Source organism: Anolis sagrei, chromosome 1 (genome assembly GCF_037176765.1).
Source record: "Anolis sagrei isolate rAnoSag1 chromosome 1, rAnoSag1.mat, whole genome shotgun sequence".
Lineage (NCBI taxonomy): Eukaryota > Metazoa > Chordata > Lepidosauria > Squamata > Dactyloidae > Anolis > Anolis sagrei.
The window spans coordinates 329,253,767-329,397,945 of NC_090021.1; positions in this window are offsets into that span (position 1 = coordinate 329,253,767).

The window sequence follows — 144,179 nt, forward strand, 5'->3', positions numbered from 1 at the left end:
CATATATATACTGCTTTTCTAAGCCCTTAGGCGACTCAAAGCAGTTAACAGCAGCAATTTCAATGCACACATTACAAAACCATTAGAACATTTAAAAACAATAGCATAACAACAATTAAACATCAATATGACAAATCATTCACGTCTCATCAATAGAATCAGAATCCAATCTCATCATCCGTTATTCCGTGTTCCTGTAATCAATTACACTGCTTAATCGAATGCCTGTTCGAACAACCAGGTCTTCACTTTCCTCCGAAATGCCAATAAGGAGGGGGCCAATCTGATATCTGTAGGAAGGGCGTCCACAGCCGAGGGGCCACCACTGAGAAGGCCCTGTCTCTCGTCCCCACCAGGCGTGCTTGTGATGCCGACGGGACCGAGAGCATCACAATATAAATAAAGTATTATTATTATTATTATTATTATTATTATTATTAGGGATACCCAACCCGCATAAGGAACTAGTCTTCGGAAAACTGTTCTATAGAGGATGTAGGCAACAGAACGAGAGAGCATAAAGAATATTTTCGTGCAACCCCCCCCCCCCCTCCAACTGCATTTAGAGTGGCCCACTCCCAAGAGGACTGTACCATGTATTTCACTGAACATTTTGTCAAATGAAAGTGGAAGGAAATGGATACAGTGAAGATTAGAGGGGAAGAATAACTGGCCATGCAAGTAACTGATACAAAAGAGATCCAAAAGCAGTTCAATGGATTCTTTTGTCAAAGGGCCTCTTTCATCATTTGAAGAGGACACTGGGGACCCAACCTCAAGGTCAGAGTGGTTCCTTACACCAGGGCTCTATTTAAAACAACACATCCAACACACTGAAACCGAAATATCCCAGCGCACAAATGAATGTACAGAATGTGACTACTCCTGTATCCTAAGTGTCTGTTTCCTCAATAGTCTTTTTGGTTTGGCACCTACCCAGATTAGACCGAGAGTGTCCTTCTCGGAAGGTTTTGTGAAAGCTGATAGGATGATCCGGGATACAAAGCCCCGGTAGTAAAATCCCGAGGTGTATTTTGTGCACACACAGTAAGAGGAGATGGGTCCGGTATCTGGCTTGGAATGTCAATGCTGGCAAATCTGGCGGAGCAGTAAGAATGCAAACAATGCAGAGTCTTGAAGTTTCTCACAGCAGTACGTGCCATTCATTCGAGCCGATTGATCAAATGTGGGAAAGAGCCGAGGATTTTCACAGCTGTACATGAGCGCAAGTGCATCTCCGTGGGCAAACATAACTATGGGTATCCACTGACTGGGGAGCCACACTGTGCATTTATTAATGTTGTTGTTGGCTGGATTTATTTTTGAAATATTGCCTAGTAGCCCCATACAAAACAAGGCTTGCCATATAAAAAGAATGCAGTGTTGCTATGTAAATAATGTGCAGGGGGGTTACAAGCCTTCCTGCTAGGTCATTCCGGTGGCATCTTCCCAGGGTTTCCTTGAACCAGCTGAGATTCACTCATGGGTCTTCCATCAATCAACCAACCAAGATAATGGAGCAGAGTCCACATATTTAGATAAACTCCATTTCCTGAAGAACGGATTCAAGGAAAAGCAAAAGCAAAAAGTAGACATTGGAAAGTTACATCTTTAGATTACAACTCCTTGAATCTTTCAGATAGCAAGCCTCTGATCCGGTCATTCTGCAAAGAAGATAAAGGTGTAGTAAAAAAGTAACCTTTCCACCCTCTGAAATATAAGCTGGAATATGGTAGTTCCCTATCTTCCAAACAACTCTGAATTGCCTGTCACATGAACTTAGGTATTCTAGTTGTACCTTAATCGAGGGCCACAAGTCTTGCTCCTTAGAGGACTAGTAGGTAACTTCTTACTATGACTTTTATATATACCAGTGTTTCTCAACCTGGAGGTTGGGACCCCTGAAGGGGTTGCGAGGGGGTGTCAGAGAGGTTGCCAAAGACCATTAGAAAACATGTACTTTATGTTGGTTATGGGGTTTCTGTGTGGGAAATTTGGACCAATTCTGTCATTGATGGGGGTCAGAATTTTCTTTGATTGCAGGTGAACTATAAATCCCAGCAATTACAACTCCCAAACGTCAAGGTCTATTTTTCCAAACGGCACCAGTGTTCACATTTGGGCATATTGAGTATTCGTGCCAAGTTTGGTCCAGATCCATCATTGTTTGAGTCTGGATGTAGGTGAACTACAACTCCAAAACTCAAGGTCAATGCCCACCAAACCTTTCCAGTATTTCCTGTTGGTTATGGGAGTTGTGTGTGCCAAGTTTGGTTCAGTTCCATCATTGCTGGCATACAGAATGCTCTTTGATTGTAGGTGACCTATAAATCCCTGCAAACTACAACTCCCAAAGGACAAAATCAACCCCCCCCCCCCAACCCTACCAGTATTTAAATTTGGGTGTATTGGGTATTTGTGCTAAATTTGCTCCAATGAATGAAAATACATCCTGCATATCAGATATTTACATGATGATTCATAACAGGGCCTTCTCAGTGGTGGCCCATCGGCTGTGGAATGCCCTTCCCACAGAAATTAGATCGGCCCCCTCCCTGTTCACATTTCAGAGGAAAGTGAAGACCTGGTTGTTTGAGTAGGCATTTGAATAGGCAGTGTATCTAATATAGAAATATGGAACATTTGGATGATGAGACTGGATCTTGATTTTAACTATGAGACGAGATGAGATGTTATGATGTTTACTGATTATTATAATGTTATTCCTTTAACTTGTTTTAACTGTTTTTATCATGTGTAAGTATTGTATTTGCTTTGTTAACTGTTCTGAGTCGCCCTGAGGGTTGAGAAGAGCGGTATACAAATATAGTAAATAAATATATAGTAAATAAACAGTAGCAAAATTAGTTATGAAGTACCAACGAAAATAATGTTATGGTTGGTGGTCACCGCAACATGATGAATTGTATTAAAGGTCACAGAAGTTGGAAGGTTGAGAACCACTGATATAGACCAAGGGTCCTCAAACCTTTAAAGCTAAAGGCCAGATCATGGTCCCTCAAACTGTTGTATTTGGTTGTGGGCCCTTGAGACAGAAACGTGTGCATCAGGTACACAATGAATGTGGATCATATGTTAATTTTACAGAGAAATACATGCTTGACTGAAACCAATAATTACATCTCGTATTTAGGCAGACCACCTGGTTAATACTTGGATGGGAAACTGCCAACAAGTACCAGGTTCAGTAGACTATATTTCAGAGGAAGGTTATGACAAACCAATTCCGAAGTTCCTTTATCAAGAAATCTATGGGCTTTCCATAAGTCGACAGACAACTTGAAGACACACACATACCTTTTAGTAGTTACTTTCTGATTGTCAACCCTGTACGTTGTGCATGCTAATGTCCTTTATTGCTATTTTCAAAGCCTAGCAACAACAGACAAATTGGCCTTGGGGTCTGGAACATACACACATCTAATCTACCACAATAACAAAGATCCAGTCGAAGATAACACATGGCTTTTTATTGTTCCTCAGTACAAGAATACAGGAGTTGAAAGAGCTGATAAACCATAGTCTCAGTGGTTATTTTCATTTCATTTCTTTATGTCTGCTGCCCTCTTCTGTTTCCTTGCATTATTATCCTGCAAGACAGCCAAGGCTACTTTTGATGCCTATGGAATTTCTTTGGGACTCTGCAAACTGCTAGCTCAAAGTTGTCTTAATTTTCCCAGACCAACCTTGAAATGCCAGATTTCAAACCTGGGACCTGGTCCATACACCCCACCATGACTAAACCACAGTCTTTTATCAGAGCCAAGCAAGACGTTGCACTTCCTGAAACTACACACAGACTTTTGCGAACTGATTTTTCAAGGGGAACTGGATTTGTGTAATGTGATGGACTTCTATTTGCTGATATTGTTGGTGCTTTAATTTGTTTTAATTATTTCATTTTGTTGAAGTTTTTTTTTCCTGAGAGCCAGAAATGAAATGGTTTGAGAACTGGACAAGGATTCTGGAAATCCAGGGTTCAAATCTCTATTCAGCTATGTCACCTTTGACAGGTTGCATGCTCTCAGCCCAAGAGGAAGGCAATGTGTTTGCACAAATCTGGCCAAGTAAACCTTGCAATGGGCTTATCTTAGGGTGATCATAGCTTGAAAATGACGTGAAGGCATACAATTCACACTTTGCTTTGAAATGGTATGTTTTAAATTTGTGACTAGGCTTAAACATCAAATGTGTTGTCGAAGGCTTTCATGGCTGGAATCACTGGGTTGTTGTAGGTTTTTTTGGGCTATATGGCCATGGTCTAGAGGCATTCTCTCCTGACGTTTTGCCTGCATCTATGGCAAGCATCCTCACTACCTCTGTTTTTACTTTGTGACGAGGCTTGTTTTAATTGCTGTAATCCTCACTGAGTCCTAAACTGGGAAAAAGTTCCACTGCTGAACAGTTCTCACAGTCAGGAAGTTCTTAATAATGTTCAAATGGAATCTCCTTTCTTGTAGTTTGAAGCCATTGTTCCATTGTGTCCTAGTCTCCAGGGAAGCAGAAAATAAGCTTGCTCCTTCCACATTGTTAACTTTTGCTATCTGGGACCCACAGTGATATTAGCCCGAAATATCCTGGTTTTTATCTGTGAAATATTGGAAGTGATGAAAATCTGGAGGGCTGCCCATCTGTGATATAGAGACTCCTCTCCTCCTGTGATTCTACTACGTGATTCTACTATGTTTTCTTGGAACACATAAAATGGATAACATTTAGATAAAGTCATATTTCTAGTGTTATTGTGTGCCTTCAAGTCATTTCTGACTTATGGAAATGATAAAATGAATCACTTTGAGGTTTTTCTGGCACAATTTGTACAGGAAGGTTTTGCTATTGCCACCCCCCAAGGCTGAGAGATTGTGACCTCCCTGAGGTCACTGAGTGGGCTTCTGTGGCCAAGTGGGGATTCAAACTCTGGTCTCTCAGTGTCGTATGCAAGATCTTCATACATCATATAAGCTATTTTCCCTTCCCCATGTCAAGCCTTGTATGTATGCATACTAGGGCTGGTCAATTCGTTTCGTTAATTTGTAATTCGTTAAAAAATTCGTTAATTTTTGAATTACGAAACGATTACAAAACTTTTTTTTAACCTGGAAGTGTTTTTAAATATCGAAACGGCAGGCGCCAAAAAATTTTGTATTTCCGTCCATTTCGGAAATACGTAAGATGGCTGCCTGCCGATGCTTGCTGGGAGCTCTCCTCTCTCGGCGCCGGCTGAGCAAGCGAGCGAGAGGGCGAGCGAGAGGGGCGAGCGAGCGGCGAGCGAGAGGGGCGAGCGAGAGGGTGAGCGAGAGGGGCGAGCGAGCGGCGAGCGAGCGGCGAGTGAGAGGGCCCGCCAGAGTGAGTGCCTGCCTTCCCTCCTTAATAATAATTTTAATTTCTCCTCCCTATTCTACTAAATTAATAATTAAATTTAAAAAATATTTTAAAAATATTGAAAAAAAAGGGCGCCATCTTTACAAAATGTTTTGTAAATATTTACGAAATTTCGTAAATACCGAACTTTTTTTTTGGAAAATTTTGTAATTATTTTAAATATCGAAACAAAAAAGACCCCCAATTACAAATCGATTTTAGAAACAAATTTTTGCGTTGTTACCCAGGCCTAATGCATACCCCTTTAAATCACCTGTTGATTTACGGTTCTTCTGTGGATTTCAGTTTATACCTTGGAACATTCTAACTTTCCCAGGCAACCATCTCTCCCTTTTCCCTCCTCTGTGGCTGAAAAGATTGCTTCCTCTGACATGTGGTGTTGACAATTTGTTTTTTAACAGTTTATAATAATTTTAATCCTTTTAATCACAGCCTTGACTGACACAACTGTCAGTGTTTAGGAATGACGAGCAGAAATATGAGGCTAATGTTTATAACTTATGAAGGATATTATCTGATGAAGTCTCTGTTTTCCTCCTTTTGATTTACTTTACATTCTGCCAGATTACCGCTCCAAGTTTTCTGAAAAGTCAAGAGATTCAAACACCAACTGTAAGGAGTAGCATTAGGTGCCAAAAAAGAGGAGCGCCGCTAAAAAATGTTATGATAGGTGGTGTGTTTGTGTTAATTTCCTTCATGTACTCTTTGATTTATGGCATGAGAACTCTCCAAACCACATTGTCATTAGTTCTTGCAGACTCAGGGCCATGGTTTCCTTGATCAAGTCTGTCCATCTGAAATGTGATCATAGAATCAAAGAGTTGGAAGAGACCTCATGGGCCATCCAGTCCAACCCCCTGCCAAGAAGCAGGAATATTGCATTCAAATCACCCCAACAGATGGCCATCCAGCCTCTGTTTAAAAGCTTCCAAAGAAGGAGCCTCCGCCACACTCCGGGGCAGAGAGTTCCACTGCTGAATGGCTCTCACAGTCAGGAAGTTCTTCCTAATGTTCAGATGGAATCTCCTCTCTTGTCGTTTGAAACTATTGTTCCATGTCCTAGTCTCCAAGGAAGCAGAAAACAAGCTTGCTCCCTCCTCCCTGTGGCTTCCTCACACATATTTATACATGGCTATCATATCTCCTCTCAGCCTTCTCTTCTTCAGGTTAAACATGCCCAGCTCCTTAAGCCGCTCCTCATAGGTCTTGTTCTCCAGACCCTTGATCATTTTAGTCGCCCGCCTCTGGACACATTCCGGCTTGTCAATATCTCTCTTGAATTGCCTCTCTTGCTCTTCCTCTTTCCTACTGTTTGGTGGGAACGAGAGACAGGGCCTTCTCGGTGGTGGCCCCTCAGCTGTGGAACTCCCTCCCTAAGGAGATCAGATCTGCCCCCTCCCTCATTACCTTCTGGAAGAGGCTCAAATCCTGGTTATGGGATCAAGCATTTGCAGAATAGATTGTTTTAATGGACTGTTTTAGCTGATGGCAATGGATTAATTTGGAATTAATTTATAATTCTTTTTAATGTATGTTAAAAGTATTGTATGCTTTGTTGTTATTGTTCAGCACTGAGTGGTGCCTGTTGGTAGCCATCCTGAGTCCCTTTTCAAAGGCAAGAAGGACAGGAGAGAAATGCTCCTAATAAATAAAGAATACTGCCTTCTACACCAGTCCATATTTCAAGAAATAAAGCCTGACTGCTCATTGGAGGGAAGAATAGTAGAGGCCAAGATGAAGTACTTTGGTCACATCATGAGAAGGAAGGAAAGCTTAGAGAAGACAATGATGCTGGGGAAAATGGAAGGAAAAAGGCAGAGGGGCCAACCAAGGGCAAGATGGATGGATGGTATCCTTGAAGTGACTGGATTGACCTTGAAGGAGCTGGGAGTGATGACGACCGACAGGGAGCTCTAGCGTGGACTGGTCCATGAAGCCATGAAGAGTCAGAAACGACTGAACAAATGAACAACAACAACAACTTTACCGAGTTGCATGTCTTTTCTACTGAGCTGCGTCTTCTCATGATATGGCTAAAGTATGACAGTCTCAGGGCCCTTCCATACAGCCATATAACCCACAATATCAAGGCAAATAATACACAAAACCTGCTTTGAACTGGATTATCAGAGTCCACACTGTGGATTCTATACAGCTGTGTGGAAGGGGCCTCGGTTCAAGTACCTCAGATTCTTGGGAGAGTTCAGGATTGATTTGCTTTAGATCCCATTTGTTGGTTAGTTTTTGAGCAGTCCATAATATGCACAGGAGTTTTCTCCAGCATCACATTTCAGATTAGTTGGTTGTCTTCTTTCCAGTTGTTTTCTCTGTTCAGTGTTTACAACCATGCGCAGATATGGGAAATCCTAATTTTAGTATTCAAGGCAGGATCTTGTCAAGTTGCTTCATAACTTGACTGCAGTCTCCATTCTGATTAATTACTGAATCAAAGTATGGAAATCTTGTCCTATTCCAATGCTTTCATTGTCTACTGTAAAGTTATGTAATTCATCTGTGGTTATTGTTTTTGTTTATTTAATGTTCTACTGTAAACTGGCCTTTTCACTTTCTTCCTTGACTTACTGTTCCAAGTCTGAAATATTTTCTGCTAGAACAGTGGCTCTCAACCTGTGGGTCCCCAGATGTTTGGTCTTCAAAATCCAGAAATCCTAACAGCTGGTAAACTGGCTGATACGGTGATCAAATGCCGCCTTACCTGACCCCCTTGCCAATTGGAAATCACTGTTTCTATATTTATCCTGACTGTAACCTCTTATCCTGAGTACAAGTTGTGCATCAGAATAATCCAATGTTGTGGTACACCAATTTCTTTAAGAGCAACCTGTGGTTTTTCATGATCTATACAACTAAAGGCTTTGCTATAATCAAGAGGTGTCCAACCTTTTGGCTTGCCTGAGCCACATTGGAAGAAGAAAAATTGTCTTGGGCCACACATAAAATATACTAACAGTAATGATAACTGACGAGGGGGGGGGGGGGGGAAGAATAATGTTGTGATATCTGCCACTACAAATAAGCAAAAAGAGTCCTTGCATAATAATCCGAATTATGCATCTCCCTATTCAAAGGGTCTTTTAAAATCATCAAACAGATCTTCTGGCTGAACTGTTTGCAATTGTAATGCCAATTACAGATAATACTCCGATATTTGTGAATGTAACAAACTCCAATTATTCCATTCTGTTCTGTTGTTGTCTACAAAATTTGCACTTGAGAACTGCACATGAGTTACAAAAGGAAATCACAAAAAATGCTGGACCACACCAACAGCCACCATGTCAGACTACACAGAGAAGCCATTGAAATCCACAAGCATGTGGACAATTTCAACAGAAAGGAAGAGACCATGAAAATGAACAAAATCTGGCTACCAGTATTAAAAAACTCTAAAATTACAACAGCAAAACAGCAGAGAGGAAACAACCAGGCACATCTTAACACCTCTCAACAAAAGATTTTCCCAGGCTCAGCCAGGCTTTCAAATGCTAATGAAGGTGGTCAGTTGAAACATTCACACCTAGCTCCAGCAGAGAAGAGCTCCTTGCCCCACTCCAGCCATTCCACAGATATATAAACCCATTGTCCTATTTCCAACAGACCTCACTACCTCTGAGGATGCTTGCCATAGATGCAGGCGAAACGTCAGGAGAAATGCCTCTAGAACATGGCCCTATAGCCCGAAAAAACCCACAAGAACCTAGTGATTCCAGCCATGAAAGCCTTCGACAATACATTAATCACAAAAAATCTCATAATGTTTGAGGTAAGTTAACCATTTTGTGTTGAGGAACATTCATAGCTGTCCTGGGCCCTCTGTCTCATCACAAAAAACACAAGGCTGTTACTAGAGCATGAATCACTATGGCATGACTATCGCTATCCAGGAAAGTTCACAACTGGCAAACCAGCTCAAACTGGTGAAAGGTGTTTTGAGGTTTTTAGTGAAAAGGTTAGAAGATCAAGGAACTACCCCAAGCTTTGCATTTGTGCCTGAAGGAGGAGTGCAACTCCATCAATGTGAGTAGGATACCAGCTGACCATCTGTTGTTTATTTCTTTACAAGATGTATAAGCCATGTTTTAGGGTGAAAAGGATCTAGTGAAATAAAATTTAAAACCACAAAGCACACAATAAAGCAATGATAAAATCTAAACAAACAAATAAAAGTAAATTGCATCATTCATATACAAAATGATGCTGAATAACAGCCCTAAAAAAGTGACTACTGGGGCGCCACAGAGTTCTGTATTGAGCCCAGAGCTATTCAATATCTTTACAATGATTTGGGTAATAGAATAAAAGGCATGCTTATCCAAAGTATAGATGACAGCAAATTAGGAGAGGTTGCCAGTAACCTAGAAGGAAAAATCAGAATTCAAAATGGGCATTAGTGAATTGGGCCAAAACTAACAAAAGGAATTTCAGCAGGGAGAAATGTCAAGTGCTACATTTCAGCAGAAAAAAAATGAAATGAAGATATGGGATAAGGGACACCTGGCTTGAAAACTCTACACAAGAAAGGAATCTAGGGCCCCATCTACACTGCCATATAAAATCCATATTATCTGCTTTGAACTAGATTATATGGCAATGTAATCTAGTTCTAAATATAGTCCACTTCAAAGTAGATAACCTGGATTATCTGATTTGATTATATGGCAGTGTAGTAAACCACAACATGAGTCAACAATATGATGTGGCAGCTTAAAAAGCCAATGCAATTCTTGGCCTCATCAATGGTAAAGCGTTGAGACTGACAAAAGTCATAGACTGGATCTACAGTGTCATCTAATCCAGATTATCAAATTGGATAATTCAGATTATCTGCTTTGAACCTAATGAGTCTACACTGTCATGTTATCCAGATGGGGCCATAGTCCCATTTTCCATTTTAGTTAGACCTCATACCGTACCCAGTTCTGGGTACTGCAATTCAAAAAGGATACTGACAAGCTGGAAAGAGTCCAGAGATGGGCGACCAACATGATCAAAGGTTTGGAAACCAAACCCTATAAGAAATGGTTTAAAGATTTGTATCTGTTTAGCCTGAAAAAGAAAAAGCTGAGGCTGGATCTATTTCCCAAGTTCTAATCCCCTTGAACTGGATTATATGAGTCTACGCTGCCAGATAATCTGGCATAACCAGATAATGTGGGATCAGAACTTGGAATATAGGGTAATGTAGATCCAGCCTGAGAGAGGACATGATAGCCATGTTTAAATATTTGAAAAGATGTCATATTGAGGAGGGTGCAAGCTTGGTGTCCTGAGATGGTTTTTAAACAACTTTTAATGTGAATATAAGTGATTTTAATGTTTGTATATATTTATGGTTTTATGTCCCGGCACTGAATCTTTGCCATATATATGTTGTGCTCCGCCTTGAGTCCCCTACGAGGTGAGAAGGGTGGAATATAAATGTTTTAAATAAATATATAAATTGTTTTCTGCTGCTCACTAGTTTTCTTCAACATGCCTCTATGGTCAACATGTGACTGAAGGAATCATACTATAGAATCTTCTAGAGCAAGGTTTCTCAAACTCTGTTCCTCCAGATGTTTTGGACTGCAGCTCCCACAATTTATTTATTTATTTATTTATTTATTTATTTATTTATTTACAGCTTTTATATTCCACCCTTCTCACCCCGCAGGGGACTCAGGGCGAATTACAATGTACACATATATGGCAAACATTCAATGCCAAAGACACACAACAGATAGGGACAAACAGTCAGAGGCTATTTATCTTTTCTGGCTGCCAGGGGAGCTGTCGCTTTCATCGTCCATCTGCGACACTAATGAAGTACTTCTGCATTCCCCGCATGCTTTTGCTGGAGTGTTTTGCTGGAGTCTTTTTCATGGCCTCGTAAATTAGTTAAATTAGCCTCCCAGCACATAGGAGGTATCTAATTTTCCTACTTGACAGATGCAACTGTCTTTCGGGTTGTTAAGGTCGACAACAAGCTACACAATTGGTCGGAAGCTCACTCCAACCCGGGCTGGCTTCGAACTCATGACCTTATGGTCAGAAGTGATCTTAATGCAGCTGGCACTCAGACAGCTGTGCCATAGTCCCAGTGCACAGCTGTCTAACAGCTGGTAAACTCCCTGTGATTTTTTGGGAGCTGAAGCTCAAAACACTTGAAGGAGCACAGTTTGGGAAACACTGTCCTAGAGGAACTAGAAAATACCTAGAGGAGTCACATGGAACATTTCTGTGTGTGGGCTTTCACCTCATATATACGTTTGTGTACAGAATTTATGAACGAAATATGGCACTGAATGTGAAGTCAAATAGTGACTCAAGAAGTGTACACTTTCTAGTCAAAATGCAAGTTGAACAAAAATTCTCTCCCAGCCTTTATTATTGGGAAATATAAAAATATTCCTGATTTCACAGATAGTACATTCTAGCTTGAGTGCTGGGATGATATAATGGTTTGAACATCAGACTATGAGCCTGGAGACCAGGGTTTGAATATCTACATGCCCATAGAAACCAAATGGGTGAACTCTGGGCATGTCATACTCTCTCAACCTCAGAGGAAGGCAATAGCAAACTCACTCTGGAAAAATCTTGCCAAACCCGCTATGATAGATTCTCTGCAGGGTTGCCATAAATTGGTTTTTTCAGGCTATATGGTCCTCACTACCTCTGAGGATGCTTGCCGTAGATGCAGGCGAAACGTCAGGAGAGAATGCCTCTAGAACATGGCCATATAGCCTGAAAAAAAACTACAACAATCCAATATTCTGGTATATCATGTAATACCACAATCAGACACAAGATGGCAACTCTGTATTGCGTATGACAGAAACCATTGTGCAAGACATGCACTGGATGATAATTCTTAACTTATTTTCTTCACCATCAATGACAATGTTATTATGATATCATTCATATTCATCATGATTATCATCATTAATAGGAGTGTTACAGTTTGAAATGAATGGAGAACTAGGAGAATTTTGAAGCTGTTTCCATTTCAAATGTGGAGAGATACTTTTTAAAGTAATGGTCTAATCCTTGTTAGTCCTGTCAGGGCAGACCCATTCAGTCAATGGGTCATGTATTTATTTATTTATTTACTATATTTCTATCCCACCTATCTCAGCCCAAAGGCGACTCAAGGCGGTGTACACATTGGGAGCTATTTGATGCCACGACTGTCATAAATACCTATTAAAAGTATTTAACATAGCATAATAAAAATCCATATAAAGCAATGAAAATTATAAACATCAATGTCTGCCAGTTAAATTCATTTTCCATTAGCGTCATTTAAGCCTTTCTGTGTTTGCTCTTTCATAGTACCGTGTTTATCTATTACACTGCATTTTCAAAACATTGTTTGAAGAGACAAGTTTTTTCCCCCAGAAAGTCAGGAGGGAGGAGGCCAATCTAATATCCCTAGGGAGGGAGTTCCACAGCCGAGGGACCACCACTAAGTAGGCCCTGTCTCTTATCCCTGCAAGGAAGGCAGGATTGAGAGCAGGGCCTCCCCAGACGATCTTAAATTCCTAGATGGTTCCTAAGGAGGGATACATTCAGACAGGTAAGCTAGCCTGGAACCGTTTAGGACTTTATAGGCTAAAGCCAGCACTTTGAATTGTGCCCGGTAGCAAACTGGCAGCCAGTGGAGTTGTATGCTTCTTGAGCGCTGCTCCCATTAGCAACCTACATATTGACTCACATTCAACAATGGTTTGTAGAGATCAAATCTAGTTGGGACTAGAGAATTACCATGTTATCACAACAGGGCTTTAAAGTGGGCAGCCCTGCATTTCTGACTCTGGCAGAATCCTGGGAAGTGTAGTTTAGCACAGAGTCTTTTGAATACTCAGCCACAGAAGTCCTTGCCTTCCCAAACTACGTCTCCCAGAATTGTGCAGGAGGCAGAAATGCGGAGCTGGCCATTTTAAAGCCCTGGTGTGATAACGTCGTTATTAGTGTGGTGCAGTTGTTTGAGCCTTAGACTACGGCTCACAGACCACAGTTCCATTTTCCATTCAGTCATGGAAACCTGCTTGGTGACCCACACAGTTTCTGCCTCAGAGGAAGGCAATAGCAAACCCCATGATAGGTTCACCTTAGGGTCGTCATATGTCAGAAAAGACTTGAAGGCATACAATAACAACAAGAAACCAATAGGACACTAGATTATTTGTTCTGTTACTTGGGAAAATTTCAGCTGTACCACCATAAACCTACGGATAAGAGGTCATCGGCTTTTGTTGGGAGCGAAAACCAGAATGAAGCAATTGTTCAGCTCTAAATTGATTTTCAAAAAGGTTTAATTGCAATTAGAGAGCGATGAAAAAACAACAGTATAAGCAGAGAGGAGGAACAATTTTCCACAAGCAAAACAATTACATGTGTATCACATTTGCTTAATAGGCAGAACGACAGAGGCATCCTTCTTCTTGCAGTGCTAATTAAATCAAGCCAAAATCTAGCTCTTGAAAACTGCCACAAGATATTGAAAGTTGACCATTTATATTGCAGTTGGATGCCATTTCTTTCAGTCATGATCATTGTTATTATTATACTGAACTTTAATTAATTGTTAGCTTTGCAAGAAGCATTGAGGAGCTTATCACGCGAGGGAAGTGGATTGCAATTACAGCATGATAATGGCAGGACTTATCTCATGGACTTGTCTTATTTCTCTTCTGTTGTTTTGGGGTGGGTGAGGTGGAAGGGTTTGAAGGTGTCTCTTTTACAAAAGGAAGTCATTAATGGATTATTTGTGTTTGTAAAAGAAATGTTTTCCAGGCTGTTTTCCACCTGGGAAAGTGGCAACAGAGGACGGATGTTGTGGAATAACTTACAGCCAAAGATGCTGTTGACTTGCTGAAATTGCAATTTGCCTGCCTTGTGTGATAAGTTCCCAAATCTCAAATGTTCTAAAATAATCCAGATTTTGTTGGCTCAACTCCATCTTCCATGTTCCTTGACATGGAAAAATGGAACAAGCAGAAGAGTAGCAAAGTGCAAGGCCAGATGTCTTCACTGTACCTGGTTGTGATCCCCAGGTTGTGCCATATAAACAAATAAAGCGGAATACAAATAGAATTATTATTATTATTATTATTATTATTATTATTATTATTAGAAACACCACAAGATGAGTCCACAGCAGACACTCTGCTGGCTGTTGTATTGGATCACACATCGGACACTTCCCAAGTGTCTCGGACTATGTGATGTATCGGCGAATAATGCGTGCAGATCCCAGTAAGGTGGCCTTTTGCAGCTGGCAGATGGTAATCTTGTCAGTGCCGATTGCGTTTAAGTGCAGGCCAAGGTCTTTAGGCACTACACCCAGAGTGCCGTTCACCACTGGGACCACCTTGACTGGCTTGTGCCAGAGTCTTTGCAGCTCAGTCTTTAAATCCTCATATCGTGTCAGCTTTTCCAGTTGTTTCTCCTCTTCTTCCTCTTCTTCCTCTTCTTCCTCTTCCTCTTCTCCTCCTCTTCCTCTTCCTCCTCCTCCTCCTCCTCCTCCTTCTCCTTCTCCTTCTCCCTCCACTCCTCCTCCTCCTCCTCCTTCTTTTTCTTTATTTTTACTTAAAGGAGGCTACAAATAAACATTATTATTATTATTATTATTATTATTATTATTATTATGAGGGTTTTTTGTGTCAGGAGTGACTTGAGAAACTGCAAGTCTCTTCTGGTATGAGAGAATTAGCTGTCTGCAAGGACGTTGCTCAGGGGGCACCTGGATGTTTTACCATCCTTGTGGGAGGCTTCTCTCATGTCCCTGCATGGGGAGCTGGACCTGACAGAGGGAACTCACCTGCGCTCTCCCCAGATTTGAACCTATGACCTGTCAGTCTTCAGTCCTGCCGGTACAAAGGTTTAACCCACTGCACTACCGGGAGTGAGACCTTTTATCAAAATAGATCCAAACAGTTTAGAAAATCCCTTTAAAATTTACACTCATGGCTAGGATGGATTAGTTTCCCCCATTCCCCGACAGCGACACCACCCACCACATTGGTATATAAAATTAGAAACCTCTTTAAGGGGGAATGAGTGGCAGATATCAACTTCATCAGGAAAATGAAATGATGGTGGGACAAAACTCTCTCTTTCCCAGAGATGTTCCTCTGATCCAAATCAGAGTCTTGCAGCTACTGTACAAGAAAACAACAAAAGTGATGACTTCTCATCTTCTCATCCTATTCCAGGGATAAAGGTTTTGATATCTGCCTTTAGAGGGTAGCGTTGTGTGACATTTTGACAACCTGTACTCCAACAATGAAGATTCGATCACTGAATACGGAATGGTCTCGTTCTTTTTAATTAGATGCACCACAGACATGGGAGCATCGCAACAAGGGCGCTCTTTCCTTCCATTTTCTGGAGATCCAGCATTTTAATTATACACGGTGCCAATTAGAATCCTTTTATAGGCCTTATTTTTCATCAAATGTGAGAAATCTTCCAGGGTAATGTGCCTTATGATTCAAGTGTACACAGATAATTGGGACTTCCTGGGGCTTCCAGGTGGTTTTTTAAAAGAAAAGAGTTCCCCCGCCAAGTCTTATAATTATGACAAGTGCATAGAGAAGGGGAGGGGAGGGGAAAAAGGTAGGGAAGTTTGGAAATGAAAGAAAGCAGTTGAGTGTGAGTTTACATCCAGCATAGGAAGAATATCTGTTGGACAGTATATGCTTGTAAGCAGTCAAGAAACTCTGATGAGAAGAATCCAGGACTGACCAGAATATTTGCAGTTTGGCACTTTTCCTCTGCAACATTTGCATTTGGTTGGTCATTTTCATCTGATGTCAATTGTCTGCATTATGTTCAAAGTTGTATATGTGGAGTTGCACTGTGATGCTACTGCACATGAATACATTTGGGTTGTGTTTTGGGTTCAGCACTGGGATGTATATAGGATCATGCATCTGATTGTGGAAAGGTCATAGAATCGTAGAGTTGGAAGAGACCCCAAGGGCCATCCAGTCCAACCCCATTCTGCCATGAAGGAAAGCACAATCAAAGCACCCCTGACAGATGGCCATCCAGCCTTTGTTTAAAATCCTCCGGAGAAGGAGACTTCACAATACTTCTAGGCAGCCTATTCCACTGCCAAACTACTCTGATCATCTGGAAGTTCTTCCTAATGTTTAGGTGGAATATTTTTTCCTGCAATTTGAATCCTATTTGCCTATTCAGTACAAGAGTTGTGCAGAAAATCAATCTTATTATTTACTTATTTTAAAGGGGGGACTCAGGGGGGGCTTACAATCTGCAGCAATTTGATGCTGCAGATTGTGTCCAGAGGAGGGCGACTAAAATGATCAAGGGTCTGGAGAACAAGCCCTATGAGGAGCGGCTTAAGGAGCTGGGCATGTTTAGCCTGAAGAAGAGAAGGCTGAGAGGAGATATGGTAGCCATGTATAAATATGTGAGAGGAAGCCACAGGGAGGAGGGAGCAAGCTTGTTTTCTGCTTCCTTGGAGACTAGGACACGGAACAATGGCTTCAAACTACAAGAGAGGAGATTCCATCTGAACATGAGGAAGAACTTCCTGACTGTGAGAGCCGTTCAGCAGTGGAACTCTCTGCCCCGGAGTGTGGTGGAGGCTCCTTCTTTGGAAGCTTTTAAACAGGGGCTGGATGGCCATCTGTCAGGGGTGATTTGATTGCAATATTCCTGCTTCTTGGCAGGGAGTTGGACTGGATGGCCCATGAGGTCTCTTCCAACTCTTTGATTCTATGATTCTATGATGCCGACACATACACCATAACAATATAACACAGATTCAACATTAATTAAAACAGTAAATTATAAAATAGTCCTTTAAAACATTATTAATAACAATATCAATATAACTGCATCCAAGTTCAATTGAGGGACCTAGTCCAAAGCTGTGCATTATCAGTTCAAATATAATATTGCAACTGCTGTTAAGCCTGCTGACCAAATGCCTGGTCCCAAAATCATGTTTTGAGCTTTTTCCTGAAGGAAAGGAGAGATGGAACCAATCTGATTTCCTTGAGGAGTGTGTTCCACAGACGGAGGGCCACCACCGAGAAGGCCCTGTCTCTTGTCCCTGCCAGTCGTGTTTGCAAAGAGGGCAGGACCGAGAGCAGGATGATTGATAACTTATCAATTTATTGTTGAAGGCTTTCATGGCCGGAATCACTGGGTTGTTGTAGGTTTTTCCGGGCTATATGGCCATGTTCTGGAGGCAATTTTTCTCCTGATGTTTCACCTGTATCTATGGCAAGCATCCTCAGAGGTAGTGAGGTCTGTTGGTAGTAGGAAAAATGGGTTTATATATCTGTGGAATGACCAGGGTGAGACAAAGGACTTTTGTCTGCTGGGGCTAGGTGTGAATGTTTCAGTCGATCACCTTGATTAACATTCAATGGCTTGGAAGTGCCTTGGGGGGATTCCATTGAATGCTAATCAAGGTGATTAGCTGAAACATTCACACCTAGCCCCAGCAGACAAAAGTCCTTTGTCCAGATATATAAACCCATTTTTCCTACTTCCAACAGACCTCACTACCTCTGAGGATGCTTGCCATAGATGTAGGCGAAACGTCAGGAGAAAAATTGCCTCCAGAACATGGCCATATAGCCCGGAAAAACCTACAACAACCCAACTTATCAATTCATTCATTAATTCATCTCTTTCTCCCAGGCCGGGATCCAAGACAATAATGTGGGTCACTCAAAATACTGAGTTTCTCTTGAGACTGCAAGACAGTTGATGGCAGGATGACTTGAAGGCCACTCATTCATTGGTTTGAAATAAGGTGAAGTTGGCTCAATGACAATTAACAATAACTGGAATTTATGCTGCAATATCCTGATGTAAGATATTGGTCTCTGTTTATCTGTGCCATTTCGGAAGAAATAAAATTAAGAAGAATTCTGCATGGTTCGAAAGAACCCATGGAGTTGCATTGCATGAAAGCGTAAGAGACCCAAAGGACAACGCAAGGCTTCATGTTGAAGACTGGAGTCCTTTGTCCCTGTACTATTTCCAACCCATCCATCATGCCTCCTTTCTATTTTGCTATCTGTTCCTGACACCACTCACTTTACTAAAATAGTGGTAGCATTAAGTCCCAGGGTAGATCTGTCTTTCATCTCAACCAGAAGTCCTTTGAGGACTCAGCAAAAAGGCTTTCGAAAAAAAAATGTCACTTGTTGTGTTTATCAAAGGAATTCTCTCCTGGTTTCCCCCACCTCCTTTTTTGAGAGTCAAGGAATACTACAATTTAATTTTATTTAGGTCACCGTACCAGTGACTGGCTTGGAAGACTTCTGTGCTTTGTAAAGTGGCTTGTTATTGTCTTCTGGCTTTTGAAAGCATTAGCACACAGATCCTATTCTGTGCAGCTCATTGTAGCGGAAAGGAATGAGAGGAACAGACTTTGAAAGAAGTTAAGGCACATGCACAGCCCTTTCAACCTCCGCAACTTCTTTGGATTGTCTCAATGAAGCTTACAAGGCTTTTCAACTTAAGTAGGCCATGTGTCAGAGAAGGCTGCTTAACACACGGCACGGATGGCACAAAACAACAGCTGAAACAACGGCAGTGAAAAGAAACATGAACATCAGTATCTATTGTGCACAAGCTTAGGATATACAGCTCTTCATTTATTTGAAGTGCTAGGTAGACTGACAAAGTGTTGTTCATAGAGTTTGGGAAAGAAATCATTTGGACAACAGCTCACCAAATACAGCAGACATTGGTGGCCATGTTGGTCAGGGATGCTGGGAACTGTTGTCCAAAAAGTAACTCTGTTTTTTGAAATGCTACAGCAGTAACAGTGTCCATTGGATAACTGGAGAAAGGAAGGAAGATGCTCTAACATCAAGATCTCAATTTCTGTGTGTGTCAGGAGCGCCTTGAGAAACTGCAAGTCAGTTCTGGTGTGAGAGAATTGTCCATCTGTAAGGACGTTGCCCAGGGGATGCCCAGATTTTTTTGATGTTTTACCATCCTTGTGGGAGGCTTTTTTCATATCCCGGCATGAGGAGCTGGAGCTGACAGAGGGAGCTCATCCATGCTATCCCTGGATTCGAACCTCCGACCTGTCAGTCTTCAGTCTGCCTGGCACAAGGTTTTAACCCACTGCACCACCAGGGTCTCCAGAAGATCTCAAATAACATTACTGAACAAAGATGGAACAAGCATGCAACACTTATATTAGACTCTCCTTGCATCCACATTCTCACAAGCACTCCAGTAACTCACACTACCTCCAAATACCTTTGCTTTCTTCCTTAGCTAACACAGCCAAACACAACAATTCTTGGGAGAGAATGCTTCTGGAATATGGCCATACAGCCCGGAAAACTCACAGCAACTCAGTGATTCCAGCCATGAAAGCCTTCGATAACACAATTCTTGGTATCTTGGTTTTTAGCCTCTTCTTGGGTTATCTGGGGCACTGGGGCACTGATTCAGGACATTGTATTGGATAGATCACATCAGCTGTAGTTTCTTAGATATGGTTATCATGGCTTTCTATGGGAGAGCATATCACACAGTTAAAACTTGTGTGCCAGTTGTGATCGTACCTCTAAAAGCCTGACTTGGTCAGTGTGGTCCATGCCTTAGTTATGTCAAGATTGGACTACTGTAATGCATTCTATGTGGGGCTGCCTTTGAAGATGGTTCGTAAACTGCAGCTAGTGCAAATGTTGGCTGCAAGATTACTCGGTGGAACATACCATGCCCCTGTTGAAGCAGCTCCACTGGCTTCTGACAAGTTTCTGGGCTCGATTCAAGGTGCAGGTTATTACCTATAAAGCCCTATACGCTTCAGGTCCAACCTATCTTCATGACCGCATCTCCTTTCTATGAACAGGTGCAGGCTCTGAGATCAACAGGGGAGGCCCCTTTCTCGGTCCCACCACCGTCTCAAGCACAGTTGGTGGGGACGAGAGAAAGGGCCTTCTTTTTGGTGGCCCCTGGCTCTGAAATATCCTTCTAAAAGAGATTGGATTAACCCCCGCTCTTCAATCCTTCTGTTCCAACCTGAAAACATGCATGTTAGTCAAGCCTTTGACCTTGAGTAGGCTGAATTTAAAGATGTTTTATTTAGATTTTATGCGACATGTGTTGACGGGGGGTGTTGTTATAATTGTATGTGACTTGTTTTATACTTCTCTACTGTTTTTACCTGTTGTAAGTTATATGTGCACCCTGGAGTGCCTTGTAAGATGTCCAAATCCCTTCGGGGAGATAGTGGTGGGATATAAATAAAGTTTATTTATTTATTTAAGTTGTAGATGGCATATGTTCTGTATCTCAAAAACTAGAGGCGATAGGGGAAAATTGGGGCCAGCAGGTCAGATATACCCAGAAACGGGTCTAACATTTGAGATAATAAAATATGTGTTGGCCAGTGTAATCTCAAAATGGCAACACTTCCTACGACCATTTTGAGAAGGTTGCAGAGGATGGACATGACCTTGTTGGGAAGTTGTGAACACATTTGTGCAACTGTTATATAGTCACACTTGTTATGCAGCTCTAAGTTTAGTCCTCAACAAGATGAAAAGTAATCTTGAAACCAGGGATGGAAGTAGCATTTCCATATCACCTAGCTTCTGAGAAAATCTACTGCTTGGCTTGGACCGATGTGCATTTGCAAAGCTTTCAGCATTATTTCAAAAGCCAAACCAAGCATATATTAACAATCAGAACAGGTAAACATGGGCATAATTAGGAAGGGAAAGCAGATACAGTATGACCCCTATACTTGCAGGAATGGTACCAATGGTTTCACTGACCCACGTTTTACAAAATAGTTCCTCTAAGAATTTTCTATACCTTCCAGGGTGACTTTCTGGTGGAACTCATACATTTCAATAAGGTTCACTATTTTCTGTCTGTATGGTAAGTTCAGGAACATATTTCCCTTTCCGTTAATGGGTAATGTTGAGTGAATTAAATGAAATGCTCACATACATGCGGAAATGTGTAAAAGTGCAGGGGAGGAAGAAAAGACGAAATTATCTCAATCTGACATTTTAAAAGGATTATGATTAGGAGACACACACTGCAAAGAGTTCCAGATTCAGAGAGGCAGCCATTCAGTGGGTTTTTAAGGCTGAAAATACATCCAGCCATATCTGGGTCAGGTAGCTGCCAACTAGTACACCCTCATATATGTTTGATGCAGTGACTGGGTTTGCTGCTGGGAGGAAAGGGAAAAAGGACAACCCGTGCTGAGAGTGACACTAATTGTTCGGCAACCTCCCGCGACTATAATGTACTTCTGCAAATTAGCCAGGTACCCCTTCCCCCTCCCCTCCTTTGTACAATTTCATTACATTATCCAGGAAAAAGCACAGATCATTTCGTGGAGATTAGATGCATAATTTAAGAATCTCTGCAACTCAAGTGGCTGTTAAAGAACTTCTTACCACAAATACCTCTACACTCCAAGAAATGTTCAGGGAAGAGAAGTTAGCAGTCTAGGCATCTAAAATCCTCAGAAGAACAAATGCCCAATCAGATAAAAAATACTTATAAAAATGCACTTGCACAAAATGAGGCACGACAGCATCTTCTATAGAGGATGCTTGACAGAAAAAGAATAAAAGAAATTATAGAAAATAGGATGATAGCAGGGCCGTAGCCAGAAAAAAAATTCGGGAGGGGTTGAAATTTGCGGGGGGGGGGGGGGGTTGAAAATTTCATGCACGGGGGTGGGGTGGGGTGGGGGGTTTGAAACCTGCCTTCTAGCTCACGCTAAAGCAAAGAGCACAGCAGGGGGCAGAGCAGCCTTCAATAGCCTACAGCTCCGCCCCTGTCAACCACCTCCACCAAGTCTGGCCTCCTTAATGAGAGCATTCAACACACACACACCCCAACTTGGTTGCTTCACTACATCGGCTATTGCTGCAAGTAATGACAGTGTGAATAAATTGTCAATATTTAAGGCCTTGCATGGTCTGGGGCCGATGTACCTGAGGGACTGCCTCACTCCCTACCAACCCCAGAGATCCCTCTGTTCTGAGGACCAAGATCTATTGGAAATTCCCAGTGTCAAGACCTTGCGTCTAACAGCAACCAGACGCAGAGCCTTTACAGCAGTGGCACCATCACTCTGGAATACTCTGCCACCTGAAGTCCGTGCCTTGCAATTATGGCAGACTTACTATCATCCAGGCCTGTCTGCCATAATTGCCAGCAATGTATATTGTGTTTTTTGTAACTATAGTGTGATGGCACACCCAAGCCTTTGGGAAAATTATATTGTCTGGCTTTATTCGGGGGCTATCTGTTGCAAAGCAATGGTTTACAAGTTGGTGCTTAAACTGTCTCCGTCTTCTTTATTATGAAGCTTAGGCCGGCCAAAAGCTTCTGTTGTCCTTTGGACTGCTAGTATAAAAATACTGCTAAATGCTGCAGCTAAGAATGCCTATTTGAATTACTTGGGTTTAGGATTACCAGACAATCACAAGCCTAAATGACAGTAGCTCTGCTGTAGAAAAGAGGGAGGAGTCCAGCAAGAGGACACAGGAAACAGAATAGACCAACTAAGGCTGCCCTCTAGGGGTTTTTATGCTCCACCCAAAAACTAATAAAAAGGAAGTTATCTATACTATTAGGAAGGCCTATAAACAATGGGGACTAAAGCAGAGGAGAGGAGAAGGCAGAGCCAAGACTTCACATATAAGTAATTCCTCATGTGATAACCAGCCTTCTTCAGTCAAACCTCCTTTGTCCTTGGGCATCAGGCAGACAGTTCAAAAACCAGTGGTTGTTATTGTGTGCCTTCAAATCAGATCTGAGTTGTTGCGATCTCAAGGATAACATATCACTTACTCTCAACTAAGCTTGACTCCCTGAATTAATGGAACGAATGTAGGTGTTGAGTTACTAACTTCCTTTAACAACTAGATTAAGGTCAGAGTATACTGGAAGTGGTGGGAGTCATGTGTGCCAGATCTTGGTGAACTGTATCTCTCAGCACAATTCACCATTGGTTTCCCTGGACAGAGACAAAGATACTGAAGTGGCACCTGGAGAATGACTTAATCCCAACCCTTATTCTTTACCAAGACCATGTTCAAAGCTTAACAGAGTGGTAGATCCTCCCAGAATTTGTGCGCTACTTTTCTAGATTTCAGGAACTTGGCATCACTTCATGCCACAAGGACAATCTGATAACTCTAAACCAGGATAGCTCTTATCAAATTAAAGAATACACTCAGAATCATAGTATGATAAATCATATTTTATTTATGGGTCTAGAGGTCTTAGTAGACCACAGGTCACACAAGAGTCAACAGTACAGCTCACCCCCCCCCCCCCAAAGATTCTATGCAGTTCTAGTAATCATCAATGGGAATATAGTGTCCAGATCAAGGAAGTCATAGTTTCACTTTATTCTTCTTTTGTCAGACCTCACCTGGAATACTGTGCTCAGTTCAGTGCACCACAGTTTAGGAAGGACATTAGCAAGCTGGAACATGCCCATAGATTGGTCACCAAGATGATCAAAGGTCTGGAAATTGAACCTAATGAGGAATGGCTTAGAGAGTTGGGTATGTTTAGCTGCAGAGGAGAGAAGGTTAAGATGTGACATGATCACCATTTTTAAATATCTGATAAGCTATCACATTGGGAGACGAGAGAATTGTTCTGTTACTCTAGAGACAAAGACATGGAACAATGGGTCCTAACTACAGGAAAAGAAATTCCAACTAAACATTAGGAAGAACTCCCTGATGGTATGAATATGCTGTTTTGGAGTATGGTGAAGGCTGAATGTACCTTAATTGTACATGACCCAGATCTCCTGCCAGCTCTGTGATTCTGTAATGTTCTGAGTGCCCAGTGACATCTGCATGGACATTGTTAGAAAGAGACTTTTGGATCAGATAGATCTTAGGTAAGCAGTAGCTATGTTCTTAAGCTGGAGTGGGAATCATGTGGGTCCTCTGATATTATGGGACTACAATTCCAAGAATACCTACTGCAGCAGCCAATTGTAAGGAATGATGCAACAGAGTCCAGATGAATCCAACCTTTGCAGACTACTTCAACCAGAGAAGTCAGCCATAGCAGAGCACCTGATGAACCAGCCTGGACACAGCATATTATTTGAGAACACAGAAATGCTAGACCACACCAACAACCACCATGTCAGACTACACAGAGAAGCCATTGAAATCCACAAGCATGTGGACAATTTCAACAGAAAGGAAGAGACCATGAAAATGAACAAAATCTGGCTACCAGTATTAAAAAACTCTAAAATTACAACAACAAAACAACAGAGAGGAAACAACCAGGCACAGATTAACACCTCCCAGCAAGAGATTTTCCCAGGCTCAGGCAGGCCTTCAAATGCTAATGAAGGTGATCAGCTGAAACATTCACACCTAACTGCAGCAGGGAAGAGCTCTTTGCCCCACCCCAGCCTTTCCACAGATATATAAACCCATTGTCCTAATTCCAACAGACCTCACTACCTCTGAGGATGCTTGCCATAGATGCAGGTGAAACGTCAGGAGAAATGCCTCTAGAACATGGCTCTATAGCCCGAAAAAACCCACAAGAACCTAGTGATTCCAGCCATGAAAGCCTTTGACAATACATTAAATCCAACCTTTGTTCAGAGGCATGCCAAAATCTTTCCACCACATCCCTGCCCTTCTCAGCATCTAGTATCATGCAATGTATCAGAGGAATTTGCAGCATCCTTTTCCCAGGCTGCCCTCAAGGGAATGCTGCCCTATCTGCTAGAGATGATTTGTCAGTGACTGAGGTGCCTTTCTTCCAGAGGCAATGGCTAGGATTGCAGAAACCATCTGGAAAATGTCATTGGGATAAGTTATGGCCACCTGCATTACAGCTCATTTTGACTTTTTTCCTTTAGATGGCATGTGTTGTAAATTCAAAGTCTTTTCACACTTGGAGAAGGGGCTTGAAGGAGCATTGTTCACATGGAAGTCATGGTTTTAGTTCTGGTTTCGAAATAGCTTAGAAAATTGCTTTTTAAAATAGTTCTATGACATTTGCAAGACTATGGTCCAATATGTAGGGTGGCATTCTGCTTCAAAAATAACTTCACATATATACAAAACTCAATTGAGTAGTTTTGTGAAGTCCATAGACATAGTTTGGTGATGCACCAGTACTCTTTGGGAGAGAAGGCTAAAGAGCTTGTAAAACTATAAAATACATTAATGGTGCATCTACACTGTAGACTTAGCACAATTTGACACTGCTTTCATTGCCGTGACTCAACGCTGTGGAATCCTGGGAGTTGTAGTTTTACAAAAGCTTTAGCCTTCTCTGTCAAATAGCACAAGTGCTTCGATAGACTGCAGCACCCAGGATTCCATAGCATTGAGCCTTTGCAGTCAAAGTAGTATCAAACTGCATTAATCCTACACTCTATAGATGCCCCCTCAGTCTCTTTAGATCTAGTAAATATTCCAAGACACTCCATCAAAGATTTCTCCTAACATGACCAACCCTTCCATTTGACAGAGGGAAACAGCTAGAGGTTGTATTGGATTGGGTGCAACAGTCTAGGGAATAGTTCTCCATGCCAACCCAAAAAGAGCCATATGCACATATAAGTCACACTGTTTACATTGTAAGACACTGACAAGATACTACCCTGGATCATTGTTTTGCTATTCCAACTTTTACAGTATGCTTAAATGCAGCCTGATGTGGAGACATATTAGTTTATAATATCTTCTCTTTTGAGCAGAAAAAAACCTTGAAGATGTGGTGAGTGATTCGGCAGTAATCTAAGTCAAATTAATACTTCATCTGCCCGCTCCTTTCTGCCACAATGGGAAGCACTGTGTGAAAAATGGCACTTCGTTCCCCAAAAGAGCACTTTCCTTTTCTGTATTCAAAGCTAGAATTTGTATTACACAGCCAAACAAAGGAGTTGTCTTTTGTTCTTCCTTGTTCTATAAAACTGGACCTATTCTTCCATAATGGGTAGATTTCCAGTAGATTTCGTTAAAGGAGGCAGCACTGCAGATAGTCATTGCTACCCTTGGGAAGGTGTGTAGAGGATCTGATTTTACTTTCTCCCCAAAACTGTCATGTGGTTTTGTTATGAATAGTTGTTCATCTGTAGGTTTATTCCTAATGATGCTCCCCTTCTATTACTTATATAGATCCCTCGTGTTCAGAAAAAACAAAACAAATAAAAACAAATCTGGTCAGCTACCACCATTCATTCTAGGAAGATGGGTCATTTCCATCTGCCAAATCAAACTAGCTCTTCCTTCCTTCCTTCCTTCCTTCCTTCCTTCCTTCCTTCCTTATTTATTATTTATTTGGGGTTCTTTTACCCTGCCCTTCTCACCCCGAAGGGGACTCAGGGCGGCTTACAAAAGCAAAGGCACAATTTGATGCCTGCATCATAAAACAATCATACACAAAATTACATCAATTCACAGTTGACAACAATTCATGCATTATAACCATAAAATCAATAAAAACCAAATACAAACCCAATTTCTCCTCTTACATGGTCAGCGTTTGTTAACTCATAGATCTAGTTTTACGTTCCACTTCATCCATCCTGCCTGTCTTACTCGCCTGATTGTCTGATTTAATTGCCAGAGTGCCCAAAGGCCTGGTCCCATAACCAAGTCTTCACTCTCCTCCTGAAGGCGAGGAGGGATGATGATGCCCTGATTTCCCCCGGGAGTGAGTTCCACAGGTGGGGGGCCACCACTGAGAAAGCCCTGCTCCTCGTCCCCACCAGCCTCACTTGTGACAGTGGTGGGGTTGAGAGCAGGGCCTCCCCAGACGATCTCAGACTCCGGGGTGGGACGTAGAGGGAGATACGTTCGGCAGATACACTGGACCGGAACCATATAGGGTTTTGTAGGTCAAAACCAGCACCTTGAATTGTGCTCGGAACTGAATCGGCAGCCAGTAGAGCTGGCACAGCAGTGAGGTGGTATGCTCCCTGTATGTCGCTCCGGTGAGCAATCTGGCTGTTTTTTAATTTAAATTTGTCTGAATCCTGCTGAAGAGTTAAAGAGTGCTCTATAGTAAAGATCTTACCACAGATCATGCTTACCATAACAAGTCCATGAAGCAACACATCCACAAGTTCACATAGGGAGTCACCTTGACGCCAAGTACTCAATCCAGAAAGCGATTAAGGGTGGAAGGCAAAGGCTCGAGTGAATGAGAGGATGCCAAGGATTGCCACCATGGGGCCAGCTAGGAAAGGGAATCCATCTCAGGTAGGCTTGGGTGATAGAAAGAAGAGATGTGCCATATTTACACCTGATGGAAATTTATGGTTTCTCTTCTTGATACCAGATCTGTTAATGATTGAAATTACTGGACTCAATTCTTGTATTCAACCTGCCAATCCTATAAATTTCGGTTCCGACACTAGGAGCAGATGGAAGCTTCCATGTCTGTGGTTCAGGGAACCCACTCCAGCTTTTATTCCAGACTGTAATCTCATCCAATGTGCTGAACTGTTTTGGGTATGGAGCCCAGCACCATGGACAGCTCCTTCACACACCACACCAATCATATGGAAGCATTATACTCCACTGACTACCCAGAAATGACTACCAAGAGGTATATTGTAGGAACATCCTTATATTAAAAACAAATTGTGTCCATAGTTTTCTTCCCATGATGCAACATTTACAAAAAATTCAGGACAGTTCTCAGTTCATAATGGAATATCATAAAGATTTTTTGTCGGGGAGAAGTATTTATGGGGGAAATAAATGTGTTTTTTCTGCACACACATCCATATGTTTTGCTGTGATGGAAACCTAATGGCTGTATTCCAACATCCTCTGGACGTAGGGTTAATATCCTCATGTGGAAATATGCGGCACCAGAAGCCATAGCTGCTTTGTGCAAATTCCACTATACATGTGAATGATTGGGTGCCATTGTGCATGAAAAAGGGTTGTTTTGGTTTGTTTGTTCAGGAAAGAAATTGTATTTCTGTACCAAATAAAATTTCCAAAGGCTTTGCAAAGTGTGATGAATTCCATGACTGTTCTGTTTTCCTTTTTCATTCAGAATATGGATAATAATGGATATTTTCTCATTCCTAGCATATTACTTCTGATACAAGACCACACATATTTACCTACTTGTAACAGTTTCCAGAGGAATGACTGTATTAGTTGGCTGCAGCAAGTCTCTTGCTGGATCTGATTAAAGACCTATGTACAACTACTTTTGCCATGATAAATGTGTTCATCTTTGCTCCCAACTCCCATTCCATTTCTGCTGTCTTTTCCAAGTCTATGATTCTATAATATTATGGCCACTTTGAAAACCAGTGATGCTTAATGATTCCTCTCTAGACCCTGCTATTGCTAATTTAAACCTCCCCTACACACAGCTGCTACTTTATTATACTTTCCAATTGAATGACGCAGATCCTTATCTAAAGTGAAGGCGAAAAGAAGTCTATGGCTGTCGGAGCACAGAATCCATGCAGCAGTTCCATTACAAATGATACTAATAGTCCTAATAGAGGTACTAATCATGAAGCAAAACCAGAGAGTTATTGATTCATTAGCATGGATGCAAAATCCTAAAATGTAACAGGCAGAGCTCTGAGATTATTTGGATTGTGTAAGTGGAGAATGTTGCTTTTTTGTTCCTTTCCCCTTTCCAGAAAGGATGCTTGAGGCATATCTTTTCACTCCAGGACTGACTTGTCAGTCCCCTGAAGGCTGAATATTTTCCCTGCTATTCTAATTCAGATCTGCTTCTGTCAATGAATACCGCCCAGATCTCCCTCTGTCACCCCCCCCCCCAATACTATCTCGGATTTACTCTTTTGTACCTTCACTAAACATTTTTTGTATCTTTTGAGTATTGATAAGTTATGCTAAATGGGAGTGATGGGAGATATTTAGTGTAATGTAAAATAAACCACATGTAGTTCACGTTTGATCAGCACACACGTTAGAAGCCCCCGGTGGCGCAGTGGGTTAAACCCCTGTGCCGGCAGGACTGAAGACCGACAGGTTGCAGGTTCGAATCCGGGGAGAGGCGGATGAGTTCCCTCTATCAGTTCCAGCTCCTCATGCGGGGACATGAGAGAAGCCTCCCACAAGGATGATAAAAACATCAAATCATCCAGGCATCCCCTGGGCAACGTCCTTGCAGACAGCCAATTCTCTCACACCAGAAGCGACTTGCTCCTGACACGACAAAAAAAAAAAAAAAAGCACACACATTGCCTTGCCAGAGAAAGAAAATACGCCATGCAGATGAACAATAAAGAACAAATAGTTTACTCTTCGCAATACACAACAATGTATGTGCAATGTGATTAGTTGCATCAACTCACAGAATGTGAATTGATGCAACTTTTATGAGAGATTTAAAATAGTCTTTCTTTGTCCATGTGGAAAAACTCCTTCAGCAGCTCATGAAGCAAACTCTCTCTCTCGCTGCTTCTCTCTGCTTCTCCCTGCAAGCACCTGCATAGCTCAAGCCTGAAAAATGTAACAGTAACCAAAAGTCTTAGGCTCAACCAGCTCCCCGGGTGTAGTCCAACCAATAAACTTTGTGCATCTTATTTTACAGTTGACACACACATTAACTGATTTTTCACATCCTCCAACAAGATATAGTCCAAAACATCAAAGAAGCACTATGTTTCTGACCCTTGCCTTTGCATTTCAGGTATTTTTATAGTTGGTTATTGTATTTTGAATGCAATTTTCCTGCTTCTTGGCAAGAGGTTGGACTGGATGTCCCACGAAGTCTCTTCTAACTCTATGACTCTATAACTTGAAGGCACACAACAGCAACAAACAATATAGTACATCAAGGGAACCACTGACCGCATAGGAAAGCTGATGAGGAAACACAACATACAAACTATCTACAGACCCACCAAGAAAATCCAACAAATGCTACGTTCAGCAAAGGACAAGAGGGATCTTCTCACTTCTGCAGGAGTCTACCGTAGACCATGCAGCTGTGGACAAGTCTACATAGGGACCACCAAACGCAGCATTGCCCAAACACGAATCAAGGAACATGAAAGGCAGTGCAGACTACTCCAACCAGAGAGGTCAGCCATAGCAGAGACCTGATGAACCAACCTGGACACAACATATTATTTGAGAACACAGAAATGCTGGACCACTCTCACAACCACCATGTCAAACTACACAGAGAAGCCATTGAAATACACAAGCATGTGGACAATTTCAACAGAAAGGAGGAAAGCATGAAAATGAACAAAATCTGGCTACCAGTATTAAAAAAAACTCTAAAATTACAACAGCACAACAACAGAGAGGAAACAAACAAGGACATCTAATCACCTCTCAACAAAAGTTTGCCCCAGGCACTGCCAGGCCATCAAATGCTAATCAAGGCAGTCAGTTGAAACATTCATGCCTAGCTCCAACAGACAAGAGTCCTTTGTCCCACCCTGGTCATTCCACAGATATATAAACCCTTTTTCCTAGTTCCAGATATATAAACCCTTTTTCCTATTTCCAACAGACCTCACTACCTCTGAGGATGCTTGCCATAGATGCAGGCAAAACGTCAGGAGAAAATGCCTCTAGAACATGGTCATATAGCATGAAAAAATCTACAACAACCCAAACAATATAGTGTTGCCTGATCTCAGGACCTGGTCCTGAATGTCAAGGTCTGGCCAGTCTTCTGAAGTTCTCAGGAGGAGAGGAGGAATCTCAGGGTAAGAAGTCAGTTAGACTTGGAGTTTGTCTTTAAAAATATTGAATAGTAGTACATCATGCCACTGTGGTTGATGCTTGGTATACCAGGTTCAAAGGCTTCACCAGGAGATGCCCCTTGTGATATCATTCCTGTAAGATGTGGCATTATAAGAGGGTATCCCTAGGTCTCTAGTGTAGATCTTTAAAATCTCAGGCTCTGGCATTGACCTGACCTTGTAACCTTGTAATATGAACTTTGGGATTTGGATATGGTTGTGTCTAATGCTTCCCAATTAGTATTCTCGCTTTGCAAACTCTGAACTGCTAATCAGTCTTCACCTCTGAAACTTTAAAATTCCTGATGGAATTTGCTTCGGAGGGGCTTAATAAATCCTGCAGAGAGAAGGAAACAGATGTAACATTAGATTCTCCTAAGGAAATAGCTCCCTGTATTACAGCCCTATAAAACATCAATCAGAGATTGTCAAGGTTGCTTCTTTTGGCTGCAACTTTTCTCAAGTTTCATTTCCATGGTGATTTGCATTCCGCTCCAGCTTCAAGCAACCTTACTGAAATATTGATCAAAAACAGAGGGAAGTGGGAACCTGGCTTTCCCAAATGGTTCGTTTCAAGCTGCAAAGTGCCATAGCGCCCAAAATTATGGTTCAAAGCAATAGGTCAAGTGGAGTTAATAAAATAATGATAACATGTTGTGAAATGAATGTAGAGACTGAGACATAAATATCCACACAAAGTGAAGATATTTTGTGGAATGTATGCACTGCACACAGAAATAGGGTTTAAACTGCTTTAATTCATTTGCTGTAATGTACTCGGAGTATCATAGCACCATAGTATCGTAGAGTTGGATGAGACTCCATGCGCCATCTAGTCTAACCCCTTGTTATGCAAGCAAAGCACAATCAAAGTACCCCTGACAGATAGTCATTCAGCCTCTGTTTAAAAGCCTCCAAGAAGGAACCTCCACCACACTTCCTCAGAGTTAGGAAGTTCTTCCTCATGTTCATGTGGAATCTCTTTTCCTGTAATTTGAACCCATTGCTCTGAGTGCTAGTCTCTAGGGTAGCAGAAAGCAAGTCTGCTACCTCTTCTTAAGAGATTCCATCTGAACATGATGAAGAACTTCCTGACTGTGAGAGCCGTTCAGCAGTGGAACTCTCTGCCCCGGAGTGTGGTGGAAGCTCCTTCTTTGGAAGCTTTTAAACAGAGGCTGGATGGCCATCTGTCAGGGGTGATTTGAATGCAATATTTCTGCTTCTTGGCAGGGGGTTGGACTGGATGGCCCATGAGGTCTCTTCCAACTCTATGATTCTATGATTCTTTCAAATATTTAAACATGACTATCATGTCTCCTCTCAATCTTTTCTTCTGCAGGTTAAACATACCTAGTTCTTTAAGATGTTCCTCATGGGGCATGGACTCCAGACCTTTAATCATTTTAGTTTCCCTCCTCTTGACACATTCCAGCTTGTCAATAACCTTCTTGAATTGTGGTGCACAGAATTGGACACAGTATCCCAGGTGAGGTCTGACTGATGCAGAGCATCCCCCCCCCCAAGCATTTGTAGTTCGCCAAGGGCCAGACAATGGATTCTGCCGCTTCCTGACCCAGCACACATAACTGGGTTCCTGTTTCCTCTCTGTGAATTCTCTGGCTTGTGCACTGGACCCTGGCCCAAAGATCAGGGAAATGTAGTTCTCCAAAGGACACTGCCCCACTCTCCACCATTTGCGGACTCTTTGCGGATCTTTCTGCCTTCTCTGATTGACTTGGTGCCCTAGCGCCACGGACTTCCTCTATGAACTCCAAACCAGCCGCTTGAGAAGCATGGCCCCCGCCTGTGGGTGCATGCCTTCATGCAAAGAATAATACTTCAGGGACTCTGATGATTGCCTTTATTAATTGCTGTGGGTTTTCTAATAAACTTTGCTGGGACGGGATGGGGATCTTTCCTATGAAATCTATGAGTTATGAAAGCCTATGAAGAAAATATATATGAAATATGTATAATATGTAATGAAATGTGATGAAATGTACCCTCACCCTTTCCTTGCATTTCCCCTCTTGAACTTTGCTCTACAAAAGAATATGTGACCAGGGGATTACAGTTAAGGAAATCCAATTTCCTTGGAAGAAGCTCCATTCATATTGACATTGCATGGAAAATACTGGCGAATCTATGGCTTTGTTTTTCAGAGTTCAGACAAACAAAAGTCAGAGATTTTATCAGCCAGAAGCCCGGATAAACAGACTGATTGCATCAATTATGGTGTTTGTGTATGCTCCCTTGTGTCAAAGGATCTCCTTTGCCTACAGGGTTGAGATCCAGACACCATCCATAGCCTCCCTTTGTTGCTCATACACATCTTTTATCAAGACCCAGGAAATCCCTTGTTCTCCCCATCCGCCTCCCTGCCGTGAAGAGACAAAAGGTGTTCCATCAGCTGGCAGTCGCCTCCCAGGCATTCCGCCCCTCCGCGCTGTCAAACTAGAGCCCGCCTCCTGGCCGCTGATTGGACAATCTCTGGAGGCGCTCCGAGGGCTCTGATTGGCCCTCTGGAGGCAACAGCGGCCGGCGATTGGAGGGAGGGTGGGACCAGCGGCCAAGCCTCCTCCCAGCTGTTCCAGAGCCGGCCAACCAGGACAGAGGGGACTGACAGGAGGCGGGCGGGAGATTCAAGCCAGGATTCCTTTGTTCTGTCTGTATAAATATGCCTGAAAATCACTGTACTGTATGCTTACTTGAGGAAATATCCCTGTAATGCATCCTTTTCAGCTGAATCGCTAAATAAACGCTTCGGTCGCTGGGTACCTCTTCAGCCTCTGGCGAGATTAATTCTTAATATTGTGCGCTTTGGATTGGCTTCTGCTGGCAGCTCGCCAAGGTCAAGACCCCATTAGAGGTCTCCAGGGTTCCCCCTCGCTGGGAGAACCCTCCAAAAAGGAGCTCGATATCATGACCAAAGCAGAATAGAGAGGCACTATATTCCTTTTGAGACAGCCCAAAATTCAATTGGCTTTTAAAGCTGCTGATGGTCTAGAAGTATCTTGGTAGAACAGATGGATAGTAAACAAAAATAAGCAGAACTTGGACATTTTACACAAATGTAGCCATGCTGGCTAGAGTTGTAGTTTACAAAAGCAACATTTCCAAGATCTAGGTCAGTGGTTCTCAACCTTCCTAATGCAGTGACCCCTTAATACAGTTCCTCATGTTATGGTGACCCCTAACCATTAAATTATTTTTGTTGATACTTCATAATTGTAATTTTGCTTCTGTTATGAATTGTAATGTAAATATCTGATATGCAGGATGTATTTTAATTCACTGGACCAAATTTGGCACAGGGAAGTCATGCTACCCTTCTATTCTGCCTTGGTTAGACCACACCTGGAATCACACTGTGTCCAATTCTGGGCACCACAATTGAAGGAAGATGTTGACGAGGTGGAAGGTGTCCAGAGGAGGGCCACTAAAATGATCAAGGGTCTGGAGAACAAGCCCTATGAGGAGTGGCTTAAAGAGCTGGGCATGTTTAGTCTGAAGAAGCCAAGGCTGAGAGGAGACATGATAACCATGTATAAATACATGAGGGGAAGTCATAGGGAGGAGGGAGCAAGCTTGTTTTCTGCTGCTCTGAAGACTAGGATGCAATGGAACAATGGCTACAGGAAAGGAGATTCCACCTGAACATCAGGAAGAGCTTCCTGTCTGTGAGAGCTGTTCAGCAGTGGAACTCTCTGCCCCAGAGTATGGTAGAGGCTCCTTCTTTGGAAGCTTTTAAACAGAGGCTGGATGGCCATCTGTTGGGGGTGCTTTGAATGTGATTTTGCTGCTTCTTGGCATGGGGTTGGACTGGATGGCCCACGAGGTATTTTCCAGCTCTATGATTCCATAAAATAAAATACATACAGTAAATCCATCCTCCATCCCATGACAATGAGGAAAACTAGTATGAGTAAAATCTTTCATCCTCATATGATTGCAATGGTAGTGAATCATTTGCTCGCCTCTTGAAAAACCCAACAAGAGAATTGGACTGCTGCGTATACAGGAGGGAGAGGGGAATAAAACTTGAGTCATGGCAGATGAAAGAGAATTTCCTCTCTCAGGGAAACTTTGAAGGATGATGAAAGTACACCAATGAGTCTCCTCCCACCCCCCCCCCCCCCAAAGAAAGGTTCAGAGTGGTCAAAATCACCTAAAAACCCCATGGAATAAATAAATGGCAGTCACAACCTACTGCTTATGTAACCCTGCTCACAACACAGTGTTTGTGCACAGGAGACATTTCCAATGGATTATGCACCCAGCCACTGGGAGGAATCTAAATTAACTTCCAAATGCACACTTTGGAGATTCTTCTGTCAGCAGAGCAGGGAAGCAACCAGAAATAATCTCGTCAGGATCATTAAGGGTATAGTTTTGACTTCACACAACTCTTTCCTTGGAGACTTGGAAATTATGTACATTGCTAAGACGGGGTGTTTTTTATTATTTTTTTGGCTGATCTACATATTTTCTTCTTGTTGCAATCTGAATTAAGAGTTCATGGGGAATAGCTCAGATTTGCTTTAAAAATTGAAATATTGTTGTGGATTTCATACCACTCAAATTAAGATGTGCTTTCAGTTCACACAGGGAGTCATTTAGAAATAAACGTTAGCTTTCCAAGGTTACGGCTGGCAGCCTATGTTTTAGGCTCCAAGATCTTCTATTATCCCCCAGCCCCTCAAATTTAGATATTTCACCAAGATGTAATATTGAATCTTGGCCATGTATTATGCAACTTCATTTACAGACAACTCTATTCCCTTGAATATTGGAAGCGCTGCTGCAAGGCTCAATTAAGTATCATTCCCAAGGAGCTCTCTCAAGAAATTAGTAGCTTATCAGGTGAAGGGACCTACTTTCAGCTAATGTCAAGCAAGAATATAAAAGGACACAGAATTCTCCATGTTTTTGTGCTTTTATTTTCATAGTGTTGTATAGTTGCAGTCAGAGGCGGCCCTAGGTAATTTTCATTTTTTTTTGTCGTGTCAGGAGCGATTTGAGAAACTGCAAGTCGCTTCTGGTGTGAGAGAATTGGCCGTCTGCAAGGACGTTGCCAAGGGGATGCCTGGATGATGTGATGTTTTTATCATCCTTGTGGGAGGCTTCTCTCATGTTCCCGCATGAGGAGCTGGAGCTGATAGAGGGAGCTCATCCGCCTCTCCCCGGATTTGAACCTGCGACCTGTCGGTCTTCAGTCCTGCCAGCACAGGGGTTTAACCGACTGCGCCACCGGGGGCTCCTATTTTCAATGGTAAGCAAACAGTATTTTGACGCCCCCCCCCCCCCCAACCAATCACTGATATATATTTTCTGTTCTTCATGGGAGTTCTGTGTCCCATACTTGGTTCAATTCCATCATTGGTGGAGTTCAGAATGCTCTTTGATTGTAGGTGAACTATACATCCCAGTAACTACAACTCGCATATGTCAAGGTCTGTTTTCCCCCAAGAGTGCCTCAAGAGCACCCCTGGGCAAAATCAACTATACTGCAAATGCTTACTTTGCGTAATGGGTTGAGCCACCCCTGGTTGCAATTCAGCTCCTGTGCCTGCTAGAAATCCACTCTGAGTGTAGTGTAGGTAAAATACTCCATAGAAGCATGGCCCAATGGGAGGGAGAACAACATCTCCCCCTTCCAACAATAGTAATAGTAATAGTAATAGTAATAGTAATAGTAATAGTAATAGTAATAGTAATAAATAGGATTTTTCAAGGCACTGCAAGGGCACTCTTGGAATTTATTTACTTATTTACCACATTTTTATACTGCCTTTCTCAGCCCAGAGGCGACTCAGGGTAGTTTACAGTTGGCCACAATTTGATGCCTCAACAATTGTAAGCAAATAAAACCATCACACAATACTGTTAAGAACATTTAGCATAAAATATAAAAATATAAAAAACCCATAGTAAAGGTAAAGGTAGTCCCCTGACATTAAGTCCAGTCATGTCTGACTCTGGGGTGTGGTGCTCATCTCCATTTCTAAGCCGAAGAGCCGGCGTTGTCCGTAGACACCTCCAAGGTCATGTGGCTGGCACGACTGCATGGAGCGCCGTTACCTTCCTGCCGGAGCGGTACCTACTGATCTACTCACATTTGCATGTTTTCGAACTGCTAGGTTGGCAGAAGCTAGGGCTGACAGCGGAAGCTCACGCCGCTCCCCGGAATCGAACCTGCGACCTTTCGATCAACAAGCTCAGCAGCTCAGTGCTTTAACCCACTGCACCACCAGGGGCTCCAAAAAACCCATACAAAGCCATAAAACATTGCCGTGAGTGTCTTTTTGTCAAAGCCATTATTCAATTGCATTGTCAAGTTGTTCCATGATTTTATATAATTATGCTGCATTTGGGAAGGCCTGCTCAAAAAGCACCTTTCACCTTTCTTCGAAAAGTCAGGAGGGAGGGGGCTTTCAAAGGCTTTCATGGTCATAATCACTGAGTTGTAAGTTTTTTGGGCTGTATGGCCATGTTCCAGAAGCATCCAGGTTTCGGCGGTGGCTGGGAGAGCTTTTGCACAATTAAAGCTTGTGCGCCAGCTGTGCCTGTACCTTGGGAAGTCTGATCTGGCCACGGTGGTCCACGCTCTTGTTACATCCCAAATAGATTACTGCAATGTGCTCTATGTGGGGTTGCCTTTGGAGACTGTTCGGAAACTTCAGTTAGTCCAATGGGCGGCAGCTAGTTTACTCACCGGAGCATCATACAGGGAGCATACCACCCCCTGTTATGTCAGCTCCACTGGCTACCGATCCAGTTCCGAGCACAATTCAAAGTGCTGGTTTTGACCTACAAAACCCCATACGGCTCCGGCCCAGCGTACCTGTCCGAACGTATCTCCTTCTACATCCCACCTCGGAGTTTAAGATCCTCTGGGGAGACCCTGCTCTCGGCCTCACCTCTATCACAAGTGAGACTGGTGGGGACGAGGGACAGGACCTTCTCGGTGGTGGCCCCTCGCCTGTGGAATTCACTCCCTGAGGAAATTAGGTCATCAACATCCCTCCTCTTTTTCAGAAGGAAGTTAAAAACCTGGATATGGGACCAGGCCTTTGGGTAAGCTGGCAGATGGATAAAGGACAATGACGACCAGAGTAGGAAAGGACTATGATAATGCTGGATGGACTATAGATTTATGAATTGCCGAACGTTGACCACAAGATGATTTTATTGCTGCTATGGTATTAATTTGATTGTTTTAACTAGTTATAATTGTTGCTGTTATATTGTATTTTGTATATTGTATTTTGTGAATTGTTAGGCATTGAATTGTGCCTTTTGTAAGCCGCTCTGAGTCCCCCCTAGGGAGTTGAGAAGGGCGGGGTAGAAGCACTCGAAATAAATAAATAAAATAAATTCTCTCCTGACGTTTCACCTGTATCTATGGCAGGCATCCTCAGAGGTTCTGAGGTCTGTTAGAAACTAGGAAAATAGGGTTTATATATATGTGGAATGTACAGCATGGGGGAAAGGACTCTTGTTCTAATTGAAACATTCACACCTACCTCCAACAGACAAGAGTTCTTTCTCCCACCCTGGATAGTTTAAGAAGCCCTACTTTATGCTAGCCTGTAGCAGAAGGCATTCATTTTATTTAGGGTTCACTATTGTGCACATTTATCTGTCTCCACAGTAAGTTCAGAAACATATACCTCACAGGTATGGTGGTCATACTCTATATTGAACCAAAGCACTTCACTCCATAAACCTAAATCCACCGCATTATTATTGGTTAATACTTGGATCCGAGATCACCAGATTTCAGAAGACAGCTATAGCAAACCAGCTCTGCTTATTATTCTGTGTGTATCTGTTTAAAGGGCTTTAAAGAGCATATTATTTTTCATTTCTTCCTCTTGCAATTAAAGGATCGCTTAGCACTTTCTAAAAGCAAGCAGCAAGGTCCACTTAAAAGGTATCTCCACAAGGCATAGGGAAATTATGGGCAGATAAATTATTCAAGCATTTCTTTCTATTTGGGGAGGTTTTTATTGGGCCTTTTTGCTATATAAAATATGAAAATTTCATACTAAATATATGTAGCAGATAATGGACCCAAAGTCAGAAGAGAGTGCCAAGGCCAGCTTATGCTTCCCTTGTAGCCATTGCTCTCAATGTACAGTTTTAGCAGCTTCAACAAAAAAAAGGACTGAATATTCTTCGCAAAAAGAAAAATGTTTTCTTGGCAGAAGAGCAAAAGTGAAATTTCTTTAGGTACCCAGAGCAACAGCAAGCTATCTGTCGTCCATGTCTTTAAAGGAGTTTCAGCAAGAAAAGAGAGGAATGCAGTTATGCTTAACATTGCTAAAACGTGCAAAAATTACTAGATTTTTGAAATTATTATTATTATTGGGAAGTGTCCGACGTGTGATCCAATACAACAGCCAGCAGAGTGTCTGCTGTGGACTCATCTTGTTGTGTTTCAAATAATAATAATATACTTTATTTTTTTATATATTCCGTCCTATCTCCCCGAGGGGACTCAGGGAGGATTACAGTACACATATATGGCAAACATTCAGTGCCATTGTCATAGCTCAGTCAGCTGAGGATGGGGATGACAGATTTGGTGTAGTTCAGCCAGCTAAGGGGTCTGAAGATGCTCAGACAGAGGGGGATTTGGGTGATTCTCTGTGTGAAAACAAAACTGTTTTAGGAGCTGACAGGCAGGAAAGTTAGATAGAGAATCAAGGCTACTTCTGCATGGGAAGAATTCCAGGCACAAGTCAGGTCATGGGAAAGTGAGAGTGAGAAGGACTACTGAAAGTCGAAGGAATGCTTTCATGCTTTCATGTCCTTAATTAGGGAAATAATAACTTTTTGTTTTCAGATCAAGTAACGTAGTAGATAGAATAGGGAACTCTTGCCTTGGTCCTCACTTCAAGTCATGTCCTGGCCAAGTTTTGCTTTAAGTCTTGGGGATTTTACCATGAACTCAAGCTCATGTATTGTTCTTTGATTCTTGGATTATTCAAGTTGATGTTTTATTCCTTATCTTTGGATTATTCAAGTTCATGATTTTACCCTTCTCCTTGGATTTATGTTCATGCTTTAACCTTTGCATTGGAGCCTTATCTCTGGTTTTTGAGACTCCTTTTATCCTAGCTATTTGGATTTTTTTACTCTTTTACTGTATGTGCTTTTTCAATAAACTGTTTATTTCTACATTTGGCTTCCTGGTGAGTGCTTGAGCAAGGTGAACCCTAGCTGAGTTGCAACAGCTATTATACAATTAACAGGGAGCCCCTGGTGATGCAATGGGTTAAACCCTTGTTCTAACAGGACTGAAGACCTACAGGTCGAAGGTTCAAATCCAGGGAGAGTGCAAATTGAGCTCCCTCTATCAGCTCCAGCTCCCCATGAGGGGACATGAGAGAAGCCTTCCACAAGGATGGTAAAACATCAAAACATCTGGGCGTCCCTTTGGTAATGTCCTTGCAGATGGCCAATTCTTGCACACCAGAAGCGACTAGCAGTTTCTCAAGTTGCTCCTAACAAAGACAGTATATAAACAAAGGCAAAGGCTTCCCATCTTTTTCCATCTTTGGCACCTGGAGGCTGTCCTCTAATCCAGCCATGGGAGGGAAGGGGTGCTGTTGTTCCATCTTTCATGCTGAGGAACTTTCTTGTCCTTAGACACCCACCCAATTGAATCACCGGCATGTCCACATGGGTGCCTTTTATTACCTCCCCACCATAGCGGTACCTATTTATCTACTCACACTGCTGTTTTTGAACTGCTAGATGAGCAAAAGTTGGGCTGACGGTTGGGAGCTCACCCCAACCCAGGCTTGAACTTTCTGTCTTTCAATAGGCAAGATTTTCTGCAGCTGGTGGTTCAACCTGATGTGCTAAAGCCCGGCCCTAAAATGAGACATTAAAACTTGAGGACCATATCCTCCATCTGTCCTGATTTGTCAGGGACAATCACAGGTAATCCTTCTGTCACCCCACTTTTTAATTTCTTTTAAATTGTCCCAGTTCCTTTATTCTCCCCCCCATCTCCTCTTTTGTCATTAGCTTCTTCCAATCACTGCAAACTGAATTCAAAATGGAAATGTAGTTTGCACTCAATTGTCTCAGGAGGGAGGAGGGGGACAGAGAGAGCATTGCCACTTCCATTAACGTCAGGCAAAAGCAAACTGCTTCAGTCTCTCTTTACTTATTATTTTTAGTACTAACTTTTGCTATTTTGACCACTCTCTGACGTTGCTTAATCACATTTGCCCCAGTTTTCAATTCCTGTGAAGTGTTGGAGGATCTGAATCAAATCTCACTGGATTCTCAATTGAATTTTTGGAGCCGCAGGAAAAGTATGGCACAAAGAGATGTATCTGCCAGTTTAACACAAATGCCTTTAGATATATTCTAATATTAGCCTTAAAACGTATCACTGAGAATTAAAAGTACCCCACTTGACTTCTCTATAGCATATATAGATAAATGGATAGATCTAGTGCCAACTAGAATATCAACATTTCAAACCAAACTTATTTATGTCCGGCTCCAGGGCAATGCTGTTCATTCCTTTGTTTATTTACAGATATTTTGAAATATATCTTATTCCTCAGCCTGAAAGGATCTTCGAGGGGTTTGTTATTGTGATTTAATGTCAAGCTGACTTCAGCTTAATGCAATCCTATGAATAACTGACCATTAGGAGCCCTGGTCATTAACTGACCTGCTAGGGTATTTAGAACAGTTAGGAATGTGTCTACACCAGGCATGTGCAAACTCCGGCCTTCCAAGTGTTTTGGACTCCAACTCCCAGAATTCCTAACAGCCTCAGGCCCTTTCCAGGGGGGAAAAGGAAGGGGCCTAAGGCTGCTAGGAATTGTGGGAGTTGGAGTCCAAAAAACCTGGAGGGCCGAAGTTTGCCTATTCCTGATCTACACTGTAGAACAGTGTTTCTCAACCTTCCCAATGCCGTGACCCCTTAATACAGTTCCTCATGTTGTGTTGACCCCCAACCATAACATTATTTTTGTTGCTACTTCACAACTGTTATTTTGCTACTGTTATGAATCGTGATGTAAATATCTGATATGCAGTATGTATCTTCATTCACTAGACCAAACACCTGTTAAGCTTTAATTTGAATACTGGTGGGGTTGTAGAGGCATTGCTTTTGTCATTTGGGAGTTGTAGTTACTGGGATTTATAGTTCACCTACAATCAAAGGTCACTTTGAACTCCACCAATGATGGAATTGAACCAAACTTGGCACAGAGAACTCCCATGGCTAACAGGAAATACTGGAAGGGTTTGGTGGGCATTGACCTTGAGTTTGAGAGTTGTAGTTCACCTACATCCAGAGAGCACTGTGGACTCAAACAATGATGGATCTGGACCAAACTTGGCATGAATATTCAATATTCCCAAATTTGAACACTGGTGGAGTTTGGATAAAATACACCTTGATATTTGGGAGTTGCAGTTGCTGGGATTTATAGTTCACCTGCAATAAAAGAGCATTCTGAACCTCACCAACGATGGAACTGAACCAAACTTGGCACACAGAAGTCCCATGACCAACAGAAAATACTGGAAGGGTTTGGTGGGCATTGACCTTAAATTCTGGAGTTGTAATTCACCTACATCCAGTGAGCACTGTGGACACAGAAAATACCAACAGAAAATACTGAATTTTCTGATGGTGTTTGGCGACTCCTCTGACACCCTCTCATGACCCCTTCAGAAGTCCCAACCCCCTTGCTGTAGAATCAATGCATTTTGCAACCACTTTAACTGCCATGGTTCAACGCTATGGAATCCTGGGAGTTGTGACTTTACAAAACTTTTCACCTTCTCTGCCTCACTAAACTGCTGCCTCACTAAACTACAAATCCCAGGATTCCATTGCATTGAGACATGACAGTTAAAGCGGTGTCAAACTGTATTCATTCTGCAGCCTAGATGCTCCCTTCATTATGATGCACTGTATGCTAAATACTTAGCACTAAACTGCATTGAATTAAACGAAGTAAAGTTCTACAGAATTGCTGTATTAATTGGAGGGGAAAATACAGATTGGTTCAACTTCTGTCTCAAACATGTTTACAGATGTTTATGCCCTCTTGAATGCTGAGAGATTTGCTCCTGAGTAAAGATGCTCGGGTTTGTACTCTTAAATATCTAATGAAGGCACTTCTGACGGGTGAATGTACTCTGTTTGTAGTTTTTTGTATTAGGAGCAAAGGAACTGTCAATCAAGAGTGGAAAAAGAAGAGAGAGAAAGAGCAAGGAGGCCATCTTAATGAGTTATTCTTAATCTGCCATTTCGAATGTCTGCCTTGAAGCCAAAGAAAAGATAGCATGTGTCTTCCAAATGTACCTTGAGACATAATTAATGTACCTGCTACCCGCCTTTTGTTTTACTGTCATAGGCATCAAATTAAAACGAAGCAAGTGAATGCAGAGAGGGAGGAACGAAATAGGAGTCACAGAAAATTGAACACAAGAAGAGAGCATGGAATAACTAACCAGCGGAAGCAAATGGAGTGGTTTGAGCACTGGACTACAATGCTGGGGAACAGGGTTTGAATGCACCATGGAAACCTATTAGGAGACCTTGGACAAGTAACACACTCTCAGCTCCAGAAGAAGGTAAAGGCAACCATCTTGGACAAATCTTGCCAAAAGAAAAACCATGACAGGTTCATCTTAGGATGGACATAAGTGGAAAATATGTATTTTTATCGTGTCGGAAGCAAGTTGAGGGTACAGTTAAAATGCATTTCATAGAATCATAGAATCAAAGAGTTGGAAGAGACCTCATGGGCCATCCAGTCCAACCCCCTGCCAAGAAGCAGGAAAATTGCATTCAAATCACCCCTGACAGATGGCCATCCAGCCTCTGTTTAAAAGCTTCCAAAGAAGGAGCCTCCACCACACTCCGGGGCAGAGAGTTCCACTGCTGAACAGCTCTCACAGTCAGGAAGTTCTTCCTCATGTTTCTTGTCGTTTGAAGCCATTGTTCTGCGTCCTAGTCTCCAGGGAAGCAGAGAACAAGCTTGCTCCCTCCTCCCTGTGACTTCCTGTGATTTATACATGGCTATCACGGCTTTTCATGTGTTGAGTTGTCCGGGGAATGGATTGGGTCCATGTCACTCTCCATGGCCATCCAGCAGTGGCTATGAGGACAACAAAGGGAAGGTCTTGGTAGTGCTTCTGTTGTGTATTCCTGTATGGCAGGGGTTGGCCTGGATGACCCTTGCGGTCTCTTCCAACTCCATGATTCTATGTTTTGAGGGGTTAAAACTAAACCACATTCACTGATAATGTATTCCTTCAAAGAGACATTAACTAATGGCTTTTAGATATTCTCAGCTAGAGCTAACTTATAGGAAATCAATTAACGCTGCATCTTATTGACTTGAGGCTATCTCTCCATAGAAGGCATCTCTCTCCCCTGCCCTTGACACACAATCAGACATTTGAATTTCCCATGGATGTCCCTCTGCTAGTTTGTTCCTGTACATGACTGGGCTGAAAATGATTTTAGATCAGAGGAAAGGAAATGTTAACTCAGCAGCTGCCTCATTTTCTCTTCCCCAACCAACACTTTCTCTTTCATGTAGATAAGGAATGATTACAACCGGCAGCTATGTGGAAGGGACTATGGTTGCACTGAATATGGATGTAATTTTCATGCACGCCGAAGACCCACGGGGGTTAACAGGGGAGATAAGAGGCAGTTCTAAGGGAAGCAAGTTAGTTTTCATGTCCATGCTGTGATAAGCTGGCTTAATCATTTCCACCCAGAGAGCTTGGGGTCTCTGAGGGAAGAGATGGATCCTATATGTCAAAGGGGTGGGTAACTCTTAGCCCAAGAGCCACGCATTTGCATGCAGATATACCTATTCTTGCACTCCCCAAACTTATGCTTGCTGCCACTCAAGTTTCCATCACTTCAGATCAGACCCCAGAGATTCTTCTTGTAAACATGGTCTATTATTTCCTAAAGGACTCATGCTTCCCACCATGGATAATAACAAAACTTATTGTTTTCAGTGGGGTGAACAACAGAGGTAGAAGAGAGTATAGATCAGGAGTGTCACACTCATTTTCATGGAGGGCCACATTTGCCTTGTGGTTGCCTTAAAAGGGCCGTTCTATGGAGAATCGGTGGATCCAGAGGACCAACTTTAATTTCTTTACATAATGGCTGGTACTCTTAGTTTTTACCATTTAGGTCACCAGATGTTATTGAATGACAACTCCCATCACTTTTGATTATTCCCAATGCAGTCTGGGAATAATGGGAATTGCAAACAAACAGCACTTGTGGCTCTGAGGTTGGGGAAGCGATGAATTTTTGATAAGGGATTTTATTTTGGTATCAGGAGTGACTTAGGAAACTGCAAGTTGCTTCCGGTGTGAGAGAATTGGCCATCTGCAAGGATGTTTAGATGTTTTACCATCCTTGAGAAAGGCTTCTCTCATGTTCCTGCATGGGGAGCTGGAGCTGACAGAGGGAGCTCATCCTGATCTCCCTGGATTTGAACCTCCGACCTGTTGATCTTCAGTCCTACAGGCACAAAGGTTTAACCCATTGCGGCACTGAGGGCTCCAAGGTTGGGGAATGATTAAAGGACACTTTAAAGCCAGGCATCATATCTAGAAACCTTGGATCTATATTCAAAGCCTAGACTCCTGACAAAACAGGACAAACTTCAGTCTTCAAGATGTTACAATATTACAAATCTCATCAGCTCTAGTCATGATTAATAATGAGGAATACAGAGTTGTAGTCCAGTATCTGGAGGGCCACATAAAGTGACATGGAAGGTTGGATTCAGGCCATGGGCCTTGCATTTCACACATGTGATACAGGTTGTACAGGAGGCACTGAGTGAATAAGCACTGTGGGTAAAACCGTGAAGCTGCAGAAAATCTTGCCAGTCAAAAGGTTAGCAGTTCAAGCCTGGGTTGGGGTGATCTCCCGCAATCAGCCCCAGCTTCTGCTCACCTAGCAGATCAAAAACAGCAATTTATTTATTTACTATATTTATACCTTGCCCTTATCACCCTGAAGGACAGCTTACAAGTGACGTGAGTAGATAAATAAGTACTGCATTAAGTGGGGAGCTAATAAAAAGGCACCCATAAGCAAGTCAATCAGGAGGACGTCTACAGACAACAAAGCTCCTTGGCATGGAAGATGGAGTGACAGTACCTCCCTGTAGTTGGGTTGAGCACAGCCTCCAGATGCCAGAAATGGAAAAAGATGGGAAAGCCTTTATACCTCTGTTTATGTATTGTCTGTCCTTGTTAACTGTAAAAGAGCATTGAATGTTTGCCATATATGTGTTCTATAATCTGCCTCTAGTCCCCTTGGGGGGATAGAATGGAATATAAATAAAGCATATTATTATTATTATTATTATTATTATTATTATTATTATTATTATTATTTGAAACACAACAAGATGAGTCCACAGCAGACACTCTGCTGGATGTTGTATTGGATCACACCATCGGACACTTCCCAAGTGTCTAGGACTGTGTGAGGTATTGGTGAAAAATGCATGCAGATCCCAGTAAGGTGGCCTTCTGCAGCTGGCAGATGTTAATTTTGTCAGCGCAGACTGTGTTTAAGAGCAGGCCAAGGTCTTTAGGCATTGCCCCCAGTGTGCCGATCACCACTAGGACCACCTTGACTGGCTTGTGCTAGAGTCTTTGCAGTTCGATCTTTAAATCCTCATATTGGGTCAGCTTTTCCAGTTGTTTCTCTTCAATGCTGATGTCACCTGGGATTGCAACAAAGACAATCCATACTTGGTTTTTTAACACAGTTATGAGGTCAGGAGTATTATGCTCCAAAACTCTGTCTGAATTCAGAAGTCCCAGAGTAGCTTGACATGTTCATTCTCTGTAACTTTTTCCAGCTTGTGATCCCACTAGTTCTTTGTGGCAGGCAGATGGTATTTGTTGCACAAGTTCCAATGGATCATCTGAGCAATGGTGTTATGCCTCTGTTTGTGGTCTGTCTGCACGATCTTCTTGCAGCAGCTCAGGGTGTGATCTATTGTTTCATCTGCTTCCTTGCAGAGTCTACATTTGGGATTTGTTGTCTACTTTTCAATTCATGGCTTTGATGGCATTGGTTCTAATGGCTTGTTCTTGGGCTGCCAGAATCAGGCCCTCCTTTGTCTCCTATTTAAGAGTTCCATTTGTGAGCCACAGCCATGTTTTTTCTTTGTCAATTTGGCTCTCAATTTTTCCCAGGAACTGTCCATGGAGAAGCAGTGCTTCATAATGGAATATGACCAAAGAATTAGGTTGCTAACAAGCTTTAATTGGAGATTTGGAAAGTAAACAAATGAGTGAAGGGAAGAAATACTTAGCATAGCTGAAACCAAGGACAAACAAAAATTATCTAGGCAACTTGCAATAAAATCAGTTTTAACAATTTCAAAATAGCAATTCTAAACAAAAAAAGGCACAGGCTAAAATTATACATGCAAACATTTAGATGCAAAGCAATCTTGCAGCACCTGAGAGACTGTCAGATGAAGAATTTGGCAGCATAAGTTTTCATAGACATAAATCTACTCTGTGTGTCAATGGGGCAATCAATTGAAATCCTGACTGAAATCCTGTGGAAATTAAAAGCACCATCAGAGGAAGGAAAGCGATGCCCTGAATTTTAAGGGATGCAGCTGGAGGGCTCAGCCAAGGCTGGAAATGTGTTTTCTCTCTCTCTCTTTGAAAGCCAGTCGAAATGTTATGGTTATGATTTTCCTCAACAGCGTGTGAAGATTTCCACGGGATTTCAGTCTGAGGGTTTCAATGGATTGCCTTTGTAGCTTCAAGAAATTGAGGGAATGTGGTCACAAGAAACTGAAATTATTTTCAGTGCTCGGGGTGAAAACATAGTTCACTACCTGTGCATTAAGAGGGTAAGGTCAAACTGGAAACAGGTTAATACTGTCTATCAATCAGCTATCTATCTATCTATCTATCTATCTATCTATCTATCTATCTATCAGCTATCTATCTATCTATCTACCTATCTATCTATGCTATCTACCTACCTACCTGTTTGTTTGTTTTGTGCTGTTTAGGTCATCCCTCATTGTAGCGTCTTAGTGGTGGATATGTAGGTGACTGTGGAGCCCTATTCTTGATCCGCATGCTCTCTCGCAGTGAGACCATCAGTTTCCAGGTTGAAGGTGGTTCCAGTTGGGGTTGGCTTGATGTGCCTTTCTCTTGACATGTTTCTCCCTTTTGCCCCACATTCATGCCTCTTTGAAATACGCAGCACTGCTGATCACAGCCGACCTCCAGTTAGAACACTCAAGTGCCAGGACTTCCTAGTTCTTGGTGTCTTTGCCACAGTTTTTAAGGTTACCTTTAAACCCATCTTTAAATCTCTTTTCCTGTCCAGCAACATTTCATTTTCCATTCTTGAGTTTGGAGTATAGAATTGCTTTGGAAGACGGTGATTGGACATTCTCTGTTTTGCTGTTCACAAATGTGCAGAAAGGATTCTGAAGACAACTGTTTACTTTGCCTATTGTAAACAAGCACATAGAGTAGAATAGGATTGGCTCATTTTCAGCTCAAGCTTTATTGTTTAGTGAAGACATGCTCCTTGAATCTGTTTCTTCAGCCCTCCTTCACCATCCTTCCAGAACTGCCAAACAAATTGTAGTTTCAGAGAAGATCAGGTAGAAAGGGGCATAAAAAGATTTTGTAAAAAAGTGTTTCTGTATCATAGAATCATTGAGTTTGAAGGGACTTTGTGGATCATCCAGTCCACGAAACAGTAACATCGCATTCAAGGCACTCCCAACAGATGGCCATCCAGCCTCTGTTTAAAAGCCTCCAAAGAAGGAACCTCCACCACACTCTGGGGCAGAGAGTTCCATGGCTGAACAGCTCTCACAGATAGGAAGTTCTTCCTCATGTTCAGGTGGAATCTCCTTTCCTGTAGTTTGAAGTCATTGTTTTGTGTCCTAGTCGCCAGGGCAGCAGAAAAAAAGCTTGCTTCCTCCTTTCTTTGATTTCCCCTCATATATTAATACATGGTCCTCATCATGTCTCCTCTCAGCCTTCTCTTCTGCAGACTAAACAAGCCCAGGTCTTTAAGCCGCTCCTCATAGGGTTTGTTCTCCAGACCCTTGATCATTTTAGTGGCCCTCTTCTGGACACATTCCAGCTTGTCAACATCTCCCTTCAATTGTGATGCCCAGAATTGGACATAGTGTGATTCCAGGTGTGGCCTGACCAAGGCAGAATAGACAGGTAGCATGACTTCCCTGGATCTAGACACTATATTCCTATTTATGTAGGTCAAAATCCCGTTGATTTTTTAGCTGCCGCATGACATTGTTGGCTCATGTTTAACTTGTTGTTCATGAGAACTCCAAGATTGTTTTCACACATACTGCTCCTGAACCAGGCATCCCCCATAGTGGCTTTGTCATCCTGTATATGCATTTCTATATCAAAATCTGTATGTATATTTAGATCTGTCCAGCATAACATAGTTTGGGGTATTGGGTTAGGACTCTGGAGGCCAGGGTTCAAAGATCGACTTGTAAATGGAAACTCACTCAATGACCTTGGGCAAGTCACACTGTCTCATCCTCAGAGGGAGGCAAAGGTAACCTCTCCCTGAATAAATCTTGGCAAGAAAACCCTCTTACAGGTTCACTGAAGGGGTATTATAATTTAAAAATGACTTGGAGGAACACAATATATATTCATCTCTCTCTCACCCCCCATTCTTCCCCCATTCTTCCTCTTTCATTTAAAAATAATCAGCATTTCTGACCAGTTTATATGTATTACAGTTAATCTGTTTAGTCAGATTAGAAGTCAGAATTGCTGGGCAGTGAAAAAAACTGGCAAAGAGATGGAGCCGCAAGGGTATTATCTTCCTTTGCTCAGTTTGATAAGAGTGGAGCATTCTCACCACAACTCTTTAGCCCCAAATCATTATTATTATGTTTGAACTGAAGACTCCCTGAATGAAAATGAAGCTTCCTTTCCATTGTACAGGATAATCTGCCTGTTATGGAGAGTTCACATGATATCGATTTCCCTCCGTTGTGCTATCATGAAAGAGACCAAAATTTAAAGGGCAGCTGAGGAGAGGAAAGCTTAATTTTTCTTGCATTGTCCGCAGGGATGGTTATTCCGCAGTTCATAGGAATGTGCAAAAATCCTGCTGAACATGTTCACATTTTAATCTTTGTGTAACCAAGTCTTCTTGTTCATTACAAAAGAAGGTAGTGATTATGATACTCTCAACCAGGATGTTCCTCTCTCATGCCCTAAGAATGAAGAATAGGAATACAAAAATGCATCTTATATAATTTTTCTGGCATCTTGCAATGAAATGCATCTTCATAAAAGTGGTAAATCTTCCCTGCTTTCATTTGCAACATTATGAAACATCTTGGAATTTAAGATCATCTTGCGAGGCCCTGCTCTCGGTCCCACCTGCTTCACAGGTGAGACTGGTGGGGACGGGAGACAGGGCCTTGTCAGTACTGGCCCCTCAGCTGAGGAACTCCCTCCCCAGCGAGGTTAGACCAGCCCCCTCCTTCTTGACCCTTAGAAAGAGAGATAAAATGTGGCTCTGGGATCAAGCCTTCAGAGAACAACCATAGCACAATAAATTAATTGAAACTATGTACTTACTTAGGCAATCCCTTGTAGTTCGAGGATGATGGTCCTCCAAGTTCAGTGTCCTGGAGTTGGGTCCGTAGGTGACTGTGGAGCCCTATTCTTGATCTGCATCTTCTTCCGCAGTGAGGGCATTGGACTCCAGGTGGAAGGCGGTCTTGGACAGGGCTGGCTTGATGTGCCTTCCTCTTGGCATGTTTCTCTCTTTCACCCTCCATTCGTGCCTCTTCAAATTCTGCAGCATTGCTGGTCACAGCTGACCTCCAGCTGGGGCACTCAAGGGCCAGAGCTTCCCAGGTCTCAGTGTCTATGCCAGCGTTTGTGAGGTTGGCTTTGAGCCCATCTTTAAATCTCTTTTCCTGTCCACCAACATTCCGTTTTCCATTCTTGAGTTCAGAGTAGAGCAACTGCTTTGGGAGACAGTGGTCGGGCATCTGGACAATGTGGCCGGTCCAGCAGAGTTGATGGTGGAGGACCATCGCTTCAATGCTGGTGGTCTTTGCTTCTTCCAGCATGCTGACATTTGTCCGCCTGTCTTCCCAAGAGATTTGCAGGATTTTCTGGAGGCAGCACTGATGGAATCGATCCAGGAGTTGCATGTGACAGACAGTGCACATTTCGCAAGCATATAGCAGGGTTGGGAGGACAATAGTTTTATAAACGAGCACCTTGGTATCCCTACGGATGTCCTGGTCCTCAAACACTCTCTGATTCATTCGGAAAAATGCTGCACTCGCAGAGCTCAGGCGGTGTTATATTTCGGTGTTGATTTTGGTGGAGAGGTGGCTGCCAAGGTAGCGGAAATGATCAACATTTTCTAATGTTACACCATTAAGCTGTATTGCTGGCATTGGAGAGGGGTTGGCTGGTGACTGCTGGAACAGCACTTTAGTTTTCTCGATGTTCAATGACAGGCCGAGTTTCTCGTATGCTTCTGTGAAGGTGACTTGTAGATCTTCTTCTGAATGTGCACAGATGATGTCATCAGCATACTGGAGTTCTATAACAGATATTGTTGTAACCTTGGTTTTGACTTTCAGTCTGCTGGGGTTAAACAGCTTGCCATCTGTCCGATAGATGATTTCCACTCCGCTGGGAAGCTTCCCGTCAACAAGATGAAGTATCATAGCGATGAAGATGGAGAATAAAGTTGGGGCAATAACACATCCCTGTTTGACACCTGATTCCACCTGATTGGCCCATGAGGTCTCTTCCAACTATGATTCTATGATTCTATCAGTTGTCTTCAAGTCAAGAGCTAGTTATGACCTATGGGTAAGTTGAGGGGTAGTCTGTGGAGACGGGAAAGTACCAATGCTGCCTCAGAGGGCCAGCCATCTGTGGCCTCCATTGCCATTTCCCTGCCCAGGTGTTCAACAAGGCCAGAAGTGATGTCACACCAGAGACAGTAAACTGGGTTAGTGCTTCTTTTAGATTCTTCCAGGACAGGTAAGCTCTTGCCTTTCACCATTGACCAATGGGGAAGTCAACCCAGGCTTCTTAGGGTTGATAGGTGACTAAAATTTCTAGACTTATACATAAGTATATAGGGTATATATGTCACTGCCTCTTGCACTTGGCATTGTGTTATTTATTTTATTTCCACGCTGTTGTGCTGCCAGTAACTCACACAGCAGGGTGAACTAACTTCAGGGCTTCAATTACCTTGATCTGGCTTTGCTTTGCAGTTACAGATTCAAAGCAGTTCAGCAGAAAGGACTCGAGAAGGGTCAGCCACTTTGGTACCCTTTGATGTATACACAATGCAGGGGAAGCTCTATTGACGTCTGTCACACGGTGTCACTAAAATGTAGGCAAGGCAACCTCTAGAAAAAGCAACTGAATTGCAAATTGCTGTAAGGGCAGATACGCTATTATAGAGTAATGCACCGCTGACAATAATGAAATACATTGAAGAGGTATCACCCTAGGTGTGAAAAGGAGCAGGGGAGAAGTTAAATAGGAACTTAGTGCAAGGCATAACCCTTGGAAATAGGTTTTGAATTCCATCAGTGTGTGAGTCAGAGCAGATCATGGTCGGAACAATTGCTAATTTGCTGACATGCCAAGGGCACCATCATCTTCCACTTCCATTGGACTCCTGGGTTACTTTTCAGCATACAAATGAGTCCATTCTCCTCTCTCTCTCTCTCTCTGGTTTCTGTAATAGGAAAACCTTCTCTCAGTGTAAAGGGTAAGATATATAAAAATCATTCTTGAAAGTACAAATGTGTGAGGGGTTGAGACAAGTTAAGCATCTCTTATCCAGGATTCTGAAATCTAAACTATCCCATAACCCTAAATTGTTGACATAGGTAGCTGAGACACTGGGCACTTTGCTTTCTGATGATTCCTGCCACTTCATCACATTGACTAAATACCACTGAGTGCTACACTTAAAATGTGGAAAGCCACTGTTCTCATCACATTAGGTTGTGTTAAAGAGTAGCATACAACATTCTTTGTGTATTTTAAGCATGGGGCCCAGCATTCTTTTAAAACGTTTCATGAAGTGGTGGGGGAACTTTGCTTTCTGATGATTCCTGGTGATTTCTAATGTACACAATCTTTGTTTCATGAACAAAATAAAAACTACCGTTGGGCTATATGTATAAGGTGTATCTGCAACATAAAGAAATGTCATGCTTAGACTTGGACACCCCCCAAATCAAGTATCCAAGTCCTATCATTGTATAGTATGAAAGGATTCCAACAGCAAGACTATCCCTATGGGCAGCTAAACCAGGAAATCCCAACTGGATGTTTCAGACCTATCGCATGTTGGATCTACACAGCCATATAATGCACTTTGATATATGGTCAGTGTAGACCCATATGGAATCATAGAGTTGGTAGAGATCTTGTGGGCCATCCAGTCCAACCCCCTGCCAAGAAGCAGGAAAATCACATTCAAAGCATTCCTGACAGATGGCCATCCATACTTTGCTTAAAAGCCTCCAAAGAAGGAGCCTCCACCACACTCTGGGGCAGAGGGTTCCATTGCTGAACGGCTCACACAGTCAGCGAGCTCTTCCTAATGTTCAGGTGGAATCTACTTTCCTGTAGTTTGAAGCCATTGTTCCACATCCTAGTCCCCAGGGCAGCAGAACACAAGCCTGCTCCCTCCTCCCTATAACTTCCCCTCACATCTTGATCCATGGCCCTCATCATGTCACCTCGCAGCCTTCTCTTCTGCAGGCTAAACATGCCCAGCTCTTGAAGCGCTCCTCACAGGGCTTGTTCTCCAGATTCTTGATCATTTTAGTCTCCCTCCTCTGGACACATTCCAGCTTGTCAACATCTCCTTTCAATAAATTGCATGATATGGGTCTACACTAACCATATAAGGCACTTCCATATATGGCAGATCTTCCAGCCACAGTCAATCACTTTAGCATGGTATGCAAGCCACTCCCATTTCTGTACATTAGGGGCTTCCATAGGTTTTGAATCCGGCCTTTTAAAGTCAAACTCAAAGGCCAGATTGTCTTGCTGTACTCTTGAAGATTGCTCTGAAGAATAACCTGAACTTTCCCAATCTTTGCTGTAATTGATAATCCCTCATTTATTTACATATTTAAATATTTTAAAGGATCTTGGAAATTGAGGCAGTTTGTTTTCTGCTGGGTTCCAACTACAGGAAAATATATTTCCACATTAGGAAGAAAGTCCTGAAAGTTAAAACTGTTTGACAGTAGAATATGCTGCTCCCTCAGAGTGAGGTCATGTTTTATTTGGAAGTTTTTAAATAGAGACTGGATGGTCACCTGTCAAGAGTGCTTTAATTGTCAGAATGGGGTTGGACTGAAAGACCTTTGTGGCCTCTTTCAATGATTTACACAATGTATTCACTTTCTTGCTGCTTTTCCATTAATTTCACTTAATCCACTTGTGTCTGAAGGTATAAAACTATACAGGCAAGAGACAGTGTCAAAACCCACCTGCCAGAAAATTGTATGATTGCGTGAACTGTGTTCCTGGCTTGTATCAAAACTGATTTGGCAACTGTGCTGGTAATTGCATTCAGATCCATCAGAGATATACAACCTGCCAGCAATATAAATGCTAATAAATAGTACCAAATGGACAGGTTGCGATTAATGCAAAACTTGACAGATGCAGTGGCAATGCTTGTGCCAGAACAAGCCAAGCGGCATGGCATCACCTGCCTCAGCTCAAAATACCACCTGACACGTCATGCACAATGCGCAACCAAGTCCTGGCTGGCTTCTTGCTCTGAATATGTATGCAGCTCAAAGTTGGAAATGTACATTTCTTTGCTGGAAAGGCTCTCTTGACTCCAAAAGAACTGAGTGCCAGCAGGCAACCTATGTGTGACATTGCATCGGAAGATTGGGTCCAAATACAAATGCTCCTTGGTAGTTCTGGAATCAAATAATTGTAGACTGGAAGGGACCTCAGAGGTTATATAGGTCCCATCTACCCTGACCATTTAATGCAGTGTCAAACTGCTATTGAAGGAAGTGGTTTCACTGTGCTAATAATTACATAGGAAATCCCAGAACTATTTTGAAGCCTGGATGGTGATTACGCAAACCACAGAGAGATGGTTCACATTAAGGGCTTTCTATTGGATGCTTTTGTGGGAGTTATTTGTTTAGCCACCATAGTTTGAAGCTACTACTACTACTACTGAGAACCACTACAGCAACCCTAATAAATGGCCATCCAAGCCAGTAGCGAAAAAACATGTGCTTTCCACCTACGGAATCTTGAAGCCAACAGGAAATTGAAATTTACCTGGGAAGGTCAAGAGCTTGAACATTGTTTCCACCCTAAATATCTCAGTGTCATCGTAGATGAAACACTAACATTTAGGAAACACGGCATGAACATAAAGCACAAAGTAGCTGCACATGATAACATCCTTCGGAAACTTACTGGCAGCACATGGGGTGCAGACCTAAAATTAGTAAGAATATCAGCCCTGGCCTTGTCTTAATCAACCACCGAGTATGCCTGTCCTGTTTTGCACAAGTATGGCCATTTGAAGCAGGTGGAACATAGCATTGAACGAAACATGCAGAATAATCACAGGATGTCTCCAACCTACATCTGTTGATAAACTCTACAAGCTAGCTAGTATTGCTCTCCCTGATGTGCGATGGGAAGTTGCTGCTAACTGTGAGAGAAATAAGGTTGAACACTCTGAAAGCCACCCACTGCATGGCTATCAGCTTCTTCCCAGTAGGTTCAAATCAAGGAAAAGCTTCATGAGAACCACCACTCCTCTTAAAGTTCTCCCACCAACAGCAAGACTATCCCTCTGGGCAGCTAAACCAGGAAATCCCAACTGGATGCCCCCCCGCCCCCACGAGGGTCTTCCTCCAGGGGCAAACCAAAAATGGGCAACTTAGAAGTCCCCAAACAGACTCAGAAGTGGAGTAGGCAGATCAAAAGACAACCTGGCAAAATGGCACTAGCTAAAAGAATCCTCCACCTTATGCAGTTATGGAGCAGAACAGACAACTCTGCATCTGTATGCTTGTCCACAACGTCCTGCCTCATGTACAGAGGAAGAGTTGTTGGAGGCTACAGACAATGTGGTTGCTGTTCCCCATTTTTTTGTGAAAAGATATTTAGCCACTTTTATATTAATTTATGCAATGCTTTTGATATAAAATAAATAAATAAAGCAAAAAAAGAGTCCACCACCTACCAAAATGGTCAAATATCGGAAACCAAGCCCTCTGAGGAGCAGCTTAGGGTATGTTTAGCCTGGAGAATATAAGGTTAAATGGGGACATAATAGCCATGGTTAAATAATTGAAAGGATGTCATATTGAGTTTGTTTTTTGCTGCTCTAGAGACTATGAGTTCAATATGCAGGATAAGAGATTCAACCTAAATATTAGGAAGACCTGCCTGATGGTAAGAGCTGTTCAGCAGTAGAATATGCTGCCTTGGAGTGTGGTGGAGTTTCCTTCTCTTGACGTTTTTAAAAAGAGGCTGGATGATCATCTGTTGGAATTGCTTTGATTGTGTGTTAGAATCATAGAATCAAAGAGTTGGAAGAGACCTCATGGGCCATCCAGTCCAACCCCCTGCCAAGAAGCAGGAATATTGCATTTAAATCACCCCTGACAGATGGCCATCCAGCCTCTGTTTAAAAGCTTCCAAAGAAGGAGCCTCCACCACACTCCGGGGCAGAGAGTTCCACTGCTGAATGGCTCTCACAGTCAGGAAGTTCTTTCTAATGTTCAGATGGAATCTCCTTCTGTGTTCCTGCATAGCAGAGTGGGGTGGACTGGATGGCCCTTGGGGTCTCTTCTAATTATGATTCTACTTTCTGGGTCGCTCTGTTCTGCTATGCATACACTGTTCTCTTTTTAGCCCAGCAATTCTGTCAATTGCTTTGGGATTCTACAGGAGAAGCATAAGCAATACAAAAAAAGTAATTAAATGCATACATAAACTGCTCTAGTTCTAGATTTCCTGCGTTAAGTGTGGAAGTTGAATCAGGATGGCCTTACAAGAGCCCCTCTAGATATGTATGACTCCATCTGGTCAGCAACCATGGGAAATATAATTAGACAATTGCATTTTGCAAATGTAGACCATCCTACGCATAAGCATGGTGGATTGGATGGACATTCAGCTCTTCTCCTGATTTCTTTGCATCTGAACAGGGCTTAAAGCTACAAAGAGGAACACTCTTACAAGTTATGATGATTAAGACAGCTGCAATTCTTCAATCGTACCGCTCCAGGCTGCAACTGGGTCACTGCATCTTTGAACACTTCCCAATACTAATAGCTTTCCTTACTTTAAAAAAACCAAACAAATTTCCACCCATTGTCCAGAATTTTGCTGAGGTTTTATGCAGACATAGGTTCCCTATTTGGACAGGTTTTGTCCAATGTGGAATAAAGACATCCCATTTCAGATTTCTGGCAGCAGAAAACAAGCTTGCTCCCTACTCCTTAAGACTTCCCCTCACATATTTATATATGGCCATTATGTTTCCTCTCAGCCTTTTCTTCTGCAGACTAAACATGCCAAAGTCTTTAAGCCACTCCTCATAGGTCTTGTTTTCGAGAACCCTTGATCATTTTAGCCGCCCTCCTCGGGACACATTCCAGCTTGTCAATATCCCCCATCAATTGCGGTGCTCAGAATTAGACACAGTATTCCAGGTGTGGTGTGACCAAGACAGAATAGATCGTCAGTATATCATGATCCATAATTCTTGTAGGTGAGACAAGACTAATTGAATTTTGGTCATTTAGCAGCACTTGCAAGGAGAGAAAAATGGCAGCATTGATTATTGGATTGAATATATGCCATTGTGTCCTATTTCTTTTTGTTTTATTTTTGACAGCAATTAAAGAGTCCAAAATAGGGGGGAAGATGCATAAAATAAACATTAAACTACTATTGAAATAGTCTCCAGCCCCACTTTAAACACCGTCCAGCCTTGTCTAATAGGCTCTATGCAAAGCATAAACAAACAGTTTTTGGATTGCTTTTTGTTTACTTAAACAAAAAAGAAAGAAAATAATTATATGTGCATATTCTCATTTTGAGAGGCCTCTTCCACAACAAGATCCTGATTGAGAAGTGCTATTTGTTATTCTGCTTAGGCAGCCTTAAGAACCCAGGCAAGAAAAGATTCATCTTTTCTAAATTGCTGGATGTCATGCATACCGATCCTTTTATTGTGCATGGCCCCAGAGCTTCGGAAAATTCATCTGTGCCAGGTTTTGTTTATTCTCAAATCTCCAGTCTCCGGTGGAACCGATTTAGCAATATTTAATGGATACCTTGATATTTGTTTTACACGTCTTAGTCGAATTTGGGCGGTAATTGTTGGGAGATGTGCTTTCTTTGTGGGCATTAATTTGAGCCTCTTCAGGTTATGCAAAATGTGGAAAGATATCATGTTGGTATCTTATACATGGGTAAGTTCCTTCACTCATACAGTTGAACTTTTTGGCAAATCTGTAATGTTTGTATTCAGTTAAAGGTATCAAAAATGGAGTTACAGAAGTGATACTCCTGCACACATTGTCCAGAATTCTCCTTGGAACTTACGTATGTGTAAGTGTCCCTTATGCATACAGATATTCTTTTATGGATGTTGAAGCCACCCCGAGTCGCCTGCAGGCTGAATTAAAAATAAATAAATAAATAAATAAATAAATAAATAAATAAATAAATTGAAAGGATTATTATTCCCATTGTCCCTCTACACTAGGGGTCCCCAAACTATGGCCCGCAGGCCACTTCTGGCCCGCCAAGGGCACTTATCCGGCGCACGGAGGAGGAGCGCCCCCCTCCCCCACACAGTGCCCCTCCCTTGGCTGGCTCATGCTATCCATCAGGCCTGATGGGCAGTGTGAGCCAGCCAAGGGCAGCTGCTCCACACGGCTTATTCTCGCGTAAAGCACCTCGCGAGGTGCTTTATGTGAAAGTAGGCTGCGTGGTGCTGCTCCTCCCTTGGCAGGCTCACACTGCCCATTGGGGAGGCTGCCCCGGCGCTCCATGCAGTCATGCCGGCCACATGACCTTGGAGGTGTCTATGGACAACTCGGCTCTTCGACTAAGAAATGCAGATGAGTACCACACCCCAGAGTCAGACACGACTGGACTTCATGTCAGAGGAAAACCTTTAACTGGGAAAATTGTGGAAGATCCAGGGTGGGAGAAAGAACTCTTGTCTGTTCGAAGTAGGTATTAATGTTTCAATTGGTCACCTTGATTACCATTTCATAGCCTGACAGTTTTTAGGGAAAGGTGATTAGCTGGCCCTGATTGTTTCTTGTCTGGCGTTCCCCTGTGTTTGAGTGTTGTTCTTTATTTACAGTTATAATTTTTGAGTTTTTTTTTTAATACTGGTAACCAGATTTTGTTCAGACTAGAAACAGGAAGATTCCCATTCTCTGCTCCTGGAATTACTGCCTAAAGAGGGCTAGAAAGAACCCCCTCCCTCTAAGGGCCCTTCCACACAGCAAAATAAGATATGTGCAATGTGCATAGGAATTTTTTTATTGATTTTCTTTTTAAAAAAAACTATAGTCCGGCCCTCCAATGGTCTGAGGGACAGTGAACTGGCCCCCGGTTTAAAAAGTTTGAGGACCCCTGTTATACATCACCACAAAGCCACCCCCACAACAAACTTTTAATACTCTGAAACTGCCCCAAATTGCTATTCCATGCTTCAAAGCAAGCAGACAAGATCAGATAATTGTTTGGCTACATCCTCATAGCCTTGCATATTGCAAGTTTTCTAAGGCTCCTTCCATACAGCTGAATAAAATCCGACATCATCTGCTTTGAACCGGGATTTATGACAGTGTGGACTCAGATATTCCAGCAGATATTGTGGGTTATTCTGCCTTGATATTCTGGGTTACATGGCTGTGTGGAAAGGTGCTAAAAAGCTGAAAGGTGAAACAAAAGGGTGGCTGTCAGTCAGTCCAGTTGTAATAACAAGCCAGCAGTCAAGATGCAAGAAACCAGAAAAGAGTAAATAGAGTCATGAAAGCATAGGCAGTACAAGGTCAAGAAAACATGAATACTTAAGAGGATTGTCAGGTCTCACCTGTTGTTGTTGTTCATTCGTTCAGTTGTCTCCGACTCTTCGTGACCTCATGGACCAGCCCACGCCAGAGCTCCCTGTCGGCCGTCACCATCCCCAGCTCCTTCAAGGTCAGTCCAGTCACTTCAAGGATGCCATCCATCCATCTTGCCCTTGGTCGGCCCCTCTTCCTTTTGCCTTCCACTTTCCCCAGCATCATTGTCTTCTCTAGGCTTTGCTGTCTCCTCATGATGTGGCCAAAGTACTTCAACTTTGTCTCTAGTATCTTTCCCTCCAGTGAGCAGTCGGGCTTTATTTCCTGGAGGATGGACTGGTTGGATCTTCTCGCAGTCCAAGGCACTCTCAGAACTTTCCTCCAACACCACAGCTCAAAAGCATCGATCTTCCTTCGCTCAGCCTTCCCTAAGGTCCAGCTCTCACATCCGTAGGTGACTACAGGGAATACCATGGCTTTGACTAGGCGGATCTTTGTTGCCAGTTTGATGTCTCTGCTCTTTACTATTTTATCAAGATTGGACATTGCTCTCCTCCCAAGAAGTAAGCGTCTTCTGATTTCCTGGCCACAGTCTGCATCTGCAGTCATCTTTGTGCCTAGAAATACAAAGTCTGTCACGGCCTCCACATTTTCTCCCTCTATTTTCCAGATGTCAATCATTCTTCTTGCCATAATCTTGGTTTTTTTTATGTTTAGCTGCATCTACACTACCATATAACCGCTCTGAGTTGCCCGAGGGCTGAGAAGAGCGGTATACAAATATAGTAAATAAATAAATATAATGCAGCTCAGAATTAAGTTTAACTGCATTAAACTGGATTAAATGAGGGCTTCATCAGATGCAGGTCCCCCCCCCCCCCATTTGCACACATTTATTTATTTATTTTAAACATTTCCACCCCCGTCCTTCTCGACCTCTGCCGAGGGACTCAGAACGACTTCCAAACAGGCAACAATTCAACGCCAAATATAATCTAAACACACAATAAATACATACAAAAATAATTATAAATATACATCAAAAACCTGCTTGCCAGATTAAAATCACCAGAGTTAAAATCGTCATCCAAAGCAGTCCAAGTACGGTCTAATAAAATCTTGTCTTTCCCAATAAACAAACTATTCTGTGAATGCTTGATCCCATAACCAGGATTTAAGATTCTTCTGAAAGGTCAGGAGGGAGGGAGCAGATCTAACTTCATTGAGGAGCAAGTTCCACAACTGAGGGGCCACTGTGGAGAAAGCCCTGTCTCTCATCCCCACCAAATCAACCTGCAATGGTGGTGGGACCGAGAGCAGGGCCTCCCCGCATAATCTTAAGGTCTTAGATGGTTCGTAGGAAGATAAGCTCAGACAGGTAAACTGGGCCGGAACCATTCAGGGCTTTATAGGTGAGGACCAACACTTTGAATTAAGACTGGAAGCTAATAGGCACCCAGTGGAGCTGGCGTAGTAAAGGAGTAGTACACTCCTAGCTGAGCAACCTAGCTGCCGAGTGTTGAACTAACTGAAGCTTACAAGCTGGCTTCAGAATCAACCCCACGTAGAGCATGTTGCAGTAGTCTATTCGGGATGTAACCAGGGTGTGGACCACCATGGCCAAGTCAGACCTCCCACTTCAAAACAGTTTACAGACAGAGTCCAACAGAGCCCATCATATGATGTTAAAGTACTGCTCTCAGGCCCCCATTTTTGAAATGTCTAGAAAGGGAGGATTATGGAGTTGGGGAGTGTAATAGAATTCAGTCGTTTAGTTAAATTAAATTAAGATCAGTTAATTAACTTAGAGGTTGACTCCAACTCAAACGATCTTCTGGCAGGGGGGACTCTTCATTCAAACCTCCTACCGCTTGCCAAACAATGGTAAAGAATTGATTGTTCTAAACGTCCCAACGCTGCTCACTAAATGTAATAGAGACTGGGTTGTTGTAGGTTTTTTCGGGCTATATAGCCATGGTCTAGAGGCATTCTCTCCTGACGTTTCACCTGCATCTATGGCAGGCATCCTCAGAGGTAGTGAGGTCTGTTGGAACTAGGAAAAAGGGTTTATATTAGGGCTGGTCAATTTTTAAACCTGGAAGTGTTTTTAAATATCGAAACGGCAGGCGCCAAAAAATTTTGTATTTCCGTCCATTTCGGAAATACGTAAGATGGCTGCCTGGCTTGTTGGGAGCTCTCCTCTCTCGGCGCCGGCTGAGCAAGCGAGAGGGTGAGCGAGAGGGCGAGTGGCGAGCGAGAGGGCGAGCGAGAGGGCGAGGGCGAGCGGCGAGCAAGAGGGCGAGCGAGAGGGCGAGCGGCGAGCGAGAGGGCGAGCGAGCGAGAGGGCGAGCGAGAGGGCAAGCGAGAGGGCGAGCGGCGAGCGAGAGGGCGAGCGGCGAGCGGCGAGCGAGAGGGCGAGCGAGAGGGTGAGCGGCGAGCGAGAGGGCGAGGGCGAGCGGTGAGCGAGAGGGCGAGCGGCGAGCGAGCGGCGAGCGAGAGGGCCCGCCAGAGTGAGTGCCTGCCTTCCCTCAATAATAATTTCTCCTCCCTATTCTACAAAATTAATAATTAAATTTAAAAAATATTGAAAAAAAAGGGCGCCATCTTTACAAAATGTTTTGTAAATATTTACGAAATTTCGTAAATACCGAACTTTTTTTTTGGAAAATTTTGTAATTATTTTAAATATCGAAACAAAAAAAACACCCCAATTACAAATCGATTTTAGAAACAAATTTTTGCGTTGTTACCCAGGCCTAGTTTATATATCTGTGGACTGAACAGGGTGGGACAAAGGACTCTTGTCTGCTGGAGCTAGGTGTGAATGTCTCAACTGACCACCTTGATTAGCATTTGATGTCTTGGCAGTGCCTGGAGCAAATTTTGTTGAGAGGTGATTAGATGTCCTTGTTTGTTTTCTCTCTGTTGAATTAGTCTGCAGTGCCTTTCATGTTCCTTGATTCGTGTTTGGGCAATGCTGCGTTTGGTGGTCCCTATGTAGTCCTGCCCACAGCTGCGTGGTAATAGAGACTATTTGGCTTCCTGCCTGTTTTCAAGAGGGGCAAGAAAATGGATACGGGTCTACTGGAATCCAGCCAGCAGAAACTGGTAGAAGTTCAGCCGAAATGCACAAGCCTAGTCTGAACTGTTTGAGCTATGGATTGTCTGAGCTATGACACCTATTAATATCATTAAGCACTTATTAAGTGTAACAAATGACTCTTGTCTAACACAGAGAAGGAACATCTCCCGCCAGAGATTTCTCCCGCTTGCCTTGAGGAGTGGAGAAAGCAGATCAAGTCCTGAGACTTGGGCAACCCTCGTAGGGCCAGGAAAACTTGGACAATGTCATGCTGTGACACATCACATGTTTTTCAAGGAAAAGAGAGAGGAGAGGTGATGGGGCGCTGCTGTCTTTCTATGGCTTCATCAGGTGGTTCTGGCTGCACATCCTGAATCATCTTGGCACCTGACAGGTGCTGTTAATTTGGATAATTTCTGCTACAAGGATTTCAAGGGCTCGATAGCAATGTTCTCCACCAAAGCACATTTAATCCCAGATTCACAAAATGAGGTTGATGTACATACAGCTGTGCCGAGTTTCCATCTGCTACTCCTTTCTAAAAAAACTTGCATCCAAATTATATTTGGAAGCATTTTAATTTCTCTGTGGATTGGGCTGGAAAATGTAATTGGATTGAATTCCATTCCACCCCCGCTCCTTCCACACACCTTTCCCCAAATGCAATGAAAATGACTGAAAACTAGTGTAAATCTATAAGGCATGCTCTCCTAGATGGCATAGATTACAAATAGAAGACATGTGTGTTTCGATTGCTTCAGATCTCAAAAGAAAATGAGGGCTATAACATCTCTATGAGCATTTCTCCCTCCTCCTTTCCATTCTCCAATTGACAGCATGGTGAAAAATGGTAGAATATCTGTTGCTACAATAACATCAAAAACTGTCTTAATAGACACAAAACAAAGTAATGACATAAAAATGCAAGGGTGGAGAGGGGAGGGCTTTCGTGGACTAAATTTCCCAGTCATAGAATCATAGAGTTGGAAGAGACCTCATGGGTCATTGAGTCCAACCCCCTGCCAAGAAGCAGGAAAATCACATTCAAAACAATCCCGACAGATGGCTATCCAGCCTCCAAAGAAGGAGCCTCCACCACACTCTGGGGCAGAGAGTTCCACTGCTGAACAGCTTTCACTGTTAGGAGTTCTTCTGAATGTTCAGGTGGAATCCCCTTTCCTGTAGTTTGAAGCCATTGTTCTACATCCTAGTCTCCAGGGCAGCAGAAAACAAGCCTGCTCCCTTCTCCCGATGACAGTCCCCCAGCCAATAGACATACTGGTTGGGGGATTCTGGGAATGGTATTTTCCCCAAAGCCAACTGCCCTGAGCAAGGATTTCTAATTGTTTTCTGCTCTGTTCTGTTCATGGCGATGCTCTTGTATTTCAGTAAACAACTTTTTAAATATATATGTTATTTATGAATTATTAGATGTATATGGCGTGCACTTTTCACTGAGGGCTCATCTAGACAGTAACTTTATTGTGGAAACTTCCGCAATAAAAAGGGGGCTGTCCAGACAACATTCTAGACGATCCTGAATTAATTCACCACAAACCAGGAAAACCCTGGTTTGTGGTGAATTAATTAATTTGTTAGTGGGTTTATTCTGTGCCTTCTTGGAGATTAGTCTGGGAAACTGTGGGAACTCCACCCCCCTCCCCAACAGCCTCCAAACTCCTTTTAAAAGTAAAATTAATAGTAAAAGTAAATTAACTTATCTGGCTTCCATTACAGTCTATCTGGAGCTCTCCTGGCATGTAGAAATGACACGCCAGGAGCACAGGGTGGGGAGCGATTTTCCTTCCCCCCACTCTCCTGGCGAGTCATTTCTATGCTCTGGGAGAGCTCCGGGAAGATTGTAATGGAGATCAGGTAAGTTTATTTTACTTTTAAAAGAGGTTTGAGGGCTGTGGCAGAGAGGGATTATCCAGATGTTCTCTAGATGTTCTCCCAGGAGACATCTGCATGTAGACAGGCCCCCAGGAACATCCGCATGCAGATGCTCCTGTAATAAAGGGTGGTCTGGAAGTGCCTTGAGCCAGTTAGCCACTCTGAGCTCCTATGGAGACAGGTGCAGTCAATCAAATAAATCAAATCAGATCCGTCATGGACACCCAAAGGCTAGGATCCAGTAAAAGACTCAGCTTGAAGGAATTCAAAGCCCTAACTGGGAAAAGAAGTATTCCATTCTATATATTCTGTGACACCTAATAAGTTTTACCTTTCTGCAGTTATATTCATTTTATTACATTTGTATCCCAAGAAGCTCAAAGCAACACTACTCCTACTAGCTTATCCATGTAATAATCCTATTACGTTGGACCAATACTGGTGCGGACTCATCAAATGACATTTATACCCGAGCCCCCTCCTCCAAGTGCCTTGATTTGGCAGGGGCAGTCCTGATTAATTCTCTGCCATCCATTTTTTTTTCAGCTGATTTTACATGGTCCACTTTCTCCTCCTCACATGGTCCCCCTTTGCTCAATTCTATTGCTGCAGTGCCAGTGCTGTTTTTTGCATATTGCGCAATTACACCAGCCATTAATGAATCAATACGGAAGTTTCTGAAAGTTCCGACTTTTTCGGAAAAATTCGGAAGTGACTTTAGAATTGAACCACTAGTGCCTTCTAGATCCTAAATTAGTTTTGAACCATTTTTTTGGACCAACCAAGCCTAGTAAAAACACATCTAAAACATAAGAGAAATGAAAACACACACAACTTGGATTTACGTGTGCCTACATAAATTTTTGTAGACACTGTGCACTTTGTCCTCAGTTTACTTCAAATACTGAATAGAGAGCTCAAAATACAAAATAGTTTGCATTCAACTCAGAAAAGACGAGAGATAGAATGTTCTCCTTCCCAGTAGATCAAGGAAAAGCAAACTGCTGTGACCTTTCCAAACTTCTCTGTTCTTCCTCCTGAATATGTTTTGCCATCTTGCCCATGCTCTGATGTGGCTTTCCTACATGTGTCTCCATTTTGTTTTGTGTAAAGTTGTAGGGTAAAATGCAGCAGAACATATTTCCTATAGAGAGCCTAGCATCTTGAAGTGCTCCTTTAAAGTTCAGACTAAAACCCAGAGTTAGACTTACTCTACATTTACATTGGAGCTGTCAGCCCTCCTTGGCTTGAAATTCTCGCATACTGCAAATGAATGGAAACTTCTTTTTTTTTTCTATTTGAATGCTGTTGGTCTACAGAGAAAAAGAAAACCCAGATTGGGAATAACATCCAAGACACAATTTGCTTGTAAGAAACCCCAGATGTACTGCAACCTGACAATGGAAAGTTCAGCCTTTTCATAATTAGCTAGCAACGCGTAGCAAATATACCAAGAAGAGTGATTGCAGCTGTTAAATGAAGCTCTAGAAAGAGAGTGTAAGTCTGCACCAGAAATTCAATTCAATTTTTGGAGAATCAAAGGAAGCTGTTATGAACAGCAATGGTTATTTCCTCGTTCTGAACAAAGCGTGTCATATGGTGACAAAGACTTTAGAGTCACATTTTGGCCTTCCCTGCTGGGCTTTGTGTACAAGGCAGGCCTGCTGATGTTTGCATGTTTCCCGGGAGCAGCATTGTGAAGCTGTCTTCAAATGTCACACACACACACCAAAACACCTGTCCTAGGCTGAAATTGTCCTCTATTGTGGTTTCATCATGTAAATTTCTATGTAATGGTTACTTTACACAATGGAATGCGGACCCATCAACACCCATATGCACAACAGTGTTGCATGACCAATTCTGCTTCCTCCATTTTCAAATGTACACAGAAGTTCCCCATCAGAAAAAAATGTCCAATCAGTGTCATAGGTGTTCTGTCGCCGCTGGACCTGAAATGAAGTGCCTTTAAGAGAGGATGTATGGCTTGGATCCAGCGGGAAACCAGGGCCCCCGAAAAGAAGCCTTTAGAGAAATTTCCCTTATTAAACAGTCTTTATAAGGCTTGAGCTTAAATATAACAGTCTTTTATTGATGAACAAACAGGGATTCTAAAACTTTCTTAACAATCTCTTGGCTCTTGCAATCTTGTTCACAGGGAACAGGCACTATCTTCAAAAAACTTGTTTAAAGAAAAATTCCCCTTTCTAGCTCCTCCCAGGCTGCTGTGAACCTAAACCATATTGATGTGGATTCACTACCGGGCTGAACTACGTCTCAACGCCAAGCGAACCTATCAAAAGGCTTGTAATCACTTAGCTGCTTTGATGGTTAGAGCTGTTATTTCCTCCGGAATTCCTCAGGGCTGTAAGGCTGTTTCTCCGGAACCTTTGGGAATCTTCAGAGGCTCTCAAGACTGTTCTCCCCCGGAAAGTCTTAAGGGACGAAGCCTTTGCACAGGAGGACGCCTGTATACATCCTCTGCATTGACTTCCTTTTCTGAGACTAACTGAAAAATGGCCCCTTCCCTCCAAAAAACCCAGAGAGGGCCGGGACCAGGGATCCTAACTATTATTGACAGGTGGCTTGCCCTATGAATGCAGCCAAAGGAGCCACCTATCTGCAAAGTCCTTGCAACTTAGGACTATAAACAAACACTCAGTGCAAAGCACAAAATTGGAGCCCCTGGAACAGCCATTCCAGAACAACAGGTGAAATGCCAACAAGATTCTAGCTTCACTTATGGGAGGTACCCACACTGAAGAATTATAGCAATTTGACGCCACATTAATGGCAATAGAATCAGAGTTGGAAGAGACCTCATAGGCCATCCAGTTCAACCCCATTCTGCCAAGAAGCAGGAAAATTGCATTCAAAGCACCCCTGACAGAGGGCCATCCAGCCTCTGTTTAAAAGCTTCCAAAGAAGGAGACTCTACCACACTCCGGGGCAAAGAGTTCCACTGCTGAACAGCTCTCACAGTCAGGAAGTTCTTCCTAATATTCAGATGGAATCTCCTTTCTTGTATTTTGAAGTGATTGCTCCGCATCCTAGTCTCCAGGGCAGTAGAAAACAAGTTCACTCCCTCCTCCCTATGACTTCCACTCACATATTTATACATGACCCTCATCATGTCTCCTCTCTGCCTTCTCTTCTTCAGGCTAAATATGCCCAGTTCTTTAAGCCACTCCTCACAGGGCATATTCTCCAGATCCTTGATGATTTTAGTCACCCTCCTCTGGACACATTCCAGCTTGTCACTATCTCCCTTCAATTGTGGTGCCCAGAATTGGACACAGCATTCCACATGTGGTCTAACCAAGGCAGGATAGAGGGGTAGCATAACTTCCCTGGATCTAGACACTATACTCCTATTGATGCAGGCCAAAATCCCATTGGCTTTTTTTGCCACCGCATCACATTGTTGGCTCATGTTTAACTTGTCTCAACTTGGACTTTCTTTTCTCCTCCTCTTCCCCTCCTCATCTTTTCCTTTGCTGGGTGAAGAGAGACAGAGCGAGGAAGGAAAGGCCCTTCAAGGATGGAGGGAGGGAGGACTGAGGCAAAACCCGCAAAACAGCCAGTTCGCAAAAAGTGAACCACGAAATAGTGAGGGAACACGGTACTCTTTTCAAGCCAGGTGTCACCCATCCTAATTCTGTGATGGTGGACCCAATGTGGTCTGGGTCTGGCTGGACTAGCTGGATGCCAATGCAGTGGATTCAGCTGGGTGCATCCAACTATCATTATAGATACCCTGGGGCCAGTCCAGTGCATAAAAACTCCAGACTGATCCTGGCTTAATCATTTAATTGCCCACAGCCTCACCATCAGAGGAAAGCAGTAGCAACCCCCCACTGATCATATCTTGTCCCCCTCCCAAAAAAACCCCATGTTAGGTTGCCATAAGCCAGAGTTACCTTGAGGGCATATAATAGCATTAGTAGCACCGTAAGCTGCACATTACTGCAAAGATTACTGCAGATGCAGACTGCAGGAGGAAATCAGGAGACGCTTATTTCTTGGGAGGAGAGCAATGACCAATCTTGATAAAATAGTGAAGAGTAGAGACATCACACTGGCAACAAAGATCCGCATAGTTAAAGCAATGTTATTCCTCATAGTAACCTACGGATGTGAGAGCTGGACCTTAGGGAAGGCTGAGCGAAGGAAGATAGATGCTTTTGAACTGTGGTGTTGGAGGAAAGTGCTGAGAGTGCATTGGACAGCGAGAAGATCCAACCAGTCCATACTTCAAGAAATAAAGCCTGACTGCTCATTGGAGGGAAAAATAGTAGAGGTCAAGATGAAGTACTTTGGCCACATCATGAGAAAAAAGGACAGCTTAGAGAAGACAATGATGCTGGGGGAAATGGAAGGAAAAAGGAAGAGGGGCCGACCAAGGGCAAGATGGATGGATGGTATCCTTGAAGTGACTGGATTGACCTTGAAGGAGCTGGGGGTGGTGACGACCGACAGGGAATTCTGGCATGGGCTGGTCCATGAAGTCACGAAGAGTCGGAAACGACTGAATGAATGAACAGCAACAACAACAAGCTGTACATTGCAGAATTGGCAAGGACATAACCATGCCACATAGTGGAATCATAGCACTACAGTGGTGCAGTGTGAATGGGCCCTCTATCTTGCGTTAAAATAATAGTGTCAAAACAATTTAATTTCTAAAGATACCCTTGTACTATGGGTAATTAATAAAGGATTTTGACTAGCATCAGCTGTTTTGCCAAAGCAGCTTTGTCATTCTGTGACTAGAGATGATGAAGCCCCCTCCCCGCCCGCTATGCATATGTGCGCGAGTGTGCATGAAGTTCCTGTCAAAATGATTCTTTCAGCCCATGGCATTAGATGAGTTAATTATGACTTCTTAATTTCAAGAGACAAAGCATCAATCGTGATCACACAAACACCCATCACGGCACCATCTTTGGCTGCTGATTACCAGTTGCCCTGTCAAAACTCGGTGTTTAATAAAGATTCCTGGGAACAAGATAAGAAGCAAACAATAATGAGTCACCCTTAGCCGGGCGTATTAAGGAAAACTTGTGTATCGCTGCTAGGCAAATATGGAAATCAGACACTTTGCTGTGGTCTAGCAGTTTGTGCTATTTTTGGACCAAAATCGGCAGATGTCTGCCTCGACCAATTGGAACGCCGAATCCCATTGGTTAATTAAAATGTTCCTGACAGGAAGGACCAACTGAATTTCTTTTATTTGTCAGTGGAAATGGCACGGAACTTGTTGAGTTTTTGTCACCCGGGGGAAGCAAATCTCAGGATCACAGAAGGCAGAGCTGTAGTCTGTTTCAATAGTTTCAAAATCTCAGGATGGAAGGACTAGACTGGATAATGTTGAATACCAAAATGTTTGCTACCAACCACCTGATGTCTCCACTATTCACTGGAGTGATAAATCTTTGGGTTTCAGTCTGAATTTGATAGGTTCTATCCAAAGGATTGCTATGAGTTTTCCAGACTGTATTCGGAAGCTTTTAAGCAGAGGCTGGATGGCCATTTGTCAGGGGTGGTTTGAATGCAATATTCCTGCTTCTTGGCAGGGGGTTGGACTGGATGGCCCATGAGGTCTCTTCCAACTCTTTGATTCTATGATTCTATGATTCTATCTGTATGGCCGTGTTCCGTAAGCATTCTCTCCTGACATTTCACCCACATCTATGGCAGGCATCCTCAGAGGTGGACAAGTCTACAGAGGGACCACTAAACGCAGCAGCATTGCCCAAACACGAATCAAGGAACATGAAAAGCACTGCAGACTACTTCAACCAGAGAAGTCAGCCATAGCAGAGCACTTGATGAACCAACCTGGACACAGCATATTATTTGAGAACACAGAAATGCTGGACCACTCTCACAACCACCATGTCAGACTACACAGAGAAGCCATTGAAATCCACAAGCATGTGGACAATTTCAACAGAAAGGAGGAAACCATGAAAATGAACAAAATCTGGCTAGCAGTATTAAAAAAACCCTAAAATTACAACAGCACAACAACAGAGAGGAAACAAACAAGGACATCTAATCACCTCTCAACAAAAGATTTTCCCAGGCTCAGCCAGGCCTTCAAATGCTAATGAAGGTGATCAGTTGAAACATTCACACCTAGCTCTAGCAGAGAAGAGCTCTTTGTCCCACCCCAGCCATTCCACCGATATATAAACCCATTGTCCTATTTCCAACAGACCTCACTACCTCTGAGGATGCTTGCCATAGATGCAGGCGAAACGTCAGGAGGAATGCCTCTAGAACATGGCCCTATAGCCCGAAAAACCCCACAAGAACCTAGTGATTCCAGCCATGAAAGCCTTCGACAATAGATCTCGCATAGTTTCATTCTTTTGTCCCAAAGGGAAAAAAGTCAAAACTTGTTTTTGTTCCTACATGGCTGGACAATTTTGATTTTTTTTAAAAAAGCAAACAATTAAAGGAAATCAGGAAACATTTATTGCTTTATTTATGGTCTTTCTTTCTTCTCCAAGACATCTCCTTATGTACATATACGCTAATGCCGTTATTCTAAAATCCCAAACACATCTGGTCCTAGGAACTTTTGATAAGGGATGCTCAACCTGTATTGGCGTGGCTCACTTTCACAAACATTGTCATGCTTGACTTATCCTGTGGGATTCGGCCGCTAGATGTCCCTCTTTGCTGCACAGCAACCAGTAGGGCTTGTTGCATCCATGGCAGTGAAGAACAGCCTAGCCCTACCTTTGTAAGGAAGATGTTAACTCTTTATTCAGGACAGATCTGAAAGCCAAACCTAAACTTTTAGGTTTGCATTACATCGCGAAACAGATGGCAATGCTGGTCTTCATCACTACAATAGACTTCCAGTTAACCGGCACCAGATAAATGTTGTCCCTGGTTGCTTGAGAGTTATTATTAAAAGTAGGCCTAACTAATACTGTACTCCATAGCATGCCATATCAGAAACTCTGTATTGACTTGATATGAATATTGATTTTCTGACGGAAGCAGAGAGTGTTTGAGGATTGAGACATCCGTAGGGATACCAAAGTGCTTGTTTATAAATCTATTGTCCTCCCAACTCTGCTATATGCCTGTGAAACGTGGACTGTCTACAGATGTCACATTCAACTCCTGGAATGATTCCACCAGTGGTGCCTCTAAACAATCCTGCAAATCACTACCTCTGAGGATGCTTGCCATAGATGCAGGCGAAACGTCAGGAGAAATGCCTCTAGAACATGGCCCTATAGCCCGAAAAAACCTACAAAAACCTAGTGATTCCAGCCATGAAAGCCTTCGACAATAAATCCTGCAAATCTCTTGGGAAGACAGACGGACCAATGTCAGTATGCTAGAAGAAGCAAAGACCACCAGCACTGAAGAGATGCTCCTCCGCCATCAACTCCGCTGGACTGGCTACGTTGTCGGAATGCCTGACCACCATCTTCCAAAGCAGTTACTCAAGAACGGAAGGTGGAATATTGGTGGACAAGAAAATAGATTTAAAGTTGGGCTTAAAGCTAGCTTTAAAAACTTTGGCATCGACACCGAGAACTAAGAAGGCCTGGCCCTTGAGCGCTCTAACTGGAGGTCGGCTGTGACCAGCAGTGCTGCAGAATTCGAAGAGGCATGAATGGAAAGCAAAAGGGAGAAAAGTGCCAAGAGGAAAGCGTGTCAAGCCTTCCACCTGGAAACTGATGCCCTCACTGTGGAAGAACATGTGGGTCAAGAAAAAGGCTCTTATGTATCCAGGACACTGCACTTAGAAGGCCATCATACTCGGACAATGAGGGATCACCTAAGTAAATAAAGTAATATTGAAATAAGGTAATTAAAACCAAATTAAGACAAACATAACTTAATGTAACATATTTGCTAAAATTTAATTCCATTCTATTTTTTTAAGTATTATTTTATTGATTTTTGCTGATGGTTTGAGAGTTCCAGTTGCTTGAGGTTTGGTTTAATATGTTTGACCATTGCACTGCCTGTTGTTTCAAAACACATTACAGAATTACAGTGGATCCTTGGTGACCCATTGGTTCCAGGACCTCAATGAATATCAAAATTCATGAATGTCCCTCCATCTTATCAAGGTTTTTAAACAGAGGTTGGATGACCATATGTTGGGAGTACTTTGATTGTGCATATCTGAATGGCATGAGGGTGGACTGGATAGACACACAGTGTGGTTAAAAACACAAAATACCATTTTTTTTAAAAAAGTAAACATATTAAAAACAATAAATTCATAACTGCTGGGAGAGATTGGTCTTTCATGCTGTTTTAGGCATAGATATTCACCTGTCAGATCTGTTCTGGCAGGTCATTCCACAATGTGGGGACAGCAGAAGAAAAGCCTAGCAGTTGCCAGCCATTTCTAGTTCAGTAAGTTGATTTTTGATCAATGGAAAGGGGAAGGGAGGAGGAAATTCATATCATAAAGATACCAAAATCTCCTCTCCCAAATAAGTCCAACTCCAACTTCATCATCTGAACTGTCTTCTTGTTTCCTCCCCTCCCCATTGGCAAGTAAAAGCAAGCCCTCCTTGACAGCTGCTGATGTGGGAGATGGAAAAACATGGAACTGTGTGCACAGAACTATACTCCAAGCTTGGCACATGGACTTGTAATCGTAGTTTCCTGAAAAACACCTTCTATGGTTAGTTCATGGTTCTTGGAGATGGTCTGAGTTGCAAAAGCAACCGGTGATCAAAATGCAGTCTGTGAGCCACACATTGCCTACTTTTGTTTAAGAGAGCTAAAGAAGCATCCCTTGACATTGGGAAAGCATTCTGTACTTGGTGTTGAGCACTTGTCTTTCAGTTCTTTTCAAAACATTGTTGAACCCTTCAGGGGAAAGAACTCTAGTCAAAATCTATATAAATTACATGGATGATTGGACAGAGGACAGGCTTATCATATTTGCAGATGATACAATATTAGGAAAGGCAGCTAATATCCCAGAGGACAGGATCGGAATTCAAAATGACCTTAGCAGTTTGGAGAGCTGGACCAAAACTAACAAAAATAAATTCCAAAAGGAAGAAATGAATGTAATGAAATTCACAGATATGGGAGGGGTGACACCAGGCTTGACTACAATACATGTAAAAGAGATCTAGAGGTCATGGTAGACCACAAATTGAACATGTATCAAAAGTGTGATGGGGCAGCTAAAAAAAAGCCAGTCCAATTCTAAGCTGCATCAATACAACTAAAATGTCTAAAGTAAGGCTCAGTAAGACCTAACCTGGAATAATACTATGTCCATTGCTGGGCACCACCATTTCAGAAGGATAGGGCCAAGCTGGAAAGTGTCCCGAGAAAAGCAACCAAAATGGTAAATAGTCTGGACACCAAGTCTATGAGGAGTGGCTTAGGGAATTGGTTATGTTTAGTTTGCAAAGTAGGCAGTTAAGAGAAGACATGATAGCCATGTCTAATTGTTTGAAAAAAATGTCATATGGAGGAGAGGGCAAGCTTTTTTTCCCTGCTGCTCCAAACATGGACTAATGGATTCAAACTACAGGAAAAGAGATTGCATCTAAACATTGAGAAAAACTTCCTGATGGTAAAAGCTGCTCGACAGAGAAATATGCTGCCTTGCAGTATATTCTCCTTCTTTGGAAGTTTTAAAACAGAGTCTGAATGATCATCTGTAGGGAGTGCTTGGATTGTGTCTTCCTGCAAGACATAATGGAGTTGAACTGAATGGCATTTGGGGTGTCTCCCAAAGCCTGGCTCAACAGCAGTGCATGTGAAAAAGATCTTGTAGTCCTCGTGGACGACAAGTTAAACATGAGCCAACAATGTCATGCGGCGACAAAAAAAAAAGCCAATCAGATTTTGGCATTTGGTCCTTGTAGTGTTTGTGCATCCCTCCGTTTAGCCTTCTGGTGGTTCCCTGACATTGTGGGTAAAGTACTGTTCACAAGGCTGTTGTCTCTCTCCCCCGGTGGACCTAGTTTAAAGTGCGCCTAATGAGGTTTGCGAGTTTGTGAGCAAAATTGTGTTTTCCTACTTGTGTGAGATGCATCCCATCCCTTGCCAGTAGGCCATCCTTCTGGAAAAGCAGGCCATGGTCAAGGAAGCCAAAGCATTCCTCCCGACACCATTTTCTACGCCAGTTATTGACCTGTACTATTTTTCTGGCCCTTGTAGAGCTTTGTCTTACAACTGGGAGGAGGGATGAAAAGACCATCTGTACATTACACTGTTTTAGCTTTGTTCCGGGAGCTCGAAAATCATTTGTGATCTTTTGAAAAGTATACCTAGCAGTATCATAGGTTCCTACATGAATCAACATGAGGGGGGACGGTGATGGGGCTTGAGGAGCCTGGTGAGCCTCTGAGTAACATGGTGTATTTTTGCCCCCGAGTGGAAGCATATTTCTTGAGCCATCCCATTCGGTCTGTAAATGACGGCTTCCGTTCCTCTGAGGAGGGAGTCACCTACTACCAAGACCTGCTTCCTTTGAGGATTCAGAGGGTCCCTTTTGTGCAAGGTAGTGTGTAGGTCCCCAGAAAAGTGATGCTGTTGAATTGGTTTGTGTAGGTATAAAGTGTTGTCCTCCTCCTTGACATCTCCTGTGCATTTGTCAAAGACAATCCATTGAGATTCATCCAAGAGCCTATCGTTCTCCTGAGTGTGTTCTTGTTGTAACTGGTCTATGATTGGGGATGGAACATCTGAATGATTGTGTAAGTGTGAATGTTGTGAAGCATTGTCCCATTCAGGGCTATCCCCCACACAACGTCCTGACTGTGAGAGCTGTTCAGCAGTGGAACTCTCTGGCCTGGAGTGTGGTGGGGGCTCCTTCTTTGGAGGCGTTTAAGCAGAGGGTGGATGACCATCTATCGGGGGTGCTTTGATGCGATTTTCCTTCTTCTTTGCAGAGGGTTGGACTGGATGGCCCACAAGGTCTCTTCCAACTCAATGATTCTTCGATTCTTGTGTTTCTAGGAACTCTACTTGTGCTCAGAAGTATGCAAGTGAAACTGGGAGGAGTGCTGAAATCAAAACAAGACAGAATCAGGCAAGAATGTGTCTGTATTAAAGGGGGAGGGTAATGAAAACTGCAGAGCATCACATTCTGTATAGAAAGGGAATAAATACCAAACCAGATGAAGTTGCCAGAAAGATCAAAGCTAAGAAATCGAGCCTGTGAGAACAATAGGTTGGCAGGACACAAACAATAGCCATTTCTCTACAGAAAAGTGGGGAGGGGAGTGGGATTTCAGAACTGAATTCCAGACAGACAGAAGATAATCAAGCAAAGAGAGTATAATCATTTAATGGCAGCTCTACTTTCTACTTTATGGGCCTAATCTAACGAGCATTAAAGTTAATGGCAATTCTTCTGACAACCACAAGAGGCTTTCAGGATGGGCCTGGCTAAGCCGCTTATGGCAACTCTCCTCTCTCTGCATGCTGTGGAGAGTCAGAAACTGGTGTTTTGGTATTTAGTCTAATCCACCATTTCCCCATCACTTGACATGAAAGGCTGCTGCCCAGCATTAACATCAGCACAGTGATGCAGTGATACTTTTGCATGCAGGCTTATTCAAATAGCGATGCACATGACAAAAGAAGAGCCTAGATAGGCGCTAGGAAGGAACACCCATTGTATATCCCCAAGGCAATGGGGGTTTGTGATGAGTTTCAATGGAGACAAATAATCAGGCTTAATATGATTGTTGTTGTTATTATTTTAAATTTGGAGGTTTGAAGGCACAATTGAAAAAACAAGGCTTGGATTAGCAGATAGCTTTCTTCTTCCAGAGATTCCCTTGTGCTCGGAGGTTATATTCATCAGGGTGATTATAGCGACCTGACCAAAATCCGGAGCATAATGAGACTGTGACTCAGAAACAAGGCAATTCCCTGCTTTGGCTAATCCAGTCTGTGAGGATGCTGAACACTGCAGATAAAAGCAGACAGCAAAGCTCTAATCTTCATTTCAGAGTGTGAAATGCTCTCCTACAGACTGAAATCGTCTTGCATGCTCTTCTTCAGAAATTTATTTCCATATATGTATCCCTTATCCCTAAAATAAAGTATTATTTCTGATGGGATTCTGCTTATAGGGATAATGTATCTCATAACAGAATCCATCAGGCTGCTTGCTGAGTTCATTCTTGACTTAAGATCACACCATGAGGTCAAGTTGCTGACTCCTTCCTGACTGGATCAGTGAACCCATGCTTGGTTTTTGTGTGAACTCTAAATGAGGTATGCAATATGCTGAAGGACATGGTTCAGCACCCTGGATAGTGCCACTGAAGGTCAGATAAGAACTCACAGTACAACTTCAACCCATCCCGTTCGGATATCGGCCAGCACGCCTTAAATTAAGAACTAGCTTTCTATGATCTACAGAGATACTCACAGGAATGCCTCAGCACATGAGAGTCCAAAAGTGGCAGGCTAAAACCTGGAATCTCAATCCATGGCTGATACCGAATGAGAGACTCCCTCCTGGGTACACAGACAAATGGACTGAGCTTTGGCACCACGAGTTGCAGAGCCAACTCATGGTGGAGTCCATGACATGCAAGTGTGAAGAAGAGCAAACCACAGATCACTTATTACAATGCAGTCTCAGCCCTGCCACATGCACAATGGAGGAACTTCCTATAGCGACACCAGAGACACTCCAAACAGCCAACTACTAATCAAAGGACATTTAGTATAATGCCAAGTTTTTAACTTTGTTTGTGTTTTAAAATACATTACAACTGTACCCTCAATTTGCTACTCTCATGTTACATAATAATACTAGATGGCACTGATTTATTTTGTCCTGTTTTCAATGCTATAGTCCAACAACAACAACAACAACAACAACTTTATTTGTTACCTAGTTATCCTCATAGCCCAAGGTGGGGTGCAACACATTCAAAACATATCACCATAAAACATATGCAATAAAATGCATACATTTAAACACATTACTATAAAATATATTAAAATACATGGTATAAAGATTAAATACAATGGAATAGAATGTTAATTTAAGGTTCATGGTTTAAAATTGACTGAGTAGGCCTGCTGGAAGAGATGGTCTTTAGTTATGTCTTAAATTCTGAAAGCTCTTTACCTGTTGGTCCTCTTCTGGCAGGTCATTCCATAGTCTTGGGGTGACCAATGAGGAGGTCTTCGGGGTGACCATTGCCAATCAGCTTCTGGCTGATTAGAGCAAGTGTGGTCTAGAAGACCTCAGTGTCCTAAGGGACTGATTATACAGGAGACACATTTTGAGCCCTAGGTTAGGAACCTTATTGGCAAGGATCTCTGTCTTGTCTGAATTCAGTTTGAACTTGTATTGGAACCTCTTATGAAAGAGAAGCTGGGCCAGCCTAACTGATGGCAGGCAATAACAGGTCACTGTTGGACTCTCCTTTCTGGAAGTTTTTAAACAGAGGTTGAATGGCCATCTCTTGGGAGAACTTTGCGTGTTCCTGCATGGCACAGTGGGGTTGGACTGGATCGACTTTGGAGTCTGTTCTATCAGTGCTGCAAAGGGGAACTTCAAGGAAGAAATGTTACAAAATAGAGGCTTACCTTTATCAAAGGAAGGATATTTAAAAGTGGCAAAGGGATAGGGTTGATTTTCACAGAGATGGGGGCTGTCTTCATCTGGCAAAAATAATCTTATGTGCAATATATTTTTCTCTGGTCCCTATAGACCCTGTGCTTGACTTGTTAGTGCTTCACCTAGCATGCATATTGTATATGCATAAGACTTCCTGATAGTCCATTGATGCCTGCTAGCAACAGTGTGCTTATAGCATTTTCTGAGTCCTAAGTACCCAAAAGGCACCAGATCCCATCTAATCTTGGATGATAAGCAGGGGTAGTCCAGGCTAGTATTTGGATGGGAGACCAATGAATACCAAGTGCCATAGACTATATTTCAGAAGAAGGAACTGACAAAACCACCTCTGAGTGTTTCTTGCTTAAGAAAATCCTATAAAATGAATGGGGTCATGATAACTCAAGAGTTGACTCAAAGACACATGCATTCACACACACACACACACACACACACAATAACACTATATATGCAAGCCAAGTTGAATAGCTGTCCTCACTCTTGCCCTGACCATATATTGGTAGCAATGCATGTATATATGCATGTATGAGTGAGAAACATTGATGAAATCTGCATCTCTCAGAAGCGGGACTCCTCCCTGAACTCAACCGCCCATCATTTCCTAAGCGGGTGGATAGTTCACACATGGTCTTTGATGTTCATCGATCTTCCAGGTGTCCATGTGGTTTCTTTGAAGCCTCCAATCCTCAGTAGAAAAGCTGTCTGCTCATGCAGCATGCTCATCGCATGCAAAGAAGGCTTTGTAGATCATTTGAAGGTTAACTGAAGGTTAACATCAGGGACGCGGGTTTTTCTGCTCAGCTGTGATCATGCAACGAAGTCATAACACTTTGCATTTATATCATATTCTGTAGGGAGCGTAAGCAACTTGACTCCTGCTATTTGTTTATCCCAGGGGATTGCAAAAAAAAGATGTGTAGATATATGTGCCTACATGCACAATAACTGGAAATACACAATGTCTGGGCACCTTCAGTGCTTCAATCTTTCCACAAAACACCCTCTATCCAACCAAAAGCAGCTGAGATCCAGTCAGTTTGGGATCCTTATAAAAATGTTGCTTTCCTGGCTTCCCTGTCTGGATCACAATAAAATAGCATCCTCAGACTACACTATTTTCAAATACTATTTGCAATTGTTTTGCACTAAATTTTCACATGATATTGAGAGGAAAATATGTTTTTTTTATAGAAACCTATTGGTTTCTGCACGGAAAATGCTCTTCCCTGCATAGAAAATGTTGGCTTCCCCCCCAAAATCATCACAATTCTGTGTAGAATAAGTCCTGGACTGTGAAGATGCTCATCAGTCCAACAGTCTTCTCATCAAGGTTGAGAATACTTCTCAATACTGAAGAAATGTTTTCTTAATAAAACCTTAGACAATACATTTCTTAATACGTTTCAATATTATTTTTATTGCACCACCTGACATCCACTGGGAAGTAGCAGCCAATAATGAAAGGACCAAGGCAGTGATATCCCTGGCCTATCCCCTGTTTGGATATCATTCAGCACACCAACACCTTAAATCAAGAAATAGTTTTCTAAGATCATATATGCCTAACAAAAATTACATAGCTAAATGGTCACAGAAAATTTACCCCAATGAAATTCACATCTTTCTGGACAGAGCTCAGGTTCTATTCCCATGGAAACCATCCGGATGTCAACCCACCAAGTGCATCTTTTATACCATGTTTGTAGCTCAGTATCTGGATGTTTCATTTAAATGTCACAGGATCAGCATGTTCTGTGCAATGAAACTAATGATAATAAATAAGACCTGCTCGTACAGTGTCTAATAATGGTGATGCATCTGGTTGCGCAAAGAGAGCTCCCATTCGGCCCTAGTACAATGCCCAAAGAGGCATTGTACTACGAGAAGCCTCATCTGGTCATGCGTATTTGTATTCCTTTCTTGCTCTCAATTACTTCGCAAATTCCATTCTGAAAGGATGCTGCCCACTGGTAATTTGAAGTTGCTATTTGCCGAGAAAATGTGACATCCTTATTACTGTCCAAGCTGCAGAGCTGTCATGAAATGACTGCTGGGTTTCAGTTGACCCCAGATAAGGCTTCATTTCACTTTGAGAGAACCAAATTGACTTCAGTAATCTGTATTCACCTCCAGCAACCTTCCCCAACTGGTACCCTTTTGTGTTTTAGTCGACATAGCCACAAGCATAGGCAGTCATATGAATCACGAACCACCAAACTGTCCTGATTTGGCAGGGGCAGTCCCAATTTTTTTTGTCATGTCAGGAGCGACTTGAGAAACTGCAAGTTGCTTCTGGTGTGAGAGAATTTGTCATCTGCAAAGATGTTGCCCAGGGGATGCCCGGATGTTTTGAAGTTTTATCATTCTTGTGGGAGGTTTCTCTCATATCCCTCCATGAGGAGCTGGAGCTGATACAGGGAGCTCATTCGCGCTTTCCCTGGATTCAAACCTGCGACCTGTTGGTCTTCACTCCTGCTGGCACAGGGGTTTAACCCACTGCGCCACCGCAGGCTCCTTTTTAGTCCCAAATAATCCTCTACCATTCCACTTTTCAGCTGCTTTTAGGATATCCCAATGTCTTTCGCCACCTCCCCTGCCTCCATCCTCAGCTCCCTTCTGTTGCTCTAAACTGAGTCCAAAGGACTAACATGGTTTGCACTCAGTTGACCCAGCAGGAGAAAAAGAAAATAGTGGGTGAAATCTTGCCCTTCGCTGTAGGCTAAGGCAAAAGCAGATTACTGTAGACTCTCCTAACTTGTATTGTCAATGGCTTTCATGGCTGCAATCACTGGGTTGTTGTGAGTTTTCCGAGCTGTATGGCCATGTTCCAGAATCATTCTCTACTGACATTTCACCTGCATCTATAGAAGGCATCCTCAGAGGTTGTGAGGTCTGTTGGAAACTAGGAAAATGGGGTTTATACGAGGGGGTATTTTTTAAGTAAGATCCGTTTTGTTGTAGACACTAGTAGTTCGCGCGCATACCTCAACGAGAGCATGCCTCGGGTACAACTGTGCTCAGTTTCCGCTCTGTAGCTAACCTGTACGGTTCTGTTCTGTGCTTTAAAAATGTTTAAGACTATCAACTCACCCTCCGCATGTGAGGTTCACTCAGTTATACGGTTTTTGTCAGCAAGGAACCTGCCTGCTGCAGAAATTCATTGACAGATTTGTGAAGTGTACGGTGATACTGTTATGAGTGAAAGCAAAGTGCGTAAGTGGGTACGACAATTCAAAGATGGCCATGACAACGTCCATGATGAGGACCGCTCCGGTCGCCCTTCTTTGATTACAGATGATTTGGTGGTTTCAGTTGAAGCGAGGACTCGTGAAGAGGGTATTTTAAAATTGGTTCAGAGGTATGATAAGTGTTTGAACAAACTTGGCAACTATGTCGAAAAATAGAGTGAAGTATGTACTTTCTGAAAATAAATTTACTTTTTAGAAATAAACTTTCGTTGTGTACTTATGTTCAAACAGACCTTACTTAAAAAATACCCCTCGTATATCTGTGGAAGGTCCAGGGTGGGAGAAAGAACTCTTGTTTGTTTGGGGTAGGTGTGAATGTTTCAACTGGCCTCTTTGATTAGCATTTAATGGCCTAGCAGTTTTAAAGTATGGCTTCTTACTGCTGGGGGAATCCTTTGTTGGAACTTGTTTGCTTTTCATTATTTCCTAATGTTTGTTTTTCATTATTACCCTTTGCCATCTTATCCATACTGTGATTTCTTGGCTACATGTGTGCCCAGGTGCATCTACACGATAGAATTAATGCAGCTTTGATCCCATTTTCACTGCCATGGTTCAGTGCTATGGAGTCGTGGGGTTTGTAGTTTGGTGAGGTATCAGCACAGTTTGGTGGCAGAGGAGGCTTCTTAAACTACAACTTCCATGATACAATAGCACTGAGCCAAAGAAGTGGAAGTGAAACAATCAGGGGCAGCTAACACCTCCCAACAAAGGATTCCGCAGGCAGGAAGCAGCCAGGCTTTGAAGCTGCAAGGCCATTCAATGGTAATCAAGGTGGACAATTGCAACATTCACAGTTGTCTCAAGCAGACAAAAGTTCTTTCTCCCACCAAGGGCATTCCTCAGATATATAAACCTCACTTACCTAGTTTCCAACAGGCCTCACAACCTCTGCCATAGGATGCCTGCCATAGATGTGGGTGAAACATCAGGAGAGAATGCTTCTGGAACATGGCCATACAGTCCGGAAAACTCACAGCAACCTAGAATTTAAAGTGGTATCAAATTGTATTGATTCTACAGTATAGATGCGCCCTTAATGAAATATACTTAATCTTTCTTGCTTCCCCATTTCCAAACCTGACAGAAACATCATTCAGTTGCAATCCAATCTCTGGCAGACTGAATTTCCTTCTTCCTATGCATTTAATGCCCGCTAAAGTAGGTTGAGGAGAATAATGATGATGGGGGGAATTGTGATTGTGGCAATAGTGTAATTTTGTCATTAAGTAGTGATCATGAAAATGGAGCAATTACCTAGATATACTCCTCTGTAACTGTTCTCAATCTCTATACGTGCTATTTATGCTCTGTAATAGCATCTTAGCTCCCGAGACTTCTTGCAAACCAATATGTATTTTGCTTTGTATAGTAGCTCATATCAGCACTTAACTAAGTAGTTGACCCAGAATTGTTGTCACTGTGGGCCTTCAAGTCATTTCTGAGTGATGGCAACCCTAAAATCACCCTCTCACAGAGTTTTCTAGGCAACTTTTGCTGAGAAGAAATTTGCCCTTGCCTTCCTCTGAGGTTGAGAAGATGTGACTTCTCCAAGGTTACCCAGTGGGTTTCATAGCTGAGTGAGGATTCAAACCTTGGTCTCCAGAATCATAGTCCAGTGCTTAGATCACTACATCATATTGGCTATTTATTGACCATATCCTAATTTGCTATTTCAAAGTCACATCTTTTCATAGCCTCAACTTCGACTCATCTTTCTCACTCTAACTGCCATACATGCCAGACATTTCAAAATCCCTTTAAACATTTAGTCAAATGCCAGTCACTCCTAATATTCCATATTTTCACTCCTTGCAGCAGTCATTTACGTTAAACAGTGGTTCTCAACCTTCCTAATCCGCAACCCCTTAATACAATTCTTCATGTTGTGGTGACCCTCAACCATAATATTATTTTTGTTGCTACTTCATAACTGTAATTTTGCTACTGTTATGAATTGTAATGGAAATATCTGATAAGCAGGATGTATCTTCATCCATTAGACCAAATTTGGCACAAATACCCGATACACCCAAATTTGAATACTGGTGGAGTTGGGAGGAGGGTTGATCTTGTCATTTGGGAGTTTTAGTTGCTGGAATGTATAGGTAACTTACAATCAAAGAGCATTCCGAACTCCACCAACAATGGAATTGAACCAAACTTGGAACACAGAACTTCCATGTCCAACAGAAAATACTGGAGGGGTTTGGTGGACATTGACCTTGAGTTTTGGAGTTGTAGTTCACCTACATCCAGACAGCACTGTGGACTCAGACAATGATAGATCTGGACCAAACTTGGCACAAATACTCAATATGCCCAAATGTGAGCAATGGTGGAGTTTGGGGAAAATAGACCTTGACATTTGGGAGTTGTAGTTGCTAGGATATATAGTTCACCTACAAACAAAGAGCATTCAGAACCCCACCAACTATAGAATTGGGCCAAACTTCCCACACAGAACCCCCATGACCAACAGAAAATACTGGAAGGGTTTGGTGGGCGTTGATCTTGAGTTTTGGAGTTGTAGTTTACCTACATCCAGGGAGCACTTTAGACTCAAACACTGATAGATCTGGACTAAACTTGGCACAGATACTCAATATGCTGAAATGTGAACAATGGTGGCGTTTGGGGAAAATAGACTTTGAAATTTGGGAGTTGTAGTTGCTGGGATTTATAGTTCACCTACAGACAAAGAGCATTCTGAGCACCACCAATGATAGAATTGGGCTAGACTTCCCACACAGAACCCACATGCCTTGAAGGACTCACTGGCACAAGCCTCCCTACAGCTCCACATACTCTCCCTCACCCACACATGCACAGCATGCTGCCATGTGCTGAGCACGCCCTCCCTACTTAGAAACAGCCCTCCCCTTGGCTAAGAGGTCGGCTGAGAGGCCGGCCAATCACAACGGAGGAGGGCTTTTGGTGGGAGGATTCGCTGTCTGTTTCCAAAAAGGAAGAGAAGGACAGGCAGAAAGATCTTCAGCATCCTCTGCCAAACAGATTGGCGGGAACAAGAGACAGGGCCTTCTCAGCGTTGGCCCCTCGGCTGTGGGACACCCTTCCCACGGATATAAGATCAGCCCCCTCCCTCCTGGCATTCTGTAAGAAAGTTAAAACATGGCTCTTTGGGCAAGCTTTTGCTAACACAACATATTTAGATTAAGATGAAATTCAGAACAATTTGACGATGCACTTGGATCACGATTTTAGTAAGGAGACACTGCAGATTATGTTTTAAGGCTTTTATTGTTTTTTATATCATATGTTAATGCTTTAATTGTATTTATAATCTGTTTTTAACTTGCATTTTATAATTGTGGAGGCATCGAATTGTTGCCGATTGTGAACCACCCTGAGTCGCCTTCGGGCTGAGAAAGGCAGTATATATATGTGGTAAATAAATAAATAAGTTAATAAGACCATCAGATATTTATGCTTTCTGATGGTCTCTGGTGACCCCTCTGAAACCCCCTCATCATCTACCAGGGACCTCGACCCCCATATTAGGAAATGTTGCCTTATGACAATACTTTACCTTAATTTCCCTAATAACAACATGTTTACAAAAATCCATAACATCACAAACCCTAATTCAGAAATGAACTCTTTATACAGGGTGCTCTCCAGAATGTAGTAGCTATGGCAACTATATGAAAGCTAAGTAAATACACTAATATCGAAGAACAAATGTTAGAATAATGATCTAATCAGAGCTAATATTTCAGCTTCAAAAACATTTCATGTAAGGTGTTCAAATTTCCATCTCTCTGCAGCAATATATTGCTCACATTGTCGAAGCACAGAGTTGCAAAACATACTTGAACTTTCTCTTTTTGGAACACTTCTCTGCTATTGAAATCTTCAACCCTGTTAAGGCGGTATTCATTTTCTGTGAGGAAATGCAAATAATAAGAAGAATACCAACCTTATAAACTCTTGAGGATGTATACATTTTTAATTAGTGACCAGAGACGGCCCTAGGTAATTTTCAATGGTAAGCAAACAGTATTTTGGCGGCGCCCCCTCCCAACCAATCACTGATATATATTTTCTGTTCATCGTGGGAGTTGTGTGTGCCATATTTGGTTCAATTCCATCATTGGTGGAGTTCAGAATGCTCTTTGATTGTAGGTGAACTATACATCCCAGTAACTACAACTTGCATATGGCAAGGTCTATTTTCCCCCAAGAGCGCCTCTGGGAAAATCAACTATACTGCAAATGCTTACTTTGCGTAATGGGTTGAGCTGCCCCTGTGATTGACCCATATATAGAAGTGGATATTTAGTATTTTTTCCCAATCACATCCTTTCACCCTCTTCCCCCCCTGCATGACAGCTACAGGTAGGAAAGAAACTTCTGTGAGGGCCAAGATGTCCTTTCACCCTCAGTCTTGACCCAATTTTCCCACTTACCCGCTTCCCCTTTGAATACAGTCTTTTCTACATTCTCACACTAGGTTACCTTAGTAGCTAACTTCAATAAAAAAATTTCTCAGCTCATTTCCTGGCCGAGAATCTTTTCTGTTGTTGAACTGACCTTTCGTTTGATCTACAGCAGAGTTCCCCCTGTGGATGGAAAGAAATTTTTGTTGGATTCAGCAGCCTTGACAGAAACAACATTTTAGCACCTCCTGAGACTTCTTCCAAACAGATGTATATCTCGGTTGAAACATTTGCCCATGTACATTTTGCATGAATGCTATAGTATAGGTGTCCCCTAAGTGGTTGATACAGAATGCTAGTCATAAACTTTAACTGTACATTGAACTCCTCTGATTGTGGATTCCTGCATGGCAGGGAATTGGATTGGATTGGATTGGATGGCCCTTGCAGAAGAGAAGGCTGAGAGGAGACATGATGAGGGACATGTATAAATATGTGAAAGAAGTCATAGGGAGGAGGGAACAGGCTTGTTTTCAATGGCTTCAAACTATAGAAAAGGAGATTCCACCTGAACATTAGGAAGAACTTCTGAACTGTGAGAGCTGTTCAGCAATGGAACTCTCTGACCCAGCCTGTGGTGGAAGCTCTTTCTTTGGAGGCTTATAAACAGGCTGGGTGGCCATCTGTCGGGGATGATTTGAATGCGAGTTTCTTTTCTTTCTTTTTTTCATTAATCATCTTTATTACCCATCATTTTCAAATTACAATAAAAGAGGGGGAACAATCGGGTAGAAAGAAAAGTGGCAAATTGAAGGGGAGGTATAGAGGTAGGATGGATAGGTGGGGGAGGGTAGAGGGCGGGGTGGGAGAGTGGGTTTAGGTAAGACAGAGGGGAAGTAGGGGTTGGGGGTGCATCCAGTACAATCCACAGATAGGTAGTCTTCAAAATAAAATGGGTTTTCTCTTCATTATGCTCACTAACTGGTTACTTCTGATTCCCTGTTTCTTTAGAAATATCTTTTAAGTGGTTCCCAATTGGTTTGATTCCCTTTATTTGTATTTTTTAGTACTTGCGATAATTTGTCCATATTCATATATTCTTCGACTGAGGGAGTATCTCTTCCTTTCCATTTCTGGGCTATTGTAATTCTCGCCGCTGCAGCCAAATAAAACAAAATCTTCTCTTCATTTCCCCCCAATTCAGAATTGGTTATGTTCAGTAGATAATATTCCGGTTTCATGTCATATTTAACCCTTATAATTTTTTGCGAATGTTTTTGGATTAGTGTCCAATATTTATTAATTACTTTGCAACCCCACCATAAGTGAGAGTAGGTTCCTAATTCCCTCCCACATTTCCAACATTGGTTGTTGTATTTTTTATAGAATTTTGATAATTGTACTGGTGTTAAATACCAGTGGTAGAATATTTTGTACCAATTTTCAACTATGTTGGTGGCTCTTTTATATCTTAATTTAATCTTCCAGACATGGCTTTGAATGTGATTTTCCTGCTTCTTGGCAGGGGGTTGGACTGGATGGCCCATGAGGTCTCTTCCAACTCATTGATTCTATGATTCTCTTCCAACTCTATGATGGTGTTCAATAATTTGAAATTTGTATTGAGCATTTGTGCCTCTGAGAATGGTACACTTGGCTTTTGTGTGTGGATGAGTTCAGGCACATTGTGTCTGTAGTGGCAGCAGTGGTTCAAGATGGTAGTGTCTATTAATGGGATTATGAATATAAAGCTTTGCAGGAAATCTATGAGGGCGCTTATGAGGATGCACCTGTTGGCAGTGGTGGGACAGGTCCCTTAAATGTTGAGTGAAAGAAGAACAGAAAGAGATCTACATGCTCCCTAGTCATAGGAGCACAGTGATCAGACTATTGCACCATATAACCCAGTATTGTCAACACAAACAGGATGTCATTTCCAAGGTGGGATTTTTTTTTTTTCTCAGATCAGCAATGGAACCTAAAAGGATGGCGTGATTTACTTCTCTGGACATGTTCAAAAAGAGGCTGGATAGCTCCCTGCTTGGGATGTTCTGGATGATAGAGATCATGCACTAAGTATGAATCCCTTTCTAACTCCATGACTCTGTGAGTACATATTGTAGAGCACACGTAAGAAACTCAAGACCCATGGGCCAAATCTGGCCCTCCATGTCATTTTATGTGGCCTGAGAGACTTTCAATACCAGGGCAACATGGTTACATTTATACAGTCTTATGATTACAAACGGTTCTTTGATGGCAACCATAAGGCTGATGTGGCCTCACTCAAAATGGGTCTGACACTCCTTTCACTGTCATGGCTCAGTGCTATGGAAGTGTGGAAGTTGTAGTTTGGTGAGGCACCAGTACTTTTGGGCGGAGAAGTCTTGTAAAACTACAACTCCCATAATTCCATTGCATTGAGCCAGTGTGTCAATCTGCATTAATTCTACAGTATACATGCATCCTGTGACTGCAAAGATTACAAGAACATCTCCATCTGGTCTATTGTATTGTGTGTACTTTAACCCAAGCTGGTGAATCTAAGTAGCAGAACTTGGAAATAAAACACTTGTAATTATGACTGTTTTCCAAATAATAAAAAATATATAAATTGGCCTAAATAATGGCATCAGATTCTGTCTGTTCTTGGAGTCTAAGCAGGCTCATCGCTTGGCATGTCCTTGGATGGGGTGGAGGGCCACCAATGAATAACAGGTGTTGTGGGCTATATTTCAAAGGATGGAAATGGCAAAATCACCACAGTATTCCTTGCCTAACAAAAACCCTATGAAATTCATGGGTTCACCACAGATAAACAGACAACTTAAACTCTCTCTCTCTCTCTCTCTCCCCCCCCCCCCCCCACACACAGAGTATTAATCTTTTGGGGAGATGGGGTTCAGTGCCTTGGATTGTACTCCATCTACATTTGTAGAAAAGCCCAGAGTGGATTCACTGGCCCATAAATACAGAAACAGCCAGCTGCCACTCATATTGAGGCAACAACAAAATGAAACAGGGTATTTCTTTCTTTGCAGATATATTTGCAAAGTATCCACAAAGTATGTTGTTGTTCATTCGTTCAGTCGTCTCCGACTCTTCGTGACCTCATGGACCAGCCCACGCCAGAGCTCCCTGTCGGCCGTCACCACCCCCAGCTCCCCAGCTCCTTTTTTTTCCACAAAGTATATTTAAGTTATTTTTGAGAAGTAGGAAAATGAAGAGTTTTGAAAATGCAACTGAAATGGTAACTACACCTGCAGCCTTGGAACTATAAGTACTTTCTTGAATCCTAAGCTGCACTCACGCCGTTACCTGGACAGGGCAAACTGAGAGGCATTTATAGTAAGGTCAAAAGCAAAGAAACTGAGCAGCTCCCCATGGGATGCAACCATGCTGCGATCTGAGATGAAAGCCACCCCTTTCTTCTTTGACTCAGTAGCCGCGAGTGTCTCATCATACGGGCCGACAGCATGTAGACAAGAAGGTTGCTGGTTTTCATCCTGTGATCTGGATCAAGAAGCCCTGAGCCGTGATGACGCATTGTGTGATAACTGATGAACCTGATGCCAGGCTTCCAAGAAATCAAAGGACAGCTGAAATGATATGAGAACCATAACCTGCGGATTTACCCCTACATGAATGCAGGTTTAAAAGGGTGTGAAAGGCAATTCTAGAATTATACTATTCCAAAATCAAACTGTGCCAGAATTATATTCTCCTGCTCTAATTGCGACATGTTCCATATTCAGAGGCACTCACAAAGGATAAATGCAAAAAAGAAAGAAAGAAAGAAAGAAAGAAAGAAAAAGAAAAAAAGGTGACCTTGTACAAGCAACTGCAGAAGTTGCCAGGCCTCTTTCATCTTTGTCCGCTTCCGTAAGAAGAAGCCTTGCCCAAGACAATTTCTGCAAAATCTTCAGAGCTACCTAATGGCTTTATTGATCACGCTGCTGGGAAAGGCGCACCTCTGTGTTTTTATCAGCAGCTACCTTCAATGCCCTCTTAATGAGACTGAATTGCAGCTCATCTGGGTGCCTGAACATCTTGATGGAGAAACAATGCACTCAGCAAGTCTTAATGGGATCAGATCATTGCAAGCTATTCTGCACTGGGCTTGATAGTTGCTCTTTCCTTATTTTCCCAGTTATTACACGCCTTTAGAGCAGTGTTTTTCAACCTTCCTAATGCTGTAACCCCTTAATACAGTTCCTCATGTTGTGGTGACCCCCAACCAATTTTTTCCCCATAACTGTAATTTTGCTATTGTTATGAATTTTAATGTAAGTATTGGATATGCAAGGTGTATTTTCATTTACTGAACCAAATTTGGCACAAATACCCGATACGCCCAAATTTGAATACTGGTGGGGTTGCAGGGGGGGATTGATTTTGTCATTTGAGAGTTGTAGTTGTGTATGGTAAGTTCAGGGATCTAGGGGAACATGATGAATTTGAGCAGGCTCTGAGCTCTCCCAGGGCAATATCTCTCATCCATTGCTTCAGTGATCCCTGTGCCATTTTGAAACCTAGATGCAGCAAAAGGGACGCTGATAGACCAATTGAGGTCGCTTTTGGATCTGCCATCCTTTCCCAAAGGTGTTGAATGGTATCGGATGGGATAAAATGTGATAAGCCCATTCCTGATTTGAATACAATTATTTTCAGAGTACAGGCCCTTAGTGGGCATTCAGCCACTAAGTGTGCTTAGTGGGCACTCCAGAACAGGAATAGCCCTCTGATTTTAAAACACCACACATTGAGTAGGGAAAAACCAATCCTTTTATTGAAGATAAGAAAAAGCAGCAAAGTAAAAAGAAACACTTTAAAGGAATAGGTAAATCCAATTAGGGAAGAAGATAAACAGAAACAAATTAGTCCAAAGTAAGGTTCAGCAAAGTCCAAAAATAAAGTCCACTTTTCTCTAACAAAATCCAAAGAACTAGGAAATGTTAATCCAAGGCATGAGTATACAATCACCAGAGACCAAGAGTCAAACCATGGAACAAGAAATCCTTAAACATGAATCTTTCAGGCAAAACTTCCATGAGGCAAGAACCAGAACTTAGCAGGATTCTAAAACGATGTTTCATCTTCCTATGTTTCCCATGCTTGGCACTTTATATCCCCTCATTTAGCCATTCCAAGCCCTCAGAAATTGGTTTTATTTTCCCTGAATGCCTCTCATCCTTAGCAGGATTCTAAAACAATGCTTCATCTGACTATATTTCCCATGCCGGGAACTTTATATCCCCTCGTTTAGCCATTCCAAGCACTCAGAAATTGATTTCATTTTCCCTGAATGCCTCTCATCCTTATCTGTTGAACCTTGCAGAACGCTGAAGGCCTTGGCCAAGCTGTCTGTTTTGGCTAATTTCCACCTGCCTGTCTATATGCTCATTAGTTTCTGCAGGTGCCAAGTTGTTTTCAAGCCCCAAATCCCGAGAACTCTCTAGGAGCAATTCAGGGAGTAAGCCATCATCCCTATACCCTGTAGGAACATTCTCACAGGAAACTACACTTTGAACTGGTGTCTCTATGCCATTCTCTGGATCAATACCCTTGCCATCTTGAACCTCATTGACATCATTGCCCACATCCAAAGCACCATGATCCTGAAACACAATCACAGGCTGAGCTCCAACATGCATTAGGAATGCAGTGTGGCACATTTAACAGGTCTCTTATAAACCTTGTTTGGACTCTGTCTAAGTTTACATATGTGTTTTCCCACCAAATAGCTGTATCGAAGAGAAGTTTCGAAGCAATTTTGGCATTAAAGATTTTTAAGATTAGAGGAATATATTTTATTCCAAATGATTAGTCACCCTAGGATGCCAACATAAATATACTGACAGAGCTTTATGCATTAAATTGTGGGCATACTTTCCCCTTACAGTGTCACACCTACTAATCGTTGAGTAGGTACCACATCTTTTCTCATAACTAAGACACATTTCACAGATTGTGAGCATGTGAATGTTGCCTCAGGCTGGCCTCATAAAGCCTGGTATTGGTGCTTCACAATGGTGACTGCTGCTCCCCATATTAGGGAGAGGCTTTGAATCTGTTCCAGTTTCATTCTAGACTTTGAAAGAACGAATGAAAGTGCTTTACCTCATTCCTCCAAACTAAAGAGGAAAACCAGGACAGGAAAAGGAGGAAAAGATTGCAACACATTCAAGACTGCAAGTTATTTAGCACTAAATTTGGAATAACTCTCAGCATCCTATAGCTAAACAAGGCAGTCTCTATGCCAGTGTTTCTCAGCCTTCCTAATGTCGCAATCCCTTAATACAGTTACTCATGTTGTGGTGACCCCCAACAATAACATTATTTTTGTTGCTAATTTTGCTACTGTCATTTTGCTACTGTAACTGTAATTTTGCTACTGTTATGAATCGTAATGTAAATATCTGATAGGCAGGATGTATTTTCATTCACTGGACCAAATTTGGCACAAATACCCCATTTGCCCAAATTTTAATACTGGTGAGATTGGGGGAAATTGATTTTGTCATTTGGGAGTTGTAGTTGATGGGATTGATAGTTAACCTACAATCAAAGACCATTCTGAACTCCACCAACAATGGAATTGAATCAAACTTGGCACACAGAACTCCCATGACCAACAGAAAATACTGGAAGGGTTTGGTGGGCATTGACCTTGAGTTTGGAGTTGTAGCTCACCTATATCCAGAGAGCACTGTGGACTCAAACAGTGATGGATCTGGAGCAAAATTGGCATGGATACTCAATATGTCCAAATGTGAACATTGGTGGAGTTTGGGGAAAATAGACCTTGACATTTGGGAGTTGTAGTTGCTGGAATTTATAGTTCACCTACAATCAAAGAGCATTCTGAACCCCAGCAACAATAGAATTGAGGCAAACTCCCCACACAGAATCTCCATGACCAAATGAAAATACTGTGTTTTCTGGTGTTCTTTGGTGACCCCTCTGACACCTCCTCATGACCCCCCAGGAGTCCTGACCCCCAAGCTGAGAAACACTGCTCTATGCAAAAGAAAAATAAAGACAATTTTGATCTTGAAACAATGATGCTCCAAACCAGTGATAGAAGATTTGAATCTTCCTGGGCATACAATCAATGACCTTTACGTGTTCATTTTATGTGCAAGAAACTTGTTTATTTATAATGATTTTTTTTTAAGAGATGATACTGTTTTGGGGAAGCAAAGTTGTTTACTGCACAGAAAATACTATATTATGTGTAACAAGCACAATCTGCACAAGGGGTGCAAGTAGTCCATGAAAATTGCAGTTTTTAAGGCATTCTTGTGGTGATGAGACAAATGGTTAAATTATTTTTTTTCTTACTGAAAAAGCAACATTTACGAAGATTTCCAATGCTTCCCATTCAGTGTGCATCTGTAGAACTGCTTCAGTTTGATACACTTTTGTTGCCATGGATCAATGCTATAGAATCATAGGAGTTATAGTTTTTATTTTCTCTGCCAAAGCATGCTGTCTCACAGAACTACAAATTCCATGATTCCATGGTGAGAAGAAAACGACAAAGCTTTGACTGGACTAGAAACCTCCCACAAGAGAGGGAATTCTTAACAGTGTATATTTATTTATTTACTTATTTATTTATTTACAACTTTTATATTCCGCCCTTCTCACCCCGCAGGGGACTCAGGGCGGATTACAGTGTACACATATATGGCAAACATTCAATGCCAATTTTGACATACGACATATACAGACAGACAGAGGCTATTTAACTTTTTTTCTGGCCGCCAGGGGAACTCTCATTTTCATCGTCCATCTGCAACAATGATGAAGTACTTCCGCATTCCCCGCATGCTTTTTGCTGAAGTCTTTATGGCCTCATAAATCAGTTAATTTAGCCTCCCCACACTTTAAGGTGGTACCTTATTTTCCTACTTGACAGATGCAACTGTCTTTCGGGTTGCAAAGGTCAACAACGGGCTACACAATTGGTTGGAAACCCACTCCAACCCGGGCAGGCTTCGAACTCATGACCTTTTGGTCAGAGTGATCTTAACGCAGCTGATACTCAGCCAGCTGCGCCACAATCCTGGTACTACACTCAGTCTTTAACTTTGTTAAAGTGTTCTATGTTGTTTTGATGGTTAAGTCACATTAAACTAATGTTTACATACTTAAGAACCATTTATAATCAGTGCTTACAGCAGTAAACAACATTATCTCTGCTATTAGAGTCTCACAGAATTACAAATTCCATGATTCCATGACATTGAGCCAAATAAGTTAAAGTGGCATCCAACTCTATTTAATTCTACTGTACATATGTACCCCAAAACTGGCATATTGGATATTTACAGCAAATGTTGATGTATATGACAAGTATCAAGTTCATAACTTTGTTAGTACCTTTAAATGTGTTTTGTATATGATGTTCAATGGATTTATTTGCAGCAAACATTGATGTATATAACAATTTCAGTCCAGCAGAGGAAGGCCTGGAGTAAGGCCACTCGTGGTGTCAAGACCCAGAAGCCTCAAGAACGCCAAACACAACATAAAAGGTCCAAAAAAAGGTTTATTGAACACAAAAAAGGCTTAGAGACACTTAACTCAGTACCTAGCACAAACTAAGAGTCTATAGCAACTGCTAACAAAAAACATAACTTAAATAGTATAATCTGGAATAACAAAAAGTTTCAGCAATCCACTTGAAATTCAAAAGGTTCAGAAGGCACAAGAAAACAAGGTGGGAGCATGCAAATTGAAGTCCAAAAACAGTCCGAAGTCCAGGCACGTCCAAAATGAGATGAAGCAGTCCAAAAAGCGAAGTCGTTGTCAAAACACAGTCCAGAGTCAAAGGGGAGGTTGAAGTCAGCACTTACGGAGTTCCAGCCAGAAGTCACGGAAACACGGAGATCTGTAGTCCAAGGACCCAAACTTGAGAGTAATGGCAGTAACAAAGATCCAAACCCGATAAAACACTTTGCCTTCTGCAGAGACACATTGAATTCAAACCAACCATGTAACTCCTCATCAGAGGATGAACTGCTCCCCACCCTTTCATCTTCACTTTCAGCTACCCCATTCCTTGCAGCTGAGCACTGACCCATCTCTCCACCTTTGCCAGCGTCTTTCAAGACTTAGATCTTCCCAAGTGTTCCCAGATTACCAGTCTTCTGCAAACCCCTCCAAGTCATCACTGCATGTAGGCTGAGTACAGATGTCCCTAATTTCCTGTACACGGGTCCAGTCCAAACCATCCATCTCCCCATCATCACTCCCAGTCCCATCGCTCCTTTCAAAACCCACAAAGTCTTCATCTTCTGTTGGAGCGCTAAGTATATCATGGATACGCTTCCTCTGGATCTCCTCATCTGATTCTTGTTCGCGAGTAGCCCGCTTAACTCCCCTGCTTTCCTCTCCTTCCCCCATTTCACAGTCTGAGAAACCCTTGAAGGGCTCAGAATCAGTTGGAGCCAGGAATATGTCTCTAATCCTCTTTTGCTGCTCCTCCTCCTCCAACACCTGCGCAGCCCTCTTCTCCCTTCTACCAGTAGTAGTAATGTTACTATCACACTGTACTACAACACATGGACAACGGATTCATGTTCAACTCGACAAAAGAACACATGGCGTTGATACCATTTCAGAGTGATTGTACCAAACTCATACAATATTGTTTGTGATTACTGTGAATTTGAACTGTATAATAAGTTTCAACAGTCACATTACTAGCTGAACTTATTTATTTTCCATTCTATGCTACTATGACATTCTCACATTTGGCAGTCCTGCTAAGATTGTGCACTTTTAATCTCCAGACAATGGTTAATTATATTTTAAGCCCTCTAAGCACCTTTCCATATTTGTCTGTTAATAAAAATGCTCATTGGGAGTTTCAATGTAGCATGAAGTCACAGATCTCATTCCACACACACACCCTCCTCACTGCACACACATAAAAACCCAGAAAAATTAGGAGGAAACTGTGGGGCATCTGTTGAAGAGTAAGCTGTGTCTCTATATAGAACCTCCAAGGGTTTTTAAATTTTCCTTCTAATTGCTAGCATGCTGCTGCCATGCTGGGATGGCTAAATTCATGCACATCATCATAATATTGTCATTATGAAGGATTAGTCACACTCTAATTGGAAGTCAGATACAGCATTTTGACAAAGTATTTTGAGTATGTAGGACTCATTGGAGTACGATGCATCTGCCAACATCTGGAGCACTAGTTTTGGCTGTGTGCATCCATGTTGCTAGTTTGTGTTTGCCACAAATCCTGCAAAGGAGCACAGGAGCAGTGGTGGAGAGACGAAGAAATGGTAACAGTTTTCAGCATGATATTTGCCTTCTGAGCTTCTCCCCTCCTTCTCCCCTCCTTGATTTTATTGTCAATCAGGGTTAATGAATGCAGATTAGTTTTACAGCATCCGTGCTATGAATTCTATCCATGGGTAGAAGGCAAGGAAACCCAAATCCATTGCTGGCCGTTTTCACAATGTTCAGCAGGTATTGTAGGTTTTCTTAGGGTTCAACTGACTTTGCCCTGCTTTGGTGAAAGTTGGGGGATACCCCAGAGCTTGCTAAAACCATGAGGTATTCCATGGATTTAGGACAGTGTCTAGATAGCACACATACACCATCACCCTTTTCCTGTACTCAACTGCTCATTGGCACAGGGAAAGAGAACTGGATCGTGCCCATGTCTTTCTTGGTGGTATGGCCAGGAGCTCAGAAGGAGCTTTGTGGCCAGCTGGGAGTAGCAACAGTGACAAAGAAGGTGAGAAGATGGCCCAGTGGGGTCAATGCAATCTCAGCCCAGCTGAACCATGTGGAAGCGAATGTGGCACCACAGCACATTTGATTGGGTGTGTCTGGTTACCTCTAGTGTTGGTCCAGATGTTAAATGTTCCAGACTGGCCCCGGATTTAGTGGCTAGTGTAGAGTGTGGCATGAATCTAGGAATCAGGGGTTATTTTTCCATGTTGAGAAACTGCAAGTCGCTTCTGGTGTGAGAGAATTGGCCATCTGCAAAGACATTGCCCAGGGGATGCTTGAATGTTTTTGATGTTTTACCATCCCTGTGGGAGGCTTCTCTCATGTCCCCACATGGGGAGTTGGAGCTCACACAGACGGAGCTCATCCGTGTTCTCCCCAGATTCGAACCTGCAACAATGTCGGTCTGCAATCCTGCCGGCACAAGGGTTTAACCCATTGTGCCATTGGGGGCTCCTAGGAATCGGTGTCACTTTTTATAATTGTGTTATTGTGATCTGTCTACGGAGCATTCATTCAGATGTTTTGTCAGTCCATTGAGAACTTACTCTCAGAACACCTGTTATCACTGAAACTCTGTGGCACTCCCAAACGTTTCTTAATGCAGGATGAAACCAGACTTCCAAGAGCAACTTCTGATCCAATACAGGGTACAGGTCTGTGAGAGGAAGAACAAGCAGTTCGATTATGGTATAGTTTCACATGAGACACTTACATCATATCCGTGTCCCACCTGCCTTGCTTAGTTTTGATCTGGAGGATGTGAACGAAATTTATGTCCAATCCCACAGTACATTGCACAATCCCACAATGCAGTTCCCAGGTGTGCAGACTGCTTGCCAAGGCGGGTGTGGTCTTCACTGGCCATTGAGTAGATGGCAAAGGGTGTGAAATAGCTAGGAATGTTCCATCCACAACTTTAAAACCACACCCCTAAACATCCATCTTCCCCTGGATATTCAGCATTCTTTTCCTGTGCATCTTACCATTTTCCTTAGCTATTACATGGCTGAGACAATATGTGTTTACCTTTGCTTACAGGAGGGTGGAGGTCTCGAGTAAATTACTCTAGAAGAGCTCTTTGCACGTTGTCAATGAGAAAGTATATACTTGTGAGGAAAACATGAAAGATGTCACAGTGAGGAGGGGGGCAAGCTTGTTTTCTGCTGCTCTAGGTCACAGAGCAGGAAAAAGGGATTCCACCTAAACAACAGGGTTAACATCCCATTGATGAGAGCTGTTTGAATATGCTGCCTTGGAGTATGCTCTCTTGAGGCTTTTACTTATTTACTTATTTAGGTGATCCTTTGTAGCTCAAGGATGATGGTCTTCCAGATGTGGTGTCTTGGTGGTGGGTCCGTAGGTAGCTGTGGAGCCCTGTTCTTGATCTGCATGTTCTCCCGCAGTGAGGACATCGGTTTCCAGACAGAAGGCAGTCCTGGTCAGGGTTGGCATGACATGCCTTCCTCTTGGCATGTTTGCCCCTTTCGCTCTCTATTCATGTCTTTTCAAATTCTGCAGCACTGCTGGTCACAATTGACCTCCAGCGTTCAAGGGCCAGGGCTTCCCATTTCTCAGTGTCTATGCCACTGTTTTTTAGGTTGGATTTAAGCCCATCTTTAAATCTCTTTTTCTGTCCACCAACATTTTGTTTCCCATTCTTGAGTTTGGAGTAGAGTAACTGCTGTGGGAGATGGTGATCGGGCATTCAGATAATGTGGCCAGTCCAGCGGAGTTGATGGCAGAGGAGAATCACTTCAATGCTGGTGCTCTTTGCTTCTTACAGCACACTGACATTTGTCCCAAGAGATTTCCAGGATTTTTCAGAGGCAGCGCTGATGGAAACGTTCCAGGAATTGTGTATGACATCTGTAGACAGTCCATGTTTTGCAGGCATATAGCAGGTTGGGAGGACAATAGCTAAGAAATAATTTGTTAATAATATACACTAATAATATACATGAATATATAAAGGTAAAGGTTTCCCCTTGACATTAAGTCTGGCCATGCCTGAGCCTGTGGGGTGGTGCTCATCTCTATTTCTAAGTTGAAGAGCCGGTATTGTCCATGGACATCTCCAAGGTCATGTGGCTGTCATAATTGCATGGAGCACTGTTACCCTCCTGCAGAAGCAGTACCTATTGATCTATTCACATTTGCATGTTTTCGAACTGCTAGGTTGGCAGAAGCTGGGGCAAACAGCAAGAGCTCACCCCACTCCCCAGATTTGAACCACCAACTTTTTGGTCAGCAAGTTCAGCAGCTCAGTGGTTTAACCCACTGCGCCACTGGGTGTGTTTTATTTTTATGTACCATGTTTTAGACATGCTGGAAATATGTTGTTGATTTTGTATTTCTGGTGTGTTGACAAAATAAATTAATTAATTCAATTCATGCAGAACTATGCTATATCTTTTCTGTCATTATCCCCCCAAATCACCTGTTTGCTACAGGAGCCCTTCTTTAGCCATTCAGTGTTGGGTGAAAGCATGGGATCTCCAAGAAATATCTGGCTGTAAGCAAAGGCAGAACAGTGGTGGATGTCTTCATGCATGGAAAGTGCTTGTGGATGATATCATGGTTCTTGTCTGAGGAAATAGTTGGTTGTGGTGCAAGGTCAGTTGAGAATTTCAGCTCCATCAATGAACAAAAAAGGGGCCTAGCATAGTTATGTTGGACTTAGCTCTCCCAAGTCACTTACAGGATGTCAGCAATTAAAAAAAATCAAGTTCCTCTCATGAATTTATCAACAGAGAAACTCAAGACAAATTAGTGCCGGAGGCAGAATACCAAATAGTACCCAACCCTTTTGAATGGGCACCTGAAACCAGCCAAGTTATTTTGGCGCAGGAGTAAGCAATTCCCTCAAGCATCTTTCCCTGGCTAATTATTTTATCAATGCCAAAATATCTGTGCCAAATCCAACATTGCTTTCATGAAGAGCTGCTACTGGAGTCCTTTAAGGTTTCTTTTATGTTAAAATAGAATATCACAGCTATATTTTCGAATACTGCTAACAATTTTATTCCAGTCCATGTATAGGATCCCTTTAAAAGTGAGATAACTGTTCTATCCCATAGGTACAGAAAGCCTAAAACAGCCTTTCCGTACCTGGTCATTCAAAAGGCTTAGCAGCTGTATTTGTTCATCAAGCTACTGTTTGGTACCTGCTGTGCATTTTGTCAGATACACCTTGCTCAAGTCAGCACAATGTCTATCATGTTGATGTGGACACAAAGCAAACCGACACACTTGAAAGGTGTCAATTGGAATGTATGGAGCATTAGAACCCAGTCTTACTTTCACAAGCCTTTGTACCGATTTCTCCTATCTTTGAATTCTCCAATACTTAGCATGGGGAAGTTGGTAGCAATGCAACTGTAACATAGACCACAGAGTGAGTGTTTGACCAGAGTTGACTCGACACCCTTATTTACGCCACCCTTTGTTGTTCATTCACTCAGTCGTCTCCAACTCTTCATGACCTCATGGACCAGCCCATGCCAGAGCTCCCTGTCGGCCGTCACCACCCCCAGCTCCTTCAAGGTCAGTCCAGTTACTTCAAGGATGCCATCCACCCATCTTGCCCTTGGTCGGCCCCTCTTCCTTTTACCTTCCACTTTCCCCAGCATAATTGTCTTTTCTAAGCTTTGCTGTCTCCTCATGATGTGGCCAAAGTACTTCAACTTTGTCTCTAGTATCCTTCCCTCTAATGAGCAGCCGGGCTTTATTTCCTGGAGGATGGACTGGTTGGATCTTCTCGCAGTCCAAGGCCACCCTCATTTAATTTACCAGCTACATAATAGATGCTCATCTGGAGGAATGCAAAGGATTGGAGAAGAACTGAGAAATGTGAACAAATATAGTTTTGGGGAGACTATGTAATCTGGCTATGCTGCAAGCAGATTGATGCGATTCCTTTGAAGTCATGCTATAAATGTCAACATGGGACATACCAGTGTGTATATATGCTATATAGAACCATACAAGTTCTAGAGAAGACCATCTGTCCAAAACATTTGGCTAAGACAATTAGGGAATAGAACAGGTGAAGCAATAAAAGGCTGTTTATTTATTTGCTACATTTGTATACCGCCCCTCTCAGGGGGTGTGGTGGAGGCTCCTTCTTTGGAGGCTTTTAAACAGAGGCTGGATGGCCATCTGTCGGGAGTGCTTTGAATGCAATTTTCCTGCTTCTTGGCAGGGATTGAACTGGATGACCCATGGAGTCTTTTCCAACTATGATTCTATGATTCTATGATTTAGACCTCTTGAGCAAAAGCAACAGGAATAGCATTCAGCCGAGTTTCCACATCAAATGCCCATGAAAAGATCTCAAAGTCTTTTCAGGAATGCAATTCAGCAATTGTGCACCTTGAACATATTCCTGAGTGCTATAATTTATTGATTCAGTCAACAGTTTGTCCTGCATAGATAAGTTTCTACTCCTATTATTATGCAGTGTTTTCATTACCTCCAGCCTGTCAAACTTCAGGCGCATTAATCTTTGACAGCTTCAAAATGGCAAGAAGTGGGCGGCTGCTCTTGCTAACTCCATCCGACTTTAATTTCTCTCTGGAGTTTCTGTTTTGGAAGCCAAGGTAACACTAAGAAAGCATCATCTTCTAGGGCAGGGGGATAAAAGTATATTGATTCTTTCTCTAAGGTGTTTGGATCTTTTCATTTGTCTTACGCAGTGAAGGCTTCGTTCTCTCCCTCTCTTTTCCCCAACCTGCCCTGCAGCTGCCAAGAGAAATCCTATGATAGATCACTAAGCGGGTTTGAAGAACTATCTGTCTGCTTTTTATTATGTCATCCACTTCCCCATGTGCCAATAAATATGGCTGAAGTGCGGTTGCCTGGTAGGAAATTAACTGAGGATGTCATGTCAGTACATTTTATGACAGTTTGAAAGATAGCTTTAGCCTGGCAAGGAATACGGGGAAAGCTGGACACAAAAGAAGAGACAGTAATAGGAAGACTGGGGGAAAGGGATAGAAGTGCTAGAATTACTGTATTTTTCTATTCTAAGATGCACTTTTCTTTCCATATAAACACTGTTAAAACCTGGGTGTGTCTTAGAATCATAAGTGCCTTTTTATATACATAAATGAAGTTTTTTTTCCTGTTTGTAGTAGTGAAATTAGTGTGTGTCTTACAGTCAATGGCATCTTAGAATAGAAGAAATATAGTATTTAATCTGCAATAACCTGGAATTATTGATTGCGATATTAGTGGTGTCTTATGCAGGCATAAGTTCCTCTATGGAAGTCATTGAATGTGTCCAGAGTGGACGATTGGTACCTTTAGTTCTGGTTTGTGGGAACCAAGATGCACATGAGGGACATGTGGGCATGTTGATTTGTGTGTGTGTGTGTGTCAGGAGTGACTTGAGAAAATGGTGTGAGAGAATTGGCCGTCTGCAAGGACATTGCCCAGGGAATGCCCAGATGATTGATGTTTTACCATCCTGTGGGAGGCTTCTATCATGTCCCTGCATGAGAAGCTAGAACTTGACAGACGGGAGCTTACCTCGCTCCCCGGATTCGAACCACCAACATGTCAGTCGACCAGTCCTGCCGGCACAAGGGTTTAACACATTGTGCCACCGGAGAATCATAGAATCATAGTGTTGGAAGAGACCTCATGGGCCATCCAGTCCAACCCCCTGCCAAGAAGCAGGAAAATTGCATTCAAAGTACCCCCAACAGATGGCCATCCAGCCTCTGTTTAAAAGCTTCCAAAGAAGGAGCCTCCACCACACTCCGGGACAGGAAGACTCCAGCATGTTGATGAATCCAAACTATGGAATTAAAGCAATTTGACACTACATTAACTGGCTCAGTCCTATGAATTTCAAGTATTTGTTGTTTTGTGAGATATTTATTCTTCTTTGACAGAGAGCTATTGGGCCATAACAAACTACAAATCCCAGGATTCCATAGGATGGACTCATGGCAATTGAAGTGCTGTCAACCTGCTATAATTCTGCAGTATAGATAGTTTCCATGTTGGGTTATGTTTTATATTGCACATTTTGGTTTGTATTCAGTTCTGCAATATTGGCCTCAATCCATCAGCATATCACAAATATCAACATGCAGAGAGAGAGAGAGAGAGAGAGAGAGAGAGAGAGAGAGAGATTACTTGTACATCATCCTGACATTTTTAAAAATATATTTTATGAACAGTACATACATAATATATTTAATATACTTTGGATTGCTGTAAGTGTTTTGTTCTGTATGGTCATGTCCCAGAAGCATTCTCTCCTGATGTTATCTCACAACCTCTGAGGATGCCTATCATAGATGCAGGTGAAACTTCAGGAGAGAATGCTTCTGGAACATGGCCATACAGCCCAAAAAACTTACAGCAACCCAGTGATTCCGGACATGAAAACCTTCAACAACACATTAATATACTTTATTATACTCCGCTCTATTGTCCCAACCGATTACACATATATGGCAAACATGCAAAGCCAATTATACAATTACCAAAGAGAGACAGTACATAAACAGAGGTAAAGGCTTCCCATCTTTTTCCATCTTTGGCACCTAGAGGTTGCGCTCGACTCCAGCCATGGGGAGGAGCTGTTGCTCTATTTTCCATGTTAAGGAGCTTTGTTATCCATGGACACTTTCTTGTTTGAATTGCCAGCATGTCTTCATGGGCGCGTTTTTACCTCCCTGCCAAAGCTGTGCCTATTAATCTACTCTCATCACTGTTTTTGAACTGCTAGGTAAGCAGAAGCTAGGGCTGATAGTGGGAGCTCACCCCAACCCGTGGCTTGAACTGCCCAACTTTCTGGTCAGCAAGATTTTCTGCAGATGGAAAACCGAAGAGATTCCAACAACTGAGCATTGGTGTAGTAAAATAATAGACGTAATAGGCATGGACATTCTGACACAAAGAATATCTCAAAACTACTCGAAACCTCAAAGAACAGAATGGAACTCAGTAATAGAATTTATAAGGGAAAGAAACAAAGAGATATGTATAATGGACTTATATATATATATATATATATATATATATATATATATATATATAATATATATCACAATAATAAGGGGAAAAAATCCTAGGATTAATCAAATAAAGAAGGGGGCAAATCTCCGGAGCAAGCAGATAAAACATACGCTGAAGAAGATTATCAAATAAAAATAGTGAAATGAAGGAATATAATGTATTAAAGACCTTAAGCAACGTATGTAGAAGTTAAAAGATTTGAACCTTCCTGGGTGCACCTGGAAGTATCAGCACTCCCTACCTTTTTCGTTTTATCCTGCCCCGTACCCTCCGTTTCCCTTCCCCTTGCACCACCCACCCACCCACCCTCCCCTCTTTACCTATATCTACCCTCTTGTACCTGATCTGTTCGTTTATATGTAGATAGATGTATGTGGGTGTATTCTGTACTGGTTTCAGATTTTATATGTATGTGTATGTAAAATAAAACTTTTCATTAAAAAAAAGATTTTCTGCAGCTGGTGGTTTAACCCACTTGTGCTAACCATGGCCCCAGTGACATGATGGTCATTAAGTATGCTTGAATCATCACACAATTAATGCCAAGCAAAATGTTTTTAGAGGTCCAGATAATAGAATTTGGATCTTCTACAGTTGGTTTCCCTACAGTAAAAAAGTTATATCAATGTGTGTTTTTTTAAGGAAATGTTTTAGTGGCACTTTTTTCCCAGGTGGAATCTGAGCAGCAACTTCCATTAAAAGAAGCCTAGATAAATGTCCCAGTTTGAAGTTCTGAGTGCATTATCCCAGGTTATGGTGATATTAATCAAACTAATAGTATCTGGTTATCTGGAGAAATCAATAACTTCCAGTGGTGCACAATCCCACAATTAATGGATAGTGTCACTATCTCTGAGCCCTTTGTAGCTGTGATGTGAATGATTTGGCCATTCTTCCTCTCACCACATCTACTACTTGTAGAAATTGGTACAAAGGGCTTTTTGCAGTCTTTCTTGGGGGAGTAAATTCGTTACATTAATGTACCTCTTGCTTTCAGGATGGCATTGTTATGTGTGAAATATGGTGAAAGTTCCTAAATTAGGGATAAAACTTTTCATATTTGTCATTCTTGTGTCCAAGAACAAATAATTTGAAATGTTTTGTCCCTGTAGGTTTTGCACATTCATTGATGATTTTTCACACCTCTGTATCTTTTTCTTATGAGAGATAGAAGAAAAAGACTTGCATTAAAATGTGCATTTGTACAAACTACACTGTTTCCTGTACAAATGATGCAGAGAGACCCAAAAATTGGGTGGGAGCAGGGGAGGACTGGACAAAATGTTGTATTATGAGATTTTTTTATGGTGTCAGAAGTAGCTTGAGAAACTGCAAGTCGCTTCTGGTGTGAGAAAATTGGCCATCTGCAGAGGGGGCACCCGGGTGTGTTACCATCCTGTGGGAGGCTTTTCTCATGTCCCCACATGGGAAGCTGGAGCTGAGAGATGGGAGCTCACCCTGTCTTATGGATTCGAACTTCCAACCTTCAGGTCAGCAGTTCAGCAAGCACAAGGGTTTAACCCATTGCGGCAATGCAGCTCCGTATTATGACGATGGAGCTATGTTCATACTTACATCTGATGATGTCAAAAGTGCATATGATTATATTATAATTACATCTGATGATGCCATGCCCTTCAAACATGGAAGTGACCTGGCTGAAGTGTTTCTGGGTAAAACAGACTGTTTTCCTGGGAATTCACATGTCCAATATTTTCTCAGTCACAGGGCACATTGAGAACAGGCAGCCAGAGAGACCTCTTGGGATCCTGACAAAACTGCTTGTCTCAATGCTCCATGTGACCAAGAGAGACCCACAGATGTCATTTCATAGAGCCCTGATGTGCAATGCCTTGGAAACACTTCAGCTGAAACACTGCCAGGCTAAAAAAGGTGAATTTGAGGGGCTCACTTAGTCGGTCACAACCATATAAATCCCTGGCATTTATAAGACTGTAGGTCCAGCCAGCTATTTTGTAGCTACTGAGCTGGATGCCAGTCTTTAGATGGTTGATCATTTCCTTGACAGAACTTCTTGATTTGTTGATTTTTCATCCAAGAAAAGAAAATCAGTATTTTTCATAGAGTAGCCAAAATACCTGAAATGAAGTCACAAAATTATAAAGTTGGAAGATACCTCGGTAGTGCAGTGAATTAAACCGCTAGCTGCAGAAAATCTGCTGACCGTAGGGTTGGCAGTTCGAAGTCGTGAGTCAGGGTGAGCACCCGCTGTTAGTCCTAACTTGCGTGAAGTTAGATCAATAGGTACCGTCATGGTGGGAAGGTAAAAGGGCACCTCATGCAGACATGCCGGCAACAGATTGGAAATATCTATGGACAACAGCCTCCTCAGCAGCGAAAAATGGAATAAGAGCACCTCCCCAGGGCCAGAATTAAGTATTGCCTCCAGATGCCGAAGAGGGTCTGTGTCTTCTGTGTCATTGTGTTCACTGTGTAAAAGGCATCGAATGTTTGCCTTATATGTGTACTGTAATCTGCTCTGAGTCCCTCCGGAAAGATAAAGCAGGATATAAATAAAGTGTATTATTATTATTATTATTATTATTATTATTATTATTATTATTACCATCACCAGGGCCATCCAGTTCAGCCCCCTGGAACACACAGTCAAAGCACTCCTGATCTTAGATGGCAGACCACCAATGCATACTAGCTGCTTCAGGATTTATTTCACAGGAAGAAACTGTCAAAAACAACCTCTGAGTATTCCTTGTTCTAGAAAACCTTAAGAAATCCATGGGGTGCCATAGTTGCCACATGACTTGAAGGCAGGTGGCAACTATGCAATCAGCATGGGTTCAATATCCAGGTAAAGGCTATCCCCTGACATTAAGTCCAATCATGTCTGACTCTGGGGTGTGGTGCTCATCTCCATTTCTAAGCAGAAGAGCTGGAGTTGTCCATAGACACCTCCAAGGTCATGTGGCCAGCATGACTGCATGGAGCGCTGTTACCCTATCTATCTATCTATCTATCTATCATCTATCTATCCAAAACAAACTTTGATTTGACCTTTTTGTATAAGGGACAAATATTTAAACATGGCTATTATATTCTTTTTTTAACCGTCTCCTCTCCAGACTACACATATCCAATTCCCTAAACCACTACTCACAGGGTTTGTCTTCCAGACCTTTGCCCATTTTGGTCACCCTCCTCTGGATATATTCCAGCTTGTCATATTGCAGCTTGTGTTGAATTGCACTGTTGAATGTCTTTTCCAAGACAGCAAATGTGCAGACGAGCACACATCCACATTGCAGCGTGCATCCTTACGCAATGCTCCGTCATGCACACCTTCTGCAGACTTCAACTGAAGGAAGACCTTCCACAGACTTCCAAAAGAATGTAGAACTTGGACAAAAATGTCTGTCTCCTTCTGTAGGCAACTTAGACTAATAGGATTTGCTGCATAATCTTTGTCTATCCTCAAAGCTTCATTTCAACGGCAAGCAGCAAGCGGAACACACAGAAGTCCAATCCAGTCTCCAATAAGAAAATTAATATGTTTCATTAATTCCTTCCAGAAAGGATTAATAGCTGGGCAGGACTACAACATATGGGTTAGATTTCCTCAATATTCATAGGCTGTCCACCATCTGTTGTGTGGCAGTATGTTTAGTGTCTAGTGTCTCATAAAAATGCAAGGAATTTTTCCGATCATTATTATTATTTATTATTTATTTATTAACTTTATTTGTACCCCGCTAGCATCTCCCGGAGGACTCGATGCGGCTTACACAGGCCGAAGCCTCAAAACACAGTACAGTAAAACGTAACATCACAATAACAGCAAATCAAAACAATAAACAAAATAACATAACTCCACAATAACTAAGCAAATCAGATAATAAGCAAAAATAACGACAATGACAGTACATCAAGACCTTATTAAAACTGGTTCGGCCGGCGCACTGGGGTACAAGGGTTAAAAGTGCTGAAATGGCAGGAGGCACGTAAGATTAAAAGTGTGGTGTGCAGCGACAGTTAGTTATGCTAAAGTGCTACTAGGACTTGGGGTGGGGGTTCCTAGTCTGGGAAGGCACAACGGAACAGCCAAGTTTTTAAATTCCTTCTGAAAACGGCCAGAGTGGGGGCCTGTCTGAGATCCTTTGGGAGGGCGTTCCAGAGTCGGGGGGCCGCCACAGAAAAGGCCCTGTCCCGTGTCCCCACCAAACGCGCTTGTGACGTGGGTGGGATCACGAGCAGAGCCTCTCCAGATGACCGTAACGAGCGTGTGGGTTCGTAGGTAGTGATGCGGTCATGCAGGTAGGGTGGTCCCGAACCGTTTAGGGCTTTGTAGGTAAGCACCTGCACCTTGAATTGGGCTCGGAAAATAAATGCAGTTATGGCTCCAAGGATGTGTTCTGATATCTGATGTCTTTTTCTCCCTTTCAGCAAATTTGAAGGCCCTGATCAGGATCCCATTGGTATTTGTGTATGTTCCCATATGGAATCAGTTGAGCATTTCTGTATATATTCAGTTCAAGGATACAAAACTATGGTTGTGTATATGGTGCTATTGTGCATGGATGTACATTATGTGCACAATTTGGTTAGGCATTCCATTCCACATTTGCTTTCTTGGTTCAGTTGAACAGTGTTGTCATTCATCACCACGAGATGCAGAGCCAACATTCAGAAATGGGGCTACAAAGTGGAATCCACGACATGCGAGTGTGGAGAAGTGCAAACTACTGACCACCTGCTGCAATGCAACCTGAGCCCCGCCACATGCACAATGGAGGACCTTCTTGCAGCAACACCAGAGGCACTCCAAGTGGCCAGATACTGGTCAAAGGACATTTACTCAACTACCAAGCTTGCAAACTCTGTGTCTTTTGTATGTTTGTTTGTTTGTTCTGTCAAAAATGTAATACAACAGTTCGGTTGCCTGACACGATAAATCAAATAAAGGTAAATCAAATTAAGGGTAACTCCACATGTGGAGATTTATATTGACTCATAGAGTTGGAAGAGACCCAAGGGCCATCCAGTCCAATCCCCTGCTGTGCACAATGAAAGCACTCCTGACAGATGTCCATCCAACCTCTGTTTAAAAATTCCCAAAGAATGATGCTCTATCACTCTGCAAGGCAGCATTTTCTGTTACTGAACCATTCTTACCATCAGGATGTTCTTTGTTATGTTTTGATGGAATCTCTCTTCCAGCAATTTGAATTCATTGCTCCATTTCCAAGTCTCTAGAGCAGCAGACTGTAATTTGCAACCCCAATGTAAGATCTCAGACAGTGATTCACCTGCTGTATGATAACATAGGTGGTTATACTTTTATGGCCATGGGGGACTGTCCATATTTGGGTTGCTGAAACAAAGTTGAACATGTGCAAGTCATACCACTATTTATTTATTTATTGTGTCAGAAGCAAATTGAGAATGCAGTTATAAAAAAACCCACAAAGTTAGAAACTTGTCATTATGCTAAGTTTCCTTTGACCAAAAGTTGGCCACTTGAAGTGCCTCACTATAAGAAGGTTCTCCTTTATTTATGTGGCAGGGCTCAGACTGCATTGTAGTAGGTGGTCTGTGGTTTGCTCTTCTCTACACTCACATGTCATGGACTCCACTTTATAGTCCATTTCTTAAGATTGGCTCTGCATCTCATGGTAGCAGAGCGCAGTCTGTTCATCACCTTCAGGTCACCCAGTCTTCTGTGTGCCCAGAAGGGGGTTTCTCATTCAATATCAGCCACTGATTGAGGTTCTGGGTTTTAGCCTGTCACTTTTGGACTCTCTGTACATGGCACATGCAGATGTGCCTTGGGCACTGCAAGAAGACATTTCTCATTTCTTTACACATTCAGTTTCATGGTGTTCCAGTTTGCCAATGCATAGCCATCACATAACTCTGGGAGTGTAACATTACCCTTGATTTAGGATCTCATACACCCAGCACAAGATCTGTTCTCCCTTTTATTTATGTGCCTCTGTTTGGATTTAAAAGTGGAGGCCAAAGGAAGAGTGAAGCTGGGGTTCAGCAGTCCAGACAGTTCTGGTTGGCTTTGATTGATGGGAAATAAACTCTCCATCCAGCTCCTCCGGTGACTCCTTCACTGCCAACAAGACTCTCACACCTGGATCCTGACAGCCTCTGAGAAAGTGGGAAACTCCAGAGGGGAACATAGCATTTCTGGCATGTTGATTTCCCCCCTCCTGCATACAAATAGTTTGAGCAAATAGCGGGAGAGAAAAGGGAAGGGGAGATGGCATCAATAATAGTGACATTTAATATTGCTCTTTCCCTTAAAAAGGCAGCACATGGGGTCCTTGGCAGCAGTGTTTTCCACACTCTGGACCTGAAATTCCATAAAATGAAAATACAGTCCACCGAAATGTGATTTGTAGAGAATGGCAGCAGTTTGGAATCCAACTCTGAATACAGTATAATAAGCTTGCAAATATCACCACCCAGCAGAACTTGTCTGAACAATGGGTTGGCTCCTGTATGGACAGAATGCTGGACCCTATTTGATAACTTTCAATTGGTAATACACATTTGGCTAAACAAATAAGGGTTGTTCCAAGGACAGAAGAGATTATTTAAGTTGGCCCTACACATTGGCGGGTTTGGTTTTTGAGGATTCGAGGATTCCTGGATTTGATTACAATGTTCTCTCTAGGAATTTCTTGATTCTCCAGTGTGGTTCTATGGAAGGTGATCATACAGTCATGAAAAGGAAAATGGGTTCGCTAGGAACTAAAAAGACCAATATCCACTAATCATACAGTAACGCCAGAAGATGCAGAGATTCCTATTGGGAATATCTTTCTCCATTCCTCCAGTATGATTCTATGGCCAATTTCTGGGGGAAGTTGACTGTAGGCTTGTGCTAGAGAACCAAGAGATTCCTAGAGAGTGTTTTCACTTTTATCAGGATCCAGTGCCCCTAACCACAGTGAATGTGGAAGGCTGACTGTAACTTTTTTAAAAAAAAAAAAAACAACCTGAAGACATACACCTAGGGCATTCAAATGAGGCTTGGCCAATTGAAGCAGGAGGGGCAGTGATAAGAGGTATAGAGAAAAGGTTGAAGGAGATGAGCATGTTCAGCTTGATCAATTGAAGGCTGAGGGATGACATATGTGAAGGAAGTCTTGCTCTGCCTTTTCCTCTCCTCTGCTTTAGTTCCCCTGTTTATAGGCCTTCCCAATACTGTAGATAACTTCTTTGGTATTAGTTTTTGGGTGGAGCTTAAAATCCCCCCAGAGGCCAATCTTAGTTGGTCTATTCCTTTTCCTGTATAGAACTCTCTTGCTGGACTCCTCTCTCTTTTCTACAGAGCTACTGTGATTTAGGCTTGGGATTGTCTGGTAATTCTAGGCCCAAGCAATTCAAACAGGCATTCTTAACTGCTGCATTTAGCAGTATTATTATACCAACAGTCCAAAGGACAACATAAACTTTTGGCCAGCCTAAGCTTCACAGGAGAGAAGATTAAGACAGTTTGTAAGCAACAATTTATAATCCATCACTTTATATCAGAGGCAACAAGCTTTCAAAGATTCCAGAAAGATGACTATACCCAGCAAGATCTCCTTTTGTAATGTATTGTTTTAAGTTACCTTATGATAGTCCTGAGTGTAGTTAACTCTTTATTCATCTTGTTTCAGTAAACTCATTTTGGTTATTTTTTCACCTTGCCTCAAAGTGCCTCTGTCTGCTAAGGGTCTTAATCTTTACAGCAGGTATCAGATAGCCCCCGAGTAAAGCCAGACTATATAGTTTTCCCCAAAGTGTCATCACAACTTGAATGCACCCTTTAAATCAGGCATGGGCAAACGTCTGCCCTCCAGGTGTTTTGGACTTTATCTCCTACAATTCCTAACAGCCGGCTGTTAGGAATTGTGAGAGTTGAAGTCCAAAACACCTGGAAGACCGAAGTTTGCTCATGTCTGATAAATACTTCCAGGCCTGTTGCAAAAAGGAGGAGAATCTGTCCTCTGCTGCCACAGAGGATGGGACCAGGTTGAATGGTTTGAAGTTAGAGGGATCTTCTTGAGAGTAAGAGCAATTTGACAATTGATGCAATTGCTTAAAGATGTTATAGGGTCTCCTTCTCTGGATGTCTTCAAAAAGAGGCCGGACAAGTACCTGCTGGCCATGCTTTGGTTGGAAATCCTCCATTGAGCAGCCCCTTCAAACTATATCATTCTATGATTCACTATTATTCACTCCCAGGAGGTTGGACTTGACAATCCATGAGGACCAAGATTTATTGGAAGACCCCAGTTTTAAAACCTTGTGTCTAACAGCAACCAGACGCAGAGCCTTCACAGTAGTGGCACCATCGCTATGGAACACTCTGCCACCAGAAGTAAGTGCCTTGCGGGATTTATCAGCTTTCCGTAGGGCTTGTAAGACATATTTGCTTCGACAGGCTTTTGATCTTTGATATGTTGTTTAATTTGTGTTAGATTTTAGTTTGTTCTTGTAAGCTGCTCTGAGCCCTAGGTGAGTGGCGGCACATAAGTTTGAAATATAAATAAATATAAATAAAATATGAGAACTATATCATTCTATTATTCATGTGCCTCTAAAGCAGGCCTCCAGATGTTTGGGACTCCAACTCCCAGGAGGTTGGACTTGACGACCCATGAGGCCTATGAGAACTATATCATTCTCTGATTCATTTGCCTCTAAAGCAGGCCTCCAGATATTTGGGACTCGGAAGCTCTAGCCAGCTGGTCTAATGGTCAAGGATTCTAGGAGCTAAAGTCCAAAACACCCGGAGGGCCACAGGTTGTGCAGACCTGCTTTAATGTACACTTTTGTCAAACACAATTGAAGAGGCTATAGAAGTCTCATACAATCCCATTCCTAATGAGGTTTTTGAGCTTAGACAAAGAAGTGGGCCACTGCAGTGATAGTGGTGGACTTTCTGAACTCTCCGATACCTGCAGATAAGTTATTGTAGACCGGTTGTGATGGCTTTTGCAGATACAACAAGGAGACTGGTTAAAATTACACCCCCATTTAGTATCCCACAGGGAAACCTTTTTAGAGTGGAATGAATTTGGGGCTGTTTTGATCGAAGCAGCTCTTAAGCAGCCGGGATGGATTCTATTAAGGAACCAACGTCTGTTGGGAGGGGGGCATTCTTCTGCACCTTGGGAAGTTTTGTCGAATTAAACTCCCGAGGCAGGGGAGCTTCAAAGGAAAATGGCCTTGCTGTTTGATCAAAGGGAATTAACAATGAGGCGTGCTCTCTTTTCCCGAGAGGAGGAAAAAAAAATATCCCCCACTACTTTTAGTTTCATAATTTCATTCTTTTGTGTGACTAGGAAAGGAAATCAGAGGGGGAGAATATTGTGTGCAGCCCCGAGATCCGTTTCAGATCTAAATTGGTTGTGCACCTGTTTTTTAATAACTGCCTCTGTATCTATTCTGAACGTATCTCCTTTTTTAAAAAAAATACATACAAATGGTGTTTTGAAATACACATATATCCATGAATTTACTTCCAAAAATATATCTTTATAATTTACTCCCTAAGGACCATAATTGTCTAATATATTTTACCCTAAAACATGTATTTTATAGGCATTTTGTTACTTTTTAAAAACTGCTGCTACCATTGGAAATGTGAAAACTTGGATAATGAGAGTCTCATATACATGTTAGTTCAGGAAGGGCTGTACTTAACTGAGTAGCTGGTGTAGAATACTGGTCAACAGTTTTAATTTGTTTTTATTTATTTATTATTATCATTGTTATTGTTGATTTATTTGTTATTCACCTTTCCTTGTGGTTTGAGGTGGGGTACCACATAATTAAAACAGTCAGACAAAACATAACACTATTACAATGCATATACCAAAATACACATAATAAAGATAAACTCCAACCACAATAAAATGCAGATTAAATTTCACCATATAAAATTGACTGGATAGGCCTTTTGGAAGAGATAGGCCCATCAGTTCTGTCTTAAATGCTGAAAACTTGTTTACCTATCAGATCTCTTCAGGCAGGTCGTTCCACAGTCTTGGGGTGGCTGATGAAAAGGTCCTCTGCTTCATGGTTGCAAGTCGAGTTCTGGCTGGTTGGAGTAACCACTCCCCCAGAGGACCTCAGTGTAAGGGAAAAGGTGATCCTGTAGGTAACCTGGACCCAAACCACGTAGGGCTTTAAAAGTCAAAACCAACACTTTGTACTTTGCCCAGAAACGAATTGGCAGCCAGTGAAGTGATTTAAGTATGGGTGTACTACGGTTTACTCCTGGATGTTCCCACAACCAATCTGGCTGCCATATTTTGAACCAACTGGAGTTTCCAAACTTGGTAAACAGAATTATAGAATCAAAGAGTTGGAAGAGACCTCGTGGGCCATCCAGTCCAACCCCTGCCAAGAAGCAGGAAAGTTGCATTCAAAGCACCCCCGACAGATGGCCATCCATACAAAGGTAGTCCAATATACAGCAGAATACCAAAGTTAACAGTCTGTGCACTACCATCTTTAGATTCTCTGATTCCAGGAAAGGGTGCAGCTGGAGCATCAGCCAAAGGGTGAAGCTGGAGCATCATCCTGACGGAAAGGGTGCAGCTGGAGCATCATCCTGACGGTCATGTCTACTTGGAGAGATGGATTCAGGATCCCTCCCAAGCTGCGAACACAGTCTTTTAGGAAAAGTGTAACCCTATCCAGAACTGGTTGACTAGCCTCCATCTCCAAGTTAGGATCTTTAATGACAAGCACCTCTGTTTTGTCTGGATTGTTTCATTTTTCCCCTCTCCATCCAGCCCATGACCTCCTCCTGGCCTTCATTTCAGCTGGAAGACCTTCAGAGGAGTCTGTGGGCCACACAGTAGTTTTAGGGGACTATATACCAGCCTGAGGCTTTGGGCTACATGATTCCCATCCCTTTATTGGGTTGTGATGGGATATTTGGCATCCTGGCCTTATAGGACAGTAAAGAGAGATGCTGTTAGCCAATTAGTCTATATTGATCAGATCACCCTTAAAAGCTCTTATCACCCAGGAAAAAGGAACAGACGATGCACGCATGGCCACATGTGCTCATGTCAATGCAGCTAGAAAACCCTTCTCTCTGAAAAAGTCAGATATTTTTAGTTCAGTAGTGTTGTGTGTCAGACTTTTTAGTTCAAAAGGATGGGCATTTCCTGCATTATGGATTAAAAATCAAAGCCCTTCACCAAGGCTGACTCTCTTTGCTTAGTCACCCATACATAACTGACTCCCAATCATCTCCCATTGATGTTTTGTTGCATGGGAAGGTTTTTTTTTTTTTTTTTTTGGTTATGACTAATTGAATTAGCAATTGATTTGTATAATGCGACCTTCTTGAAAGATGAAGACATAATCAGTTACCCACTGGGGATTTGGATCACTCAAACCCACAGAGAACATAGACAGAAACAGTACACAAAGTACTCTCAATTTGCTTGCATGACTCTTCAGTTGAGCAAGGCTGAACAAAAATAAATCACAGGGGAATTTCTTTCATGTATGTGTGGCAGAGAGACATCTCCAGAAATATCAAAAATTTATTCCTCTTAGTGGGAAACCACTTGGATTCAAACTGCAGATTTCCCCTATATATTAGGGAAAAGATTTGGATGGTAAGAGCGATTCAACAGCAGGATATGCTGCTGCTTCCAAGTGTGGAAGAGTCTCCTTGGAAGTTTTTAAATAGAGGGTGAATGGCCATCTATCAGGAGTGCTTTGATTGTGAGTTCCTGCATGGCAGAATCAGGTTGGACAAGATGGCCCTTGTGGTCTTTTCCAACTCTATGATTTGATGATGCATTCATTTTTCTGAGGTTAACCTACTCATTTTGGTTTCCCTCTCTCCATTGCCTGCCCTTGTCCCAAAGAACTTCTCGACACTGGCAAATCTGATTGACTGTGTTGCCTTATGACCTCATAGAGTTCCTTACGTGATCCTTGATGGAGTAACTATTAGGAGAGGTCTGTTCAAATGCCATTTCTTCCACAAGAGATGATACCCCAGGGAATGTGTAAACTGTGCTCTATTCCTGCCTCCTGAAACCTGACCTCTAAAGCAGAGTAAATGATCACACCACACTGTTAAATTGCTGTTATTCCACTTTAACTGCTATGGCTGCCTCCTGTGGAATCCTAGGCTTTGCAGGCTAGGGAGCGCTCTTTAAAATTCTCAGCCAAAATCCTCCTGGGACCCATTAAACTACAAACATCAGAATTCCAAGGAGGCAGCCATAGCACTTGAAGTAGAAAAAACAGTGCCTTAGCAGTGTGATACTTTCCAGTGAATGCAAATCTCATGTTCTTTGTTAGAAGCCTGGTCATTGCTGTCCAGGCATCGCTGGATTGCATAACCAATGGTGAAATCTGATGAGAGCTGCAGTCTGTTGGAACCCAAGCCACCTAATGTTGTAGTAGGATGGCACAATCATGGGCATTCAACGCTTCAAACCACAACTACATTGTGTAACACATCAGCGCTGTCTCCGAAAAATTCTGAAAATCTCTTGGGAAGATAAGTGGACAAATGTCAGCATGCTGGAAGAAGCAAACACCACCAGTATTGAAGCGATGGTGCTCCACCATCAACTCCGCTGGACTGGCCATGTTGTTCGGATGCCTGACCACGGAATGTTGGAGGACAGGAAAAGAGATTTAAAGATGGACTCAAAGCCAACCTTAAAAACTTTGGCGTAGACATCAAGAACTGGGAAGCCCTGGCTCTTGAGTGCTCTAACTGGAGGTCAGCTGTGACTAGCAGTGCTGCAAAATTCAAAGAGGCACAAGTGGAAGGTGAAAGAGAGAAACGTGCCAAGAGGAAGTCGCATCAAGCCAACCCCGAGCGGGACCGCCTTCCACCTGCAAACCAATGCCCTCACTGTGGGAAAAGATGCAGGTGAAGAATAGGGCTCCACAGTTACCTACAGACCCACCGCCAGAACACCGACCTTGGAGGACCATCATCCTCGGACTACGAGGGATCACCTAAGTAAGTAAGTAAGTAAGTGTGTAACACATGCCAATGACTAGGTGTCATTGTGCAATGTACAATACATGATTTATTTATTTATTTGTCATGTCAGAAGTGAACCGAGGGTACAGTTGTAATGTATTTAAAAACTCAAATAAAGTTAAACAACTTGACATTATATTGAATGTCATCTGTCCACTAACTGGCCACTTGGAGTGCCTCTGGTGTTGCTATGAGAAGGTCCTCCATTATGCATGTGATAGGACTCAGACTGCATTGTAATAGATGGTCTGTGGTTTACTCTTCTCCACACCTGAATGTGGCCTACCACTCTGCTTTGTGGCCCCATTTCTTAAAGTTGGCTCTGCATCTCATGGTGCCAGATTGCAGTCTGTTCAGTGCCTTCCAAGTCGCCCAGTCTTCTGTGTACACTGCCCAGGAGGGAGTCTCTCATTTGGTATCAGCCATGGCTGGAGGTTCTGGGTTTTAGCCTGCCACTTTTGGACTCTTGCTTGCTGAGGTGTTCCTGCAAGTATCTCTGTAGACCTTAGAAAACTATTTCTTGATTTAAGGCATTGGCGTGCTGGCTGATATCCGAATAGGGGGTGGGCCAGAGATGTCACTGCCTTGGTTCTTTCATTACTGGCTCCTACTTCCCGGCGTATGTCAGGTGGTGCAATACCGATTAAACAGCATTTCTCCAGTGGTGTGGGGTATAGACATCCTGTGATAATGTGCACCTAAAGCTTTGGAGAGCTTTTGCTCAACCATCAACAATACATGATATACAACCCTAATGCAAAGTATAGAATGTATGATCACAACGCACAATTCAAAATATTGGGCACACAACCACAATACACAGTGCAAAGTCTAGGATATGCAATGACAATGCACAAGGCATAACCACAGTACAAAGCATAGACTGCACAACTGCAATGTATAATATGGTGTACACAACCACAACATGTAGTGCATAATGCACAACTTACAAAAACAAGGCACATTCTTCTGTGTTTCTGGAGGCTTTTAAGCTGAGGTTGCGTAGCCACCTGTCCGGAGTGCTTAGATTGGGTTGGACTGGATGAACCTTGTGGTTTCTTCCAATTTTATGATTCTAGGTAAAGGAAAGACTTAGAATAAAGCCTGCATTATCAAGGTGATCATCTGAAAGCCTTCTGGACTGCAGGGCCCTGGGTTTTTGGGGTCAAGATCCAAACTTAGTGGCACCTTTGGATGGAGTGAATTTTTCAAAGAATGCAGCACACTTCTGCTAGTCATCACGGTCCCATATCACAGGGACAATGTGACTGCTAGAGATGTAGACCTAATGTAAGGGCTGTAGTTCAGGATGTGGAGGCTAGAGGGCAATCATGCCTCAGGTAGGTAAGCACTTTCCTGAAGGTCACCATAAAGATGTATCAAGCCGCTTGAGCGGATTGGCTGCCTACACTGCCGAGTTCTGCCTCTGGGGAGGCAAAGATTTGCAGTCAGTTTGAAGCAAAGTCGGGGTCTGAATTTTCCAGGGAGTTTGTTGCTGATGCCTGCATATACAGGGGCATACAAACAAGATAGGCCAAGGAAACTGCTGCTAATAGCACTTAGATATTTCCAATATTAAGACAGCAGACAAAAGAACATCATAGACATTATGTTCATGATGAGTGTATGTGAAATGGAGGTCGTATTTCATAATTGTGAGAGTTGCATATAGTAATGCTAGTGAAATGTGTTGCAAAACCCAATCTTACTTGTTCCAAACAGGTGGCATAAACCAGTCACGGTCAATATTTGGTTTTTATATGAATTTGTATTATGATATTAGATGTTTTTAATTGATATGTATGTATGTATATATGTTTATGGCATCTAATTGTTGCCAATTTGTACACTGCCCTGAGTCACCTTCGGGTTGAAAATTAGAATGGGGGACGCCTGGCTCGAGAGCAGTACGTGTGAAAAAGATCTTGGAGTCCTCGTGGACAACAAGTTAAACATGAGCCAACAATGTGATGTGGCGGCAAAAAAAGCCAATGGGATTTTGGCCTGCATCAATAGGAGCATAGTGTCTAGATCTAGGGAAGTAATGCTACCCCTCTATTCTGCTCTGGTTAGACCACACCTGGAATATTGTGTCCAATTCTGGGCACCACAATTCAAGAGAGATATTGACAAGCTGGAATGTGTCCAAAGGAGGGCGACTCAAATGATCAAGGGTCTGGAGAACAAGCCCTATGAGGAGCGGCTTAAGGAGCTGGGCATGTTTAGCCTAAAGAAGAGAAGGCTGAGAGGAGATATGATGGCCATGTATAAATATGTGAGAGGAAGCCACAGGGAGGAGGGAACAAGCTTGTTTTCTGCTTCCTTGGAGACTAGGACGCGGAACAATGGCTTCAAATCACAAGAGAGGAGATTCCATCTGAACATGAGGAAGAACTTCCTGACTGTGAGAGCCATTCAGCAGTGGAACTCTCTGCCCCAGAGCGTGGTGGAGGCTCCTTCTTTGGAAGCTTTTAAACAGAGGCTGGATGGCCATCTGTCAGGGGTGATCTGAATGCAATATTCCTGCTTCTTGGCAGGGTGTTGGACTGGATGGCCCATGAGGTCTCTTCCAACTCTTTGATTCTATCATACTATGATTCTATGAAAAGAGCGCGATTAAAATACTGCAAATAAATAAATAAATAAATAAATACCTATTTATCTTCTGTAATTTTTCACCTGCTTTTAAAATGTCCCAGTTTCTTCTTCTCCTCAGTTTACTTCAGGGCCCCTCCACACAGCCATATAATCCAGAATATCAAATCAGAAAATCCCACAAACTCAGTTGCTGCAAACTGAGTTCAATGGGCAACAGTAGTTTGCCCCCAATTAATGAGATAGGGAAAAGGGGAGGAAGGTGACATAACCTTACCCTTCACAGTAGGGTCAGGCAAAAGCAAACTGTTGTAGCATCTCCTACCTTGTTTGTTCTTGCTCATTAATAACTTTGACTTCACTCTGAACTTTATTGCACAAAGTTGCTATTCCACAGTATACAAGCTATGATATAGACGGGCACCTTCAACTTGCTCCTTTCTTCATTCATGCAAGTGTGCTGATTTGCCAATCCGTCATCCCATAATGGCACTTCTGCATACCATTGCAACCTCACCTTACTGCATTTCTGCTGCTCAGTAATTTTTTTAGCCATTTCCCATTCAGCAACAAATAATGATAAAAAGGCAAGTGTAATGCAAACCAGACAGCTTGAGAATAGTGAGCGGAGAGGAGGAGAATCCCAACCTTGGACATCACTTTGCTGCTTGTGTGCTGGCACAGAAGTGGAATGGACCCATCGCTTAAGGTAGGTTATGGGAAAATTGTGGAATTGACAGATTTTTCCCATCAATAGCGATGTGTGTGTTTTGCCTTTGGAAAATCCTGCAAATATACTAGGAAAACAGGCAGACAAATGTCAACATTCTGGAAGAAGCAAAGAACACTAGCACTGAAACAATAATTTTCAGCTGACAACTTCACTGTACTGGCCACATTGTCCAAATGTCTGATCACCACAAGCCAGTTACTTTATTTTAGGCTTAAGAACAGAAAACAGAATGTCAGTGGACAGCAAAAGAAATTTAAAGATAGACTTAAAGCTAACAGAAAGAAATGTGATAGAAATATCAAGAACTGGGAAGCACCTGGCTTTTGAGTCTTGTAACTGGAGGTCAGTTGTTACCAATGGTGCTATTTGATTTCAAAGAAGCATAAAAAGAGGACAAAAGGAAGAGATGTGCCAAGAAGAAGGTGTGTCCAGCAAACCGTTGTCATGACCACTTTCCATCTGGAAATTTATGTTTTCAATATGAAAGACCATGTGGATCCAGAAAAGACCTTAACAGGTCTACCACCAAGACTCTAACTTTGAAAGACAATCATATTCGGCCACAAGTGATGATCTATGAAGTATGTGCTAATAGTGTGGAAGAGGCAGATTTGGGCCGGGCTTAGCACAGCTGTTTAAACGGCCAGCTACAGAAAATCTTGCCGATCAAAAGGTTGGCAGTTCAAGCCTGGGTTGGGAGTGAGCTTCCACTGTCAGCCCAGCTTCTGCTTACCTAGCAGTTCGAAAACAGCAATGTGAGTAGATAAATAGGTCCCGCTCTAGCGGGGAGGTAATAAAAGGTGCCCATAAGAACACACCAGCAATTTGATTGAGAACTCATCTACAGACAACAAAAAGCTCCTTGGTATGGAAGATGGAGTGATAGCACTGCCCAGTGGCTGGAAGCAAACACAGCCTTCAGATGCCAGAGATGGGAAAAGATGGGAAAAGCATATACCTCTGTTTGTGTACTGTCTATCTTTTGTTAATTATATAATGACATTGAATGTTTGCCATATATGTGTTCTGTAATCTGCCCTGAGTCCTTTTGGGGAGATAGAGTAGAATATAAATAAAGTATATATTATTATTAGTAGTAGTTTGTTATTATTGTTTTATAGCTGTGGGATGTGCATGATGTTGTGTAAGAGGGATCTTTATTAAAGGTGATAGCCCAGCTTCGATGCCAGTTTGACTGCCTTGTGCAATAAAATCTCCTAATGTTGCTTGACCACATGTGTCCCGGTTTTCACCTGTGAAATGTTGGAGGGTATGATGGCGTAGTCAACATGCTAGACTGTCTTGTTATTGGTGAAATCTATTCAGACAGGCAGGATTCCCTGCTCCCTAAATCTGCATGTTTGCAGGGATGCCTTGGGAAATTTTTGCTTGACATCCTACAGTATGTTTGCATATTGGAAATCTATCTATCCACCCATCCACTTTATTTTAATCCTGCCTTTTTCCTAATATAGGGTATGAATACAGCTAGTAGTGAATTCACCCTTCTGTGAATTCCAGTGCTGTGTAACCAACTGTTTATCTTCCAATGTCCCTTTTTATTGTCCATTTGTGAAATGGCTGTTTCTACAATTCTAGTAAATCAAGTGGTACCTTAAAAGGCCCTGACAAATGTTTATGCCCAGTCCAAATGAAATGATAAAACTGCTTATTCAGCTCTAAACAGAGTATGCCCATTGCATAACATCCCCAAAAATAGAACTGTGTGCCTATAGTAGGGGTGAATAGGATGTTAAAATGCTAGAGAAGGAAAATGAGACAAAGGTTTTTCAAATATCTGAACCCTCAATGATGCAAATCCTCCTCAAGCCCCTTTCTCATCCTTGCTGCAAGTCCTTGAAAAGAACCACCACCTGATATTATGTGGGAAGTGGCTGCAGGATCACCAGGAAAAGGATCCTAGAAGGTTATAGCATTCCAGATCCTCGGTTTCATTTTCCACCTCTCCGATGTTGCATAGGGCAGGAGAGTGAAGAAGTCGGTCCTTAAGTTCTGGAAGAAAGTCATCCCATGATGTTGTGTTATGAGTGGATGCAGGAGAACGAAAAAAGGATCCTAGGCTAAAGCTTTCCAGATTCTCGATTTCCTTCCCTACTAACAGTCTGATGTGGCAGAGGACAGGAGAAGAAATAAGCCAGCCCCCAAGTCTTTGCTGAAAATCACCTTCTAATATTGTGGGATAAATGGATGCAGGAGAACCAGGAAAGGATCCTAGAATGTTACAGACTTCCAGATCTTTGTTTTCCTTCCTTCTCACCTGCCCGATGTTGCGCATGGTAGGAGGAGAAGCTAGTCAAGAACCCAGAAGCTTGTAGCATTCAAGATTCTTATCAGAGCAGATAATCCACATTATCTGTTTTTGAACTGGATTATATGAGTCTACACTGCCATATAACCCAATTCCAAGCAGATAATCTGGATTTTATATGGCAATTTTATATGGCAATGTCACAATGGGGACATCCATCATTCTCCTCTGCTGGAGACTTACTTATGAAGCATAAACTTTGCAAAAATTGCATAGCATTTGAACATATCTGATGGAAAAAAGTAAATAGATTAAATTATTCATTGTTCCTATGGGAACAAATAATTTAACTCAGAGCATTCTGAGCATAAGGAAACTTACATGTATGGATGATCTCCATAACATTCTATCCATTGTGTTCCTTCCAAAATTGATGGAAGATAATGAAAGAGATGTGGATAAAAGAACATTGAGAAAATGCTAAATTTTGTTGTTTACAAATGTACAAAACGTACAGCAATTCTGTATTTGCATTCTTATTATTTTGCATATTTTTTTCTGCCCAAAATCTGGAAAATTCCACAGATGATGGGAAAAAGAGCACCTGACATACTGGAATGCATGTAGGACTTTTTAATGTTTATTTATCTTATTAGTTGCAACCCATTATACCCACTCCTTCAAATATGTATTTCAGAAACTGCCTGCAACAAATAAAGCCATTGTGATCAACGGTCTTTGCCTTTGTGTGAAGATAGAATCGTGGGTCTGGGGAAAAAAATCCTCCCGTGCTGGCATTTATTTCTTCTAAAATGAATCAGAGTTAAAAAAATGCTCCTGCATGATAGAAAGAACAGTGGCAAAAATGCTTTTTAAGAAAAAGAGTGGCCCCAAATAAACATGGATCTATTCTTTTGTCTAAATCCGCATTTCTCAAAATGGGGGTTGGGATTGTTAGGTGGATTGGGAATTGGTTAAATGGCTGAACCCAAAGGGTGTTTAGCAATGTGGAACAGCTTAAGACAGCATTATCTTCACCTGGAGTTCGGGACCCCTTGGGCAGAGGGGGGTGAGGGGGTGGGGGTGGGGAGTTTCAAAGGGGTTGCCAAAGACCATCGGAAAACACATATTTCTGATGGTCTTAGGAACCCCTTTGGCAGAGAATGCTACAGATCTCTCTGCCAGTCCTTGTTTTCCTTTTTGGAAACAGACAGCGAATCTTCCCACCAAAAGCCCTCCTCCTGCTGTGATTGGCTGGCCTCTTAGACAAGGGGAGGGCTATTTCTGAGACTCTTAAGTGGGAAGGGAGGAGCAGGCATGCTCAGTGCACGGCAGAGTGGTGTGCATGTCCAGGTGAGGTAGCGTGCCCCCCCCCAACCCCACCAGTATTCAGAGTTGGTCATATTGGGCATTTGTGCAAAGTTTGGTCCAGATGCATCAGTTGGGTGCATATTCCTTTGTCTAATTCTACTGTTGGTGGAGTTCAGAATGCTCGTCGATTGAAGGTGGACTATGTTGTTGTTCATTCGTTCAGTCGTCTCCAACTCTTCGTGACCTCATGGACCAGCCCACACCAGAGCTCCCTGTCGGCCGTCACCACCCCCAGCTCCTTCAAGGTCAGTCCAGTCACTTCAAGGATGCCATCCTTGAAGTGAACTATAAATCCCAGCAATTCCAATTCCCAAATGTCAAGGTCCATTTTCTCCAAACTCCACCAGTGTCCACATCTGGGCATATTGAATATTTGTGCCAAGTTTGATCCAGATCTATCATTGCTTGAGTCCACAGTGCTCTCTGGATGTAGGTGAACTACAACTCCAAAACTCAATGTCCAATGCCCACCAAAACCTTCCAGTATTTTCTGTTGGTCATGAGAGTTCAGTGTGCCAAATTTGGTTCAATTCCATCATTGGTGGAGTTCAGAATGCTCTTTGATTGTAGGTGAACTATTATCTCAGCAACTACAACTCCCAAATGGCAAAATCAATCCCTCCCAACTCTACCAGTATTCAAAATTGGGCATATGGGGTATTTCTGCCAAATTTGATCCAGTAAATGAAAATACATCCTGCATACCAGATATTTACCTTATGATTAATAACAGTAGCAAAATTCCAGTTATGAAGTAGCAATGAAAATAATTTTATGGTTGGGGGTCAGCACGACATGAGGAACTGTATTTAAACCACTGGTTTAAATAATGGTGCTTGCCATTTGTTGTTATTTCCACTTTAAAAACTGACCTTCCTTGTGTATAAAGGGCATGTTTCCAATTCCTTTTTAAATAATTTAAACAATCCCCTAGGCAGCCATGCTTATGCTTGATAGCAATAAATCCCTTGTTGTACTCGCTTGCCCTCACTGGCAGAGTAGGCAGCTGGACAATCCATAATAAGATAGGCTTCAAGTTGGCAGCCTGAAGCTGGGAGAGAGCCATTATTATTTTTAACAGTTCCCACCTTGGTTATGTGGTTAAACAGACAAAGTGAGAGTGAATGAGAGAAGTCAGCCTTGGGAATTCTCCCGCCAGACTGCTTAGGATAAGGTTGAAAGGAGAAGGAGGAGGAGACAGAAAAAAAGAAGAAACAGATGATGATGATGATGTGTTGGCAAAGGCTCTCATTGCTGGAATCATTAGGTTGCTGTGAGTTTTCCAGGCTAAATACCTAAAGGCACTAGATCCACCTTATCTTAGAAGCTAAGTAGGGTCAGCCCTAGCTCGTATTTGGATGGGAGATCACCGGTTAATGCCAGGTGCTGTAGACTGTATTTCAGAGGAAGCAACTGGCAAAAACTACTTCTGAGTATTCTTTGCTGAAGAAAACACTATGAAATTCATGAGGTTGGTTTGAGGTGACTTAAAGGCACACACATACACAGAGCAATGTTTGTAAACACTAAACATTAGTCAATCTTTTACCCACAAATTTCTAGGTATAAAGAGATAACTTGGCCTTCCACCCAAAAGATTTTAAGAATGTCAGAGTATTCATGTGTAATCAGGCAAAAGGCCTATCTCAGCAATCATTGCCAAGTTGTGAATAGGAAATCTCACATTCCCCAGAAACTTACGTTGTTTGTTGTTCATTCGTTCAGTCGCTTCTAACTCTTCGTGACCTAATGAACCAGCCCACGCCAGAGCTCCCTGTCAGCCGTCACCACCCCCAGCTCCATCAAGGTCAAGCCGGTCACTTCAAGGATGCCATCCATCCATTTTGCCCTTGGTCGGCCTCTCTTCCTTTTTCCTTCCATTTTCCCCAGCATCATTCTCTTCTCTAAACTTTCCTGTCTTCTCATTATGTGATCAAAATACTTCATCTTGGCCTCTACTATCTTGCCCTCCAGTGAGCAGTCGGGCTTTATTTCCTGAAGTTGGACTGGTTGGATCTTCTGGTGATCCATAGGTGACTATGGGGAATACCATTGGTTTGACTATGTGGATCTTCGTTGCCAGTGTTGTCAGAGTTTTATGTTATTTAGATCATTTCTTAAGTGAAAAATGGGTAAGTGATTGCAAGAATCATGTCCAGTCATTGTATGACCAGCAACAGTCAAGCCACCCGTGAAAGCTTAGCTATTACAAATTGAGAGACTGAGAATGTAGAGAGTAGAGAAGAGATAGAGAAGAGTATGAGCAGAGAATGCTGATGGTGAGACTGTGAAGAAAGCAAGAGCTAGAGGAAGAGGAATAGATTCCTGTAAAAGCTTAAGGAAGGTTTGCTGGAATATTGGGATTGATGGATTGAAACTGTTATTTGTGACTATTGCATAAACATTTACTTTATTGGAAGAAAGTTTGTCTTCTGTGGATTGTATTATTTTTCTCAACGGTGCGCAGCTTCCGAGAAGGGGGTTTGAATGCTTGAAATCAACCCCAACTATAAAGCAGCAACACCATAGCTGCGACAAGTGTGATATCTTTACTCTTCATTATTTTATCAAGATTGGTCATTGCTTTCCTCCCAAGAAGTAAACGTCTTCTGATTTCCTGGCTGCAGTCTGCATCTGCAGTAAGTAATCTTTGCACCTAGAAATACAGCGTCTATCACTGCCTCCACGTTTTCTCCCTCTATTTCCCAGTTATCAATCATTCTTGTTGCCATAATCTTCCAGCAACTTATACAGGCTTATTATAACATGGACCCAATCTAAACAGCCTAATAATGCAGTTTGAAACTGCATTATACAGTCAGTGAGGATACATATACTGCAATTCAATGTGGTTAAACTGCATTATATGGATCTACACTGACTATATAATGTAGTTCCAAACTCATTACACAGTTGTGTAGATGGGGTCATGGTAATCTTGATTAGTAACCACTGATAGCCCTAACTTTTATACATTTGGAGGTACCCAGAGACCACAGATCATAAACTTGATATATTGGTAACTTTGGTGTGTGTGTGTGTGTGGGGGGGGGGGGATTTTCTAATTTGGAGTAACAGGGGTGAAGCCATGCAAGATACAGCAGCAACTTTATTATGGTCCATGATCGCAAGATACAGAGGGAGCTGGTGCCTTTTATGTCAGTCAGTGGCTGAATTTGGAATGAGCTTGCTTATGGTCAGAATTCTGTACTAGTTACTAAGTTAACTATATCCTCAATCCTATTACTTAGCTCATTAATTCACTAAGTTATTGATTCACTGTTTTTCTGGATTTCCCTATCAGTATTGAAGTGGAAATATTCCTTTGTGAATTAGGTTATTAGAATTTGTTGGGGTCCCCTCTGTCACATTCAAAAAGAAGGCTTTTTCCTTAGGATAGGACTGGAAAAGATACACTGCATTACTTTGTTGTTTGGCAGGCTGATTCCTCTACTTTCTTTGGGAAGACAGGAAGGAAGAGGTTAAAGAAAATGTTCTAGGGCCAGGTTGGATAGCTGGGTTTGTGGAGAGGAAGAGCAGTGAGATGTTGGGAAAAGGGGGAAGGGAAGTAGAAAGAAATGGGGTTGGAGTAGTAGTAATATTAATAGTAGTTGTTGTAATTTGGCTTAGCAGAACACCAGAAGATTCTCTTGTATGGAATGGGCTCTTATGGAAGGAAAGTAGTCTTTTTGTGGATGGCGAGGTACATTGTGACTCTCATCGCCAACTTCTCCTTTGTTGACTATATCTCTTGAATATTAATACAGAATGTAATATTATTTTGGGCCATTTCCAGTGATGTTTCTTGATTGGGAATAAAGAATCAGAAAGGATGCAGTGATTCACTTGTGTTGAAAAAAAATATGCATATCTTCAAAAGCGTGCTGAGATGTCAGATTAAGAATTCTCCTGCCTTGATTCACTGCCAGATCTTTGTAGCTCCCTGTTTATTGCTGTACTTGTGGTGGATCAATGCCCTCTGACTAAACTAAATCAGTCATTAACCTTTGCCAAACAAGGCATTTAAAGAGTAAATTACAGGTGGACTGCTGACAGAGGTGAAAAGAAAAGAGAGGTGCATATGAGTGAAAAACTGAAAGATATCCCATGTTTCTGGACCGCCTTTCCCAACTGGATAGTTCCCAAATGGACTGGGCTCTCACCATTGTCAAAGAGCAACCATATTGTGGGCTTTGTAGTCCATGGTGAGGAAAATTTAGGTCAGTGGGAAACAATTGTAAATGGAAAAAGTGAGCCTTTGAAGGAGCTGGCAACAAGACTGGCTGCTGTAATGGCAATAGTGACAACCTGGATGCCATTCTTTGTAAATCTCATGGCCTGACCCCAGTGAGTTAAATGATGAAAACTTTCAATCCATGAGTTAAATGATGAAAACTTTTAGTTATTAATGGTTATGTTACTGAATTCATTTTCCAATGTCTAATGTTTCACATTATCTATTTTTCCACCTAATGGTACAAGCTTTGGTTAGTGGAATGGTGAATTTAGCAATAACATTTCCAAAGTGCTGAGAACTTTCTTCATAATAGGCACAAGTCCTTGGATAGTCCCTTTAAAGCTTAGGCCACAACTCAGAGCCAGGCCCACTGGCCCAATCTATGAGAAACTGGAAACTGGAGAATATGTGCAACAGTCTCTGAACACCACGTTCGGGGGTTCATTGATTGGAAAACCATAAATTGCACACCTAGCTCAATGCTAAAAGAAAATTCCATAGATCTATAAGTATGGCCATCTCAATGGAAATGTTAACAAAAGGAGAGGTCCTGAATACATCTTGGAATACTTCAAAAAGTCTGTAATAAAAATAAATAAAACTTTATTTGTATTCCGCCCTTACTTACTTACTTACTTACTTACTTAGGCGATCCCTCGCTTTCCGAGGATGATTGTCTTCCAATATTCTTGTGGATCTGTATGTGGCTGTGGAGCCCTATTCTTGCTCTGCATCTTCTTCCGCAGTGAGGGCATTGGTTTCCAGGTGGAAGGCGGTCTCGGTCGGGGTTGGCTTGACGCGCCTTCCTCTTGGCACGCTTCTCCCTTTCGCCCTCCATTCATGCCTCCTCAAATTCTGCAGCACTGCTGGTCACAGCTGACCTCCAGCTGGAGCGGTCAAGGGCCAGGGCTTCCCAGTTCTCAGTGTCTATGCCAGAGTTTTTGAGATTGGCTTTGAGCCCATCTTTAAATCTCTTTTCCTGTCCTCCAACATTCTGTTTTCCATTCTTGAGTTCAGAATAGAGCAACTGCTTTGGGAGACGGTGGTCGGGCATCCGGACAACGTGGCCGGTCCAGTGGAGTTGGTGGTGGAGGACCATCGCTTCAATGCTGGTGGTCTTTGCTTCTTCCAGCACGCTGACATGCTGGAAGACTGGGACATCCGTAGGGATACCAAGGTGCTTGTTTATAAAGCTATTGTCCTCCCAACTCTGCTATATGCCTTCGAGACGTGGACTGTCTGCAGATGTCACATGCAACACCTGGAACGATTCCATCAGTGCTGCCTCCGGAAAATCCTGCAAATCTCTTGGGAAGACAAGCGGACAAACGTCAGCGTGCTGGATTCCGCCCTATCTCCCCTGGGAGCCTCAGGGCGGATTCCAATATACAATGGCAAAAGTCAATGCCTCCATAAAGCAAACGAGTGCCCACATTATAACCCCAGAAAAGCCCCACATATTAAAACAATATTAGAACCTAACATCAATATATTAAACCAATCATAATCAAACAAGAACTATACAATGATGTAAAATCTCAACGTAAAACACTCACATTAATTTACAAAAGCCAACTATTGTTCACAAAATTGTGTAGGTTGGTTTTGTAGCCAGAGTAGTTGTATAGCCGGTGATGGTAACCAGAGGTAGAAGGTTCAAAATGTTTTTGGTTCATTAAGCGAGGCATACTTATCTAGTTGATTCTTTTCAGACATGCATAGTGTTAAATTTGAACAAAAACTTTGCTGAAACAGGTGGAACTGATTTTCTTTTTTGTTAGTCCCTAAATTGGGAGAAAGTTGGGATAAAAATAAAATACATAAATAAGTAAATACCCCTATTATTTCAATGTCATTTCTGCCTCTGACACCATTTTTCTGTTAAACAAGTTATGCTTAGGACATATTTGTTTCAGGTTTTTTTTAATGTCAGGAGTGACTTGAGAAACTGCAAGTCGCTTCTGGTGTGAGAGAATTGGCCATCTTCAAGGATGTTGCCCAGGGGATGTTTTACCATCCTTGAAGGAGGCTTCTCTCATGTTCCCACATTAGGAGCTGGAGCTGACAGAGGGAGCTCATCCGCGCTCTCCCCATATTCGAACCTCTGACCTGTTGGTCTTCAGTCCTGCCGGCACATGGGTTTAACCCATTGCACCACCAATAACTGATGTATATTTGTGTGTTGAAAGAAACATATCTTCATTCCTCATATAGAAACAAGCTGGCGATGCCAAATTATAGATTCTTTATAATAAAGTCTGCAGAAGTTATGGTTGAATATTTTATTGCTGTATGTATGTATGTATGTGTTTTTATATGAAGAGACAGCAAAAGTCTACTCTTTTGCAACCTGAAGCAGAGCTATGCATATCAAACAGTACCAAGTTAATCACTTTGAGCACTTTTAATTTTCATTTTCACAACTTTTGGCAGCCCATCTACATTTGGAAATTTGCACTTGAATGTTTGAGGATGGAATCTCCCTGGATTCAGCCTGGCTGAAAGGCTGCCAGAAGTCAAGCTAGGAGGTTATATTTAATTTGGCAATTTTGCATCAAGCTGCAGGGCTCCCTCGAACGCTACAAAGGCTTCCCAAGACTTCAGAGAAGCAAGAAGAATAATGTGCATTCGGAAGGGGTGCCCAAATGTTGCCACTCTGATGTTATGCTTATGGGTAATTAAGGCTCAACATTGTACCCCTAATTCCACACTGATGTCAGAAACAGAGGCTGACAAGGAAACTTTGAGGCAGCAGCTGCTCTTTTCACAGTGGTACAATAACTATCTCTTTAATGGGGAAGGGTGAGGGGCTGGTAGGTTGTGGAGAAGGGAGGAAGCGAGCAAGCCAGAGAGCGCAACCGCACCTGCTTCTATAAATGGCACCACGGTGTTCTGGCACGGCACGGCTAATCTTCTGCCGCCTGTCAGGTTAATTGTTACAAAGCTATAGTTGATATAAATCTATTTGTCCCTTGGCTAAAATTAATCAGGTTTTAAGCATCGCATTTATCTCAATGCCATGGAGCAAGGGAGGAGAATGTGTTGGCAAAATTTATGCCATGGGAACCTGGATGTTGGGCCGCTGGGATATTTATGGTTGCCAAATCTTCTTGCGGGAGGTACGGCTTAAGGGAAGGGAGGCTCCTTTGTTAGTTTATTTTCTATGGAAAAATGGGTTCACACACAGCGTTTACCAGTGGAATCTGGGAGAAAGATACAGAACCATGTGAGGAATCACACTAAGATCTATTCATGACTTGTATTTCATATCCAGACATCTTTGGTGCAGTAGTATCTTGAGAGCGGCTTTTTATTTTGTTTCTACCCAACAGCTTCTAACATGGTATAATAATCAACTATAGCTATCAGTTCAAAATTGGTCCAAGTTCTGATATTTTAAGGCCTAAACCTGAGACCTGGGGACTCATGTGCTTATTTATTTACTATATTTATAACCTGCTCTTCTCACCCTGAAGGCGACTCAGAGCAGCTTACATAATTTGGCACAATTTGATGCTGCAATTCAACAATATACAATACAATATATAAACAATAAAACAGATGGGTTGTTGTAGGTTTTTTCGGGCTGTATAGCCATGGTCTAGAGGCATTCTCTCCTGACGTTTCCCCTGCATCTATGGCAAGCATCCTCAGATGTAGTGAGGTCTGTTGGAACTAGGAAAAGGCGTTTATATATCTGTGGAATGACCAGGATGAGAGCCAGGTTTTTACTTTTTTTGGAAGGTTAGGAGGGAGAGGGGGCTGATCTAATATCCCTAGTGAAGGATTTCCACAGCCGAGGGGCCACCACTGAGAAGGCCCTGTCTGTCGTCTCTGCTTGACGTGCCTGCAAAGAAGGTGGGATTGAGAGCAGGGCTTCCCCAGACAATTTTAAATTCCTAGATGGTTCATAGGGTGAGATACGTTCGGGCAGGTAAGCTGCGTCTGAACCATTTAGGGTTCTGTAGGCTAAAGCCAGAACTTTGAATTGTGCCTGGTAGCAAATTGGCAGCCAGTGGAGTTGACGCAACAGAGGAGTTGTGTGCTCCCTGAATGCTGCTCCAGTGAGCAACCTGGCTGCTGCCCGCTGGACCATTTGAAGCTTCTGAACAGTCTTCAAAGGCAACCCCACGTAGAGTGCATTGCAGTAGTCTATATGGGATGTAACCAGAGCATGGACTATCATGGCCAAATCAGACTGCTCAAGGTATGGGCGCATTACAAGGTAATGTAAAATATGGACTTTTCCTATCTGAAGAAACATTCATATTAGATTGCAGAACTTCTCGTTATATTGAAGTTTCGTCACTCTGACCTGTCGCTGTCAGAAAAAAACTTGCATTTTAATGGTAGCACTAAAATATAAGGAACTCTGAAGAAGGAAAAGAAACAAAAGACATCTGAAAGGTTTGCCTGGCGTTAAGCTTCATTGCCCATTTAGCCAAACTTCCAAGCAGAAAATCATCCTGCAGGATTCACTGTCCTTGTTCAATATTAAACATGATCTTTGTGGCTGTGCGGAATGAAGGCAGAGCACATCTAAAGTACACACTATATTTTGCAGATAATGTATATGGAAAAATGCAGATAAAAGAGATTTTCAAAGGGAGCCACAGCAGGTGGGTGGCGATAATGTGCAATCACCCAGCATGCCTGTAAAGTCTCTCATTTGCATATGCAAACACGGTTATTGCATAAGCAAATCAGGACATAGAATTATTCATTCTCTCCCCTCCCTCCTCCCCAACTTTATTTTTCTTGCTCAGATGGAGGGTTTGATAGATTCCATGGCTGCACATTTCATTGTGGCCATCCAACTGTCACCAGATTGATACTCGCTGAAATTTATAAGCACCACCTGGTCAGAAACAATTGCTAAGCCTAGTAATGCAGCTTGATGGACAAAAGCTCTTTTGGAGAAAAAAAACACTTAGGGCATGATCTTGCTAAAAGTAACCTTATTTAAATTCCTCTTGCTTCAATGGGGTATTTAAAGGACTCCCATAAATCTTTCCTACAAATACCAAAGAGGCATAAAAAAGACCAGAAAACCACAGATTTTGTTCGTATTCTTTCCGCTATTATTTTGGAGAGCCACAAACCTTTTGTTTTTAAATATCCCTTATTTTTATACTTAGTTTCTATTTGTGTTATCTTTGTCTAGTTTCAATTTGCATTGTTTTAAAAATATTGCAAGCTGTCTTGAGTTCTATCATTGAGAAAAAGGTGGGATACAAATTAAAAATACATAATAAAATTGTCGTAAGTTTGGCCATGTTCCAGAAGCATTCTCTCCTGATGTTTCATCTGCATCTATGGCAGGCGTCCTCAGAGGTTGTGAGGTCTGTTGGAAACTAGGAAAATTGGGTTTATATATCTGTGGAAAGTCCAGGTTGGGAGAAAGAACTCTTGTCTGTTGGAGCTAGATGTGAATGTTTCAATTGGCCACCTTGATTAGCAGTTTCAAGGTGTGACTTCTTACTGCCTGGGGGAATCCTTTGTTGTGAGGTGATTAGTTGCCCCTGATTGTTTCTTATCTGGAGTTTCTCTGTTTTTGAGTGTTGTTCTTTATTTACTTTATTTAATAAGGAGCCCCCAGTAGTGCAGTGGGTTAAACCCCTGTGCCAGCAGGATTGAAGACCGACAGGTCGCAGGTTCGAATCCGGGGAGAACGGGATGAGCTCCCTCTATCAGCTCCAGCTCCTCATGTGGGGACATGAGAGAAGCCTCCCACAAGGATGATAAAACATCAAAAACATCTGGGCGTCCCGTGGGCAACGTCCTTGCAGACAGCCAATTCTCTCACACCAGAAGTGGCTTGCAGTTTCTCAAGTAGCTCCTGACATGACAAAAACACTTTATTTAATTTCTATTATGTATTAATTTGTAATACATGATAGAAATTAATAATACACAAATACATAAATTTTAATAGGTGCTCCTTATAACTTATAACAGGGATTTGTTTAACTAGGAGAAACCATTGACCAGTCAAAAATGAATTTCTGTGAGTGCTATGTGTCCAAATGGTCTATCCAAAGAGGGAAGAACTAAGCAAAAAAAAGGATGGGTGGGCAAAAAAACCCCAATAGATAAAACAAGGAAATGGCAATGGATATATCCTTTATTGTCCTGCCCTCATGACGAGACAATTGCAAGAAAGCTATTGCAGATACTCTTCTGTTTCCTTTAACTTGGAATAATAAGTAAGGAATATATCTGTGGAAGATGAAGTTAACCCTTACACCCTTCTTTCCTACTGCTGTTTCAAGAAAGCTGTCAGAACTGTCAAATGTGGATGGCTACATGTCAAGCCATCTCAGAGATTGGCTATTGCCACATGCCAGCTGTCAGATCCTGTCAAGTGTTGACTCTGGAGGAAAAATCTTGTAGTTGGCAAAACCTACTGGAAAAATATAATTTAAAATTAAAATTTGAAATTGATATTTGGTAAATTTGGTAAGATCAGCCCCCTCGCTGATGGTGTTTCGGAAAAGATTGAAGACATGGATGTTTAAACAAGCATTCGGTTAATCCGTTGCAACGAATTATGATGACTAAAGGACTGGTAATCATGGACGATGAATTTGGATTGCGACTCCAGTTACGAGATGCATTGGATGGTTATTGGTGGCCCAATAATTTGTATTGTATATGTGTTTTATGCTTTTAAACTGAATATTGTTGTTTTTTAAGTGTTGTAAACCGCAATGAGTCGCCGATTTAGGCTGAGATATTAGCAGTATACAAGTGCATTAATAAATAAATAAATAATAAATCAGAGGGTAATGCTGAGATCAAGTTACTGGGAACTATGTCACTATTTTTATTTATCATGTCAGAAGCAAATTGAGAATACAGTTCTAATGTATTAAAAAACCACAAACAAAGTTAAAAACTTAGAATTATGCTAAATTTTCTTTGACCAGAAGACCATATTTCTTATATCTTGAATTTTCATCATCCAATCTTTCCTTTCCATAGTCTTGCATAGCAAATCCTTGCGGTGGTGGTTAGTAGAAATAATAGTCTATCATTATTATCGTCTGTTTTTGTTCATGTAAGAAGTAAGAAGTTCATGTAAGAAGCCCAGTAAGGTTTCTGGATTTGATGGTATCTTTGTCTCTAATATTTCTTGGATATTTTTGTATCTTTTTCCAGTATTTTTTTTTATTTTTTGCTTGCTGCATGTCCACCACAGGTAGAAGTATGATCCTTCTATTTCTCCATTAAAAGCCACATCCACAGTTTTATCATGGTGAGATGTATTCCATACTAGGCATGTGTACTTAGCAGCAGAGTAGCAAAGCGTAAGGGCAGATGTCTTCACTGTGTCTGGTTGTGATCCCCAGGTTGTGCCAGTCAGCTTTTGTATGGTATTATTTCTAGTACCCACTTTTTGCTTGATAGTCAAGCAGTGCTTCTTGTAAGTCAGAGCATGGTCCAGGGTCCACTATAGATCAGCCATGGGCAAATGTCAGCCCTCAACTTAAGCGGCTGAGGCTGTTAGGAATTGTGGGAGTTGTAGTCTAAAAACACCTGGAAGACCCAAGTTTGCCCGTGCCTGCTGTAGATGAATTGATCCAATCAAGAAAACCACAGTATTGAGTTTGCAACACTTAAGTAGAGCTGTCAATGATTTGGGATGTTGGACATCCCTTATTTATAGGGTCATTGTAAGTCGCAGTTGACTTGATGGCAAATAATAGCAACAACAAAGCTACCTGCCACCTCTGCCTCTATTCCTTGTCATCACTTGCAGCATATTATATTTCTGCCAAACCTGGAAGTCACCTATCTGCAGAGTCCCTGAAACTTAGGACTACAACAAACATTCAATGCACATTGATAAGGGAGAATGCAGCAGGAAAAGAGGAAGGCCATATTCCAAACATTCCAATGAAGCCATGCTTGCCCTGAGTTTGCAAGACTTGACCAGAGATGTTAATGACAGTGTGACTTGGAGGGCATCTATACTTTAGAATTAATACAGTTAGATACCGCTTTATCTACTTTGGCTCAATGCTGGGGAATTCTGGGGATCTGTAGTTTGGTGAACACAAGCACTTTAGAATCATAGAATCATAGAGCTGGAAGAGACCTCGTGGGCCTTCCAGTTCAAGCCCCTGGAAAGAAGCAAGAAAATCATATTCAAAGCACCCCCAACAGATGGCCATCCAGCCTCTGTTTAAAAGCCTCCAAAGAAGGAGCCTCCACCATTTTTAAAAAATTTAAGTGGTTTGTTTAAAAACAAAAGTAATGTTTTCATCACACTATATTAATTAGTAACAAGGAATAAATTGCTTCTTTTAAAAGGTAACACCAGCATGCTCACTTTTGCAATGCAGTTCCAAAGCTGTGAAGTGGTGTTCCAAGATCCATGCAAACGATTGCACATTTCAAAGCAATTGCCCAAAGAAGCCATCTGGAGCAGTCCTGAATCCCCCAAATCACGTTGGAAAACTTGTATGTTTGGGCCACACTGTTTTGAATTCTAAAGCACAGGTCCAATGAGGCGCACATGCAGTGATCTGACCATGAAGCACGCCTGCTTGCCAACAGGAATTTGCTCTTATTGTCTTGTTTTATGGAGGTCTGTCTTCCAAGTCCCATAGATCACGCCTTTAATAGGATGTGTCTGGGGCCAAGTTCCTTTCTAAGCTACTCCTCCCTGATGAGCAGTGGGCAGGTCGAGCATCTGTTCCAAGCAGCTGACTTTCCCATTAAAATGGTTATTTGAAGCCATGTACTCAAGTTAGTTAAGTTTCCATTGTTTCTCATCCCATGGTTGAATTGCTAATGTGGTCTAGCAGGAGGCACAACGTATTCAGCCAAACAGGAACTAATATAAGAGTTGTGTTCTCAAATCTCACAACAGTTCATCATTCTCCCTGCTTTTTTTCCTTCTTAACTTACCCAAAAGATGATATGTGGATTCAATAAGTACACAGATAGCTAGATAAACTTTTTTGAGATATGACAAGATTATTGTCTTTGTGGTGTAATGTGCCTTTAAGACACAACCTCCTGTGAATACAGCTGCAGTGTATTTATACTGGAGGCAATGTTTGAAAAACAGCTTCTGAGACAGTGCTTTAGAGGTAACCTATGCATGGAATGAACTACTACCCTACAAGATACTGGACTTTGTTGGGTTGTGAGTCTGTCCACTTACGGTTCAACAACAAACATTACTTACTTAGGCGATCCCTCATTGTCTGAGTAGGATTGTCTTCCAAGATTGGTGTACTGGCGGTGGGTACGTAGGTGACTGTGGAGCCCTATTCTTGATCTGAATGTTCTCCTGCAGTGAGGGCATCAGTTTCTAGGTGGAAGGTGGTCCTGGTTGGGATTGGCTTGATGCGCCTTCCTCTTGGCATGTTTCTCTCTTCCACCCTCCATTTGTGCCTCTTCAAATTCTACAGCACTGCTGGTCACAGCTGACCTCCAGCTGGAGCGCTCAAGGGCCAGGGCTTCCCAGTTCTCAGTGTCTATGCCACAGTTTTTAAGGTTGGCTTTGAGCCCATCTTTAAATCTCTTTTCCTGTCCTCGAACATTCCATTTTCCGTTCTTGAGTAGAGCAACTGCTTTGGGAGACGGTGGTCACACATCTAGACAACATGGCCCATACAGTGGAGTTGATAGCAGAGGATCATTGCTTCAATGCTGGTAGTCTTTGCTTTTTCCAGCATGGTGACATTTGTTCGCTTGTCTTCCCAAGAGATTTGCAGGATTTTCCGGAGGCAGTGCTGATGGAATCGTTCTAGGAGTTGCATGTGACGTCTGTAGATACTCCATATCGCAGACGTATAGCAGGGATGGGAGGACAATGGCTTTATAAACAAGCACCTTGGTATTCTATGGCTGTCCCGGTCCTCAAACACTCTCTGCTTCATTTGGAAAAATGCTGCACTCACAGAGCTCAGGCGGTGTTGTATTTCAGTATCAATGTTGACTTTTGTGAAGAGGTGGCTGCCAAGGTAGCGGAAATGGTCAACATTTTCTAATGTTACACCATTAAACTGTTGTCAGAAGTGGGATTGAAACCTCATCTGTACTGCACTTAGAATCTATATTTTCCAGGAAGAGTGCATCAAGAAAGGGAGTCCCTTCAGCCTCCTCCTCCTCTTGCTATGCAAGGTAATATGGCTGAGAACTGGAGACAGTGGGAACAGGCTTTTCAATTATACCTTACTGCAACAGGACTTGAAAATGTAACAAAGAAGCAGCAGAGAGCTATCCTATGACATTGCATGGGAGAGGAAGGAATTTCTTTGTACTGTATAATACATTTGTCTTTGCTGAGGAGAACCTTAAAAATATCTCAGAGGTTCTAGAACAGTTTAGGACCTATTATCTACCTCGGAAGAACATTGTCTTTGAAAGATTTTGCTTCTGGAACCATATACAGAGTTCAGGAGTGAGAAATGAACAATTTATTGCTAAGCTTAAGTCGGAAGCAGCCAGCTTTGAATTTGGGACTGGAATTAATGACATAAGAGATAAAACCATGTTCAGTATAAAGGAAGAGAGACTGAAAGAAAAGCTGTTGGAAGAATGTGACCTGACGCTTGAAAAAGCTGTTGAAATATGTCATGTTGATGAAATAATGAGAACACATCTGAGACCCATGGCAGCAACAGTGGAAGAAGAAGTATGTGAAATACAGGAGGCTCGCAAAGATATCTGCAGAGATATCCAGGAAATTCCAACTCAAGCTTTGGAAGTCAAAGAGTTAAAAGAGTGATACATGGGGGAAAAACAGAATAAGTGTTGTTACTGTGGTACAACTCATGAACCCTGCGTTTGGAAAAGATGTGCAACAAGTGCGGCAAGAAAAATCATTATGCCAAGTTATGCAAAACAAGAATTATGCCAAGTTATGCAAAACAAAACAGGCTAATCCTGAAAACACACAAGCTAGACAATATATTCATGAGTTGAATGTAAGTAACTTACTGATAGAAAAGTTAGATGAGGAAATGAAGAATACAAGTGGAACAAAGGAGGCAGGGTGGTATGTTGATATTTCCATAAGAGACTATATAATGAATTTCAAGTTAGATACTGGACCTGAAGCAAATGTATTACCATGTAATATATTTTCTAGGATACCTGGCACAAAGTTAATTTCTAAGAGTTATACAGTTCTTGTAGCACATGGTGGGACAAGGATACAACTAATAGGAACAGTTGCGTTTGAGTGCACTACAGTACTACAGTTTGGGACCCGCTTACCTGCGTGACCGCATCTCTGTATACGAACCCACACGATCTCTCCGATCATCTGGAGAGGCCCTGCTCTCGATCCCACCAGCATTACAGGCGCGGTTGTTGGGGACGAGAGAGAGGGCCTTTTCGGTGGTGGTCCCTCGACTCTGGAACTCACTCCCTAGGGACATCAGGCAGGCCCCAACTCTGGCAGTCTTTAGGAGGAGCTTGAAAATGTGGTTGTTCCAGTGTGCCTTCCCAGAATAATGATCCCACAGCACTTTGTCCTCCGAAGCACTTTACATTTTAGGTCTGCTTGTATGTTTCCACAAACGCCGCTACCACCTTTTCGCCCATGCACCAGCATTATTTTCAATTTTAATTTTACATTTGGCCTTCCCACAGTTTTAATTGTGTGTTGTCTTATTGTTAATGTTGCATTTCTTATTGTCCATTTTTTAAATTTTAATTGCGTGTATTGTTGTATTTGGGCTCAGCCTCATGTAAGCCACACCGTGTCCCTTGGAGAGATAGTAGCGGGGTACAAATAAAGTGTTGTTGTTGTTGTTGTTGTTGTTATTAAAAGGAGTGCATAATCTACTATTCTGTGTAACAGGTTGCTCAGTAATTCCATTACTAGGCAGGATTTCTAAAATGTAGATAGGAAGGGAGTTACTTTTCTGTTAAAGTTGCACAATCAATTAAAGGGTTTTTTTTATAAATACACCAACAAATATAAACTCTAAAACAAAAATCCCATAATATTCCATCCAATGATTTCCCCATATTCCTACAAACTACCAACCAACCTCTTTTTTTTAATTTAACAAGAAACCTACAAATAACCCAATATATTAAACTGTAATCAAAATAAAATCATTTCCCCTCCCCCAAAAAAGCCAAAACCATACAAGTACTTTTCTTAATATAAAAAACTAACTGCAACAAATACAACAAAATCTTTCTCACTACAACTATCACTGCCCCCTACCATGGGTCATATACAGCAGAGCCCCTCACTGTCACTCTCAGAGCCCCAAGGCATCCACGGAGCACCATTTGAGAACCTGTTATACACACAACAACAGTGCCTACTCTGTGAGCCTCACGCTCTCTGCCTGCTGGTTTAACCTTCTTTACTTTTCTAAACCCATAAGACAGAGGTCCTCGAACTTTTTAAAGAGAGAGCCAGTTCACAATTCCTCAGAAAATTGGAAGACTAGGCTACAGTTTGTTCCTGTTTTGTGCCTTCAAGTCATTTCAAACTTAGGGTGATCCTAAGGCATTTCTTTCAGAGAGTTTCCTTGTCAAGAATAATTCAAAGGGGATTTGGTTTTGTTTTCCTCTAAGGCTGAGAGAATGTGACATGCCTAAAGCAACCCAGTGGGTTCAGAACCACAATCTGAGGTTCAAACCACTGTCACACTTTATGAATTCCTTCCCTCCCTTTTTCCTATCTCTTTCTCTCTTTTCTTCCTTCCCCATCTGTTTCCTATCTCCTTTTGCTTCTTTTTTTTCTCTTTCTTTTTCCTCTCTTTCTTCCTTCCATTTTGGAGGGAGCAAGAATGGAGTGGGGAGGATTTCCTCCATTTGGGAGAGGGGATAGAAAGAGGAAAGGAAAGTTAAAGAGCAAGAAGAGGATGGTGGTGGTAGCAGGACATGAATGCTAGTGGCAGTAGCAGTAAGTCTAAAGTTTATGTTGTGGCCGAGGAAAAGACCTTGGCGGGCTGGATCTGGCCCATGGCCCAAGGTTTGAGGATCCCTGCCATAAGATATCTTTTTTCTGTCTGTGCCAGGAGTGACTTGAGAAACTACAAGTCGTGTCTGTTGTGAGGGAATTGGCCGCCTGCAAGGATGTTGCCCAGGGGACACCCAGATGTTTTTTTGATGTTTAACCATCCTTGTGGGAGGCTTCTCTCATGTCCTCACATGGAGAGCTGGAGCTGACAGAGGGAGCTCATCTGCATTCTCCCCGGATTCGAACCTGTGACCTGTTGGTCTTCAGTCCTGCTGGCACAAGGGTTTAACCCACTGAATACCAACAACTAACTTGTATCCTCCTGTTTAAAAATAAAATAAAACAAAATACTGAAATAATAAAAATACAAACTAAAGACATTTAAAACGCAACTGACTTTCCCCCTCCTCAAGCAAAGCAACTTCCAAGCTTATATTTCTTGTATTACTTAATTGCATTTCAGATCCTGCTAAATATAAACCAATATAATTAAATTTATATATAACCATTAACCACAAGTAATATTGCTATCAGCAATTTATCCATTTTGACTGGAATTCCAATTACTGTACAATACATTTTTGTAAATTCATTTTAAAATTATTACTTTAATATTCTCCCAGATTTTATTCACCTTTAATTTAAATTAATCTAATCTTGCCCTAACTACCTTCTGTGGAAGTCTATTTTACTATCAAGTGGCTCTTACCAATAGAGGGAATCATAGTTATGTCAACTGGACACACTGATTCGGATTCTACCTTCAGGAGCAGCAGGAAACGACCTTACTTCATCTCTTCCTCAACACCGCACTTCAAATATTTGAAAATGGTTATCATACCATGTGCTGAATATCAGACAGGTCTCAATCTTACAAGCTTTTACTGAATTTCAAACAAATTGATAATAGATCTCAGGAGTGGGAATACTTTGTGAAATACTAATTTCCTTTTCAGGATATAAGAATAATTAAAATCTTCAAGAGTGTTCTTTGAGAAGCTCACTGAGTACAGGAAAATATAATGCGAGTGGAAATAGAGTTTTTGATGAAAATGAAAGTTAATTGAAAAGTTCCAATTTTTTTGTTTGTTGTTGTTTTTTCGTAAATGTAACATGTTCTCACTGTGCACCAAGATGCCACATCCTCAAAACCATTGAAGCACGATGTGATAATGCCACACTATCTATTAAAAATATTAACATGGAGAATTGGACAGATGTGGGCTACTGTTTACAAGTGGTAGTGGCTTGTTCTCCATAATGTTTAAAGTAATCTGGAATTTCCACCAGTGGTGAAATATTAGTACTGAGCTACTTCACACACAGACACACAATTCCAGGTAAATCCACCGAAAGAGTTTCACAACTGAAAATCATTTCTTTTCAACATAGGTATAAGGAGATGCTGAAGAGTTTGGCTTTTGGAAATTATTGGTCAAAATTGTTGGATCCATACTGTGAGTTTGTGTAAAATTTCAAGTCAATTCATGCACTTAAGCACTTTATTTAAGACTGTTCAGGTGCCTACGAGATCATGCCAATCACCCCTGCCCTTCAAGGTCTTATCTCGAATTCTCTGAGAATATCTTGTCTGTCTATTTTTCACTCCTTTCGCTCTCAGGCCTAATCTAGTTTCCCGAGAAAACTCCCCCATTGGTCCAAGGCCTTTTCACAAGGGAACTTGACTTTCATTTTCCCCACTTTTCCCTATTTCCTGGGAACAAGCATGGGAATCCAAAACATCGGCCTCATCTGCCTGCAATTCTCTCTGATCACTCACAGACTCCTGACTTTGAAACCCATCAATGCCCTCATCCTCTGAAACATCAGAAAAATCCTCTGCTGCTTGCTGGGCTACAACAAATATAATCTACAGCAGTGGTTCTCAACCTGGAGTTCCCAGATGTTTTTGGCCTACAACTCGCAGAAATCTCAGCCAATTTACCAGCTGTTAGGATTTCTGGGAGTTGAAGGCCAAAAATATCTGGGGACCCCAGGTTGAGAACCACTGATCTACAGGATCTGGTGTTCATTGATAGTATTCCATGCAAGAACTAACCAAGGCTGACTCTGCTTAGCTTCCAAGATCAGATGGAATCTGGTACGTTGAGGTTGTTCAGGCCCTTTCAGAGCCATACTACCTCAATTAGGATGAGGATAGGACATATCCAGATTTTGCACTTTTCTAAATGTTGAAATACAGTTCACGGAAATCTAAATGTATTTATAGAAAGGTCTATGTTGAGTATGTTTTGAAAGGCATTTTAAACTGCACATCTTTTAAAAATGTAAACTAAGCGTGCATTTTATGGTAGATTTAAATTTCAAATTGTTATAGAAATAGCACAGAAGGAATTATGTGGAATTGGTGGAATTATGTAATAGTGATATGGGTGGAAATAGATTGATTCATCCATCCCTACATAGATCCATAGGCTCAGGTGACTCACAAATTAAAAGAAAAAGAGGGGGTACCTGGCTGTGTGGACTAACCCCATTCTTAGTGACTCATTTGTCTATTCAGAATAGATGAGAAGTTACTATATATAGGAAACATTTGACCAGAGCTTAGAAACATAGATTCTTTGACCACAACAT